Source organism: Podarcis pityusensis (genome assembly GCF_964106645.2).
Source record: "Podarcis pityusensis genome assembly, chromosome: 6".
NCBI lineage: Eukaryota > Metazoa > Chordata > Lepidosauria > Squamata > Lacertidae > Podarcis > Podarcis pityusensis.
The window spans coordinates 92,286,224-92,395,630 of NC_138030.1; the positions used below are offsets into that span (position 1 = coordinate 92,286,224).

Genomic DNA, 109,407 nt, shown 5'->3' on the forward strand with positions numbered 1-109,407 from the left:
ACAGGTACACAAACCGTTGGGAGGGTCAGCTTTTGCACTGTGGGGACGGAGGGATAAATGCATTTCTATTTACTATTCCCTCAGCAACTGTGTCTGCCACTCTGGGCTCCTTTGGAAGAGGGATATCAATTTAATAATACATAAAATGAAGCAATGGAGAGTGTTGTTGCCGCTGACTTTTTTTTAGATGGGGTTCGATCCAAAAGCACAGAGGAATTGCACTCTGCACATGCTCCATCCATGTAGTCCCGTTTGTGACTTTATTTCCCTCTGAGATGGCAGCTGTGTCTTTCCCTGCCAAACTAGGGATGGGTGGAAACTAAAGAAGGAAGCAGAAGGAAGCTATGTTTGAAACTAGTTCTTGTTCCTTGTCCATCAGCCATACTGCCCCCACGGAGGACCTTAAGGTCCACAAATAACAACATTTTGGTGGTCCCGAGCCTCAAGGAGGTTAGAATGGTTTCAACTAGGGCCAGGGCCTTTTCAGTACTGGCCCCGACGTGGTGGAACGCTCTGTCACAAGAGACTAGGGCCCTGCAGGACTTGACATCTTTCCGCAGGGCCTGCAAGACAGAGCTGTTCCACCTGGCCTTTGATTTGGACTCAGTCTGACCCTTATGTTTCCCTCCCCTTAAAGGTAAATGGACCCCTGACCATTAGGTCCAGTCGTGACCGACTCTGGGGTTGCGGCGCTCATCTCGCTTTATTGGCTGAGGGAGCCAGCGTACAGCTTCCGGGTCATGTGGCCAGCATGACTAAGCCGCTTTTGGTGAACCAGAGCAGCGCACGGAAACACCGTTTACCTTCCCGCCAGAGCGGTACCTATTTATCTACTTGCACTTTGACGTGCTTTCGAACTACTAGGTTGGCAGGAGCAGGGACCAAGCAACGGGAGCTCACCCCGTCGCGGGGATTCGAACCGCTGACCTACTGATCGGCAAGTCCTAGGCTCTGTGGTTTAACCCACAGTGCCACCTGCGTCCCTCCCTCCCCTTATGGTCTTGATTTATCAGCTATTTTAAAATGAGGCTGCATTTTAAATTGCATTTTAACCTGTATTTTAAATTGGTGGGGTTTTTTTGTTTTCTCCCTCTCTTTTTCCCCTATTATGTTTTCACTGTGATTTTATTTCATTGGTGTTAGCCGCCCTGAGCCTGGCTCTGGCTGGGGAGGGCGGGGTATAAATAAAATTTATTATTATTATTATTATTACTACTACTACTACTACTAGGGTAGGGACGACTAGCCTTTTCCTTTAAAGGGGGTAATCTGTTGGGGGCCACATAACGCAGTGAGCAGAATCACAGCTGATGATGGGTGGAGCCAGAGACATAAACATTCTGGCGGAACTAATCCAGACTAAAGGCATACCCTCCAACATTTCTCTGATGAAAATAAGGAAGTCCCATTCCATAATGAAAATGTTATTCTTTATACCCCACACATCTTACTGGGTTACCCCCAACTGCTCTGGGCAGCTTCCAACATATAGAAAAACATAATAAAACATTTTTTTAAAAATCCTTCCCTTTACAGAAGGCATGGCTAAACTTGGCCCTCCAGATGTTTTGGGACTACAATTCCCATCATCCCTGACCACTGGTCCTGTTAGCTAGGGATGATGGGAGTTGTAGTCCCAAAACATATGGAGGGCCAAGTTTGGCCATGCCTGCTTTACAGGATTGCCTTCAGATGGCTCAGGGGTCAGATAACGCCATACCCTACAATATTTCTCCAGTGAAATTTCTGGCATCAAATCAGAAACCAGGATGGCTTCTCTAAATCAGGGAGGTCCCTGGAAAATAAGGACACCTGGAGGGTCTGCTTCAAGTTTCACCATGGCTACTTCAAATCAGAATTCTCAGTCCTAAACAGGTCTGCTCAGAAGAAAGCCACACAGCCTTTGATGTGAAAGTAATTCCTTTCCGGCTTAGTGCAATTCTGTGCACACTTACTTGGGAGTAAACCCCACTGAACCCAGTAGAACTTACTTCTGAGGATTGCACTCATAAACGTATAGCAGAAACCTACAAGTAGGTTGCCAGAAAACCGGGTGGGTGGGAGCAAGACTGGTTTCCTTAGTCAGACACTCTGGAAAGAAACCAGTGTGGTATAATGGTTAGAGTGTTGGACTGTTACTTATGACCTGGGAGAGCAGGGTTCAAATCCGCACTCAGCCACAAAGCTCACTGGGTGACCTTGGGCCGGTCAGCGTCTCTTAGCTTAACCTGCCTCAGAGGGTTGTTGAGAGGATGAAATGGGCATGAGGAGAACCATGTACACATCAAGGAGCTCCTTGGAAGATAAACATGGGATATAAATGTAATAAAATTAATGTATATAATAAAGTAAGTAAGTAATTTTTTTTTTAATTCCCCAAATAGAATGCTTCTTCTTCCAATCCTTCTGAAACAACATAGAAACAGGAAATAATGGGGGACTTAGGAACCTGTGCATTTCATGTGGAACCATATACTGTATGAAGTGACCGTACTCAGCAACAGAGTAGAGCAGATTTGGGAACTTTGTAATGGTAATTGTTATGTACTGAGTTGAATAGGATCCAAAATGCAGCAGTCTGATTGGTCCTAGAACAATAGGATCCAGAATGCAGCAGTCTGATTGGTCCGCAGGAGCCACCCAATCCAGCTCCAGGTGGAAGCGAATCCGCAACCTGATCGGCCTACAGGAGAAACCCGGAATTAGCCAATCACGTGGGGCCCATTGTGTAAATAATGTATATAAAGCAGACAGTTTGGGGGAACTTCCATTCCTCGCTACTATGAGCTGAATAAAGGGCATGAAATCCACACTCGACTCTGAGTATATTTCAGTAATGGTCACTAGATAGACCTTTGAGGTTGGTCATATTTGATTCTTGGCTATTGGGCAAGTGTCCCACTTGCAACCACCAGGGCCACCCAAAGGGATTTTGCTACCTGAGAGAGAACAGCAAGTGGCTGTCCTCTCCTCTCACCAAGGTGCACCATACTCAAAGCTGACCAAGTTATTTTGGCACCTGAGGCAAAAAATAAAAAATCCCACACTGTTGATCAGTGAAATATACTTGGAGTCCTATTCTTCTAGGATTCAGCTCAGTACATAACAATCAGTAAGAAATAAATGACCATTTGCTGCTTTTTCATGGCACCCTGAGGCAACTGCCTCACTCTGCCTAATCATAGGGCCAGCCCTGATGTCCGTTTGCTGTCCTTCGCTCCAAAAAGTGACCAAAAGGAGCAGATCCACTTTGCCTGCCCTGCCTATGGCTGTTGACCACCAATGTCCTCTAGCAGCTTCTATGGCCAAGCAGGACAGTTCTTGTTGAATATAATGGACAGAGTTATGGTATTGTTCAGAGGCCAGTGGGGAAGTACTTCAGTCTCCTCGGACTCTCAAGTGAACATTAGCTTTGTTATAAAACAGAAGCATTTCGGAGCACAGCTGGTGAAGAGGCCAGTCCTGAAACTCGTTCACTCAAACGTCTGTGTTCTCAGGGCCAAAACAAGAATGATGAGCGGCTCTCTCAAAATAATTGCTTCCAGATAGGCCGTGCGCTTCAAACATGCTTATTGCTCTAGCCATTGTTTTGTGTTTAATGTTCCAGCAAATGTTCGGGTCGTGTATTGCATTTTTATGCCAGCAATCAGGCTGTATTTCTCCCCGTTATCTTTAGCTTTTGCCTTGTTCATATGATTTGTCCTCTCGTGTACCTGAGCTGACATATAAATTGCTTACCCTTCTCAGTTTCCTGTTGCCTGGAAAATGTCCTGTCACTATAAAAACAAAGGTTTTTTTAATCTACCGGTTTTGCACAAAAGAGCAGTCAGTAATAATAATGATAATAAATGTGTGTATCACTCTAAGCCAGGACGTCTGTTGAAGGGAGGGAGGCAGGAATTTGTGTGCTTGCACTTTTGTTTTTTTTAATCTACCAGAGTTGTACAAAAGAGCAGACAAAAAATAAAAATAGAAAAATGTGTGTGCTGCTCCAAGCCAGACAAAGATTTGGAATTACTCTCATGAAAGCCTGCCACTTCCTTTCCTCCCTTTTCCGATACCTGAAGGGAGTATTTTGATTCTTAGTACAGCTATTTTCTGCAAGAGCATATCTGTGCAAGAGAGTTTTTAAAAATAATAATAAAAACACCACAAACATGCTTTTAGCAACAAAGACAAAAAAGAAGTATTATTCATTAATGACATATGGATAATGGTTATCGCAACTTGCCCCAGATATATCACCCTGTTCTATAATCCTTTCCTCTTTCTTTAATATTTCAAGGAAGTTTTAATTTTGGTTTTTAGATCAATAATCAGACATACCAGAGATTTAATTGAAAGCTTTAAAATATATATAATCAAGTTCAAGAAGATAGGTTTTAGTCATTCAGTCTTTCAGTACCTACAAATCAGACTTTGATTTTTAGAAATATTTGTAGAACTTTTAAAGAACACTTTATAAGGCAAGCCACCACATAAAGTAGTGTTTTAAATGGTAAAAAAGGCAGCTGTTGGATCCAAAGAAAACTAAAAATAACTATCAAGGATATGTATTTAGTATAACCATCTTTCTGGTTGGAAATGTATTCTGTTGTGCCAAATGAACATTTGTAAAAAATGTGTTTTATACTGTGTTGTTTTGTTGCAGTGATAGGCCATTTCTAAATTGTGGCCACGGGCTTTAAGTACAACAATGCTCTGAGTCCATCTGTTTGTTTATATATTTATAAACACATTCATTTATATATTTGTTTATATGCTTATATTGTTAATATCCTGCCAATCCTCCGTCATGGATGGAAATGAACATATATATATATATATATCTATATACATATACACATACATAATTTTATTTGTATGCCGTCTTCCATAGTTCAAACCATGATCAAGGTGGTTTACAACACGAAAAAAGTACACAATTACAAATATAAGAAAAGTAGTAGTAGTTGTTGTTTAGTCATTTAGTCATGTCCAACTCTTTGTGACCCCATGGACCAGAGAATGCCAGGCACTCCTGTCTTCCACTGCCTCCCGCAGTTTGGTTAAACTCATGTTGGTAGCTTCGAGAACACTGTCCAACCATCTCGTCCTCTGTCGTCCCCTTCTCCTTGTGCCCTCCATCTTTCCCAACATCAGGGTCTTTTCCAGGGAGTCTTCTCTTCTCATGAGGTGGCCAAAGTATTGGAGCCTCAGCTTCACGATCTGTCCTTCCAGTGAGCACTCAGGGCTGATTTCCTTCAGAATGGAGAGGTTTGATCTTCTTGCAGTCCATGGGACTCTCAAGAGTCTCCTCCAGCACCATAATTGAAAAAGCATCAATTCTTCGGCGATCAGCCTTCTTTATGGTCCAGCTCTCATTTCCATACATCACTACTGGGGAAACCATAGCTTTAACTATACGGACCTTTGTTGGCAAGGTGATGTCTCTGCTTTTTAAGATGCTGTCTAGGTTTGTCATTGCTTTTCTCCCAAGAAGCAGGCGTCTTTTAATTTCGTGACTGCTGTCACCATCTGCAGTGATCAAGGAGCCCAAGAAAGTAAAATCTCTCACTGCCACCATTTCTTCCATGGTCTCCATGGACAAAGACAAAGAAAAGTAGCAATAAACAACAAATAAAAACACCAGATATTATAAAACCAAACCGAACCATTTCCACATAAATCATAATAAGACACCCCCCCCCCAGCAATAACAGCAACAACCCTCTCCCACAAAACCCCTCAGGCCTAAGCATGAATGAACCCCGGAACGTTCCTTTCCAGCACCAACATTCCTTTCCGGGGTCACTTTACACCAATGCACCAGCTCCGCGCGGGGGACAGGAAGAAGCGTGGGGTCACCGCCGGAACTCTAGGCCTCAAAGCCCGCGACTGAGTTCGAGGAATCATAGACTCATAGTCTGATAGAATTATCCCCGCTCTCTTCCCAATAAGAGGATAATACTTCCCCGGCGTGGAACCGGCGCAGCGGTATAAAGTGACCCCGGGAAGGGAAATGTTGAGGCTGGAAAGGAACGTTCCGGGGGTTCATTCGGAGTTAATTCAAAAGCGTCCAAAAGCTCTTTCCGTCGCCGCGCCGTATCTCTACGTGCTCCTGGCCCGCGCGTGCGCGGTGGCTGGGTGCCTCACCTGGGCGTCCGCGTGAGACGCACGCGCGGGGGTGGCTGGGCGTGGCTCCGGCCGTTGGGCGCGAGCGGGAGTGGGCGGGGCCTGGCTCTGAGGCGGGAGGAGGATGGACTGACTGAGGCGGCTGAGGCGCTGAGGCGGCGGCGGCCGGGCGGGTCATGGCCTCCTTGTTCCCGGCCAACGGGGCGGCGGGCGAGTGGGGAGGCGGCGGCGGCGGCGGCGACGACCCCAGCTCGGCGGACGAGGGTGAGGGCGGCCGGGCGGCGGCGGCGGCGGCGGGGCTGAGGGAGTCCCCGGTCTCCGACTCCGGGAGCCGCTCGTCGTCGCCTCCGCCGATGGAGCAGTTCGAGCGGGCGGCGCAGCGGGTGCCGGCGCTGGCGGGGTCGGCCAGCCGGGAGCAGCTGCTCTACCTGTACGCCAGGTACAAGCAGGTGAGGCTCCGCTCGGGCCCGGCCTTCCTTCGCCCTCCTTCCCCACCCACTGCCTCTCATAGAACCGCCCAGGGACACCCGGGGGTCATCTAGTCCAACCCCGCCCTCGAATCTTTTTGCCCAGTGTGGGGCTCTCGAACCCACCACCCGGAGAGGAGGAGGAGCCCCTCACGCTCTTTGCCCTTCCCGTGTGTTCAGAGGAGAGGTACGCTGCCCCTGAGCGTGGAGGTTCCGCTTATTATTATTTTTATTTACAGTGGTACCTCGGGTTACATACGCTTCAGGTAACACACTCCGCTAACCCAGAAATAGTGCTTCAGGTTAAGAACAGAAATCGTGCTCCAGCGGTGCGGCAGCAGCGGGAGACCCCATTATCTAAAGTGGTGCTTCAGGTTAAGAACAGTTTCAGGTTAAGAACGGACCTCCGGAACAAATTAAGTACTTAACCCAAGGTACCACTGTATGTATTATGATTTTCATTTTTATACACTTCAATCATTCTATGATTGTTTTAACATTTCAAAACTTGACTTTCCTTCCCCCTCTTTCTGCACTTCCTTAAATTTATTGTTAAAATATTTTCTGCATACCCAAATGAACTGAATCCCCCCATTTATTCATCTCACCTCCGTAATGTAGATGGCGGTTCCACTTTGGCTTCTGCCACCGGCGAAACGGCGTCATAGACGTCTTTGAAAATGCCTTATTCTCCTGTTAACGGTGCTTCTTCGAATGTGTTGCTTTATGTTCTGCAAATAATGTTTTATTCTGGATTGTTTGATGTTTTAATGAAGGGTGTAAACTGCTTAGAGACTTTATTAATTTTTTGCTTAAAAACAGAACGTGGTATACAAATGAAGATAGGGTCGTCATCATCACCATCATCTCCGTGGGTTGACCTGTTAGATAGGACAGCCTTGCGAAGCCAGTGTGGCCAAGCTGTCAGGCTGCAGTCTTAATTGAGAGTTTCATAGGGCGGGTGTGTGGGTGTGTGTAGCATCGACCTTATCCTGTGGTTTGTCATGGTTAGAACTATAAACTTATAGTTTATAGTTGCTAATAAAAGCAAGCCGGGAAGGGCTGGGCGATGGGCTCTGCGGGGTGGTGAATGCTTCCCTCTGTGAGGGAACATTCCCAGATCCGCTGAAAGAGGCGGTCATTAAACCGCTTCTTAAAAAACCATCTTTAGACCTGGCCAGTATGGCCAACTATCGCCCAGTCTCAAATCTTCCATTCTTGGGCAAGGTGATTGAGCGTGTGGTTGCTGAACAACTCCAGGCACGCCTGGAGGATGCGGACCATTTGGATCCCTTCCAGTCGGGATTCAGGCCTCATCATGGGACTGAAACTGCCTTGGTCGCGCTGGTTGATTATCTCCGGCGAGCTAGGGACAACGGTGAGAGTTGTTTCCTAGTTCTGCTGGATCTCTCAGCGGCCTTTGATACCATCGACCATAACATCCTTCTGGACCGTCTTGAGGGGCTGGGAGCTGGGGGCACTGTCATACAGTGGTTTCGCTCCTTCCTCCTGGGCCGTGTTCAGAAAGTGGTGGTGGGGGATGAGTGTTCAGACCCCTGGGCCCTCACTTGTGGGGTGCCTCAGGGTTCCGTCCTCTCCCCCATACTTTGTAACATCTATACGAAGCCGCTGGGAGAGATCAGGGGGTTTGGACAGGGTGTCCATCAGTATGCAGATGATACCCAGCTCTACCTCTCTTTCAAATCAGAACCAGTGAAGGCGGTGAAGGTCCTGTGTGAGTGCCTGGAGGCGGTTGGAGGATGGATGGCGGCTAATGGATTGAGGTTGAATCCTTACAAGACAGAAGTACTGTTTTTGGGGGACAGGGGGCGGGCTGGTGTGGAGGACTCCCTGGTCCTGAATAGGGTAACTGTGCCCCTGAAGGACCAGGTGCGCAGCCTGGGAGTCATTTTGGACTCACAGCTGTCCATGGAGGCGCAGGTCAATTCTGTATCCAGGGCAGCTGTCTACCAACTCCACCTGGTACGCAGGCTGAGACCCTACCTGCCCGCGGACTGTCTCGCCAGAGTGGTGCATGCTCTAGTTATGTCCCGCTTGGACTACTGCAATGCGCTCTACGTAGGCTACGTAGGCTACCTTTGAAGGTGACTCGGAAACTACAACTAATCCAGAATGCGGCAGCTAGACTGGTGACTGGGGGCGGCCGCCGAGACCACATAACACCGGTCTTGAAAGACCTACATTGGCTCCCAGTACGTTTCCGAGCACAATTCAAAGTGCTGGTGTTGACCTTTAAAGCCCTAAATGGCTTCGGCCCAGTATACCTGAAGGAGCGTCTCCACCCCCATCGTTCTGCCCGGACGCTGAGGTCCAGCGCCGAGGGCCTTCTGGTGGTTCCCTCATTGCGAGAAGCAAAGCTACAGGGAACCAGGCAGAGGGCCTTCTCGGTAGTGGCGCCCACCCTGTGGAACGCCCTCCCATCAGATGTCAAAGCAATAAATAACTACCTGACATTCAGAAGACATCTTAAGGCAGCCCTGTTCAGGGAAGTTTTTAATCTGTGATATTTTAGTGTATTTTTGGTTTCTATGGAAGCTGCCCAGAGTGGCTGGGGAAACCCAGCCAGATGGGTGGGGTACAAATAATAAATTATTATTGTTATTATTATGACTAACTATCTTAGCCTGTGCTTGCACTACCCACCCCATTATTATTTTTCTCACTGCAGCCTATTTAGCCACTCTAAAGTGCGTAGCACTTTCTGGAGAAAGGAAGGAAAGATTGCAAGCTACCCACCAATGAAGGTGCAGGGGAAGAAGAGGGAGAAAGAGTTAAATAGGAAGAATGTGCATTCAGTTCAGATACATGTTTTAAGGCTTATGGTGCAGTCCTCGCCCCCAGGTATGCACGTGGTGTATCTTCCCACTTCCTGGCTGAGTTGGCCTTCAGCTGATGTAAGTTGCTTACCCCATTGTATCTGCTGGCAGAAGAAAAGCCCTGCTGGTGGAAGTTACACTGGTGTAAAATGGCCAAAGAAGAGAGTGGTAGGATAAAGAAAGTTGTGCTGCATCCCATCTCCCTTCATTTACTGGTCTTGTTCACAGAGTTTGGTGTAACTTACAATTGCATTTTTTGGTGGTGTAACTAAAATTCACCTTGTGGGAGTCAGTGGAAGGCAGAAAGTGGAGGTTTACGCTGCTCCTGCCCCAGCCACAAGCAGTTCAGTGTAGCTTAGTTTATCCAGGAAAAAGACCAGTATATCTTATCTGCCTGGTTTGGATTGCTCTGTTATTTTCAGCAGGGGATGAGGTAGTCAATGAACTTACACCACACACAGTATATTGCATCAAATGCAATATGCAGGACAATGCCTAATCACACCCACTCCATCAGAGCCAGTCCACAGAGATCTCTCTAGGTATGGATTTAAATCCCAATTTAAATTATGTTGTCACAACCACTGTTCTTCTAAGCACAACCCACACAGGAGGGAAGAAAAAGAAGAAACATAACAGATAATTCACGTAGCTGCTTGGACAAGATGTCTGTAGAGAGTGCACAGACTCCCTGGGATAAAGGTTCAAGAGCCATTCAGGAAGAAAATACTCTTCCTAAACAGGCCAGAACATCCAACAAGAGCAGCCTCCAGTGACTCACTCCATAGTGCAGAGGGCCAGAAAACACAAGTGGTAATTCATGCCCCATGAATATAGCCCCATCTATCTCTTGCATGCATGCCAAAGTAACTTAAAAATGTCAGTAACAAAAGAAAAGTTGCTCCTGGGATTCAACCCCACAAGACGCTTCTACTTACACACAGCCACAGCACCAGACAGGAATCATCCACACATATGGGAAATCTGTCTCTCTCCTCTGTCCCCCATCAGAGAGCAGAGGAGCTGCAAGAGGAGCTGTAACTTAGTGGAACATTTTACTTGCATAAGTTTCCAAGTTCAAATCCAAGATACAACCCCTTAACTTGCACATGAGACGATCAGAATGAGTGCTGCAAGGAGCCATGTTGTTGTTGTCGTTTAGTCGTGTCCGACTCTTCGTGACCCCCTGGACCAGAGCACGCCAGGCACTCCTATCTTCCACTGCCTCACACAGTTTGGTCAATCTCATGCTGGTAGCTTTGAGAACACTGTCCAACCATCTCGTCCTCTGTCGTCCCCTTCTCCTTGTGCCCTCCATCTTTTCCAACATCAGGGGCTTTTCCAGGGAGTCTTCTCTTCTCATGAGGTGGCCAAAGTATTGGAGCCTCAGCTTCAGGATCTGTCCTTCCAGTGAGCACTCAGGGCTGATTTCCTTCAGAATGGATAGGGTTGATCTTCTTGCAGTCCATGGGACTCTCAAGAGTCTCCTCCAGCACCATAATTCAAAAGCATCAATTCTTCAGCGATCAGCCTTCTTTATGTTCCAGCTCTCACATAGTTTGGCCCATGTGTGGGCTAACCCAGCCTTCCCTAACCTGGTACCCTCCAGGTGTTTTGGATCACAACTCCATCACCCCAACCATTGACCACACTGCTGGGAGTTGTAGTCCAAAACATCTGAAGGTACTGAGCTGGGCAAGGCTGGGCTAACCCAACCCTTTTGCCCCACCCCTCTTCCTGATAACCTACATGACCAATCCATTCTCCACTGCTATTTTGTCTGATAGGCTGGGCCCTGTCCAGTAGTATCCCAGGAGGCCTCATTGCCTAGCCTCCTCCTTATCATACTCCCCATTTTTGCCTTATATGCCTTTACCATGGCACCCATCCCACTTGGGTACCCTGAGAGGCCTGCTTCCTTACAGTACAGGGTACCTGAGTGAGCAGAGGAAGGGGCAGTGCCCTTAAGCCCATGAAGTTTTCTGCTTGCGTCCTCGCAATACTATGGCTAGCTGATTGTTTTGGGCAGAATATATTTGGGGAAGGGATTGCTATATATTGGTTCCCAGCAACAAATCATGTAATGCTGTCAGCACCTTTAATTGATTGGTGTCTGGCATGGAGGAGATCCTAAAAAGACACAAGTGCAGTGTTGCTGTGGTCACCCTAGCATGGCTGTTGGAACTTGGACAGTGCCTTGACTGATAGCAAGGTAGCATGTAGCATGTGGGACCAGCTCCAGGTTAGGGACACCTCCTGTTGCATAACTGTCACGGAGCTTGCAAGAGTACAGAAACCTGCATGGAGCAAGTAGGTTGTTAACCCAGAGGGACAGCCAGGAGCATCCTAGGCATTGCTGCTGGTCATGAGGAAAGTCTCCCTCTTAGCCTGCAATGAATAAGCTGTGGGATAAAACCTGTACCTGTGGAAGAGAGGCCTCTGGAGAACAAAGTGACAGACAGAGTAGCAGTAGCAAGTGATAGGCAGGAACTGGAGTGCACTGTTCTTGAACTGCTGCGTGCATAGTAAGTGTTTGTGAGGAGGTAAGACCATCTATCTGAGTATTCAGCCAGGGCTTGTGCCTCAGCTGTGCTTCCCCTTCTCCATGGTGAGAGTATCAGGGAAAGAAACTTCTGGCAGTTCCCTCACTGTGAGAAGTGAGGTTACAGGGAACCAGGCAAAGGGCCTTCTCAGGAGTCATGCTTGCCCTGTGGAACGCCCTGCTGTCAGATGTCAAGAAATAAAGAACTGTCTGAATTTTAGAAAGCATCTGAAGGCATTCCTGTGTTGGGAAGTTTTTAATGTTTGATACTTTGCTGTGGTTTTATAATTTGTTGGAAGCTGCCCAGAGTGGCTGGAGCAACCCAGTCAGATGGGTGGCATATAAGTAAATCATCATCATCATTATGATTATTACGCTGCGCTGACTGTGAGAATACACTGGTGTCCACAGCATTTGTGTGATTACAATCTATGCAGCAAAAAAGTGCTCTCTTTGAAGAAAGTGTTGCATTTTATCTGGTACGAAAGTTAGCAGTTTTGCCTGAAAATGCAGTATTTCTACAACACAGTGTGGCTCTGAATGAAGAAATCTGTTCATATGCAGCAATGGACTGTGCTTTCCAGGCACAATAAACCCAAAGCCTGTTGGTAAACGGTGTGATACCCTGTTTTAGATTTTTGCCTCTTTGCACAGTGTGGAGATGTGGGGAGGGGGGAAAAACATTGAAAATAAATGTCCAAAGCCAGCCCAACTGTGATGGGAAGCAGTGAAGCCTAGAAATGAATGAAGTGCCCGTGAGCACTTGCCAGCTTTGTTAGACTGCCTCTTACTATTTTATACATTGTTCCTTGTGGCTATAGGCAGAATTTTAAGTCCATAGGTGTAATCATTGGGTCATTCCACACCAAATCACCATGGTGCCATGTGCTCTCACGACTCAGATTTTCTTCACCTATGAGATAAGCTCAAAATAATATTTTAAGATTTTTTTGGTCCAAAATTGGGCTCAGGAGAAGTTTTTGAAAATTTTGATTTTCGTGCAATTTAGGCTAATGGAATTTCTGCGTCAGTGTAGAAAAAACCTCCTGTTTCGCTTATTTTCCAACCGATTGGGCTTATTTTGGTATCAGAATAAAGCTAATTGTGGTCTCTTTCAAAATAAGGTATAAAAATGGTATTAAGTGCCACAGAAAAGGGTCACTGACCATTCAAAGTAAATTTTTGTCTTTTTATTCCTGGTAGGTTCAATAAGCCATAGCACGCAAATCACAATTAACACATGTTTCATACTTTTGTTGTAGAATGGGCTAACCATGTACTTGTTATGTTTTAAAAATAAGGAGGGTGTTTTTTGCAGTTATAAAGTAAATTGATTTTGAAGTAAATTTTTTACAATTTTTATTGATTTATTTTTGTACAGGTTTAAGGGCTCCTTGAGCCTGAAATAACTCACACATTCATGAGAATAGTTAAAATTGTACCCTTTTATGTTACAATGTCATCTGATATATTTTTAGTTAGTTGTTGTTGTTTAGTCGTTTAGTCGTGTCCGACTCTTCGTGACCCCATGGACCAGAGCACGCCAGGCACTTCTGTCTTCCACTGCCTCCCGCAGTTTAGTCAAACTCATGCTGGTAGCTTCAAGAACACTATCCAGCCATCTCGTCCTCTGTCGTCCCCTTCTCCTTGTGCCCTCCATCTTTCCCAACATCAGGGTCTTCTCCAGGGAGTCTTCTCATGAGGTGGCCAAAGTATTGGAGTCTCAGCTTCAGCATCTGTCCTTCCAGTGAGCACTCAGAGCTGATTTCCTTAAGAATGGAGAGGTTTGATCTTCTTGCAGTCCATGGGACTCTCAAGAGTCTCCTCCAGCACCATAATTCAAAAGCATCAATTCTTCGGCGATCAGCCTTCTTTATGGTCCAGCTCTCACTTCCATACATCACTACTGGGAAAACCATAGCTTTAACTATACGAACCTTTAGTTAGTTAGATATAGTTTTATTGATTATTTGATAAAAACAAAATACGTCTCAGAGCCCTTGTTCATTTTATTGTGTAAAACACTCCTGCAATGATATGACCCCCTTTTGTAAGTATGAAAAAAATTAAATTCCTCATTTCCTGCCTCTGAGGTTGCAGGTCTAAGCACACTTAATAAGAAGGGAGCCCCATCTAACACAATGAGGCTTATTGCTGAGCAAATTTTAGGATAGCACTGCACATCTGAGGTTCACAGGACTTTTCTAGCCTCGGTAGGTGGCATGAATAACTTGTTAATCAAGTAGTCACTCCCTTCCCATTAAATTGTGTTGTCCAGCCTCAGATTTGTAGAATACGCTTAACATTTGTTCTTTGTCAGAATGATTGTGTCTATATTGTATGGAAGGTTGACAATGCTGGTTTGACAGGAGAAAACCAAATAACTCAGTATTTAGCAAAGAATCAAACCTGGGTGAAAAGTCAAAAAATTATACTGGTCTCTTCAATATTTCCATTTTCAGGGCAGCTTATAAACTAGACACACAGGAAGAAGAATAAAAGAGTTAAATTAAAACAGACAACATTTCAGTAAATTGGAACAAATGCCAGTAGTGACTAAAAACCAGAGTCAACTGATTAAACAGACTTGAATAGATTTTTTACCTGACACCAGAAAGACATAAGAGTAGGTGTCAGGTGAGCCTTCCTGGGAACAGTATTCCATAAGACAAGTACCACAAATGAAAAAGCTGTTGATCACCACCCACCAAGCCTCCAGAATTGGGGCAATCTTGAGGATGATCTCAGCATTTGAGCAGGTTCACGCAGGTTGGGCTGTAGATATTGTTTCAAGATATCAAACGCTTTAAAACTTGCATTTTGAGTTTTGTTTGGAAATGGGCTGGTGAGGGGTTCTGAAAGGCTAATTCTGGTCAGTAGTCTGCAAGCAGTGTTTGACTGCCTCATTGACTTTATGGGATACAACAATCATTGTCTGGTGAAGTATGGGCATATACGCTCCAAAAATGTGAAGTACATCAGCCTCAGTGCAGACATCTGAATTCTATGCCATTACTAGCTGCCTATTACAGTATGATGGCAACTGCCCACTGGCTACATTTCGGAAGAACTTTTCTCGTATTTGGCATGGCAATGCAAACTGGCTGTTGCGCTGTTAAAAAAACCTATCATTCAAGTACGTACATGATGGTACTATATTAATAACAAATGGGCTTCTAGAGTTTGTATCCTGGGCTTATAGAATCTGTTTTGATTTGAGGAAATCTGCACAACCACATTCAACATTTGTATATGAGTGCATTCAATGAAATGAGCAAAATACACCCAAGCAACCCCAAAAGGCGGGGACCCTAGCCCCAAACAAAGCATCTTCATTTTAGAAATACAAAAAAGCAGGCAAAATGCACCTGCACCCCCCCAAGGCAAAACACCCCCCCTGTCTTTCCCCATGCCTCCTAACTTAGGCAGCAGCAGGGCCTGCTTTGCTTTTGTTTTGTTTTTAAAGAGAAGGTAGAGTTCCAGCTGGACACGGGTGGCGCTGTGGATTAAACCACAGAGCCTAGGACTTGCCGATCAGAAGGTCGGCGGTTTGAATCCCCACGACGGGGTGAGCTCCCGTTGCTCGGTCCCTGCTCCTGCCAACCTAGCAGTTCGAAAGCATGTCAAGTGCAAGTAGATAAATAGGTACCGCTCTGGTGGGAAGGTAAACGGCGTTTCCGTGCGCTGCTCTGGTTCACCAGAAGCGGCTTAGTCATGCTGGCCACATGACCCAGAAGCTGTAGGCCGGCTCCCTCGCCCAATAAAGCGAGAAGAGCGCCGCAACCCCAGAGTCGGTCACGACTGGACCTAATGGTCAGGGGTCCCTTTACTTTTAGAGTTCCAGCTGCACCCTCTTCTTTCCTCTGAAGACTACCTCTGGGCTCAGTGAGACTCTGCATTCTGGGGAAAGGGTGAATGACTGCCTGCCTGCACTTCACTTTCAAGGCAGCTAAAGGTTAAAATAAACCCTGAAAAATGTTCTTAAAATTATAAAATTGAGGAGGGGCAGGGGGCTATAACAGGTGCAAGGAGGGTGTTTGTGGGCACCGCTTGGGGACTCCAGGAATCAGTGTTTGCATAATCAACTAATACAAGAAGAAGCCTTGATAGCTTTAGATTTCTATCGTTACTGATTTAAGGCAAGACTTTACTCTTCAACATTCTTTCTTTCAATTTAATCATATAATCTGCATAAAAGACTGATAAAATATTGCTTTAGCAGAGACTAGTACCTCCATTGAATAAAAGGTGCTGACTCAGGTCAGTCCACTGTCCCTAGTGCAGCAATTGTGTTTTTCCTCACGTCTGTTTCTTTTCTCTACAAACTGTGATTTAGGAGAGAACAGCCCCTATAAAAAGATGACAGTAACAGCTGAGCACTTTGTTAAGACACTGCTTACTTAAGCAGTTCAAGATAAATAGCATAAACACCTACTTAACTTTTCCACTTACTGGAGGTCATTTCAGAGTCTGACTGTGTGAACAGACCTGACAAGAGTTGCTCAGCTGATTTCTAAAATGTTTTTTCCTGAGAGTTAAGATAATGAAGATGTGGCTTGTTGGGGTTTTGCAATCCCCAGCTTACCTGTAAGAGTTCTAGACAGATGTGATGCTGGTAGACATGGTTGCTTGAATGAACACTTTGTTGGCTGTTACCTAGCAAGGAATTCCTTTCCTGGAATGATAGGCGCTTGTTCTAATAGGTAATTTTTTTATTGTTGATACATCTACTCTATAGGAAGGGCTGTGTGTACTTTATTAAAAATAGATTTTATTTTACTAACAGGTGACAGTGCAAATTGGCATGGCCACTAAAGTTTCAAAGGTTGAGAGATGGTCTAGAAGAGGCCACAGTTCTCAGGATGTCTGTGGCCTCTTCTCACACCATACTTCCCTCAACCCAGGACGCTGGTAATTTGCAGAGCATTCTCACACTGGTGTAAAACCTAGCCTTTATTTTTATTTTTTGTTTTAAAGTCTGCTAGTGATGGGGAGGGGCCAGGAACTTTCTCCCTAAACCACTAACCACTGAAAATGTTAGTGAGCTGCTTTTGAGCTAACATGCATTGTTTACCTAGTTTCAAGCGTATTTACATAAGAACTAGAAATTTTATTAAAAAGAAAGAAAAGAGCAGAACTGTGGCTATTACCACATTTTGTGCTTTTTTTATGTGCTTTGCAGAATTGTATGTTCCAGCCCTGAGTATTTCTCCATCTTCACCACTTCTTGCAGAATATCACCAGGCCTGGGTTATATAAATGTGCCTCTCACTCTGCAGAACCTTGAACTTACGAATTTATTTCTGTTGTGTTTCTGCATTTGGCGAACCTGGGAAAACAATTTATATGTTCTTAGAAAAAATTAAAAGCTAAAGTCACATTATTTTGTTAGCAAGTCCATAAAGACAAACAAAAATACATAATCATTTCTTTAGCACTTATGCCAGCACTGTTCCCCCTTCTATCTTTAGGTCAAATGTGGTAGCTGCAACACTCCCAAACCTGGGTTTTTCGACTTTGAAGGAAAGCAGAAATGGTAAGTGGAAATACCTCATAATTTCTATGTACTTTCCCCCAGCCCAGTCCTTTAGATAATTTTCTTTAGAGGATGTTACCATTTTTGTGTTAATTACTGAATGACTCTTGGGAATGCATTTTTATTTTTTGCTCCCCTCATTTTCCAATTTAAAAAATGTGTACAGTAACAAACTCAAGGATTGTGCAGCTCACATTCTCAAAAGGCTCAGGATTTCCCTGAGTTATGCCCTGCAGGTCACTACCCCATGGAGCCTTATAAAAATCTGCACTACCTGGAGCCTTGAAAAACAGCTTTTGGGGGATTTTAAAGAGCCCTGTCTGAACTGTGATTAATGCCCAGGACTTAAATGAAATAGATTAAATTTAGAGGGGCACTAACAGTGCATGTGCAGAAGCCTGTTTTGCATTCTTTCTGAGCTGGAGAAGTACTTCTTGGGGAAATTGTGCTCTTTTTATCATACATCTGAACACTAGCAGACAGGATGAATTAATATTCCAAAGTGATAATTAGTGAGCTTATATTCTCTCTGTGGATGGAAAAACGTTTCCTGAGTATTTCACTGTGGAGCTAAACAATTTTGTTATAAATTTGCTTTAAATTTATATTAATGTGACCAATATTTGACCAGTCAGTGGATGAAACTATTTTTGCATGTCAGTGTCAAATGACTAGCATCTGAATCGGGTACCGGCTGCATAGGTGACTACTTCACCACCATTGTGAGAGAGAAGAAAAGCTCACTATGGATCTTTTTAAAAAAGTCTCTCAAATAATGATTTCAGCAGCTCTCCTCTGTGGAACCACCAAACCTCTTTCTATGAATCCCTGCGTTCAAAGAGTGACTTAGAAGGTTGCCCCAATCTAATTAGAGCAGTGATGGATACTATAATGGATTAATTATGGATGTGAAATTAAGTATATAAGCCTGACCAGGGTATTGAATTGAAGGTGGGAAATCCAGAGATAAACACATTAACCTCTACTGAGTAGTGGATCTTCTTTCCTTACGTCTATGTCCCAGGGAAGCTTGGAAAGCATTGGGTGATACAAGTCCAGAGCAGGCTATTCGAGAATATGTCGCTACTGTGAAGAAACTGGACCCCACTTGGAATCCACAGGTAGGCATATATAATCATCTTTCAAAAATTCATTGTGTAGCTGAATAGGCCATATAAGGCAATGTCCTGCCCTCAGGTCTGTGAATTTTGTCCATTTTAATCAGGATGCAAGCAAATATGGGCTTTGCAGCTGGGGCAACTGAACACTTTCAAAGTAAATGGGTTCCTTGTGGGCAATTTCTGTCTCTCATGTCTAATCCACAGTGAAGTTTTTTAGTACCACTGGCCTGCATTACTTGCTGAGCCTAGTAGCCACGCACTGTAGTTTATCAGTAACATAATGTACTTCTTGTTTTTGCTGCCTGACTGGGACTGAACAAAAAAGAAGTTGCCTTCAGCTTGGAGGTTGCTGTTCGCTACTGGCTGCCTCTTGGTGGATCACAGCGTGTGTAGCCTTGGAAGCTAAGTAGCTAGGAAGTATAATGCTAACTAACTTGGAGGAGTTACTGGTTACCTCAGACCTGTTTAGCAATAAGTGCAAGTAGTTTTCTTTCTCCAGTCTCCCAGTTGTCAAGGTCAATCCTATATAGTCAAACCTTGGTTGTCGAACACAATCTGTTCCAGAAGCCCATTTGGTTTCCTAAATGTTTGACAACCGAGGCACTGCTCAAGTGGAAGCCGCTTCAAACGTTTAGCTTCCAAAAAATGTTCAAAAACCAGAGCAGTTACTTCCGAGTTTTTGGCGTTGGGAAGCTGAAACGTTCCAAAACGGAGGCGTTCGGGAGCCGAGATTTGACTGTACTGTACACAAGAAGCTGGCGCAAAGCAAGCTCAGCAGAAGTTAAGCCAGTGTCAAGTCCACCAGATCCAAACTCTGTTCAGGCGTGGGGCTAGCAGTGGCTGAATTGGCCTAAGGCTGACAAAGTGTGGGGGAGCCTTTAAAGTAGTGTTTGAGTTCTAACTAACCAACTGAGCTGTCAACCCCCCCCCCTTTTTTTTTGCTGGCTTCACTTGTGCCGGGTTGCCAGGTCATGTGACTGAGCTGAATGGGCTTAGGATCTGTCTAAATTCCCCCACCCTGGTCCTCCCCCACCCCTTTTTCAGGGGCAGCTTAAGTTTTGCCAACCTTGGTTCTATTGGCTGGTTGAGGACTTGAGCCAACGTAGGCCTAGCTGAGCTTGGAACCTACCGACTCTTGCTACAAAATTGCTTCTTAAATATACTTTTGTGAATTTGCGAGCAACTGGTTTTACGTGCTGTGTGTGATCCTGTGTTACTATACAGTCGTACCTTGGAAGTCAAATGGAATCTTTTCCGGAAGTCCGTTCAACTTCCAATACATTCGGAAACCAAAGTGCGGCTTCTGATTGGCTGCAGGAAGTTCCTGCAGCCAATCAGAAGCCACAGAAGCCCCGTCGGATGTTTGGCTTCCAAAAATAGTTTGCAAACCGGAACAGTCACTTCAGGGTTTGCGGCATTCGGAAGTACTTTGCTTCAAATAATTTGTGCACTTCAAGCATTAAAACTGAATACTGTATTCAGAAACCCACAGAGAGATTTTTCTGAGCATTTCCTTTTAATACTTGAGACTCCCCTGATGATGCCTGATCCCCCTCAAAGTCTTCCTCTGAGGTAGTAGGCATCACAGGGCCTGCCCAAGGTGAGCTGTGCCTCAGTTCCCTTTGGTCAGTCAGTCAATCAATTTATTACAGCAATGGAACATAAGTAAAATAAAAGGTGTCACTGATAGTGGCTAAATTTCTATCAGTAACTGAGAAAAGGAGAACAACTCACCATTTGAAACAGGAAGGACCATCTTCAGGGGCTAACTCAGGCTTACTGTAGCTCTATATAATTTTTTGTTTTTGTTGCTTTTGAATCTGTTTTGCTTTGAGATTCTGCTGTGCTCTGTGTGTTTGTTTTACCTTTGGACTATTGACTATAATTAATTGATTTAATTCTTCTTGTAGTTTGAGCTGTGGTGCTTGTATTTTAGCATAAAGCACTTTGTATAGCACTGGATTTGAAGCAGGAAGAGCTTGACTAAGCAATAATATTAAACAATTGTAAACTTAATTTGCAGCCCTCAGAAGTTAAGAAGTATTAAATAGCCTAAGGCTTGAGCAGGTCTCTACTGTTGGTGTAGCCAGTTATTTTCTTCTAACAATTACTGTAACTACAAATTATTTTATTTGAAAACTGTATGTTATATCCTGAAGGTATATTGTACTACTGTGCTGTCAAAATTACTGGAGTTACTGGAAAGTTGGTAAACCAGACCTACTCTGTTCAGTGATTTCTTATTCGGAAATCATTGCCCTTTAAAATTGCATTGTAGTTAGCTAACATTTAGGCCACAAGAGGGAGCTCCGATTCTAATAGTGAATGAAAGTTCATTTGTCATAGCGTTGTGATTCTTTCATAGCAATTGTTTACTTCAGATTTTAATTTAGAATTTTGTGGGGACATAGTGTAAGTGGGTTACCTGTTACCTCTTCCTTTTATGTTTAGAACTTCTACTGATTCAGGAGTTAAAGATGTATTTGGCCAAACAAAAGGTGGAATGGAAAATGCTTATTGCTTTATCTTGTTCATCTTTCTGTTAAGAGCCTAAGTGCCTTGCTTGATCTAGTCCAGCAATCTCATTTCCAAAGCAGCTCACGAGACTCTGGGAACTCATAAGCAGTGCATGAAAGTGGTTGCCTTCTTTTCCCTTCTTGTCTCTGTTGATGGTTTGGTTTTATATTATTTATTGCATTCGTATATCACCCATACAACTGATTTCTTTGGGTGGTTTTACCTTCATAGTTTCTTGTGATTACACCTATTTACCGAGTTTGAACCTTTTAGAGAGATAATATGTATTTAGATAATTTCTGCTCTGCACTTGATCTATCAATAGTTTTCTGATTTATTGAGAAATTAGAAAAAAGTGTGTGTAATATTAGGGAAGCAGGATGTGACCTTGCGTTTTCAGCTGGTGGTGTCGAGGGGGAACATGGAGAATAGCCAGTGTGCTGTTAGAAACTTGACAGGCTTGAAAGTAAATAAAGCAGTGGTAAAAGCTCACCTGCTTAGGGCACAACATAGACTTAGCCTATAAATCCTGTGTTGAGGTGTTTTTTTTCCCATTTTCCTTTCTGTATAACAGCCTCTAGAGGGCAGTGTATCATCAAGTAGCCAACCAGCCACTGCAGACAACTAAAATAAAATGTCTGCTACAGTTGAAATGTTTGAAGTTTCACGGACAAATAATTTCATAATTCACTAGAACTTCAGCCGTGATACTGAATAAATAATGCTGAAGAAAAGCAGTTTCTTTCTGTGCTGATAACACTTGTGGATAGTGCTGCATTTATAGCAATGTTGCAGCAAGAAATGTTTAGGTAGCAAATAGAATGGATTGTGTTGATTTAGTTAGTGGCTCACAGTGCCTCCCAACCAAATCCACAGATCGAAGGTATCTTAATCATTTTAGGTTGCCACTTCTCTGCCGCTTTAGAAAGCCTTAAATGCAAGAACAGTTTCACCAGCTCTGTTGCCATCATGTAAAGAATTGACATTTTTCCTGCATAGGGAAAGCATTTTTACTTGGCCCTATCCTTAACAAAATAAATTTTAAAAATGCATAATCTATATCTATAACCACACTGTGATTTAAACAAAATGGAAACTGTGTGTTGTGTTCTGGATCTTGGGTTCCCCAAAATACAAACTTTTGGGTTCTATTCAATGCTAGTGCTACTCACAGTAGGCCTATTGAGCATGGCTAACTTGGGTCCATTACTTTCAGTAGGTCTACTGTCAGTAAAACTTAGTTGGATATACAGTAATAACCCTGTGGGTGGGACTGATCTAACCAGCCCTGTCAGTAGAAGCCCTGTGCAATAACTTCTACTGCACAACCGGGCTTTCCGCCCTCTCTTCCCCCTTTGCACTCCCCAAAATTGGCTCTGGGGCATTGGGAGAACCTTCAGAACAATGTGTGCAAGAGAGGAGATATCATTCCTCCTGGCAAGCAGGCCTAATGATTGAAAGAGCGAGGCGTTCAATTCCACTCTGTCTTTAAAATTATTTTAAAGTTACAGGTTTTTGTTGCAAGCCCATCTCTGACTTTTCATTGTAAAATGAGAGCATTCAAGATAAAAACAATTTCTCAGTGATGAAAATTAACGTAAGATAGAGAACACTTTGTTGCTGGAAGAGATGAGGTAAATACAGTGTTTTAACAAAGCTGTAGCTTGCAAGCAAACCAGACTCCACATGTCTCTCTAGTTTGGTCACGCAAACAGATGCCACGTTGTTAATCTGTCCAGCGAGCCATCATCTGCAGTGAGGAGGAGAAATAGAGGTTTGGTCAGGATTACCAGAGGTTGGGAGGAGAACAAAGGAAAATATGTTGGGTCATGGCCTAATTTAATCTATGGCTTCTTTTATATCCTGCCTTGTATCTTTATTTTGCTAACACAAGAATGACTCCATTAATGATACATCATTTGCAAAGAAAGCCAGCTCTTCCACATGCTACTATTGTCAGTACTCCCATTGCGTGCATGTTTTGTATATAAAAAGTTGCTCGTGTTATTTAAAGCAAGACAATATTTGTGTAAAATAGTATCTACATTATGTAGAGGGTCTTGTTAATTTTGGTGTCTGGCTCAGATATGTTTTTAAAAATTTAATTTGATAAGCTTCATGTATGTTTCAATTTTCTGTTGTTTTCTGATATAAGTGGTCATAAGGTGAGGCTTCTACTTAAAACTTACTGTGTTTAATATTGTTTCAAAACCCACCCATAATGTTTCTGCACTGTACGATCCTAATAAATGCTTCCTAGTTGTTTTTATTCCTTTTTAAGCTTTCCAATATGAAATATGTATAAATATGCATAACAATAAAATGCCAGAAACTTAAAAACTTCCTAGTGGAATGTCTCCCCAAATCACCTGTTTGTTATCTTGCAAAATATATGGAAGGTTTGTTTCTGTACAAGCAACGACAGTTTTGCACATGTTCAGCATGTGTGCAGCTGTGCACGTGTGCATTGCCACAACTTAGAAGTGGCAGAAAAGGGAGTGGGGATGGAGCAGGCTTATGCGTGCTCTGCCAACACATGCGGGGGTCAGGAACGCAACTCATGCACAAAACTGTTGTTGCCTTCATTTATTGTATTAATTGCTGTTAAGTGAGCATGAGAAAGACCCTTCAGAAACAGCATATATTCTCATATAGTAACTGGCAAAATGTCCTAAATATGATTCTCTAAATAATACTGTAGTTAAAAATACAGTTCAGCCTTTGCTTACTTCTGGATTGTGAGATACGTCTGACAATCGTTCAAATTTCAGGACACACCCAGTAGGTGCATTTTCCCACTGTTTCGTGAGCTGATCCATTTCATTGGACTATATGACGAGCATGTGTCATTATGTGCTACGCAACTGACAGCACTTGCCTGTGTTCTGACTAGGCCGGATGGCACAGCAGCTGTGGTACTTAGGAAAATTCTGTTAGAGTCTCTATTGCTCATAATACTGGAGAGGAAGGTGTTCAAGAGGCTTGTGACTATATCTCACAACCAGCTTCTCTTCCTTGTCCTCTGTGGAGTCATTGCCTGCTGCTGAATCTCCTCCTCCTGAGTAGCGCTGGAGCTGTCTGGCAGCCAAACGGGTGCTTCTCCAGAGACTCTGGGCTTCTGGTTGCATTATGCTGCTGCCTTTGCTCATGAGGCATGGGCGATGGGGTGGGCAGGGCTCAATATGGAGTGGGAGGAATTACTGGGCGCCAGATAAGGCATCCCTGAGATAGGGCTCTTCAGCCTACCTTTGAATTACTGTGGATTCCTCTATATCAGTGTTTCTCAACCTTGGTCTCCAGGTACTGTTGGACTACAACCCCCATCATTTCTAGCTAGCAGGACCAGTAGTCAGGGATGATGGGAGTTGTAGTCCAACAACAAATGGAGACCCAAGTTTGAGAAACACTGCTCAGTGTCTTCAGTTGGCGTGGCGTTCCCTGCAGGGGCCCCCCCAAGCCTCTTCCTCTGACAAGATCTCTCCATGATCTGGGTTGGATATGATCCTTTCATGCGAATGTTCTATCATTGAATTAAGGTTGAATGGAATTTTAGATTTAAAATGTTACCGGAATGGTTTCTGTTTTGGCCCTGTATCAATAAGCATGTTGTAGCAACTATTCTTTTTACCTAGTGTTCTATGCTGGAGTTATCAGTTGCCTTACAGATCTCATTCTGTCAAGCAAAATTGTCAGATGCACTGTGTGTCACAACATTAGCAGGGCTATTTCTTTCTTTCCCACCACTCGAATAGGTTAACTAATTTGACAAATGACTGACATTTTCCCCTCTACTGCAGTCACAATTTGCACTGAAGTACCCATAAACACCAGTAGCACAGCTCAACTGTTTCCTAGTTTCTTCTGAGGGCCATCTCAAACCATAGGTTCCATATAGCAGGAAAAGAATGAAATGCCTTTTTGCAATTAATGTAAGTAAAACTGCACATGGAGGTTGATCTCTTTAATATTTTTTTTTTTTTTTTAAATTGGCCTGGGTTTATAGGCTATTTGTTAGTTCTTTGATTTTATGTCTCTTTAAATTTATGGACTCTTAACTTTTATTTATGACAGGGCAGTCATCTTCATTCTAGCAGTTGATTGAAATAAATTACTGCCAGACCAGCTACTGGAGTTTAAACTGACATGATGTAATAATAAAACTTAAAATAATAATAAGTAATAATTAATAAACAGATTTGCACAGGATAGGACCTTTCCTGGAAGTTCTTTCTTTCTGTTAGATACCAGCTTGCATGGTTTTTATCTTAAATTTCTCTTACATTTAGAGAGCAGTCCTGGACAGAACAGCGAAGCAGCTGTTGGATGCTTTAGTCCTCCCTCTGTGGGTGGTGCAGTGGTGGAAAGATCTGGCACTGTTGCCTTTCCATGGTTGGTGAGCCTGAAAACAAGGCATTGGGGGGAGGGGGTGATCCTGGATGTACCAGGTATAACCTTCCCCTTCCCCTGAGATTGTCTGGGGTGGTTTAGTAGAATGATGTGCAATTGGCCTAGTGTTTGCTGATTTTTGAGTTCAAGCAGAATAGGTTTTTTTGCAATACAGTGGTACCTCGCAAGACGAATGCCTCGCAAGACGAAAAACTCGCAAGACGAAAGAGTTTTTTGTTTTTTGAGTTGCTTCGCAAGACGAATTTCCCTATGGGCTTGCTTCGCAAGACGAAAAACGAAAACGTCTTGCAAGTTTGTTTCCTTTTTCTTAAAACCGTTAATACCCAGGGTGCATTGCTTGAAGAGGTGCAGTTGCAACTTGACTTCGAGGAGCAACTCATAGCACGCGGTGTGGTAGCCTTTTTTGAGGTTTTTGAAGATTTTTTTGAAAAAATTGAAACCGTGCTTCGCAAGACGAAAAAACTCGCAAGACGAAAAAACTCGCAGAACGAATTAATTTCGTTTTGCGAGGCACCACTGTATAACCTTCCCCTTCCCCTGAGGTTGTCTGGGGTGGTTTAGTACAATGATGTGCAATTGGCCTAGTGTTTGCTGATTTTTGAGTTCAAGCAGAATAGGTTTTTTTGCAATATACAATAAGCAGCATGCTTTTTTTTTTTTAAAAAAGTCTTCTATATAAGAACCTGAAGTACTATAGCTTGCACCCAGACTTTAGATTCTAAGGATTTTAGTTTATTGCCCCCAAATGCTGGCAGTGTTGAACATGCTGTTTGCAGCATAGTGAATAGCTTCTCTCTAAGCCTGCTGATAAAAGGTAAAGGTAAAGGTACCCCCTGCCCGTACGGGCCAGTCTTGACAGACTCTAGGGTTGTGTGCTCATCTCACTCTAGAGGCCGGGAGCCAGCGCTGTCCGCAGACACTTCCGAGTCACGTGGCCAGCGTGACAAGCTGCATCTGGCGAGCCAGCGCAGCACACGGAACACCGTTTACCTTCCCGCTGGTAAGCGGTCCCTATTTATCTACTTGCACCCGGGGGTGCTTTCGAACTGCTAGGTTGGCAGGCGCTGGGACCTAATGACGGGAGCGCACCCTGCCGCGGGGATTCGAACCGCCGACCATGCGATCGGCAAGTCCTAGGCACTGAGGTTTTACCCACAGCGCCACCCGCGTCCCACAATCCTGCTGATACCTGGGTTCAAATTTCCACTCAGCGGTAGAGCTCACTGGGGAACCTTGGGCCCGCAGGGTTGCTGCGAGGATAAAGTATGTGTGCATGTTCATGAACCATAGAGAAAGGACAGGATAACAATGAAATAACATAATTGCAGAAATGTAAGTTCCAAAAATACCTTGTTGGGCCCTTAAGTAAAAAGGAAAAATATATTTTACTGGGGCTTAGGACACAAGGAATGAAAGCAAGCTTTCAAAAACTCTTTCAGGAAGTCATTCGTATTTTAATAATATTTGGGAGGCAGGTGTGAGAGTACACACACATCCGATTTTCTTTATCAAATTTTAAAGTGGAAACTATTGTGAGAATTTTAACTGTAATGAATTGGAGCTGTAGCTCATTGAATGGCTTAAATAGTTGAAAGGATAGTTTGCTGAAAATGTACAGTTCTTCATTGGTCTTTTGAAATCATTCCAAGTATTAATTCTTGCCCAGTCACTTGGTGTGGCTGTTCACTGGAGCCAAGGAGTGCTGCTGAGAACAGAATATTAAAATGGGATGTTTTTGATAGAGGCTAATAGAGGTCTGTGACCAAGGTACAATATCCTTTTGTAAGAGGTGGATTCACAGAAGGAGTCTAAAATGGAAGCCTCTCTTTGAGCATGCTTATTTTTATCATGTTTACATGTAAACTGATATCTTGTTCTATAAAAAGTGTCAAGTACTCTGAGATGTACCCACATTTTAATAAAGGAGGATGCTTTTATGGGGAAATCGACACTGTTTTAGGCATTCAGGATGTGGTAGTGTGAAGTGCAGCAGTGTTACCTACAGATACAGCCCTTTGGAATGACACTCATTTCATGCCTCATTAACTATCCTGTCAAAGAAACACTCTGTATTGTTGTGTCCATGTTCTCCTAATAAAGACAGGTGTGTATCCCCTTATTTTAGAGACTGCAATCTTGGGCCACCTGATTTCCAAGGTGGTGCATTCTCTCTCTCTCTCTCTCTCTCTCTCTCTCTCTCTCTCTCAGCATTGGTTTTAACTAGCAAAGTAGAGGTAGAAGCAATTACAGCACACACTATTAACCAACTTCAGATCTCCACCCTGGCATGTAATTGTGACTGTCAAACACAATTAGTGTCTGATCAAATTTGGTTCCTAAAGGAGAGCTGGGTCATGACACCGGGATAGAAAGGAGGGGGAAAGGGTACCTGAAACTTTAGGAAGGTTTTCATCCTCCTCTTCCTGTTCAGTAAAATTATGCAAAGAATCTAAGTTCTACTGTTTAATATCAACAAGAAACTAGCTCTTCCCTATTTAACTGACAGACATGGTTTTCTTCGTTTCTATTATTTGCAGTAAAATAATGACCACTAATGAATGAATGCTAACAGTCTTCTGATATTGCCATAGTAGAATATTTTTTTATTGCTGTTACTACATTTCTTCTCCGTTTATCAGTTCATCAATCAACTGGACTGGGTGGACAGGTTTAAATCACCCAGCATTGTGAAGGGAATGATAACCACCGATCCCTGCTCAATCAACTGATGAGTAGGGGTTGGGCGATGTGCATCCCCACTGTGGTGGATAAAGAAGCCACCCATTAAAAGAGCTGCAGTTGGGACATTCAGTTCATGTTTTATTTTTATTTTCTGCCAATGCTGCACATGTCATTGCCAGCAAAGTCTTGGAGACCGGAAAAATGCTTGGGGTTCAGTGGTTCACAACCCCTAACATTGTTCTGTTCTGTTTCATTTTACCCTAATGTCCACATCTAATGGGTATTATTTGTATGAATACAAGATGTTTGTATTCAGTCTGCTTGAAACAAACTACTTTGCTTCATCCTGGAATCACGTTTTAGTAGGATTACTATAGAAGAGCAGTTAATCAAGAAGGAAGGTAAAGACTCGTTCTCAGAAGACCTTGCATATCTTCTTACTTGTGTTCATTGTTGAGTGCTGTGACATTCTTAAATCTTCTAATCAAGGAAGAGAACAAAATTTTATCATTTTAACTGGTTTCACTTGAGTGTATTGTTCAGAAGACTGACTGGTTCTTAGATAATTCACGTAATATATCTCAGAACTACTTTGCTGAAAGACGCATATGTATGCATTTATTTTGCCACTGAGTGGTTCTGAGGAACCTCAGGATTCCTGAAGATGCATTTTGAAAAACTCTGTATTTAATTCATCAGTGGATACAGACTTCATGTTAAGAGTACAGAGAACCTTTAAGGAAATGCTTGAGTTACTGAGGTTTTCTTCCTTTATATAATGCTTTGCATTATAGCCATCCTCTTCAAATATTTGATTGTTCAATCATGATTTGATTTTAATTCTGTTAGAGCCTATAATTGTGTTTGAGTTGCTGTCTTTTAAAAAGAGAAGATTGAGCTAAAATGGTTGTGGAGGCATTGGACAGTGTATTTAATGTGTCTGTCATTATATGTTAACCTCTGATCTGGGATACGTGGCACCTCTTTTATGCTTGACAACAATTTGGAAGTATATTTCTTGACATTGTGTATAAAGGAATAAGAGGGGGGGGGGAGAGAGGCAGAAGTGAATTAATGATGTTAGAAAATACCACTCCCTGCATTTTCATTCCATTTGGAATACAGCTTTCAAACATGTAGCCCTCTGGAGCACCATTGCCAATGACAGCTAGTCAGGATCTGATTGTATCCTGAATAAAGCTGCTCCTTTTATTGAAAAATACACTGTATTAAGCCAGTAATGGGAACACTTTGCTGTACTTGTTTTGAGTGAATCTATATGTTCTGCCCAGTTCCAGATCAATTTTATTAGCTTAATCTCTTCCAGGAATACAGGAATGGAAGAGGATTTTGCAGGACTGTGGAGTCTAGATGAGTCATGCCATTCATAATAAAGTCACAGGTGTGCTCTTATTGAAGAGGGCATTGAGTTAGAGGTTGTCCAGACTATAGCATGCCATGTGCTGAGCAGAGCAGGGGTACATTAGCAGACCAAATAAATGTTAATAAAACAAAACATGAAAGTGCAGGGGAAAAGCTCAGACACATTGAAAGGCGTAGTAGGAAGAGATTGACCTGTTTTGGGGAGGGGGCATAGATCGTTTGATGGAAGAGTTCAGGCTTTGCATGTACAGGCAACCCCCAGTTTGCATGGGGGTTGTGTTCCAGGTCATCGTGTGCAACAGAGGAGCATGCATAATCCCATTATGCCCCGCCCCTGTTCTTCCCCCTTTTTCGAACACTTTCAGTGTACATGGGTGTGATCACGCATCAATTGGATGTGTCTAAATCGGTCGTTTTCTCTACCAGGCTTAATCTTTGGCATCTCTAGTTAGAGATCTTAGCTCACAGAGCTGGGAAAGATCTTTGCCTGAGATCTTTGAGAGCAGAGAGGCTGCAAATTGGAGCTGACAGTTCTGTTCTCGACGAAGATTCAGTCTGACATCATGTAAGGCACAATGATGGTCAAATCAAAAAGAGGGAGTCCAGTGTAGACATGTCCTCTAAGTAGCCATTACACCTGGGCACTGATGCCATGAGTACACAGTTTCTTCCGGAATATCTTGTGTGCTATACATTTGAGAAGGAATATACTATACAGTGGGCCATAGTACAATGCTGAAGCACATGGCTTGCATGCAGAAGGTCTCAGGTTCAGTCCTTGAAAAGTTCAATTATAAGGATCAGTCAGAAGCACTGTTGGAGAGCAGCTTCCATTCATGCCTGGCCTGGCCTGGTATAATAGGCAGTCCCCTATACAGCTGTGTAATAATTTATATCTCTAAGGGCTTATTTGCATGATGAATTATTCTTCAGTAACAAACTTGCAACTTGTTCATTCTTCAGTTTCTTTATACAATTGGGGTTTATTTAAGCTGTTCAAGAGGGCGAAAGTGCATCTAGAACTTCTTACTCCATTTTACTTCTGAAAAAGTAATCACACAACATTGCAGGTTTGCAGAGATGGGCGCGTAGGTCAGCATTAGAACTGACAGCAGGAACACAGTGACTTGATTTTCTGGATGTAGCTGATTTGGGAATGTGGCTAAAACACTCGTTTCTTTTGCTTTCAGCAAGCACCATTAATTTGTTTTTTATTTATTTATTTATTTAAAAGAATGTGCACACTGCCCCCTCATGGGGGTGAAGCGGCGATCCTAGGAAGTAGCCTGTGCTGATTCAGGGCTCTCCTCTGGGTGCCGCCATTTTAATTCTTAAGAGAGAAATTTGAGGTAAAAAATTGGGGACGTATTTTCAAGAAATATTTTTTTTAAATTAAGGAAAGGGAATTAAGATTTAAAAAAATAAAAGATGGCTGTAGCGGCAGTGGGCTTCTCCAAAAAAAAGGGTTTTTTTTTTTTGAATATTATTAAAATATATTTTCCAGCAAGATGGGGGGGGGCACGCTGCACTCTCTTCTCTTCCGGGGTGTCCTCCGTCGCATGGCCTCCCTCTGGTCCCCGGTGTGCTCTTGGCATGCTAGCCGCCAGGGAGGTAGGCCTGAGTCGGACCTGGGCTTGGCTGTGCGATTTGTCACGGCCTCCCAGGCCCTCCTGGTACTCTCCTACCTCTACTCTTTCCCTTTGGCGTCAGCGGCAACAGTGGCAACAATGGTAAGCTGGGGAGGTTGGGGCTCCTTTTTCCTTCGGGTTGGCGCTGCTGGGCCGTTGGCCAGGTATCCTCAGTCCCAGTTCAGCCAAGGTCATTGCCGGGGGGCGGGCGGGTTCTGGCGGCTAACCCGGCTGACACACCAGGCACCCCCGGTTCGCCTCAATGGGCGGTGTTGGCGGCGGCAGTTCTGGCGGCCTGGGAGCCAACCAGGCAGCGCAGTTGATGCTGGCTGCCATCAGGAGCTACGTGCCACCGTGGCGCCCACCATTTTGCCTCGCTGGAAGTCCACTGCCCCCTCATGTAAAATATTAAAGCAGTGTTCAACAAAATAAGCAATAAAACATAAAATGTCATAAAAACAATACAAAATGATGATAAACATGTCTGGCTCAGCTTGAAAAGGTTTAAACAACTAGCCTGTCAGCATAAAACGGTATTCAAGAGACATCTGAAAATTGCAGTGAGGATGCCCATCTCACTGCTGGCTTAAGTGATGAAGTGAGTGTAGCAAAGTAACTGTTTTCTGTTTGGGAACAATATTCCCACTTAGTGTTCAAACAATTTCTACTTGAATATGCACAGAATATCACGGTTTCTATCAATCTTTCTCCACCTTCTTCATGAAACGGTGACTGTGCTTTCTTCTTGTGTTCTTCGTGTGACAGTTGGAGAACTGATATTTTAATGTTTGTTCTTTCAGATAGCAGAAAAGAAAGGAAAGGAGGGGAAAGCTGGGTTTGGAGGCCCAGTTGTCAGCTCACTGTATCAAGAAGAAACCATCAGGTATATTTTCATGGCTTCATTTTCATTCCGTGTTTGTTTAGAATATCAACAAAAATGATAGTGCCTCTCCAGTCAGATAATAAATGGCAGGAATGAACTTTCAAGGCCCCCTAATAATTTAAATCAGTAGCTGTCGGTATTGCTGCCAGGTACTATTTTTTCCCTGGTGTGAAATGTTTGGGGAGGGTGAGTGTATGTTTCTGTGTTTCAATTACTGTTCAATTTTTTAATACTTACCAAAAACCTTTTACGTTATTTCCCTGGAAAATATTGGATAGGTACTGTAAGGAAGTTAACATTGGGACTCCATTTTCATTTATAAGCTGTATTCAAAAGCCTTTTTGCACCTGAATGTTAATAGCTAATGCTCCAGCTGAGAGTAATTCCCACTAATATTGTTGGATTTACTTCTGATTGAACACATGGAGGTTTGTGTTGCAATCTCATTTAGCAGAACTGTTGTTTTAAAGTTTATAGTTGAAGATTCACAATCAATATTGCTGGCCAAAGTGAATAAAGGTAACATATTTTAAAACTTACAGTGTAAAAGTAAGGTTACTAATTGAGGTCAGCATTAGAAATAAAAATGTACAGTGGTGCCTCGCAAGACGAAATTAATCCGTTCCGCGAGTCTCTTCGTCTTGCGGTTTTTTCGTCTTGCGAAGCACGGCTATTAGCGGCTATTAACGGCTTAGCGGCTTTAAGAAAAAGCAAACAAACTCGCAAGAACTCGCAAGACGTTTCGTCTTGCGAAGCAAGCCCATAGGGAAATTTGTCTTGCGGAACGACTCAAAAAACGCAAAACCCTTTCGTCTTGCGAGGCATTCGTCTTGCGAGGCATTCGTCTTGTGGGGCACCACTGTAAAAGGAACTAAACTGAGAAATCTGTGTTGATGCTATATCAGTGGTGTCCAAACTTTTTTCAAAGAGGGCCAGATTTGATGAAGTGAAGGGCCGTGAAGGCTGACCAAAGGGCCAGTAAGCTTTTTTTAGGATTGAAGTTGTTGAGCTTTTTTTAATTTTACCCTGAAGTTGTTGAGGTTTTTTTTAGGATTTTAACCCAGGAAATAAACTGCCACAGGCGTCAGATTAAACCGACCAGTGGGCCAAATTGTGCCCCTGAAACAGACTTTGGACATGCCTGTGCTATATGAAAGTTGTGGTGAAGTAAGGGATGCCAGGAAATGGAAGATCTAGAATATTCAAATTATAGAGTTGGAAGAGGGACCCCAAGGGTAATCTAGTTCAATCCCCTGCAATGCAGGAATCTCAGAATGTGGTGCCCCATCCAATGTGAAAACATACTGGAGTTCTTACAGAAGTATCAGTGTTGCTAGCACACAAAACACACATGTTGTTTTGAACTAACAAAGGCAAAATAGTGGGACAGTCAACTGACTTATTTTTTTTTTTGCCGGTTAATCACTCCTTTTTCTATCCTCCTAAATGTGAATTACTGTACCTCCAAAATTCACCATTGCAACATTATGTGCAACACCTTTTCACAGGTACTGGTAGAAATAGCACAATAATGGGAAAAACCTTGAAACACCATTGCAACATTATTACAATAAAAAAACTTATTCATTAGCTTCATGTTTTGATTCATCTTGCAGGTGTCTCAGGCTTATTTACTTCAACACCACTTCTGTGGAGTCCAAGGATTGATAGCTAACCCTTTAAATACAGATCAATGTGCATTTAATGATTTTAGCAAATGCAGATATTGTGGGGAAGGGCAACTGTTGAAGAGGGTACTATGAAAATTGAAGGAAGGTGGTCTGGTGTGTATGATCCACATTCTGATATATTCTAATGGTAATAGTATGAATGGAACCATTAATATCTTTATGAGAGTTTTCCCTTTATTTCCAGAGCTTTGTTATATTTATTTTCTTGAAGTTGTAATATAAAAGTTGAAAAACAAGGGAAGAACAACTGCAGATAATTTTATAAAGATGGTCCTACTCCATTGCATGCCAGAACTGAGAGCCAGATTTAAATGGGTGAATGAAGGATGAAATTTTGTGGTGACTGGAGTTCTTCTGCAGTCATATGCTCGGTGATTTTTCTTCAAGCTAGAAGATTTTCAGTCTAAGCAGTAATAGGAGGGTTCATCCACAGCAAAATATGTTCACTTGAGTGTGTTGTATATTTGAGGCAACTGCTTACATATAGTAGAATCTAGGCCATCTTTCCATAATAGAGAATTTAATACCCCCCTACCGATACACACACATTCCACCAATCTTAATCAAATGCTTTTAGACTGCAATCCTTTGGGCCGTGGAAGAATAGTCAATGGAACGGGAGGAATTCACATCTCTGAAGTGGACAGTGGAATTCAGGCTTGAGCTTGACCGGGTATAGAACAAAGCAATTTTATTGCCTTCAGATTTTTCCGCATCTCCTAGGATTGCAGCCTTAGTGAGCCACAGAATTGTATCCACTTCAAACTGACTGTCAGCTTCTGAAGATTATACAAGTTGAAGTGGCATATATGGCAAGAGGCCACATTGAACAACTCCAGCTTGAACTACAGTGCCCAGAGCAGACCAGAGAGCAATTATTTTGGAAAGTTTCTCACAAATGTGTCATAAGAGGTTGTAGATGTGGCTGAAATTAGGTGGCCTTAGCCATGTACCATGTGAAACAGTCCTCTGAACACTCCTAATTTGTCCCACCGCCCAGTCATCCGGACTTCTATCACCCAGTGCTCTGATCACAATAATTGACTTTTTTCAATTATCTATTCTGTAGCTGTAGATCATGATTGTACATTTAAGTAAGCCGGCCCATCAACAGTATTCTTTGGGCACTGTAGCTTCAAAATGAGAAGATGGGAAGATTGGCTAAGACTCAGGATCATCTATCTGGCTGTCCTTTTGTCAAGAAGCAAACTTAGCATCCACCAGAGTAAGATATTTGACTCACAAAAACAGCAGAGAGTATTAGATTTATTGTGACATAAGCTTTCATGGATTAGAGCCCACTGCCTCAAAAGTGTTATTTTTAGTTTTCTTTACACAGCCCCACAGAGGAATTGTTAACAGTGGGTCCAAAAGGCAATGAAAAGCCAAAGGTAAAAGTTAGTTACCGTAGTTACCGTATATACATGAGTATAAACCGTCTTTTTCAGCACATTTTTTATGCTGAAAAAGCCCCCCAGGGCATATACTTGAGTAAGGTGGGCAGCGGCGGCGAAGGGACGAACAACCCGAAAGGAGCCCTTTCTCACTGCTGGTTCCGCCGCTGCCACCCACCTTTTGCAAGGGCAGGCACAGGAGCCGCGGTTGGGGGAAGCGCTAAGCTGCGCTGTTCCTCTCCCAACCGTGGCTCCTATGCCTGCTCTTGCGAGTGGCAGAGGCGGCGGCGGGACGAGCGGCCCGAAAGGAGCCCTTTCTGGCTGCTGCTTCCTCCTCCTCCACCTTTGCGGTGGAGGAGGAGGAACGAGCAGCCCGAAAGCAGCCATTTCTGCTGCTTGTTCTTCCTCCTCCGCCGCTGCCACTACCACCAGGTTTGTGGTGTGGTGAACTGGCGTTTTACTCGAGTCAGTAAGTTTTCCCAGTTTTTTGTGCTAAAATTAGGTGCCTCGGCTTATATTCGGGTTGGCTTATACTCGAGTATATACGGTAGTTAGTTTTTGAATTTATACTTCACTTCCCACAACAGAATGTCCCACAGCAATTTACAGGAATAATTTACAGAAACAAAATGCTGTAATACAGTAAAAAAGACATAAAAATATTTATAAACATAATCAGAAAAACATCCAATCATTGGTGGTTCCAAAATGCCCAGTGAAACAAAAACATTTTTGTCTGTTACAAGAATGATGAACCAGTTGCCTCCCATGTGGGCCTCCCAGTTTTATGCCGTGCTAAACTGTATGCAAGAACAGATGAATGACTATTCACAGCAGTAAAAATGGGACAAAATGCCATCTTCCTAGCTTTGCTATACTAATACCTTTTAGTGAGAGAGGAATCTTTGGGGCTGTTTCTGATGGTGGTTTTGTACTAGCAGAAAGCACTTTTGTGCACGCGAGACAGACCATCTGGTTTTCACTAATCTCCCCTACCTATATGCACCCATTTTCTATTGTGAACCACCTTGGGATCTTTGGGTGAAAGGCAGGATGATGATGATGATGATGATGATGATGATGATATCGATGTCACACTGTTCCAGAGAGTCATGCAGCCTTCAGGAGCAATTTGGGCAGTGCAAAGCATTGTAGGGGAAAATCAAGTGCCCTGTCTTGTACAAGTCAAAGTGCTTTTAGTTACCACAAAACCACTATAGGATATAATATAACCCATGCTCTTTAACTTTAACTTTAGTAAGCTACCTGAAAAATACCACCCCTCAAGCTCCTATCTCATTTCTTTCTGGTTAAGTGTCACATGAAGCCCTTGAGATGTTGAGCTCATGAGCCAGAGGTAAAAATTATGTGAACCATATCATATTGACATGTTATTCTTTTGCCACCTTTTCACTACTGGATGCTAAGCTTCAAGTAGTTTTAGCTCCATAATCCTATAAACAAAATAAAAGACAGGATTTGGATTAGTTCTAAACCATTTAAAGTATATATTATTTGTATGTATTGTATTTTCATCATATGCCATCTCCTACCCTGATATTTTTGTGTAGGCCTCTGGGTGCTGTTCGAAACCAAATGCCCTGCTTTCATTTTTAGCTTTTGGATTCATACTTCCCAGGTAAACTGATTTTTAAACCAAAATCACTAAACTAAAATACTAGTTTCCCACCCACAAAAACATTGGTGGTTTCTTGCTAATTTCTGGTCTCATCACCAAGCCTCAATATCAGTAATGCCTCCTTTCCCCCATTTATAATGACCTCAAAAAGTACGTATTTTCCCCACTATTTTTCTAATTTGTTTTGATAGTTTGAAGATTAAAAGTTGATAGAGGTTAAGTGTAGGTTTTAATGTGTTTATATTAAATTAACACTTCAAACTTAGCTATTTTAAAACAAATTCACTATAGTTTAAAAAATATATATCTGATTTAAATCAGAACTCAGTGTTCTTTTTCAAATGACCCGTTTTTATTTTCCTTGATAGGTCTGGCATGAGAGATGAGACATGTGAGAGAAAACTGTTAAATGATTAATACTGGAATAAAGAGAAGCCAAAATTTATTGTGTTAGTTGTAAGATTTTAAACTAGTGACATAATGTTTTTTCAAGGGCCAACCTCTTTAAAAATATTTGAGGTTTGCAGTATGCATGTATTCGGTACTTGTTTGGTTGATTTCTTCTCACTTTGATATTTATATCAAATGAAATGTTAACTATTAACTAATTAAAATAGTTCAAAAATACATTAATTTTCTGGTCAGAGAACTGGCATAGTGTAATGGAAAAGAGTATGTGCAGCATTCAGATCTCACCCCAGCAAAATCCCCAATGAAGTAGCAAGGCTAATCTAATTTCCTAAGGGAGAGGTGGGGTGAGGACTACTGAATGTTTTTATGTATGTCATACACTTTGAAAACACTAAAGCACTGTGCCTAAGAAAGATATTAATTCCTCACCCAGCCCCAATATTTTTCAGTCCCACCTGACTCTTGGTTCTTCTGTCTACCATTGCCCTGCATGCTAAGTTCTGAGCAACATCCACCATTGCATGAAGGCAGTCCCCCACCCATCTGCTCCAGAGTAGATCTTTTGGGCATGCCAGGAGCTGTGGGGGGGAAGGAAAAATCATTCCACCAGCAGTGTCGTTTCCACTGGCAAATGGATGCTGTTGGATTTTACCCTCTATTTCAAATTTTGCTGAACCTTAATGAAAGGAAACACAAACAAACTGCTGAAAATGCCTCCCTGTGATCGCGTCTGGATTTGATGCCCTGAGGGAATGAATTATGTAACATTGTAGAAAAGTCACCTGTCCAATAATCTGTAAGCAGGTGTGTGTATACTTCTAAACTGCTATAGAAATTAGGCTATAATTCTATGTAATTTCACTTGGAGGTAAGTCTCATTGAACTCAACAGGACTTACGGTACTTCCAAGTATCCATTTGTAGGAATGTGCCGATACCTGCAGACTATGGGCTTATAATGAACTTTAATCGGACCATTGATACTAAATATGTTGCCTGCTCCTGATTTTTTTGGGGTGTGGGTGTGTTTTCCCCACTCAACTTCAAATAAAATAAGATGTTTTTCAGTATACTGTACCCTTTCTCTGTTTCTGAAAAACAGCAACCTGTGTCTAAACAATGCAAGTAACAACAGTGTCTGCTCACCAGGAGCTGCATACAGCTACAAAACACACACACACACCCTCTCACTCTGTATGTATTCATTTAATGACTAAACACCCTTGTAAACTGCAGAAATATAGCAATGTGCTTTAGCTAGGTGGCAACTGTTTTTAAGCAGTGTCTTCAAATGCTGTTTTTGTTAAGTTGGATATTGCAAATTTGAGAAATGTTTAGTACTGTAGAATGTGAAAACTTGAACAAAACTGATCAAAAATGATTTTTTTTAAATGATATTTATTAAGGTTTCCAAAAAAAAAAAAGATTACATAGATAATAAAAAAGAGAAAAAAGAAAAAAAGTAAAGAAAAGAAAAAATACAAAATACAGAAAAAAATAAAAAACACTTAAAAACAAATCAATCATTCCATGCCTTACATTTCATTTCCTTACTTCCCTGACCTCCTCACACCTCCCTTTTTTGTATTCCAGTTCAATTAGTTAATTCAGCAATTCCTTTCCCTCTTTGTTTTTGTCTTAATCCTTTAACTTAATATATTATAACTTTGGATTCTCACCTGTTAACAATCCATTTTTACATACACCTTTATAACATTGCTACTAAAACCACTTAACTTCATTCTGACATCATTCTAACATTCATTAATTTTGCAGTATTTCTGTAAATAGTCTTTAAATTTCTTCCAATCTTCTTCCACCGACTCTTCTCCCTGTACTCGGATTCTGCCAGTCATTTCCGCCAGTTCCATATAGTCCATCACCTTCATCTGCCATTCTTCCAAAGTGGGTAAATCTTGTGTCTTCCAATACTTTGCAATAAGTATTCTTGCTGCTGTTGTGGCATACATAAAGAAAGTTCTGTCCTTCTTTGGCACCAATTGGCCGACCATGCCCAGGAGAAAGGCCTCTGGTTTCTTCAGAAAGGTATATTTATATACCTTTTTCATTTCATTATAGATCATCTCCCAGAAAGCCTTAATCCTTGGGCATGTCCACCAAAGGTGAAAGAATGTACCTTCAGTTTCTTTACATTTCCAACATTTATTATCGGGCAAATGATAAATTTTTGCAAGCTTGACTGGGGTCATGTACCACCTGTATATCATTTTCATAATACAGTGGTGCCTCGCAAGACAAAATTAATTCATTCCACGAATTTTTTCGTCTAGCGAATTTTTCGTCTTGCGAAGCACGAAATCCCATAGGAATGCATTGAAAATCAATTAATGCGTTCCTATGGTCAAAAAAAGTCCAAACAAAGCCAAATTTGGTACAACAAGAGTTTATTAAGTGCTCTTTAAAGTCGCACATACTGTAAAGAGCATTTCAAAATTCAAACCCAGAATTTTTTTAAAAAAACAGCAAAGTTGCCCAATGGTCACAGAAAATCATAAAAATGCAGAAAAAAACACACAAGCTTCCAGATTCTTGCAAACCCCTCCCCAACTGTTCCCCCAGCCACCCAGCACAGAGAAATTCAAATCCAGAATTTTTTAAAAAAACAGCAGAGTGGCCCAATGGTCACAGAAAATCATAAAAATGCAGAAAAAAACACACAAGCTTCCAGATTCTTGCAAACCCCTCCCCAACTGTCCCCCCAGCCACCCAGCACACAGAAATTCAAATCCAGAATTTTTTTTTAAAAAAGCAGAATGCCCCAATGGTCACAGAAAATCATAAAAATGCAGAAAAAAAACCACAAGCTTCCAGATTCTTGCAAACCCCTCCCCAACACCAAGTCCTTGAATTCCAAACACCCCAACCCAAAATCCAAACCCCCCCAAAAAAAGTTTTAACTTACCAAATGGCTGCAAAAGAAGTTTTGGAAAAGCTTCAAAAATCACCAAAGTCTTTAAAAACCTCAAAAAAGGCTACTATGTACACTGCGTTCTATGAGTTGCTCCTCAAAGTCAAGTTGCAACTGTATTAACGGTGTTAAGAAAAAGGAAACAAACTTGCAAGACATTTTCGTCTTGCGAAGCAAGCCCATAGGGAAATTCGTCTTGCGAAGCAGCTCAAAAAACGTAAAACCCTTTCGTCTAGCGAGTTTTCCGTCTTGCGAGGCATGCGTCTTGCGGGGCACCACTGTATTCTCTCTTAAGGCATTGCATGCCGTAAACTTCATACCTGTGGTCCATAACTGTTCCCAGTCAGCCATCATTATGTTATGTCCAACATCTTGTGCCCATTTAATCATAGCAGATTTCACCGTTTCATCCTGAGTATTCCATTTCAACAGCAAGTTATACATCTTTGACAAAATCTTAGTTTTGGGTTCTAACAGTTCTGTTTCTAATTTGGATTTTTCCACCTGGAAGCCAATTTTCTTGTCCAAATTGTATGCCTCCATTATCTGATAATAATGAAGCCAGTCTCGCACTTTGTTTTTTAGTTTCTCAAAACTCTGCAGTTTCAATCTATCTCCCTCTTGTTCCAGAATTTCCCAATATTTCGGCCATTTGGCCTCCATATTGAGCTTTTTCTGGGCTTTCGCTTCCATCGGTGACAGCCACCTTGGGGTTTTATTTTCCAGTAGGTCCTTATATCTTATCCAAACATTAAACAATGCTTTCCTGACAATATGATTTTTAAATGCTTTATGTGCTTTGACCTTATCATACCATAAATATGCATGCCATCCAAATACATTATTAAAACCTTCTAAGTCCAAAATGTCTGTGTTTTCAAGAAGCAGCCATTCTTTCAGCCAGCAAAAAGCTGCTGATTCATAATAAAGTTTAAGGTCTGGCAGGGCAAGTCCACCTCTTTCCTTTGCGTCCGTTAATATTTTAAATTTTATTCTGGGCTTCTTGCCCTGCCAGACACATCTGGAAATATCTCTCTGCCACTTCTTGAAACAGTCCATTTTGTCCAAAATTTGCAGTGTTTGAAACAAAAACAACATTCTTGGCAATACATTCATTTTTATCGCAGCAATACGGCCTAGCAGTGAAAGCTTCAAATTTGACCAAATTTCTAGATCTTTTTTCACTTCAGTCCAGCATTTTTCATAATTGTCTTTAAATAGATTCCCATTTTTAGCTGTCATGTTAATCCCCAGGTATTTCACTTTCTTAACCACTGTTAAACCTGTCTCATTCTGAAACCTCTCTCTCTCTCTCTCAATCGCTGTTAAATTTTTCTCTAAGACCTTTGTTTTTAACTATTCAATTTAAATCCTGCAACTTGACCAAATTCTTGAATCAGTTCCAAAACCCTTTTAGTGCTAGATTCTGGCTCCTGTAATGTCAATGATTTTTTTAAAGTGGTCCTTTTAGGTAGAAGTACTAAAGGAACAGATTAAAAAGTAAAGGATAGTTTTCTGCAGCAGCATGAAGAGGGAACTGTAGTGATCTCCTTCCTTGTTTTGGGAATGCTACAGGGAACTAAACTGCCAAGAAATGATGGGCTATTGTCTCTTCCCTCTCCTCACAATCTTCTCCAGCATTTTTGATAGTCCCTATCATATTTTGTAGTCTGATGCCATGTAATCTATCAGAATTTTATTAATCCCATTAACAGAGGCAGCCATCTGGCCAACTCTGAGCTAGACTAGTACTGAACTGGAATGATTGATGGCTCTGGAATTGATTAGTTGATCTGAGAGACAAATGAACTGTTTTGGCAGAAAATACCAGAGGTCACTGCGTGTGGTCAGGCGCAAAGGCCTGCAGAATTTTAAAGAGCAGCTTTTTCCATACAGTTGTAAACTTCCCCTAAAACTAACAGATTCCAGAAACAACCTAATGATTGAAGCTTGCAATTCTATACGTGGTTACTTGGGAGTAAGTTCCACGGAACTCAGTGAGACTTCTGAGTGTACCTGTTTAGGATTGTGCTATTAAACTTCAACTGATTGTTAAGTGTGCGGAACTAAGACATACTCCATGATTTTGTCAAGAATATACAGCTTTTTTCTTGGCAGTGGCTTGGCTCAAATATGTAAGCACCATGGGGTTGGGTAACTTTCATGCCTGCAGGATCAACCTGTGTTTTTCAGTAGAACCGCTGGAGCCAAGGGCGTAACATTGAAAAATTTTGAATTGAGGGATTTGTTTTTGAGCATCAGAACAGAACTCTCTGTCCTTCCATGCAAAAATCCACTTGTGGTTAACACCCCCATCAGGTTTCTTCATTTCAGTAATGCAATTTAAGGAGGAATAATTTTGTTAACAAACAACTGAGAGTCAGAAATTCTTGGCAGTCAACTGGAAATTTCTGAGAGATCTACCCAGTAGATCCCAGTCTGCCTTCTGCCCACCCCTGCCTTAGTTTGGTCTTGGTGGGATTACTGCAACACATGTTGTGTGGGGTTGCCTCTCAAAAGTGTTCAGAAAATACAGTTACTCTAGAATGCTGCAGGCGTACTCTTGAGCAGAACTGGTTATTGCAACTCATTTGCTAAAACAGTTTTACGACATTCTGATCCTGTTTCTGAGCACAATTCAAATTGCTGGGTATAGCTCTAAATAATTTTGGGACCACTTCCTCCAGTAGGAATCTACTTAGGCATCAAGGGATAGATTGCAGCTCATGGTTTGTCTGGTGGATGGAAATCATGGCTTAACTCAAAACAATATGCAGCAAAGAGACTACAATCGCCTGTGCATATTTGCACGTTCAATTAGCATTATGTTTGAACTAAGCCTTTGTATATAGAATGCACTTATGTGGAGGAGCAGGGAAATGCTCTCCTTTTTAAAGGAAAAAAGGTTGGTGTGAGTGATTTCCATAGCTGTCAACTTTTCCCTTTTCTTGCGAGGAATCCTATTCGGAATAAGGGAATTTGCCTTAAAGGGAAATGTTGACAGCTATGGTGATGTCACAGACATCTGGTAAGTATACCTGACAATTGAATAGTCATATTACACACACTATCAATTGTAGGACTTTTTGGTAGCAGTGGGGAGAAAATTTGATTTTGCTGTCAATTACAATTTGTGATTTAAGTGTTGGTAATTGTTACTTCCCCAGCAGCAGAGATGTAGCCCGAAGGAGAGAGATCTGTATCCCCATGGTCATAGGGTTGGGTGGGGCAGGAGTGGCAAAGGAATTTGTCAAGGAATTTGCCATTTGTAGAAGCCTTCAGGGGGTTTACTTGCATTCTTACTTTCTGACAAGCACAGTGGATTTTTACTTTTCATTTTAACTGGATAGGCGCTAGAGTATTAGCAAAGGCTACATCCCCTTGTGTTGTAAGAGTCAAAAAACATGTTGCTTGAGTGGGGTGGTTATGCTATCACTTTTCAAATGCTTGGTAATCTTGAATTTTGTGCATACTTCTTTCATGCATGGGCAATTGGCTGACACATGTCTTGTTATGTCCTAGTTGTTCTCTGAGGACAGCACAGAAGTGTGCAGGCAAGTGGGCAACACTTCCACCCTGGGGAGCCAGACTGTTCAGAATAAACTTGAGTTATGGATTTATTCAGCTTGTAAAACCTCAGCTGGCATAAATAATTGAGAAAGCAAAGGTTTGTCTGCAGTGCATACCTCAGGGACACGTGCCTGCTTCTCTCCCTCCCACCTCCCTTTCTTATGAAAATGATCCCAGTTGCACTGATAGATAATAACAACACCAAGCAATTAAAAGCTATGGGTGGCTGGAGAGAGGAGAAAAGGTTCACTTAATGAGCTTTTCCTCTTCCTGTGCCCAGGAGAGCCTCAGAAGTGACGGGGCGATTAAACGAAGAGATAATTATAGATTATGTGAAGATGGGTCCCTTGGGGGTAAGAAGGCCTTGACATAAACAGTAACTGTTGCAACTGTGCCTTGGCTCCCATCTCTCCCTCTCTCTCCTCTCTCTCTCTCTCTCTCTCTCTCTCTCTCTCTCTGCTTCATTGAGCTTCAGTACACTCAGTGGCACAGTGCCAAGCAGAAAGGCAAGGCCACCTGTTTGTGGCACATGGGCCTTGCTGGGCAAGGTAGGATCCTTCAACCAAATCTCCTTCTACCACAACAATTAGACAGGTCCAGAAAAACAGAGAGGGTATAGTGATGGAGGATAACCACCCTCTCAGCTGTCTGTTTAGCTTCAAAGGTGACCCAACACAAAGGTAGGCAGACAGGGAAGATTCTGTGCAGTGTTTCCAATGATGCAGAATAATCCCAGAGCCTTTTCTTTTAAAAGAGTAGAAATTCGAAAGACTCACTGGATAATATGAGCTGCTTGTGGGGCAAGATAAAAAAGGGAAGAAATTTCAGGGCTTCGTCCAGATAAACCGAGCATAAGCATCTTTTCTCCTTCACAAAGAAGTTCAAACTGCATAGACTATTTTAAAAAGCTTAAATAACTTTTCTAAATAAGCAGAGTTTCAATTGTTTAGTGAATTATCATCAAAGAAACAAGAGGCAGCCAGGAGTGCTGTATTCCTCTTTTCACTAATGATTCTTCTTCTGCCAGTTTTTTTAGTGCTAGTACCATTCAGTGTTTATTAAGTTCCAATTATATGTGTGCAAATTGGAGAACTGGGCCCAAACTAACAAAATTAATTTCATTAGGGACAAATGTAAGGTTTTGCACTTAGGCAGAAAGAACCAGCTGCACAAATATAAGATGGGGGACACCTGGCTTACTAGTAGTACATGTGTAAAGGATCTAAGTGGACCACAAGCTTAACATAAGTCAGTAGTGTGATGCAGCAGCAAAAAAAGTTAATGCTATTCTAGGCTGCATCAGTAGACGCATAGTGTTCGGATCAAGGGAAGAAATTGTAGCACTCTATTCTGCCTTGGTCAGAGCACACCTGGAATACTGTTCTGGGCGCCACAATTTAAGAAGGATATTGACAAGCTGGAATGTGTGCAGAGGAGGGCAACCAAGATTTGATCATAAACCAACTTTTTGAGGAGCTGTTGAAGGAGCTGGGTATGTTTAGCCTGGAAAAGAGGAGACTAAGAGGAGATCTAAGAGCCATCTTGAAATATCTTAATGGCTGTCAAGGAAGATGGAGCAATCTTGTTTTCTCCTGCTCTGGAGGGTAGGACCAATGGCTTCAAGTTACAGGAAAGCAGATTCCGACTGAACATCAGGAAGAACTTTCTGATAGTAAGAGCTGTTCAGCAGCGCAATGGACTCCTTCGGGAGCCCTTTCTTTCTCTTTTTTTTTTTTTTTTAGCAAGAAAGCCTTCAGATATATGATTTCCCCACTTACAACCTGCAGTAGTGTATAGCACCCAATGTAGGTAAAAGGAAAGTGCATATGCTTAGGAGAAAGATTCTTTAGAGACCACATCCACAGTGAGGAGTAGGTCAGAGGAAGTCTGTTCTGGCATTTTTTCTGCAGCAGGAGCCCAGTATCAGCACTTTTCATTTTAAAAGTGCTACACTAGCAGAAGGAAAGGAGAAGAAATCTTCTGTTCTGAAGAATGAATCATAATTCACAAAGCACATAAAGCTAAAGGAGTTAAGAAACAGCATAAGTGATGTGCCATTTGTTCTGTTTTTTTCTCACCTGTTTCAGCACATACGTGGTTTCTTGGAGGGATTGTTGCTTGCAAGATATAAAAGCCATCAATTATTGTATTGTTTTGTGTTTGAACTACGAAAGTGGTTGTATTTTATTTGACCTCTTGATTAGTTTGTTATTGCATAGTGATGTCAGTATCCTGCTTGCATGTAAGCTATACTTCAATTTGTGAACTGTGAGATTAGTTCCATTATAACCTGGAACCTTTTTTTGCAGCACGATGAATTTGAAGTTGGCAGTGCTCCCATTGTAGCAAGCTTATCGTTTGCTGAGACTTCAGCTCGTAGTTTCTGCTCATGTTCCTGTGGACAAACAAACTAAATACAATCAAACTGCACCAGAGTATTTGAAAATGAGGCAATAAGATGTGGGTGGGGAGTGAAAACATGTTAATTGTAGCATTGCTCCCATCCTTTGAAAACTAACAACACTGATGGTTATGGGTGTTTTGTGGCTATCTTTCTGGTAGAACTGAATTTCTTTCCCCTTTGTAAGTCACTCAGGAAATGTTCAGTTCGAAGTGAGGTTTTTTTTTTTTTTTTTTAGTTTAATGTGTTTTCTAAAGTGTGTATTGCTCTGAACCAGACTAGACTGTTTTCAAACATGTTTCATTGTGTAAACATGAAGGGTAGATATACCGTATTTTTCGCCCTATAGGGCACACCAGCCCATAGGGCGCACCTAGTTTTTTGGGGGGGAAATAAAGAAAAAAAACTATTCCCCCCCCCCCCAGCCGCGGGGCTGGGGCTTCCCCCAGCCCCCAGAACAGGCTGCTGCCCGCAAGCCTTCCGAGCCCGGCGGGAACTCCTGCCGTGCTCAGAAGGCTTGTGGATAGTTGCCCGAAGCCCGGGGTGCGCTGCGGAGCGCTCCCCGGGTTTCGGGCTGCAGGCTGCTGTCCGCAAGCCTTGGGAGCCCGGCAGGAACTCCCGCCGAGCTCCCAAGGCTTGCGGACATCTGCCCGAAGCCCGGGTGCGCTCCGCTGTGCTCCCCGGGTTTCGGGCTGCAGGCTGCTATCCGCAAGCCTTGGGAGCCCAACGGGAACTCCCGCGGAGCTCCCAAGGCTTGCGGATAGCTTCCTGAAGCCTGGAGAGCGAGAGGGGTCGGTGCGCACCGACCCCTCTCGCTCTCCAGGCTTCAGCGAAAGCCTGCATTCACCCCATAGGACGCACACACATTTCCCCTTCATTTTTGGAGGGGGAAAAGTGCGTCCTATAGGGCGAAAAATACGGTACATCCTGGCGTGCTTTTAAGTCAGTGTCTTGGTTCCATGTTTTGAGTTACTTTTGTGTTTCGCAACTTGGAGAAGTTCAGATTAAGTGTGCTAAAGTATATCCACAAGATAAACCTGATCATACAGCAATGAAAGACTTTGACCGGGCACACTCAACATTTCCAGTTTGTATTGTACCTCTCTCATTGTATTTCATTCATTCATATATTCCACTTGTTTATCATCACCTTATTTTAAAAAGGCAAGGTAGCTTAGGTTAATTAGAGACTACCTGGCTTATTGAGGCACACCAGAAAAGGGATGTGTGCATAGCAAAAGCCTTATTCATATCTCAGTTTAATTAGCCAAGGTATAATTGTCTGAATGTGGCCATAGGTTTCACAACAATGTTGGTTCAGTTTCATTGCCAGTTTGGTTTATGCTAACAGTAGTTTAGAAACCAAACCAACATCTGAGCTTACAAATGCACAAAAAGCAAACTGTGGTTTAGACAAAGAATTGTCTGCATTTGTTTTCTACCCTCTCAGCACTTGGCTTCAGAAACACTTTAACCACCCTAGTGCAACAGCTTGTGGAATTGGAGAGAGCCTATTGTACCTGCCAAACTTTGGTTTCTGATTCTAGTTCATTTGCTAATTGCAAACTATGGTTTGTTAGTTGAGACGCAACACCAAACCACATGTTATCTTCCCAAGCCCTTCTGTGTTCCTTTCAATCATCCTTTCGAGAAAATCTGGTTTGCTGCTCACCACTGGATGGTGATACTGAGATTACATCCATTGGAGTCTTCGTTGGTGACCTTTTCCAACTATCCCACTTTTTATAAGTTATCTGTATCAGACTTGCTCCTTTAAGGGGGGGCGGGTTCTCTGAAATAGGGAGAACAGACCCTGGTGTGTAAATAATGGATGGCAGAAGGAATATTCCATATTTATTTTGCTAAGAAATACTGTCAGCCCCAGTGCACTAATAGATATTAAAGTCTGTACATGTCAAATGGGGCTTTATAGAGATATATTAAGGGACAACTTTAGATACTAATTTATTATGAATTCGTGCACATTTTTCTTCATGGCTGAAATTGGTTTGTGTTGGTTTTCTTCATTCCTTGCGGGAGGTTAGCTTTCAGTATATTGTTTTAGTTATGCGTGATGCAGAGTGTATCCCAACCTGAATTATGCTGTTTGCATTCAAAGCACTGGAAATCTGTAGTACTCAGTAATGCTGGAATGATTGAATTGGTGGAAAAGCCGGGCATCTTATGTTTGTGTAGTTTCTGTGCGTTGCTCAGTAACAGTACGCATTTGCTCACTCTCCCTTATGTCTTCTTAGGGAAGAAGATAAGAACATATTTGACTACTGCAGAGAAAACAACATTGACCATGTAACCAAAGCCATCCGATCAAAAAAAGTGGATGTGAATACGAAAGATGAGAAGGTATTGGGCCAGGGGAGGGATTAATCTGTCTTAAAGGCTGGTATGTCAAATTAATGTCTCCTCATTTCTCTAATCCTTCCTTGCAGCTGCTGTATCTCTGCTGCAGTGTGTCTGACCAGACATCTGTTAGTGGAAGAATTGTCCAACTCTGCCACTCCTAAGCAACAATTACCTGACACATGGTTGGACTTTGACTTTTGAATGTGATAACAGTTACAGCAAGTCAGAGATAGGCTGGTGTTTAAAGCAAAAAAACACACCAAAAACACAAACCCCAAATGGCACCCCTCTTCCTCTTAATTAACATGGGGCACATGCCCTGGGGAAATTCTCTAGTGCAATCCTAATTGAAATGAATAGTTAATTTTAATGTGGCTGGCACAGGAAAGAAATTTGGTGGATTGTCCCTATGGATTTGATCTGTCTGCTTCCCACTCCACCTCTTAATGGCACCCAAAAACTTTCCAAAGAGGCCACATACCCTATAGATGAGCCATCTCTGGACTGATGGCAAAGATAGTGGGAGCTTAATTGAATAATCGTACTCTGGTTCAAGAAATACCTGATAAAGCAGTGGTGTAAATAGGAGTACCCTGTAATGTTTTTCATAGGCAATAGCTCCACATATGGAACACTCTTATTAACTAAACTGTATTTGGACACCCTTTGCTGCCCTTCTGTATCTGTGCAGCAGATATTCACATCACTTGACCATAGGCTATTTGTGAACATGATTTTGCTGGTGTGGCTAAAATAAGTCTGGATTATGTGGGATGTACTTCATACAAATGACTTGCTTTATGGAGGGGTACCCATATTGTTCTTGACTTCAACATCAATTGTGTTGCCATTGTGACATATGAAATGGGCCTTAGAAATGATGGAGCAGCAGCTAATTCATTGCCAGTGAAGTGTCTTTATACCTTTGCCAAAAGAGGGGCAGCTCTTTCACTTGTCATCTAAAGGAGTTTTAGGGTAAAATATATGTCAGCTATGTTCCCTGAAAACTCACAGTATTTTTACAATAAAGTACTGTATTATGGTCTGGCATGCTGAAGTGCTTCAGGCTTCTGTGAGCCATGCCTTTGCATGTGTACCCACCCACCCACCCACCCTCCCTCCCTCTACCCAATGTAACTTTGTCAGAAGGAACCAGCAGATTATGTTTCTAGCATTTTTTGTAGTGCCAGAAATTCTCCTTCTTGCCATGCCTTCACAATGAGAAGTAAAAATTCAACCGTGCAATTTATGCATACTGGGATTTTCCCCCTGCTTTCTCTATACTGAGGTTCAGCTTCATAGAGGGAAATAAATTTTGTTTAGTGAGTTAGGTCCAGGCTTTACCTTCCATCCATAGAAGGCTTTTCATTCAGTGGAGGGATCCTACTGGTGGAAGTGGAGAAGGTGACCATTGCCAACTTCCCCTTTCCTCTACAGCACCTAATGCCACTTCCCACAATGTTCCTCAGGGTCCCTCAACCTTCTGAAATGTACTTCCCATTGTTAGAAGCAAAGTCTTGATCCAACCCGAAGATAAAACCAGATAGGATGGCTGTAAGTTATCTCTTGCTCTCGGTGTCCATGATGGCCATGGAGTTATGGGCATGGAGAAGCTCCTCCACATATACTGGGCCGAGGCCATTTAAGGCTTTAAAGCTCAGCACCAACACTCGCAAAGCTCCTTTTTAAAGGCTTGAGAGTTTCCCAGATAGTAAATATCTGGCGCATAAATGGTCAGACAAAATAAAACCTGTTTGACTTGCTGGTTACTATCTTTGCCCACTGATTATTTGTCCTGCTTTTGGCCTGTAACATGTAGTCTCTCAGCATATTGTGTTGCGGTGAACAGATGAAGTGCTTACGCATTCATAGACTGAGACGCCACAAATTCAGTTGGGTTCTCTTGTAGCTCTAAGCAGATTTCTGCCCTTTGAGCCATGACATTCCCGGCTGGGGTTCTGAATGCTGATGGCATGGCTTTTTATTATTAATCAGGAACTCATATGAATTAATTTGATGAAAGCAGGGGAGGGAGTTTAAAATTCAAGACTAGAAACTCATCCTCGATTAAGTGAACTGAAACATCTGTGTGTTTCTACAGTACATTGTTCAGCTCTATCAGTATTGCCAGAGGTCACAGGTTGTTTAGCCCTATAAGATAAATTTGTATAAATTGCAAGTCCAGGAATGGTTTGTGATTATTTTCTGGTGATCAGTAGTAATAAACTAGAAGTGAACTTTCTGATATCTATAGCAATAAACTAGTAATCCAATCCACTTCTAGGCTACTGTTAGAGGCATACGACTTTCTGGAATATCTGCTTCTAGAAAGATAGGGTATTCTTCAGTTAATGAATTCATTATATGCCCCATTCTTATCAAAGATGAAAACAACAGGTCCTTTCACACTTTTATTATCAAACCGTCAGCATCATTGCAACTCTTCTCATTACTTTTTCCAAGTCAGTGACTGTATGTGAAGGCTTCTTACATGACTTGGCCATAGAAAAGTTTTATGTATAGCTATGAAATGCAATTTTAGTAGTAGTAGTAGTAGTAGTAGTAGTAGTAGTAGTAGGCGGCTCCCAACAGATTAAAAACAGAACAAAACATCAAACCTTAAAAACGTATTTAAACAGGGCTGCCTTCGGATGTCTTCTAAAAGTCTGATAGTTGTTTATTTCTTTGACATCTGATGGGAGGGTGTTCCACAGGGCAGGTGCCACCACCGAGAAGGCCCTCTGCCTGGTTCCCTGTAACCTCACATCTCACAGTGAGGGAACTGCCAGAAGGCCCTCAGCGCTGGACCTCAGTGTCTGGGCAGAGCAATGAGGGTGGAGATGCTCCTTCAGGTATACTGGGCTGAGGCTGTTTAGGGATTTAAAGGTCAGCACCAACACTTTGAATTGTGTTCGGAAACGTACTTTTAGCCAGAGGCCTGGATCTGAAAGTGACCCACCTTCCACAGGCTACATTGACAGATGGACAAGGCCACTCACCTATTACCCATCTGACTTCCTATAACATCTGAAGTGCAGAGTTTGAAATTAGCAGGGCACCAGGCACATTTCCCCATTTGTGAGCACCTCAAAAAGTCTTGGTGCTATTTTTTGCGCTTGGCTGACACTCGAGGATTACTGAAATGTATGGACTTTGAAGCCTCGAAGTATATGTTAAGGAGCTTAAGAATAAAGAGTGTTTTGAAAACTGAAGTACGGTACCAATATTTTTATTGTAAACACCAAATTAGACATGTATTAACAGTTTCTGCTAAAAATGTCACTTATGTGAATTGCTTACTAATTCATGCTTATCAAAATAATAATAAGGTGTTGTCAACCCGCCCCCCAGTGTCAACTAGACATTCTGTTTTGGCTCACAGGTTCCGGGAGCCGTCCACCTTTTCTACCCCAGTTTCTAACACTGCAGAAATGGGAAAGGACAGTTGGAAGAGCACAACACAGAGTGCACTCCCACTTGTGCCTGTGCAGATGTGGCTTGCATTCAGTGTTTAAATTTGCCTCCTTTTCAAACCCAGGCAGCCTTTGGGAAGGTGGTGGGGAAGGTGCTCCAATCCCCTCAAGAGCATCCGACCTCCCAAAGGCTTTGGGAAGGAGGTGCCAGGGCCCTTGGGCACAAGCTGATAGAGAAAAGCACTGTTAAAACAATGCCAAAATAACTCTTAAGCAGGGCAAGGAGGAATTCATACGGATATGGGGGGATTTAATGCTATTCAAAAAGGGTGCCAATCAGCTCTTGAGGATTATATCCTCTCTCCAGTCATGGGGAAAGGTTTTGAAATTGCAGGTGTCCCACCCTCCCAGTCCCAAATTAGGCAAAATCGTCTTCCTTTTGAAGGAAATGTGCCCTGTGCCCCACCCAGGCTGCAAATAGAGGCTGCTGTATGAGAGCATATGCACAACAACTTTGGGCAATCTCCCCCAAAGAAAGCTCAACATTTTTTATTTTTTTTTAAGTAATATTTATTAAGATTTGAAAGGTTACAAAAAGAAAAAATAAAATAAAAAAACACAGCATCCTAAGCAAAAACAGAACATCACATCACAATAAAGAAAGAAAGAAAAAAGAAAGAAAGAAAAAATACAATGAATCTTCCCACAACTTATCTTTCATTTACTTGTTTCCTTGACCTCCTCACACCTCCCTTTTTTGTATTCTAGTTCAATTAGCTATTTCAGCAAGTCCTTTCCATCTTTTCCAGTTTTTGTCCTCTATTTTATCTTAATATAATGTAACTTTACTTTCCCTCCTTTCACCATTTAACAATCTGTTTTTTTTTCTTAATCCTTTACGACATCTCTGCTAAAACCACATTACTTCATTCCAACATCCTTCTAACATTCCTTAATTTTACAATGTTTCTGTAAATAAACTTTAAATTTCTTCCAATCTTCTTCCACCAACTCTTCTCCCTGGTCTCGGATTCTGCCAGTCATTTCCGCCAACAATTCTTGCAGGTATGTGCCCGCCCCTGGTGCCGGTTGGGCATGCTCTGCCGCTGTGAGCAATCACATTCACACACGCACACATGCTCTCTCTTGCAGCCCCAGGTAGAATCAGCTGCCTTCGCCCGCTCCTCTCGGTGCATCCCTCAGATTTGAAGGTCAGGTGTTTGCTTTGTGGTTCTTTTCACCGCCCCACCCCTTCCTCTTTTGTGCCAGGAAAGGCCTCTTATTTTAATTTTTTCGCTTATGGGGGAAAGCTGTTCAGAGCAGGAAATAAAATGCAGCATCTCTGATCTTGCAACGGGCACTGGCCAGCCGAGAGGAAGCCATGAAGAAACTGCTAGTAAAAACTCATTGTAAAGAGTGCACTTTTTGCCATGCGCATTACATTCACCAGCAAACACTTTTTTTGGTTTCAAGGTTCTGAAAATTGAGGTGCGCATTAGATTCGATTGTGCACTAGACCCGAGTAAATACAGTAATTTTATTTAAGCAATAACTACAAATATGCTCAGTGTTGGAGGTGAAACTGGTATAACTTTGACACCTGAGATGTATATTTTTAGGACCCACCTTTTTTGTGATTGTAAGTTGTTTTAAACTATTTTCAGTATTGTATTTTAAATTGTAACCGAGTCAGTTGGGCAGGGTACAAATAATAAAATGATTATTGTAAACTGCCATACAGCATAAATTGGGGTGGGTAATAAATTAATATAACAAAAACAATCATACAATTTTTCCCCAGTCCAAAAAATGATACAAATGAAACTATAAACATTATAGTAAATTAAAATATTTGTTGTATGTAAGCTTTGAAACAGTATGTAGATCTCAGCATTTTCATGCAGATAAAAACATACATAGTTTCCCCAAAATAGTTCAGAAAATACCATCCCTATAATGTAACAGAGCAGCAGTAAGTTTGACTATTTTTAGTTAAACTTGTTTAATTCAGGTTCAGTATTGAATTTACAAACAGTCATCAATTTCCCTTTACGTTGATGCAGAAGATGTAAGGTAACTTAGATCCAGAAGCAAGAGAAGTTGGGAGTTGGTGCTGTAGTTAAAAACAAAAACAGTTTTCCATGTCATAGGCATAATATGCTTGGTATGCTACCATACTGCAAGCCTGTTCCATGTTTTATATTTTTGAAAGTACTTTTCTGACATCAAGTCCTAAGAATGTTGCTTATTTAGTAATCCAGTCAGATGCAGTAGCAATGCTATCAGCATCACTACCTTTGAATCTTGCCTCCCAAGTTATTTGCAGCAGTGTGGATTGCCTGTAACAATTTTTTAATACACTGCTTTAAAAAGCATTTCACTCACTGTGCTGAAAGAAAATATTTAATTAGAAATGTTTGCATTTCTTCCCAAGTTTTCCAACGGTTTTCAGAGCCGGAGGAGGAACAAAAAAGATCTATTTTTCTATTCCCTCCCCCCCATGGGTGCATCAAGGTAACTGGATGTAATATTGCAGCAGTGAATACAATATTTCTACTGAATGAGCCTTTTAGTTAATCTTTGCTATGCTGTCTCTTTCTGTCTGAATTAAGAACAGTTCCTATACATGTTGTCTTCAGGCACACACATGTTTGAAAGCAGGCAATTCTTTTCTTAGCCTCCCCACTTGCTTTGTTTGTGCCTAGACCTGTGACATGCAGCAAAGGAAAATTTATGTGCTGTTCACTTGAGAAACTGCTATACAGGCTGGCCAAGTGAGGCATGGAAGATTTAATAGGCAGGGTCACTGTACTTGGGATTAGATTTATGCATTTTTATTCCAGATCATTTACAGCGTAAGAAGTATCCTCATTCTTTTGCAGCTAAAACGTGTTCTCCATGAGAAAAGAACAAAATAGTAATGGACATCCGGAATATATTTTGGGCTGGGCTGGGTATATGATGTAATTCCTTGAGAATGAGGGAACCCAGCAGAATGTGATATTGGGAACAGAAGTCGGCTTCCTGTGAATCTTAGCATTTGCGTTTTTTGCCTCGATACCTGTGAAAATATGCTTGAAAGTGTGTGGGTAATAGCTGAAGGTTGTGAACAAACTTTGAATAGTCAAAGGCCTAGGTATTTCAGTGACCTGCCTTTGACCTCACCCCTTCTATTGACTAGAAAGATTAGACCAGTCCTGAAAAATGTGCTTAACCTTCATAATTATTACTAGTTCCAGAATTTAGCTTTCCTTTTCACAGAATTTGGATTACCTGGGCACAGAATTTTCATTCTTTCAGTGCAGTGTAGACAGCCATAATTTGGAGCATAAACTAATTCTGTACATATATTAGACTAATCTAAGGTTGAATATATTTTATGCAAGAGATGGGGCATGCTAGAAATGTAAATGAATAAAGTTACTTTGAGTGGGACTCATTTGAGGGCACAGCTCCTAGCAATTTTCAATTTACGGTTTGGGAATAAAATGAATAATCTAGTGGCATACGGTCCTCCTGGGGATGCTGTACAACTGTTAAACACCATAGATTTTGGGCCAAAGATGGACAGGCTGTTCAGCTCATGAAACACTTCCAATTTGGCTTTTGGCGCCGGAGTATTTCTGATTTGCATAAATTGTTTATGCTTAATCAGTATAGTTTGCAGCATGGGAAGGCCAGACTAACACTGTCCATACCAGGTTTCTCCCCTGCCCCCTCAACACCAGATACCATTTGTGAAATTGTTGGCATTAAGATAATGAATAAGAGTCTTACTAGAATGTTGTATCACCGAATGGTTTACGCTTAAAATTTAAAAATGTGATTATTTAGCACAATGCATAGTATTAGAGAGGTTGCTTTCAATAAACAGTGTCATGTGTATTAGCACATGTGATATATCTGCCTCCAACCACCCAGCTGGTTAATCAAAGGCCTTAGTATTGCCAATTCTTCAAATTTATAACCTTTGGAAAGATAGGGAGATATAGGTAATGCAATTTGGAAGCGCAAGTATGGATATTTTTTATTTGCCTTTGTTTGAGACCCTAGAAAGCAACATGCTGTAATGTGGAAGCTTTTCTCATTTAAAAAGGAAGGCTAGCACTTGCAATATTACTCTTGTGAAATGAATTTTTTTCAATTAGATTCTAGGCTATGTTGGTTGCCACTTTTTTCTCTTTTTTGCTGCTGATCCTGTACCTTTAACTGCAGCCTGATATATAGACATTTAACAAATGTAGGTTTGTCCGCCACCTGCCTCACCTGCTTTCCAAGAAAAACGTATCCTGCTGGATTTGTGTCATACTGCTTTTAAAGGCACAAGGCCAGAAACTTTAAAAAGGTACCAAACCAAAGCTATGCAAAAGTACCTAAAGGCATCTGTACATAGCAGTTCTACCTGGTCTGCAAACACAGGTAACAGATGCCTTTAGGCATTTTTGCATAGCTTTGTGTACAGGACACTACAGATATTATTTTTTTATATTTAACAAAATGTATGTACTGCTTGATTGTAGAAACAACTTCTATGCAGTTTGCATATGGTATACATGTTAATGCTATGTTGGCAGTAGACATACAATATTGGGCAAATGTTAACCCTGTTTTGCACTCTTCCCACTTGGAGATCCTCCACACACACCTTGGCATCTTTTTTCTTTTCTTTTCAAGGAAAAGCTCGTGTTTCCTTGAGATGCATTTTTGCATGCAGCTTTTTAATTTTGGCGTTCCAAGTTTTTGCTCTTAGGTTGTTGGTGGAGAAAGAGAACTAGCAAAAAATCAAGCTGTGTAAGTTTGTACCTGTTGTTTTAGACTGCCAGAGAAGAAACTGCAGGAAGCCTAGGCTGGAGTGGCAGCCACAATGGAAAGCAGGAAAGTGCATGTGTGAGGAAACCACCTAGAGAACTGTGTGGACACAAAACGGAACCTAGCTATTGCATGGGGAAAGCTAATGCCTGACCTGGAACCATTTGTGGATAAGCCAGGGTAGGGGGGACCAACAGGCTTTTCAATAGGTAGAATAATGCAACCTTCTGCAATCTTGGCAGAGCAGGCCGTCTCTCCGTTCTAGACCTAGTCACTCCTGACATGGAGAATGGACTATAAATGACAGATGAATAAACCAGACTTTTATCAGTGAATTAATTTAAAATCATTTTTGCTTTTGCCAGATATGTTAAGATCCACACACTCCTTTTCAATTCCGTTCTGTATAATTGAGTGCAGTAAGGTTTAATAATTCATAGAACTAATCTGGGTGCCATCTATGTTTCTAAAAAGAATAATTGCCAAAACCCATTCTAATTCATGGTTAATTAGTGTACTATCAAAATAATGTGTTACAAAATTAATTACTTGTTGGGTTAAAAGTGAGCTGAAAAGCTTAATGCGTGGAAGCCTGAGACAGCATTTTCCTACTTAAAATAATGATCTACATCTGCTGCCTTTCTGAATATCATGTAGAATGAAACATGAATTGGGTTAGGTGCAGGTGTCATCCATCCTTCTCAGCTTCAAATGTAAAGCTTCGCTGTGTTCTTAAATACCTTGCTTGCTTGCTTGCTTGCTTGCTTGCTCGCTTGCTGAAGATTCATGATGAGGAAGAGCCATACCTACCTAGCTGGTGGCTTTATGAAGCACTGCAAAGAAGTTTGAATAGTCCAGAAAGAAGTGCACTCTGTTACAAAATTTCATGAGCTGCGTTATGATTTCCATCTTCACTTTAGTACGGGTGGTTAGGAAGATTTTTTCTGCAAGTGCGGCAGGTACACTCTGGACCTTGTTTTCTTGGCTGGGCAGGAAGAAAGTGATCTGAAAGTGGGGAGTATTGACATCAATCCCTTGTCATGGTTGGATCACTTCTTGTTACAACTGAGGATCTCAACAACTTTCTCCCTCTGCAGAAGCAGGGGGTCTATGAAAATGGTCCTCCCTCAGAGGCTGATGGACCCAATTGCTTTTCAGATGGCCCTGAGGACTTCCCAGCTTATATGACTGAAGCCCTGGGTGACTTGTGGAACATCTGGATGGCTTGGGCTTTTGACATGATTACCCCTGGGCACCCTCTCCCACTTCTTGGAGCCCGCTTGGCTCCCTGGTATACTCCAGAGCTTAGGAAGAGGAAACAAGCTGGGAGATGGCTTGAATGCAAGAGAAAAACTGGTCAAATGCAATTGAACACTGGTGAGGGCTGATCATCAAGCTTACCTGGTGGCCGTGAAGACAGCAAAGAAGGCATACTTTAGCTGCCTCCATTGCATCCTTATTGGTTTGGTTTTTTCTTACATATTTTGTGTTTTTGTTTTGTATTTTTGTGTTGTGAATTGCCCTGTGATCTTCGGATGAACTATGGCATACAAATTTAATAAATAATTATAATTCAGAAAGGCAATTATTTTGTTACAGTGCAAGCGCTGTTGATATTAATGTATCAAATGAAATGCTTTGAGGCTCTTAAGCTCTTACAACAGTTTCACCCAATGTTGTTGTTTGCTTGATATTTTAGGGCAGAGCTCTGCTGCACTGGGCATGTGACAGAGGACACAAGGAACTCGCCTCAGTACTGCTGCAACACACGGCGGATGTTAACAGCCAGGTACAGATTGGAGCAGTGACCACTCTGGTATATCTAGTGCATTTCAAAAGGGAAGCAAATACAGCAAAAATGTTCTCAGTTGCACAACTGAAGGATATGTAGGGTTCTTTCAGGATTCTGCTCTGTTTGAGTACTTTTGGTGCCTCTGCTCATCATAATTTCAGTGTTGTACTGTTTAATGTCTCAACAGCACCATGTCATACTTTCGACAGAACATAGGAGCAGCGCAGTCCCTTCTTACAAGGGTTTAGCACAAACACAAGTGAAGGGAGGAAGAGATGAATGGAGGACCAACTTGGGTGATATGTGGGAGTTAGCATCCATACATATTAACTGAAAAGCATCACCAGGGTTCTGCTAGCTTGAGGAGTGGGGCAGAATGGCAAGAGCGGGGGGTTACCCATTTCCCCTCTGACCATTTGTTGACTTCAACAAATGCTTTCCTATAAATGTGTAGTGGTGGAGATGCATGGATCTCTGTTTCTTTTCCCCTGTGAAGAGAAAAGCAGCTTCAGGTGGGCAATTTTGAGTGAACAAACAATGAGAAGAAAAAGACATGTGTTTCTTTCGCCCTCCTGCTGTTCCTCCTCACACAGATGAGCAGAAGAATTCTGTTGGAAGAATTTTGGAGGAGAGATTTGATAGAAGCAATGATAGATTTTCTGCATTATGGAGATGTCAGCTAAGGGATGAAAATCAGATAAGTTGAATCTGAGAAAGTGAGGACATTTAAATAATAGAGAGGAGGGGAATTTGTTTAAAGCGTTCTGTTTTCGCTTATAAGTGGTAGGAGCCTAAAGATCATGCAGAAAGAGAACTAATGCATCAGCTTAGAGGTGATGAAATCATGGCTGTTGAAGGGAAATGATTTTTTTTTTAAAGATGACATACCAGCAAAAGTGGGGCTTACTTAGCCAAGGGATGAGTAAAGCACAGATTAGAGTTTTATCTAGCTACGAATTTCCTTCCTGATGTACAGAGTTAATTGACTACTGTTGGGTTATACACACTGGTTTCATGAGAGAGAATCCCTACTAGGGCTGGGACACGATTTATTTCTACAGTCAGTTTCTTTGGTATGATGTGCAGCAACTTGCTTCCTGTGCCCTGGCTTAAAAATACTTATACTGCAGTCAGCTTTTTCAACAAACAGCTTTTTTACAAACAGTGCAATAAATAGTTGACTAATAGTTGCTTCATTAGTAAACTGTTGTTATAAAAGTTCAGAAGAATAGGTTTCTTAATGAGCAACACAAGCTTAGTTGATGAAGTGTTTAGTGCTGAAACCTGAAAAACTGTTGTAGGTTACAAGAGTCTTATATATACACCTTATATACATCTTACATATATGATGTAAGCAACAAGCAGACATGGATTCATTCACAGTAGGGCTCAGATGTTTCATATGGCAGGACATCTTTGTTGGTCTCAGTTTATTCTCCCAGTCTGTATTTTGGCCTTAAAGACCCGAATGAGAGTGCATGGAGGGTAAGTTGGAAGAAAGCTTATTTTGCTGTATGAACAGCAACATTGCTGACCATGGGGCACATCTGTTAAGACATCAGACTTAACTTCCAGTTTCCCAGCTTTGTGGAGTTTTGAGTCAGCTTGAGATGGCCTTTACTCTGGTCTTAAACTGGCAGGTGTTTAGGGGGGGAAATATTTGAACTGCAGCAACAGAGTGGCAGAGCTTTTTTCCTTCCAGATTATAGGGCAGGCTGAGTCCAGCTCTTTTCAGTGTTGATAATTACCTTTAATAATACATTTGAAAAGAGATGGTGATTGCTTGGGATGGGGGGAGTGCAGAAAGAACTAATTTGTGGAGTGGGAGGTAGGCTTTGCTTTGTGTTGAAAAGGGTCATTTGTGTAATCTAATTACCTAAATCCTTAGCCACAGGCCTTTTCCTAGTGGGTGGCTCTGTCTTGAGAGCTATACTTAGAACTTAGATGGTTTGGGCATCTTGTAAGTGAGTGGCTGCCCCAGATCCAAAATCCGCATCTCCTGTTTTGTTTTCTAATTTTAACACAGATAAAAAAATAGGTATGCCTACTGTGAATAAATAGGCAGAGTTCAGATATAACACTTGTCCATGCTTCGTGTTATGTGCACAAGTCTTTGGCTGATTGTGCTCTGCCTTCTCCTCTCCCCTTCCCCTCTCCCATTCACAAGGGAGGAGATCAGAAAACTTCTGTTTTTCAGTTAGCTGCAGTTTGTTCTCATGTGTGAACTTGGAGTGGTGGTTTGTCTTATGATTTAGAGCAGAGGTGTATAACCCTTTCTGCCCGGAAAGCCTTGTCAGTACCTTCCAATCCCTTTGGGAGCCACATGTATCCAAAAAGTGGGTGAGGCCACCTACAGCTGACATGCACACCAGGTAATACACAGTCATCCATGCATATAGACATACACAAGCAGTGCAAATCTTAGATGATAAATCTGGTGAGTGGCAGATTGTTCCTTGTTCCTTAAGTACATAAGCTTGCTGCTATGCGTGAGGGAGTAACCAAGTACTCTCAAGCTAGTTTGTTGCATCATTGTACTAAAGCTGTAATTTGTGATATGGCTAATTTCCATCTTGCATAGGATGTTATAAAATTTGAAGTTATCACCAAGATTCATACCAGATTAAGAATATAAACAGTAACTCTTATCTACTGAACATTAGAAATAGTTTGAAAGTAACTAGGTAAAGCCAAAAAGATCACAGTTAACGCATTAAACGCAGGAAATCTGAATGGAAATGGGCAGGTCTGTTATACCCACCAGGATATGAGTTGAGCGCTGATGGTCCATGGAGATAATTGCAGAGTGATATAACATATTTACAAATCTTTCTTACAGAGGATGTTAGAGAGAGACCTCTAGCTGATAAATCTGAAAGTCTACCACAGTTTGAAGTGTTTGTAGAGGAGACAATAGACTTTGAGAGGATATTGATAGTTTAAATAAGTCATCAAGACCGGATTGCATAAGATCCTTTACAGATTTGTTAACAATGCCAGCTTTTTATTTATTTTAAAAAAGGCAAATTGGGTGAGCTTAACAAGGTAAATTGCCTGGTGTTAACACCAGCCAAACATTCTTAACTATGTTTAATTTAGTTAAATCTGATATATTAGTGAAGAATTAGAATGCCTTTGTGAGAGGAGATAATTGTTTTCACAGATGTTTGTAAATATCAGTTTTACCAGTGTAGAGGAATAAACACAGAAATACTTAACTCTTTGTAGTTTAGACCTGCATATGTTCCATACACAAAAAGGAAAACTAAAACAGGCACTATTATCAGTTGATACACTTTGTTTTGTTTAACTAAAATATTTAAATCCTGCCTTTTGGTTCCCCTATAGAACTCTAAAAGCAGCTCATAGCCTGAATAAAACGATAAATAAATTCACAAATTATCATAAAAGATCATTTCCAAAATAAGATGGCAGAAGCAGTTTTTTTAAACAAGCAAACAAAAAAAAAACCCCTTAGTGCTGGGAACAATAAGTATCAAAAATGTATGCCCTTAACAATAATACCTCCCATCTCTGTGAGTGTTTATTTGTTTGTTTGTTTTCTATACTCCTCTTCAACTAAGAATCACAGGGCAATTTACAATATCAAACACAAAAATACACAACATAGTAACATACAAAAACAGTTAACGTAAAGGGACCCCTGACCATTAGGTCCAGTCGTGGCCGACTCTGGGGTTGCGGCGCTCATCTCGCATTATTGGCCGAGGGAGCCGGCGTACAGCTTCCAGGTCATGTGGCCAGCATGACTAAGCCGCTTCTGGTGAACCAGAGCAGCGCACAGAAACACCGTTTACCTTCCCGCCGGAGCCTATTTATCTACTTGCACTTTGACATGCTTTCGAACTGCTAGGTTGGCAGGAGCTGGGACCGAGCAACGGGAGCTCACCCCATCGCGGGGATTCGAACCGCTGACCTTCTGATCGGCAAGTCCTAGGCTCTGTGGTTTAACCCACAGTGCCACCCGCGTCCCACAAAAACAGTTACCCCAATGTTTAAAAGGCCATAGATGTTTAATCTGCCAAAGGCTGGGAGAAGATGAATATTTTTGCCGGGCACCTATCTCTCCCACTTCCCTGCAACACACTCATTCACTCCCCCAGGTGGGGCAAATACTGCCTAATAACTAAGAAGAAAAAGGAAATGAACTGTTTTGGAAATCCCTCAGTCACATACACAAATGCACCTTCTCTCTAGCAACTGCTCTGAAGAATACCATTCACCTAACACACTTACCTTTGCTGCCTCATTCCCCTCCTCCTTTTGGTTCTACTCAGCTATAATCTTTCTCTATGGGAGGGATGGAGAACATTCTCTTGCTGGTGGGCCAGATCTTAACACCTCCCCATCCCTCATGGCTGCCCACTTGTCAGTAACCTGATGCCAGGTGAGGCTGCCCTTTGAAGGTTGGACTGAATTGGTAGGACTTCAAATTGCAGCATGGGGACGTTGAAAGAGCCCTTGTGCTGTTTCAGCATAGTTTTGCAAATATTCGCAGGAGCATTGTAAGGGCTGTTTGAAAGTCCTTTGCTTACATTGCTGCACTGCTCCACTGTGGATTGTGCAAAGGGCTTTCAAACAGCCCCTGTGATGCTCCTTTAAAGGTACATTGCAAGCCTTTTTGAAAGCTCTGCTGCATTTTAAATTCCTGAGCTTCAGGGGACAGGGCTGGGAGGGAGAAGTGGTTTTAGCTGAATGCTATCGACTTCCCCCTCCTTGAGCAAGGCATGCTCTGACCACCCATCAACTGATGAGGGGCTGGGCGTTCGCCTTGTTGCAGCGAAGGAACGTAGGGAGCCCACTGTTCCGGCCCCACACCTTACGTCATAAGAATGTAAGAAGAACTTGCTGAATCAGGCCAATGGTTCATCCAGTCCAACATCCTGTTCCCGCAGCGGAACCAGATGCCTGTGGGAAGCTTCAAGCAAGGCATGAGCACAATAGCACTCTACCCCACATGTGATTCCTAGCAGCTGGTATTCAGAGGTATACTGCCCCTGTCAGTCGAGGTAAAGCATAGCCATCGTGGCTAGTTGCCATTGATAGCCTTGTCCTGCATGAATTTTGATGACTTTAAAAGAAGATTAGACAAGTTGGTGGCCCCATCCCTGCCTCCTGAGAGAGCGAATTCCATATGTGTCGCATGAAGTAGTACTTTCTTCTGTTAATCCAGAACTTCGAACATTCAGCTTCTTTGGGTGCTTGCAAGCTCCAGTGCTCTGGGGTAGAGGGGAAACCTTTTCTCTATCCTCTTTCTCCCATGTCATGCATAATTTCTGTTATGCCACCTCTCACTTCCCCTTTCGCTAAATTGAAAAGCTCCAAACGCTGCAACCTTTCTTCATAGGGGAGTTGCCCATGTATGACATTCAGTGTCACACAGGTGGACGTGACTTCCTGAAAATGGTCTGCTGGGCTAGGTTTGACCTCTGGGCTGGAGGTTCCCCATCTTTACTCCTTGGGCATGTTTGGGGGAAATGGTGCCGTGACCTCAGCAGCTATTATAAGAAGCCTCCGTCTTGATAATACCTGTTTGCACACTGAGCAACCAACACAACAGAAAAGACAAAGAGGTCTGAGGGGCTTTGTTAGTCCCAAGATTCTTACTCGTGTTTCAACACTGAGTTGCCATTTTAATTGAAAACAATATAGCTATCTTCAGAAAAGGGCAAGGGCACTTCAAGGGTGTGAGTGGGGAAATTCTTAACTATGGTTATTCATCAGGATGGTAAATGGTCTTTTCTGCCCCCCCCCCGGGGGGGGGCTAGAAATTGAAATGAACAACAGCAGGAGCTTTTCTTTTAAGAGCTTTGTGTAAAATTTATACCTTTAGCATTTCTTTGCTATTGTATTGCCAGAAAGCCAGCTGTTCAAAAGACACAAGTGTACATTTTGTTCCTTTCCCAGGAAAGATCAGAATGTGCTGCTTCAGCATTGTTCTGCGTTCTTACCTCCTGTACCATCAAGTGAAATCTTCATTTGTGGCGTTGTAGAGCACCATCACGGTGTAATTTGGTTATTGCTTCCACAGCATTTACAGAGGCTGTAAACCATCAAGACCTATGCAGTTTCTGTTGTTGTTTGCTTGTTATTGACTAATAACCTAATGTACTTTTTTTTAAAAAAAAAAGTGGGCTGTTTACTCAAGGTGGAACTGTACCTTACAAGTATTGTTACATTTAGGGGCGGATTCTGACTTAGAAGCATTCAGCCATAATCCCACAGATGGTAGCTTCGCCCTGCTGGCTCCTCAGCGAAGCACATCCACCAAATTTCTGAACCTGAACTATACCCTTCAGTCTGTCACCAAAAATGATACCAAGTTGGCCCTCTGTGTCCTCACACAATTCTGTGTGTTTCTGTGCCCCAGTAGTGGCAGCTACTGATGTCAGCCAGTGTCATGTTTCTTGTAAGATGTAGTTCTGCCTCAGCAAGGGCAGTGTTGTTGCCACCCTCCTGGGTGTTCACTTGATCCATTTTGGGACAGATGTTTTTGAAAGATGGCCAACCTGCCAGTGTCAGTTTTGATTTCAGAGGAGGGGACTTCTTTCTGCCTCGATATGTAACCTTTCCTGTTGCAGACTGAAAGCATTCCATCAGTTTAGATGGGAAGGTGCTTGTGAGTCAGAGGGCTTCTGGAGACAAAGATGCAGAGTATCAATTCTTTTATAGTACACTCATGCACGTTTTTGGGAAGGGGGGGGCATGCTTTTCAAATAGAGACAATACAAACATAATAAATGGAAGAGAAGGTTCATCTCCCTCATGACTCAATCCTTCTCAAACGACATTATTATTGACTGGACCATTGGTTGCCAAAAAGAAAAATCAATTTTTAGAAGTACTTGCTTGGCCACAGATCATGGTACTAACCCAGCACAGACAGGCTGATTTTATCAACTATCTGAAGACTAATTTCCACCATTAGCCAGAAATGAAGTAGAAATTATGGATAAATCAAAGATGGCTTCGTATTTCTTTCCATTTTCTTGCTCCTTTTTATTCTGTGCCTCTAAAATGCTTTTATGTCTCCTTTAATTCTGTCATCTTCCAATTTGATGCAGTTATATAGTCTATGTAGCTCAGAACCTGCATTTAGTGTTGTTTTGTGTTCCCCAAAAGCTCTGTAACACACTCTCACTCACTCACTCACTCACTGTCTCTCTCTCTTCCTCCTCTTGCTCAAACCGTTCCTTTCTGGCCTCCTCTGGCTCCAATTGACATTCTTTTTGCAAAGGTACAGTTGTGAGTGAGCATCAGTATTACGAATATAGGACAAGACACACCAATAACTTAGTGGTCCACCTTGAAGGAGGGGTATAGGGAAGCAACTTTTCCCCCACCGTGACCATCCCATGGGAAGTCCACGAGTAGGATTCAAGGGCGGTATACTTACGGCTTTTGCTCACCTGTTTGCCTTGCCTTCACGTCTGTAATTGTGCCAGAATGCTCCCAAACAAATTCTGTTTGCATGTATATGGCAAATGGCAATAAAAAAGGTATGGATCTTTTTCACATTTTACTACAGAAACAAATGGCTGTATGCAAATTTTCAAGTAGCTGCTAAAGGACAATTTTGTGTTGTACTACTTTGACTGTTAGATAGCTCTGATGTGCAGCCAGCACCCTTCTCTCTCAGACTTGAATCTAACAGCTCTAATTCACTTTGTAAAATTACCATCCAAATTAAAAGCTGTTAAATGCTGAAAGACATTTCTTAGGTATCCAAGGCTTTTACTGAAAAATAATACTGCTGACCTTTTACGATTCTTAATGTACTAAATTATGTCCAGTGTCGTACATACCTTATATAACGTAATGTAAGACTACCGTTACATTACTGTGCCTCTAAGCATACATTGCAAGGAAGGATTATAAATGTTATTTAAAAATCAACATGTTAAATCACATGTTGGAATAAACCCAGCTTTATCTAAGTAACCTACAAGTGTATTTGCCATGATGACAAGCACTGCAGTGGGAAGGGGAATCGCCAAAAATGCACCTCCCCCATTTCACTGATGTATCCTTCTGTCAGTACACAATGAGCACCCAAAAGCTTTATATTTTGCTGGACTGTGTAATTTTTTTCCAACTTTATCCAGCTTAAGGAAGTTCAACTTAGACAAGAATTTATTATAGGATTGTTCTCTACTATAGATCAGCCTCTGCCAATGACCTGCCAATGTTCCCTGATGGTTAATCGTGCTGGCTGGGGCAGATGGCAGATTGTGCTCCAAAACGATTGTAGGTACCAGGATGGGGAAGGCTGGTATTGATCCCTATCAGATTGGACAAATGTATAGATTTCTTCAGAATACTTAATCTTCATAAATTTCTTTGCAGCCATGAAGAAGAACGAGTAGTCATGTTAAATCTTCTAAATTTCTTACCTTCTTCAAATATTTATTTCTTGGTGCCTTCAAATGTTTAGCTATGCTTTTAAAGAGGCCACTTGGGTATGTTTTTCTTCTTTCCCAAACGGTTGTTCTCCAACATCCTGTGTTGCAATTACTTAAAAAAAACACAACCCTGTAATTCTGACCCATTTTACATTAGTAGGTCATTATCATCTGAAAACATATTATTTAATCTCCCATCTTCTTTCACAGCTTCAGTCCTTATTTGAATCTTTTCAACACCAAAAACAAAACCCTGTGATCACAAAGTACAGCACTCTCAGACTGAGTGTTTACATTTTGACCAGGTAATGTGAGGAAACAAGTGCATACATTCTGGAATAAGTAATTTTTTTTTTACCCTAGAAAAGAAAGTACGGCCTCTGTTTTTTCTGAATATTGTACTCTTCTGATTGCCTCCTCTCTCCTGCGGCTCCTTGAGCACTTCCACTACCAGATTTCTTGCTGCAGGCCTGCTGAAAATGCCAAGAGAGGAGGGCAGAGAAAGCAGCAGCATATCATGAGTGTAAAAAGGGTAGTTTGTCCAACACCAGTTCTTCCCTGCTGTTTCTCAATTTGGCCGTTCCAGGAAGCTCTTTGTAGGCTGCAAGCATATATGCCCACCCTGTTTATACTCCTGCCAATGGTTGTGAAATCCATTAACCAAAAGAAAGGAAAGATCTGCTTAGTGACAGAGGGTAGCTTTCTGCATTAAAGCATTGACTTGGTGCCAGTCACAGTTATTAGAAGTGGCACAGCTCCACATTTCTCTCACAGGTCTCTCTGAAGAATGCAGGTTGGCAGCAGGTTGAATGCTAAGTGGTCAGTGCTCAGCAGATGCTGTTTATGTCTTCTGAGGGGGGAAAAAAACCTTTTCAGCAAAAACATCATTCAAAGCATTCACAAGTTTCTGCTGGAACTTTAAAGTATTTTTTGGATACGACAGTGATTTATTTTGGTTTGTACTCTACCTATTGGATGTGGACTGGAGTACTTTTCAAAATTTGCTAGACTTTGGTGTGTATATTTTAACCCCTTGTGGTGGTGGTGAATCCCGTGAATTATTGGGAAACTGAAGTTATTGTTGATTAGCTCATTTGTGGTTCACAGTGTCCCTAAATATGAAACTTGCTATCAGGAAAGAAGATGAGGGTTTTGAAATGAAAAAAAAGTCATTCCTTCCCACACACCTCCTGTTCTATAGTTAGTATTTGAAGCTGCCCTTGAAAGAATGTACAAGGCTTTATATTTAGGTGCATTATTACCAGTGAAGAGTGTAGAGAACTTTGTTTACAAAGCTCAGCATCATATAATCCAGTCCTAAAACATGCTTCTCTTGGAAATATTTTGACAGTGGTGTATATACTGATACATCCTCTTAATGTTGCAAAACAAGTTATTTGTGGTTGCCAAGCATCCAAATTCAGATATATAGATATGTCTGGGTTGAAACAGCAGTAGGTGGGAGCTAAATATATTTACCATTGAAATAAATGTACTATATAGTCTAGAATATATGTGTTTGGTTAACACCTATCACCCAAAGTCTGTTCTACAAAAAGTTTCATCCAATCCACATAGCTGTTAAATATTAATCCCCTCCAAGAAATGTTTTGTGGAATGTGCCTCTAAGCATACATTTTAAAAATTGTATTTTAATATGGCATATGACATTCTCGGATGGTCCTATTTCCTTTTTAATTATCCTTATCTTGTTACTGTGTAGTTAGATTTGGTGGTTTCATCTGACAAGCATGTGCCTAATGTGGTAAATCACCTGTATAATTTTGGAAATCGTTTAGAAGGTTTAAACCCTCTTTGAGCTATTTGCTCTTAAAAAAAAAAAAGTCAGGTGTGAAAATGTAACCTGTTGTTCAAGAACAAAACAAGATTCCTCTGGCAGCTGAGTCAGTTTTCCAGGTGAGTGCATCATAACAGAAGGGCTCTAGCTTCAAATTGTTTCCTTTAATCCTGGGTTTCATCTTGAAGCATGAAACAACATGCACATCTTCTGTCTCTACTTAGCAGTGACAAATCCCTATTTTTCAAGATGGCATCAATCATATTCGCACCCTGTCAATCCACAGAACTCTCTCTGATGAAAGAATTTATTTGGAGTTAAAAGGAAATCCTTCATTCCTGTTGCTGCTTATAGACTTCTGCTGCTGTCTGTATTTAATAGGAAAATGACAGTTGCCCAACACTTTAAGCAAACCAGTCTTTTTGCATATTATTTGCGGATATTTGGGGGGGGGGAGCCAGGCAGCTAGCTGAAGAGCGTGTGTTGTCCCTGCACAGAGCCTTATATTGGCTGACAAAATCCCTGGAATTCCTGACTGACTGGTTAAAGGGACCTTGCCTTATTTTGCAGTCTTTGATTTCTACAAGGCTTGGAGACAGAGGGACTTCAGGGAACTCATCCTCTTGAGTTAGAATAAGTTTGGCAGAACTGAGACTTCTGGCAAGGGGGCGACCCTGGACTATCGCCAGCACATAACTCCAGTGCTCAAAAGCTTGCACTGGCTGCCCATATGGTACTGGGCCAGGTTCAAAGTTATTGAATTAATTTGCAAGGCCCTTAACAACTTGAGTCCAGGATACCTCAGGGACTGCATGATTCCTTATATCCCTGCACTGGTGTCTTGGAGGAGTTTATGTTAGTGTCCCCCCATGGCTCAGATGCGTGGCTGGCTCATATCCACCAGGAGCTGTGGGTTCGTTATTGCGGGTCCAGGTTTGTGGAACTCGCTGCATGTTGTAGTCCGGCAGGCCCCTGACTTCATGATTTAAGCTCCTTTTTGGTCTTCCTGTATTGGTCTTCTGTACACTGCTTAGAAACTACTGTGATTAAGCGGTATGCACATGGTTGTATCATAATGTATAACCAACTAAATAGGTTGGTTTTTGCAGAATCACCCAAAATAAGACCTGCATCGGTCCCCAAAAGTAGAAAACAAGTCCCTTTGCACATTGTAGTAGCACATGGCTTCTGCTACTTTCACAGTGGTTACACATGGAACTGTATTATAGCAGGCATTAGAATTAAAAATTAAACAAATATTCAGGCATAGTATCCCACACTATATTTGCTAGAAATTTGCACAATATTCTCCCATCAGCCTCATTAAAAGGTGTCTGAATCTCTCAACCAGTTACTACTTTTTTCTCCTCACATTAAAATTAACAGAAAGAATCTGCCGTTCTTAAGAATCTGATCAGTTTTAAGAAGATCAGTTAGTTGGGTTTATCTCCCTGCAGAGATGTGAGTTTTGATAGCTTGTCCACCTAGCTGAGCATTGTCTCCAATATTGTAGACTGCACTGAATGGTTTCTGACTTGGGGCGTTCCCAGCCCTTCCCAGAGGTGGCAGAGAGTAAAGTTGGGAGTTTCAGCATGCAGAACTAATGTCCTACCACTGAGCTATGACCCGTCATTATACAAACAAGGCTCCCATTCTACCAGTCTGAGTTACATAATTGCAATCTCTTATAGATGGTTGACCTGAATGATTAAGTGATCTGACTGCTTAAAGCATTTCTGCTTCTGTATGACAACCTGAACTGTCTAAATCCTTAAGTCAGTGTATCAGTCATGTATCAAAATACTATATCTTATAGTGGTCTGACCCCAGGGAATTCAGACATTTCCACTAGCCAATCAAACATGCCTTGTATTAAGCCCATTTTATAACCATTCCACAAGCATTAGTGTAGATGTCAGAAATGCATGTAATGATATATATATACTTTACCTCCATGAAGGTGGTCGTTTTTTTGCCCACCAGCCAATTAACTAACTATATAAAAAGCCTTTATCAAATGCATTATAATAGCCATTCAGGACTATGTGCAAGGTTGCTCTATCCTTTTTTCATTACCCCTCTCTGTAGTAATGGAAGATGGTATTGTCTCAGCATCCCTTTTAGATTACTAAGTGCTTAATAACTATTCTGTTGTTGCTCTCTGTAGTTCTGACGGACTGCTGTAATACCATTTTGAACCTGCAACTAGGGAGTGTTATGTGAAAGCAAGTGCCAATGTGAGTGTCTTTATGTAGAGGGGAGAACTTTGAAGCTGAGATAATGTCAAGGAAGACTCTGTTCTAATAGAAATAAAAAGCAGCAAATGTGGTAATCAAATTCAGATAAATTAGTATTGGCAGATTCAGAATGATGTACTTGCTTGAGCAATCTTTCAAAATTCTTTCTTGTATACTGATGCCATCTCTATATTTATTATTATAATAATATGATCCATGAGGCATTCGAGGGTGGCCTAGCTAATTCTAATTAATCCAGTCAGAGAGAGCAGCAGGGTAAGTGGAACAGTCTATCGGATTGAAATTCATAACTTAATTGAGGTCAAAGTCCTGGGCTGGGAGAACAAAAGTCTTTTGCTGGGATCAGGTGGATCAATAGCAATAAATATCTGGCTTGGATACAAGTACTTTATAGTGACAGATTATTTGACACTGGCCAGAGGGCTTGGTCTTGTTAAGGGCAGTGTCCTGTACAGTATTCCACAAGTTATGTTTGTAGTCTTTCCAAGACCATAGGAGCCCAGAAGGGGAATCGTGTGATATATTATAGGCTGTTGTGAGGCATGGAAGGATGCAATTTAGAGAACTCCCATAGAAATGGTGAAGAGCTAGCTACAGTTTATTGATGTATCTTCAGTAGTTCAAGGACTTTAGTCACATTAGCAGTGGCTGAGGTCAAAAGAACTTGCTTACGGCTTGCAGAAATAAGCAGCTTAACCCTCAGGCTTGTCCACAGAAGGACCACTAGGAGGTAGGAGACATCTGTGCTGATTACAATCCTGCTCCATATCACAGCCAGTGGGTTAGTAACATACTGGTTGAAACAAAGTAGAATATTTTCTGCAACATGGCTTTCAAAATACAGTATAGACCAAACATTTTGTTTCCATAAAACATCCAGCTTTGGGGGGGGGGGCATAATTGTGGTGCGGCCACAGAGAATACATAATGTTATCAACTTTGCATAGTAGATAGTGGAGGCAAGGAAGTACTTTCTGTCTTTTGAAAAGAAGCATAGTGGAAGCGGTACTTAAAAAAAAAAAAGTATAGGGTCCAACCTGTTGTTCATGAGGAATGGTGCCTAAGAACAGACCGACTTCTGCATCAAAATTGCAATGATGCTATAGTAGAAATACTAATAAAGCCTCTTTGGACAAAGTGCAGGACTGGGTAAGATTTTGATCATCAGTAGTTTTGTATTGTTAGACAATATTGGGGGTTTTCAGTCTTGTCAAGTGTTGCGGTGTCAATTCTATGAATTCAGAGTTTTGCAACTCTCTGCAAGCACTTATTTGTAATAGTTATGCTTCAGTGTTTTGGGAAACAGCATCTGGGTGTGAAAAAGTAGGTGTAAAAAAATCATTTGCTTTTTATATTTTAATACACTTGGGCAATAATATTCATTATTTTCAGAACTCAGGAGTCCAAAATACGCTTTGGATTTGAAACACAAGTCACCGTATTTTTCGCTCCATAAGACACACTTTTTCCCTCCTAAAAAGTAAGGGAAAATGTCTGTGCGTCTTATGAAGCGAATGCTGTGTGGAGAAGGGACGTGTAAGCAGCTCCTGTCCACTTTGCTGCTTTTAAGCGAGCCACAGAGGAGGGAAGGAAGGGAGCCATGGCTCCCGTCCATCCCTCCTCCGCAGCTCGCTTTAAAGCAGCAAAGCGGACAGGAGCTGCCTCCTTTGCTGCTTTAAATACCGTAGTTTAGTACAACATTTGATTCAGAATATTTTTTCCCGTTTTTCCCTCCTCTAAAAACTAGGTGCGTGTTATGGTCGGGTGCATCTTATGGTGCGAAAAATACGGTGTATTTCTAGTCTCTGCCAACTATAAAAGCAATCTGAAATCACATGCTAAATGGAACTGAAAGTAGGCTAATTCCTTTGTCTGAATAGGATTCCGTATACATAGATCTAGGGGTGAAATGTAGGCCAGCTTCTTCCTTCTTACCTATGTCATAAGAACATAACAAGAGCCTGCTGCATCAGGGCAGTGGCCCATCTAGTCCATCATCCTGTTCTCACCAGATGCCTGTGGGAAACCCATGTAGGATCCGTGCACAAGAGCCCTCTGGTACTCCTGAAGCATTACAGCCGTCAACTGTGGAGGCAGAGCATAGGCCTTATGACTAGTAGCCATGAACTTGTCTAATCCTCTTTTAAAGCTACCTAGTTTGGTGGCCATCGCTGCCTCCTGTGGGAGCCAGTTTCCTAGTTTTAACTATGTGCTGTAGGAAGAAGTGCTTTTTCTTCAATCTGTCCTTAATCTTCCAACAGTCAGCTTCATTGGATGTCCACAAGTTCCTATATTATGAGATGGGGAGAAAAACTCTTCTCTATCCACTTTCTCCACACCATGCATAATTTTATAAGCTATCCTCTTACTCGCCTTTTCTCTAAACTAAAAAATCCCAAACGCTAAAACCTTTCCTCATAGGGGAGTTGTACCATCCCCTTGATAATTTTGCTGGCCCTTTTCTGAACCTTTCCAACTGTACAATATCCTTTTTGAGATGGGGCGACCAGAACTGCACACAGTACTCTTAATAGATTTGTATAGTGGCATTATGATATTGGCAGCTTTTTATTTTCAGTTCTTTTCCTAATGATCCCTAGTGTGGAATTTGCCTTTTTTTACAGCTGCCACACACTGGGCCAGCATCTTCATCAAGCTATCTACTACAGCACTAAGGTTTTGTTCCTGGTCAATCACTACTAATGAGCATATATGTGAAATTAAGAATTTTTTTGGCCTGACATACATAACTTTACACTTGTTTACATTGATTTGCATTTGCCATGCATTCAGTTTAGAGACGTACTTTTGGAGCCATTCAGCTTTTTCGTTATTTTAGTATCGTCACCAAACTAGACCATCTCACTGCTCATCCCTGACTCTGAACTGTTTATGAACAAGTTAAAAAAGCACAGATCCCAATACAGATCCTTGGAAAATCCATGTTCTAAATCTCTCCATTCGGAGAACCTTCTATTTATTCCTACTTTTGCTTCTTGCAACTTAACCAATACCTGATCCACAAGAGGACCTTTCCTATTATTCCTTTACTACTGAACTTACTCAGAAGTCTTTGGTGAGGTACTTTGAAGCTCTTTGAAAGTTCAGGTACACTATGCCTCCAGGAATCTCCCCTATCTATATGCTTGATGACATACTCAAAGAACATCAATAGATTCATGAGTCTGGACTTGCCCTCACAGAAGCCTCTGCTTTAGTAGGTAAAGGTAAATGACCCCTGGACGGTTGAGTCCAGTCCAATGTGACTGTGGGGTGCTGCGCTCATCTTGCTTTCAGGCCAAGGGAGCCAGTGTTTGTCCATAGTCAGCTTTCCGGGTCATGTGGTCAGCATGCCTTAAATTGCTTCTGGCACAATGGGACACTGTGATGAGTGCCAGAGTGCATGGAAATGCCGTTTAACTTCCAGCCACAGCAGTATCAGATGCTTGGTTATTTTATCTTTAACAATACTTTCCACCAGTTTTCAGGGGGTGGATAATTAGGTAACGGGAGTATAATTTCCAGGAACGCCCCCCCCCCGCAAGATTTCTTTTGAAAATGAGTGTTACTTTGGCCACTTTCCAGTCCTACTCTTGGGGCCGTAATGATTCTGAAGCAAATCAGCAACACCTGCTGCTTAATAAGATATGATACATTTCCACTTTTTTTATTTCTCCAAATTTTGTCCTAAGAATGTGAGGTTCACCCTCAAACTGGTGGTATACAGCAAAGATATATTTAAAAAGACTAAAAGGGAGTTGCAACTTTTGGAGTGTGTGAAGAGAGGAGTTGTTGCAAACTACATCCTGTGTCCTGCTCAGTAAACAATGGTGGCTTCTGACCCTCAAGCAACCACATTTCACGTCTAAATTGCATGTAGCGTATTGAACCATTTTCCACTATAAGATAAATGTGCAAAATGATTCTCAGTCACTCATTATAAGTGGAATCCGCTTGTTTGCTTACAAAGTCTTGCTCTAATAGCCTAGCTTTATCCCAAATGTGCATTTTAAATGTGAAGTAAGTATAACTTAGACTTTTCAGGAAACAACTGGTATTTCTGTGTCTTAATTGAATCGTGACTACCAACAAGTGGTGTAACACAGTTATAGTTAACTGCTCCTTCCTAAATTTCTCTTGTCTAAATAAAAGGTAAAGGGCTGACCATTAGGTCCAGTCGTGACTGACTCTGGGGTTGCGGCGCTCATCTCGCTTTATTGGCCAAGGGAGCCGGCATACAGCTTCCGGGTCATGTGGCCAGCATGACTAAGCTGCTTCTGGCAGCGCACGGAAACACCATTTACCTTCCTGCCGGAGCGGTACCTATTTATCTACTTGCACTTTGATGTGCTTTCGAACGGCTAGGCTGGCAGGAGCAGGGACCGAGCAACGGGAGCTCACCCCGTTGTGGGGATTCGAACCGCCAACCTTCTGATCAGCAAGCCCAAGCGGCACAGTGGTTTAACCCACAGTGCCACCCGTGTCCCTTCTTGTCTAAATACCTACATGCTAATTTAGACGGCAGCTCTTTTTAGGCATTCACATTAACTGTGGGGGGTGTCATGAGGATGAATATACAAGCTCTGCTTCCCCTTTGCCATTCCTGACACCTTTTGCTAGTTAGAGGATGAAGGTCTGAAGCAAGGGAACTTCCTGTACCTGTGGAGGCTCTGGAATATCAGGGTTTTTAAATATGCAGGGTGCCTCCACGAATACAGGAAGCTCCCCACTGCAGATCTTCATCCTCCAAGTCATACAGGGCAATTGGGGGGGATGTAGCGCTAGTGCAAGTGTCTGCACTCATCACAAGTTAACCCCTAATCAGAAGCCCTGAAAAGGGCTTATGTGCTTGTTGATCTGCTAGACACTGTGTTGGGAAGGACTGAAAATAAAAAGGGCAAAGTTTGCTCAATGTATGAGCTTTACCCTTCTGTAAAATGATTTTGAGCATTTCAGCTGCACTAACTATGCTGTAATCTTTGTTGCCATTAAGCTGATTATGCCTGCCCCAGGATTCCTCCAACTAATCCTGAAATATTGCAACTGGTAGCTTTTCATTTTAACACAATTAAAAAAAATCCATGCAATTTGACTTCACTGGTCTTTTAAAAACTGACTGCACTATATTACAGGGATCACTTCATAAAATATTTGTTTTTGTTAAGCTTGAAGCTAGAATATAATAATGGACTTGTGTAGCAGAGGAAAAATCTCTTGATCCATTAGTTACATACACTTTGTGGAATTTAGATAAAATGATACACTCTTTAGAAAAAAGAAGTACATACTGCATTGTTCTGATATTAATAACATTTTGGCCATATGTTGAAAGCAACAGCTTCCTCTGTAGTTGAGTATCTCTAAAACTCTCTGCTAATGACCAGACATTTCACTTGCATAATGTAAGGTAGCATGCCCTGCGCTACACTTTTTTAATATGCTTTTTTTGTAACAGAGTGTTTTGCAACTTTGCTTCTTCCTTATGACCTCACCTAAACTAAGAAGGAATTCTTGGCCATGCCTTCTGAGTCTGCCACATACCCAATTAGGAAACCTGTTTTTCAGTTTTTGTGATTTTAGTTTCAGAACAAAGATTCTGTCATGGGATTTGTCATTTTGAGACTTGTTGCTATAAATAAATGAATCCTTTTTCATCAGCGGCTTGGTGTTTAAGGAAATGCAATACCTTAAATTAAAGCAGTACATTTACATCAGTGGAATCTGATTGTGACCATGTGGAAAAGGTGGGGAGTCACTTCAGGTCAGAAAAGTGAAAGCCTTTGTGTAGTCTCCACTTGCCTAATATATGGCACTGTTACAGCCTCGGGATAATCCCTTTAGATTACTCTGTGGCAGTGCTTAGTGGATGCTTATTTTGAGGTGGCTGCCTTGCCTCTAACCATTACAATGGGTTTGCAGTGCAGCTGCCTGTCGGCCAGAGTTGTAGCACTTGTGAGTGTTGGGACCCCCTCCCCCCCCCAGCAGCCTTTTTAAAAATTATTTTTCACGTTACAGAAGCCTTAATCCCATGAGCTCACCTTTTAATAACAGGAAAGTGTATGCGCTCTCTTTGCCATGCTCATTGCCACTTGAGGGGTAACTCATTCCTGAGGAACATTCATAATGGAATTCAAGGCTGCTTTCCTGCCCCCCCTCCTCCTAAGGGTACTCACAGCTTGGTTTTTGCAGGTTGCTGTGAAGCATGCCATGTGGGTTCAAGGACACGCTCCCAGTTTAATGTGCACAGGCATGCTCCTGCTTGCGCTCTGATTGGCAAGGTTAACTCTGAGAGGCGCTGAGAGGCTGCAGCTTTTTAAACTGATTTGATTAGAACCACTACTTTATTCCCCTTCACTCCCCCTCCCCTAACCACTACCTCCTGATCCTTTTAACATTGGTCCAATAACCATTCACTCTGTCCCTCACCACCCCCTATCCTATTTTCATGCTGAATTTTGACATTTTATAAAATAGATTAAGAAGCTCTAGAGGAAGGATTTAGGCACTAATATATGTCTCCTGGGTGCATTGTTTTCTGAAACTGGCTGAAAGTGTGATTCCCCTTCCCTCATTTCCCTAGCAATTTTCTGGTGCCACTGTGTCAGCACGCAGATTTTAGGGTGTATGGCGAACGGAGAGATGTATCCTGATCTCCCATTTAAAAATATATCTTTTTGTGATTTAGACCTTTGCAAAAGATTAGATTTCGGTCGTGGCCACTATGTGCTTTACGTTTCTTCCGATAAAGCTGTGCAGTGTGTGGGCTCCTTTTAACAAATCTTTGACTCCTCCTGTCATGACTTCCTCACTGACTGCTTGCTTTTGTAATGTTGTCATGTTCATGACAGCATTTGAGACTGAACGTGTTCACATTTCCCCCTTGGTTGTTCCCAAACGTATTCTTCATGCTGAGTGTTTTTTATTATTTAAAAAAACTTCATGCCTATCAACAAATCCTTAAGCTATACTTTTCCGGACACCTAAAATTTTGTTAATTTCGGTAATCTGACTTCTGAGGAGATATGTATAGGATTGTGATCTTATTAAAAAGAATGTCAAAAGGTGCAGAAATAGAGAAGCCGTCCTAATGACATCCATACTGTGGAATCCCTTTACTTTACCATTTGAATTTAATCTAAGCTGCTATTACTGAGTCTGTAGTATGTTGCTGCCGGAATTTGTCTCTTAAGTGTTGAGGACAGCTAAGCTTGCAAAACTACCTCTAGTTGAAGTAGCACAAACAGTGTAGTGTAAACACAATCCCCTAACCAATTTATTAAATCCTGACATACTGCATTACTTAAGAGTTCTCAGGGAGAATTGAAGCCTTTCTGACTGGCTTCCGCATTGCGGGGAAATTTTTAGTGACATTTAAAAGGTTTCTCTTGTGCTTCTTTTTTAATGGGATATATAAAAAAGGCTTGTTTTAGGCCAGCAAATGGGACGACAATCCAATTTCCCCTGATTCCATCAAGACACTCTCAAAGCATTAGCTCGTGCAGTTAAAACAAAAACAAAAGCCCACATACTTGCTTGACCCTTTGCACCTGATAGCTCAGAAAAGTGGCTTGATGTGTAGGTATTTATTCACTGCTATATATACCTATGCACTCAAGTACATTCGGAAGTGAAAATGAAGTAAGAGTGTTTCCATTTACAGTATCATGCTGATTATATGAAAGAGATTGGGGAAGCTTTTGATCAAGGTGGGTAGTCCTTGTCTTTCCAGACTCCCCTTTCCCAGGAAAAAGCCAGGCTTGGATTAGCAGAGAGTTGGATGGGGGTGAAAGCCAGCCCAGGAAGCTATTAGAGCAGCATTCACCAGCCTGGTGCCCTCCAGCTGTATGACCATGTGGTTGGAGCTGATTTGAGTTGTAGCCCAAAACATATGGAGGGCACCAGGTTGGTTCGAGGAAGTTGCTGGGTCTCTGGGCCACATCTGAAGTTTTAGTGCGTGATTTCAATAAATGCATGTGCTTAAAGGTCAGTTGTGACCAAGACATAAAGGTTAGCTGCCTTTTTGAATATGATTTACTGGCTTGTATATGCATCTCGGGGCGCAGGTGGCGCTGTGGGTTAAGCCACAGAGCCTAGGACTTGCCGATCAGAAGGTCGGTGGTTCGAATCCCCACGATGGGGTGAGCTCCCGTTGCTCGGTCCCAGCTCCTGCCAACCTAGCAGTTCGAAAGCACGTCAAAGTGCAAGTAGATAAATAGGTACCGCTCCGGCAGGAAGGTAAACGGCGTTTCCGTGCGCTGCTCTGGTTTTACCGGAAGCGGCTTAGTCATGCTGGCCACATGACCTGGAAGCTGTACGCCGGCTCCCTCGGCCAATAAAGTGAGATGAGCGCCGCAACCCCAGAGTCGGCCACGACTGGACCTAATGGTCAGGGGTCCCTTTACGTTTATATGCATTTAGCCTCCCATCATGAAGAATCTCTCATAGGTCCAGTCCTGTGTCAGGCAGTGTGGGGCAGCCTGCTTTAAGGTGGCAGATTTGGCAATGTCATTAAAGGGCAGCAAATAGTAATGGTCGTTAATCTTTTCCCATTATTGAGGGACATTTAAATTTTCTCCTAAAGGACACCAAAGTGCTGTGGCCTGTAACTGTTGTCTGTGGAGGCTGGTAGCCCATTTTTGCTTCAGCCATGTCCACCATGTTTCCTTCTTGCCCATTACAGCCTTAACAATAATGTACCCTGTGCCACAGCAGTGATATCTAAGGCTTAGGGAGTAGGAACTTTACGCCAGAGCCCCCACAAGCCTTCATCAGTTATCCCTGTCACCAGGAAGAGCCAGGAGGTGCTGATTACCCATTGGTAGAGGATTAGAGGATGCTTCACCATCTAGAGCCCAGGGAGGCTTGTAGCTCAGCAATAGAAAACATGCTTTGCATGCACTAGGGCTCAGGTTCAATCCATACAACTCTTAAGTAGGGCTGGGAAGGTTCCCAGTCTGAAACTCTGGAGAACAACTACCAGTCCTTGTACACAGTACTGAGCTAAATGGACCAGTTGCCTGACTTGAACTAAGGCCGTTCCCTGAGCTCCTTCTTCTGATGCTACCCAGACATACATAGTCACTACAGAACTTTCGGGTGAAAGACATGGGGAACCTTACTCACTGCCTTTCCCCTCTTGTTATATACCTATTATTTATTTTGGAAATTTCTGGGCATTTAAAAATAGCTAAGTGGTATATAATTTTCAATAAAACATAACAAAAAATCATGATATAAAAGCACTAAATATAAAAACACAAAACAGTAAAATACACAGCAGAGGTTCAAAGATACGGGGTGGGGGAATAAGCTTAGGGGGAAGGAAACACACTGGTAAAAACATGTTTTCACAAGGTTCCTGAAATAGAATTTGGATTTTAGGTTATTAAGATTTTGCTAGATTTTTGAATCTTATACCGTGCCATGAGTTCTTACGCACTTTATTAATAAAAATACATAGTGGCCATATTCAGATGCAACAATTCTTTTTTGCACTCTTTCTCTTTATTCCTCTGAGAGCAAAAAAGGGCAGAGGGAGAGAATACAGATGGGAACTACCGTATTTTTCGCACCATAGGACGCACCGGCCCATAGGACGCATCAAGTTTTTTGGGGGGAAAATAAAGGAAAAAAAATTATTTCCCCCCCAGGCGCTTGTGGGGCCGGCAGCGGGGAGAAGCGCTCTTCTCCCCGCAGTCCGCCTTCAGATCAGGTCCGGGGACAGCGGGAAGACGCGCTGCGCCTCCCAGCTGTCCCCGGAGCTTGGGGGCAGGCAGCGGGGAGAAGCGCTCTTCTCCCTGCCGCCCGCCTTGAGATCAGGTCCAGGGACAGCGGGAAGACGCGCTGCGTCTCCCAGCTGTCCCCGGAGCTTGGGGGCAGGCAGCGGGGAGAAGCGCTCTTCTCCCTGCCGCCCGCCTTGAGATCAGGTCCGGGGACAGCGGGGAGACGCGCTGCGCCTCCCAGCTGTCCCCGGAGCTTGCGGGGCAGGCAGCGGGGAGAAGCGCTCTTCTCCCTGCCGCCCGCCTTCAGATCAGGTCCGGGGACAGCAGGAAGACGCGCTGCGTCTCCCAGCTGTCCCCGGAGCTTGCGGGGCCGGCGGCGGGGTCTCCCCGCCGTCAGCCTCCAAACCACTTCGGGAGACAGCGGGATGGCGGCGTTCCGCCTCCCTCTGTCCCCCGACCTTGTGGGGCTGGCGCTGCGGCTCTCCTGAAGCCTGGAGAGCGAGAGGGGTCGGTGCGCACCGACCCCTCTCGCTCTCCAGGCTTCAGTGAAAGCCTGCATTCGCACCATAGGACGCACACACATTTCCCCTTCATTTTTGGAGGGGAAAAAGTGCGTCCTATAGTGCGAAAAATACGGTATCTTGTTTTCTGGATAGGTCACTTCCTGGTTCACACTGAGAAGCTCTTTTTTCAGTGTCCCCAGAGATGGAAATGAGGGCTGCCGATGGAAATCAGTGCACAAATCTTAAGACTTTTAATGTTGCTGGAACTGGACACCAGTGTGTCCACCACCAGGCCCTCTCAAAAATCCAGAGAGGCCCAGGCCACTTCCAGTTATTAAAGCCCATAATAAAATAAAAAATGAACAAGACCTAAAAACACTTAGATTATAATACTTTACTATTTGAAGCACCATATTATTAATCTCTATTGCCACTCTGGGCCCCTTTTGTGAGGAGGGCTGTGAGATAAATTTTAGAAAATAAAAAAATAAATTTCAACACGCAACATATCTGGAATGAACAAACAAAACCAGAACAATCCAGACCTTGTGCTATAACTCAGTAGCACTGGGCCTTTTGTGAAACCAGGTTAAGGATGGGTACTTGCACAGTTGTGCCCTGCTACTAGCAGACTGTAGGTTTTATAAATACATACAGAAATAATTAAAATCTAAGGGGTTTAGAAGGGGTAATCTCCTTTCAATAATCTCTGCCACAAAGCCTGTAAAGTCACTGCTGGCAGAGAGCCCAAATCGGACCGGCTGTTGGATATCAGGATAGCACGTGCAGCTCGGAGTCCAGAGAGATTAAGTGAAATCACTGCCCTGCTGGCCCATCAGGCAGATAGGAGGCTCTAGAATACGATCTTCACTGCCTAAGGTGAAACCCCATCTAGGACACCATTCTTGCACCAAAGAGCAGATCAACGTTCAGCTGATAGAAAGGGATTGTGGGCGGGGAGAGAAAGGGATGGGAAGGAAGAGAGGAAACCATGCACTGAAAGGCAGTAAGGAATCCTGGAATGAATTCAGGTAGGCTCCTGCTGTATGAAATCAGACCTCTCCAGTTGTGAAAACAAATACAGCAAATTTTAAACATATTTTAATATGGCTTCTTGAACCATGCCCCAGCTAGCCTAATTAAAACAAATTCAAATTAGAAAATACTATTAAAATGGGTGGCATGTTATTAAATATCTCATTCTACTACTGAATAAAACAGCCATCATTCACTACATTTATCTGATGGATGTCTGCCAGAGTTGGCTTTGGAAAAAATCAGATTCATCGTACCTGTGATTTATCAGATTGTTCTGCGTGATTCCTTAAAAGATGGTGCTTTCTGTTTTGCCAGACTCCAAAAAGGCCATTTAAGTTTGGCTCTTTAGGAAGATCTTTAGTGAATTACTATTTTTATTCTTGGCTTAGTAGTTACATCAGCACTTCCCATACTCATTATAGCTGAAGCACCTGTATATTCTGAACTAAAACTGGAAGTAAAATTCACTCCAAAGTGTACTTCAGAATGCGTCAGTTACTCTACCATTTCCTTTGTTCCTATTGGAATGTTGGAAAGCCTACCAGAGTGGCAACTCATGCACAAAGGCAGCAAGTAGACGTACATAATAATAATAATTACATACATAATTTAATTTGTATGATACCTTTCCATAGTTCAAACCATACTCAAGGCGGCATAAAACATAAAAAATGCATACAAAAATTGCAAACTCTTGTCTTAAAAATCATATCTTTCATGTTATTCCTATGCTTCCTCCATCCGTTGGGGATGTCCATTGTCAGCATAGAGGCAGGATATTAGGTAGCCAATACTGTATCTCAGATTATCTTGCCCATACTTGGTTTATTAAATTAATATATTTATAACCTGCCTTTCCCTCTAGTTGAGATGCAAGGCGGCTTACAACTTAAAAAAAAAATCAATGATAAAATAAGGTAAAGGGACCCCTGACCATTAGGTCCAGTCGTGACCGACTCTGGGGTTGCGGCGCTCATCTCGCTTTATTGGCCGAGGGAGCCGGCATACAGCTTCCAGGTCATGTGGCCAGCATGACTAAGCCGCTTCTGGTGAACCAGAGCAGCGCACGGAAACGCTGTTTACCTTCCCGCCAGAGTGGTACCTATTTATCTACTTGCACTTTGATGTGCTTTCGAACTGCTAGGTTGGCAGGAGCTGGGACCGAGCAACGGGAGCTCGCTCTGTTGCGGGGATTCGAACCGCTGACCTCATCCAGAGTGATAAAAACAAACTAGTTAAACTGGTCAAAAACTAGAAAATATTTTGATTGACTTGAGAGGTGTTGCTCATGCACCTACTGGGAAGATCAGTGACATTGGCAAACACAAGAGAAAAGGTCTTTTCGGTGGTGGTCCACAGCTGTGGAACTCCTTCCAAATGATTTACACCTTGTTCAGGCATTTAAGGGAAAGCCCCAAATACCTTTTTCTTCACTGCTACCTTCAGTTAATGTTTTGAATTACTTAACCAGAGCAACTTGATTTAGTAGTACAGTGATATGATGCCTCCTTTTGCGGACAGGATCGTTTCCGGAGCTCTGGTCAGATCCCAAGGTTTCCACAACATGAGGACCACTTCTGTGCATGCGCGCACGGTGGTAGACCGCTTCTGCGCATGTGCGCGTGGCGGTAGACTGCTTCTGTGCATGCAGCAAAACACGTCCGGGTTTGCCGCTTTAGCAACTCGAAGTTTATGTTACCCGAGGGTAACATAAGCCGAGATGCTATGGTATGTACTCTTCTGATGTGCCCACATATCCAATGTTTCTGTATCATTTATTTTGCTGTACATTGCTTTAGGAGGGCATGTCTAAAATATGCAACTTACAAAAAAGCTTTTAATTAAAATTAGGCAAATCGATACCCTGTGTGAGGACTCAGTGGCTAGACATTGCTCACAGCCAAGGGCTTAGCAATTGCCAAAAGGACAGTCAGGAATGACTCCAGCACCCCTGCCAGACTGGCTAGCAAGGTTGCCTTTCCCTGTAGGGTTTACTTGCTTGTGTAAGAAATTTACAGGTACAGTTCCACCAACTCAGTTGAACTGCAGATTACGACCTCTCCAAGACTTTTGCACCCCTCTCCTCTTGACTCATCAAGCTCCCTTCCTAACCCAGCAACCTTTCCCTCAAACTCACCGCTTCCCAGGTTCTGTTTTGCTGAGAGAGATCACAGCCAAGGATAATTGATGAGGTACCTATCCGTTCCTACAGGTGGATAATTCTGTTGTGGCAGAGCATAATTACCCAGCTACAGAGCAGACTGATTGGAAAGAGGCAAGGCCAGAGCAGTGACTCATGATGAGACTGGGTCCTTTAGTCTAACAGGAGCATTTCTTCAATTTATATCTCACAGTACCCTACTGTGCAGAGTTTGGAAATTACATAGTTAAGAGCAGATGCTGTACTGTTTGTTTTATTTTTAAAGTACAGTGGTACCTCGGGTTAAGTACTTAATTTGTTCCGGAGGTCTGTATTTAACCTGAAACTGTTCTTAACCTGAAGCACCACTTTAGCTAATGGAGCCTCCCGCTGCCGCCGCGCCACCGGAGCACGATTTCTGTTCTCAACCTGAAGCAAAGTTCTTAACCTGAAGCACTATTTCTGGGTCAGCAGAGTCTGTAACCTGAAGCGTATGTAACCCGAGGTACCACTGTAAACACATTCCCCTAGCGAACTGCCGGGGCTTAAATGAGGCCAATTTTCTCTCTCTGCACTTCATCCTCCCTGGTTTAATCACATAAGTCAGTGAGCATCAGTTCACTTTGGACCATTTTGGATTTTAAAAAATGCACTTCCTTTTAATTTACAACTTTCGTGCTTTTACTCATTAGGGAACCCTCTAGTATGCAGAAACCATTCCCTTATTTTTGGTGGCTTTTTTTCACTTCCAAATTGATAAGCATGAGACTACTCAAATTCAGTATTAAGGACAATTAAGGACTGCCAGGAAACTGAAAGATTGCAATGTATCCCTAGTTGCTGAGGGCTCTGTACCATTCACTTCTTTTACATGAAGCACAAAAGGGTTTGCGTACAGCAAGAAGGGGGAGATGCTGAAAGGAAAACAAGTGACTGTTCTAAACAACAGCAGAGGTTTGACTAAACCAGGGATGTGGAAACACTGAAGGTTTAACGAAAATATTTTAACAAGGTGAAATAGTAGTAGTAGTAGTTGTTGTTGTTTAGTCGTGTTCGACTCTTCGTGACCCCATGGGCCAGAGCACGCCAGTCACTTCTGTCTTCCACTGCCTCCCGCAGTTTGGTCAAACTCATGCTGGTAGCTTCGAGAACACTGTCCAACCATCTCGTCCTCTGTCGTCCCCTTCTTCTTGCGCCCTCCATCTTCCCCAACATCAGGGTCTTTTCCAGGGAGTCTTCTCTTCTCATGAGGTGGCCAAAGTATTGGAGCCTCAGCTTCACGATCTGTCCTTCCAGTGAGCACTCAGGGCTGATTTCCTTAAGAATGGATCGGTTTGATCTTCTTGCAGTCCGTGGGACTCTCAAGAGTCTCCTCCAGCACCATAATTCAATGGGGAAATGGGGAAACCCAGCCAGATGGGCGGGGTACAAGTAGTAAATTATTATTATTATTATTATTATTATTATTATTATTATTATTATTATTACAGTCTTGCTTCAAATGGTAGAGCTGATGTGACAAAGTGTATTTGGGATGCTTTACTTGGACTGAGGATATCTGGGCTCAGGTCCCCTTTGGCCCATGAAGCTCACTGGGAGGGCATAGCTTAAACTACCACAGAGGGTGGTTGTGAGGATAAACAAGAATAACAACAGCTGGGATTCTGAGAGCTACTTAAACATTCAAGGGACTGTGCAGATGCTACAGTTCTTTTTAAGGACTTCCAGTGCCTATTTCTATTTAAGAAAAGCTTAAATATTACGTCAGCTGGGGGAAGCAAAAGCTCTAGTACATATAGTTAGCCGAACCATTGTTGAAATGAATATAATGTTATGTTTGAAAATACAGGTCTCCAGACCCATACTGCGTTGAAAGGGTTAAATTTCCAAGCTGTAGCAGCAGATTGTGTTTTCCTTCTATGATCTGGGCTGACAAGACATCAGTATTCTATTCATCTGTTGGGAATTAGGCTGTTAATCCAATCAATGACTCTTGAGTGAGCTGCGGCCTGCCTCCCCACTGGGGAACAATCGGATCAGACGGCAGATTGTTTAAGAGCACAACGCTGTCCCAGTGTCAGGTGGAATTCTTGAGCATTCCCTGGTGAATTGGAGCTGGGGGAAACTGTCTCAGACCATTTATCCTGCTCTTTAAATAACCAGGTACCTGCCTCATCCATACTAAAGCGATAAGCAATTGGGGAAGGCAGAAGGGAGCCAGTGACTAAAATGCTGCAAAAGGGGCTGCAGGAAATGGAAGAGGGGCTTCAGATTTAAGGCTCGCTGTTCATTGAGCATGTTAAAGAAAGGGATCGCCTTGATGTCCTGAACAGATCTTGGTGGGCTTGGGGGTAGGAGGGGAGGGGCTGGCAGCGTTACACTCTTTGGTTGTCATGAGCATTTCCTTTTGGAATTGGAAAGGTGAGATATAAATCTCGCAGGAAATAAACATTTGGTATAGCACAATTGTCATACAGCTTGGATCCTTTATGTTTTAGAGAACTTGGTGCTTTTTGGGGGGAGGGGGTGAATTATCAGCTTAGATTGCACCACATCGGGTGCCTGTTGATAAAATGTTTGCATTTGAAATGTTGCTTAAGAAGGGGCTAGCTAGTTCCTCATCCGTTGGATGTAGTTTCGATACGCTGATAGGTCCGAATATGTGAATTTAACCTCCCTGCACAGAAACAGGTTTAATTAGGACACACAGAGAACTCCTTTGAAGGCACATTATGTTTTTCAACTGCTGAAGCCCTGCCAGCTATCTCTGTTTCAGACTACCTGGAAACCACTTCTGTGTTCTTCAGAAGAACAGCAGAGTTTAAGTGTAATAAATGAAATACAATATAGGAACCCCTGCCATCTGGGCATCCCACTTCTCTTTTCCCTTAGTCACATTTGTGCTTTCCCAAATGAGTCCTCTGAGTAAGTAGGCAGCTGAGGAGGCAAGGCTATGTAAATGAAGAAGACTGAATCTGCATAAAGTCAGACAGCTGTTCTTGCTGGTTGCCAGGTGGCAAAGTCCAACAAGGGTGTATGTGCACTTGGATCAAGTTGAAGAATCTCCTAATCTCCACCTACCTTTTGATTTTGTTTCCTCTGAGATTCCTGGCTCCCCCTCTGAACATGGAGAGTCATGGATCTCCTCCTTCCTTTTTATATGTGCCCCACCAGCTGCATCTGTTGCCTAGTTCCCTTGATTTCTTTGCAAGTAAGGCTCTGCTTAGTGCCAAGGAAATAACTTCAGGCTGCTATATCTTGCTCCCCACCTCCTAAGTGTCCAGTATAAGGGAGCTGCCCACCATCTCCTTGACCAATTCGCTGCTTCCCTTATGATTGCCCTCTTTCTCTGCTGTGTTAACAAAACAAATCAACTTTCCTCCAGCACCAGCCTTTATAGCAGAGGCTCAGAAAACCAGCAATGAAACACTAACGTTTAAAAAAGGATTCAGGAAGCTACAAACAAATTAGCCTGCAGTCTTTTCCTAGATAGAAGTCATTAATCACCGATCTTTTAAAGTTCTGTGTCTATTTGTTTGTTTATTTTTTCAAAGCATTATACTCCACTTTTCACCCAGAGTGACTTTCTATAAAAATAGCACAGTCCTCGCCCTCAGGCTTACCTTCTAAAAAAGATATGACACATAAGGAAAAAAGAATGGGGAAAGGAGAATAAGCAAACTCAAGACACTAAATTCTTAATGGTATAAGGTGCTTATATTAATGCCTTTGGATGGAGGTGGGCTGTTCAGTTCAAAAACAAGCATTGGTGGCCCCTGAAAACTGCTGCTCATTGATCCTTGTGATACAATGGGTCGCTGTGTCTGGTAACCCGAAGGTTGGTGGTTTGAGCCCAGCCAGGGTGGGCTGTGGGCAGGATCCCTGCATTGCAGAGGGTTGGACGAGATGACCCTCTGGGTCCCTTTCAACTCTACAATTCTACGATACTAGCCTTCCTGAAAGTGACTGTAATGCAGCTGGAAATTGCTGATATAACAGGGTGGGGTCTAGCTGAAATTTGTTAATCATCATCATCATCATCTGTTGGCTTCTTGTCAATCCCATTGCATCATATAGGTTCACAGGTGCTCAGCTGATGCAGTCACCCCTGCAACAGATGGTCTTGCTACACTCTGTCACAAGGCAGGAGGAACTGGTGACCTCTGTCAGTGGGGAGGAGGAGCCCAGCTGGTGAGACTAGCAGTGAATGAAGATGGGAGTCCCACACTGGCTGTTGCTTCTTCTTTTCCTCAAGGACAGATGGAACAACAAATATGGATAAGACTGATCTTATCCATTATATTATATACATTGGACTTTAAATAAGCCTTTGACATGTCCCTTATTAAAGTAAACTTGGGAGTCATGGGATAAGAAGGTAGCTCCTCTTAGGTATTATACTACTCCAAACAGAGCATAAGATTAAATTGACATTTCTCACAAAGCAGGAGAGTAAGAACTAGGATCTTCCAAGGATCTGTATTAGGTGTTTGGTTTGTTCACAAATGATTGGAGTCAAGGTGAAGTAGTGAGATGATCAAGTTTGCTTCCGATTCTAAATTAATGTTGTTTTTGTGGAGGGAGTGTGCTTTCTCATTTTCTCTAATAGGACTCAAAGGGTGACTGTTGGAGAGGCTGTGTCAGCTTCTTGCAGTCGACATGTAAGTTTCTTCACTGTTTGGTGCTATCACTGATGTCTAGCTCCCATATGAGACCATCCATTGCTTTGTATTTGGGTGTCATGACACCGAGCTCTCTGTATTTTAAACAAAGTATTCAGAGGCTGTGGTTAAAAACCAGAGAAGATTCCAGTGAATCTGGTAGGGAACAGCTGTACTCGGGGTGGGGGGGTGGGGAGCGATTTTCCTGCCTGTGATTAATGAAGTCTTTGAGACTTTATCTGATCACATAAAGTGCCTGGGGGATTCCTGGATCCAGCACTGCCCTTCCACTGTAATAACTCCTCAGGGCAACTTGTTGCTGCAAATGCATCCTTTCTTCCTGAACTAGTAAGAAGGTTTCTTCTCTAGTAGGACCTTGTTCTTATCTTCTTTTTCCACCTATGATGGGGCTGCCAACAAATGAACAAAATACTCAGCTATCCTATTCCAGCTTCACTGCAGATTTGTTTGCTAAATCTATGGGACAATCAACTGCAGGGGTTCAACTTTCAGGAGCTCTTGACGTGGATGCTAGTGCCCACCAGAACTTAACTTGCTCCAAATAGAAAAACCTTACAGGACTTGCAGCTTCCACCTTGGTATAAAAATGTGGCATTTAGCACAAGTTGAAAAGATAACTCATAAATTACATGTCGCAAAATGCTCAGAGGATCCTAAAAAAACCTACGATGTTTGGTGGGATTTTATCATATATACCGTACAACAAATATACACAGGACTCCTTATTCACAGTATAATGTGAAATTTGACTCCTAAGGGTCTTAAGTACTCAACCACAGAGCCTAGGGCTTGCTGATCAGAAGGTCGGAGATTCGAATCCCTGCGTTGGGGTGAGCTCCAATTGCTCAGTCCCTGCTCCTGCCAACCTAACAGTTCAAAAGCATGTCAAAGTGCAAGTAGATAAATAGATACTGTTCTGGTGGGAAGGTAAACAGCGTTTCCGTGCGCTGCTCTGGTTCACCAGAAGCAGCTTAGTCATCCTGGCCACATGACCTGGAAGCTGTCTGCGGACAAACGCTGGCTCCCTCGGCCAGTAAAGCGAGATGAGCGCCACAACCCCAGAGTTGTTCGCAACTGGACTTAATGGTCAGGGGTCCCATTACCTTTATCTTTGTTTGAATTGCTTCAATAAAAATAAAAGTTAAAAAATGAAAGAAATACAGTGGTACCTTGGGATTCAAACGGGATCCGTTCCGGAACCCCGTTCACATCCAGAAGCAAACGTAACTAGCGACGGCATATCTGTGCACGCACACGTCACTTTTCGCCGCTTCTGCGCATGTGTGTGATGTCATTTTGAGCGTCTGCACATGCACGAGCAGTGAAACCCGGAGGTAACGCGCTCCGTTACTTCCAGGTTGCCGCGGAGCGCAACTCGAACGTGCTCAACCCGAAGCACATTCAACCCGAGGTATGACTATGTCAGTGTAGTAGTGCTTTAATTATCTGGTGCTGAGAGTGGACAGCAAGATTCTGTCAAAATTCCTAAAAATAATTTTGTTCCTGCATTGTGCTGGCCTCCCTCTTACTCCTTGCAGTATTTTAGTTTTGGCATTAACCATTGTCAGATAAATGAGATCAAAGATTCCCATGTTGTATGTTTTCACCCTGGTTGTAACTCACATGAATACAGTGGTACCCCGCAAGACGAATGCCTCGCAAGACGGAAAACCCGCAAGACGAAAGGGTTTTCTGTTTTGGAGGCGCTTCGCAAGACGAATTTCCCTATGGGCTTGCTTCGCAAGACGAAAGCCCATAGGGAAATCTCCGGGGACCTCTTTTAAATGCTGTGGTGGGGAGCAAAGCCTTTCCCCCCCTCCAGCCTTCAGAAGAGGTCCAGGAAGGCCGGCGGGGGCCGAAAGGCTTTGCTCCCCACCGCCAGCATTTTAAAAGCAGTCCGGCATAGCAGGGAAGAGCTTCCCGCTATCGCGGACGGCTTTTGAAGGCAGGCGGGGGGAGCAAAGACTTTCGCCCCCCGCCGGCCTTCAGAAGAGGTCCTGGACCTCTTCTGAAGGCCGGCGGGGGGCGAAAGTCTTTCCTCCCCCCTGCCTGCCTTCCCGGGAGAGCGGAGAAAGGCAGCGCCTTTCTCCGCTGTTCCCGACGGCTTTTGAAGGCAGGCGGGGGGGGGGAAAGACTTTCGCCCCCCGCCGGCCTTCAGAAGAGGTCCTGGACCTCTTCTGAAGGCCGGCGGGGGGCGAAAGTCTTTTTCCCCCCCTGCCTGCCTTCCCGGGAGAGCGGAGAAAGGCAGCGCCTTTCTCCGCTGTTCCCGACGGCTTTTGAAGGCAGGCGGGGGGGGAGACTTTCGCCCCCCCGCCGGCCTTCAGAAGAGGTCCTGGACCTCTTCTGAAGCCCGGCGGGGGGCAAAAGTCTTTGCTCCCCCCTCCTGCCTTCCCGGGGCAGCGGAGACTTCTCTGCCGTCCCGGGCGATCTTAAAATGCTGGCGGGCGGCAGCGAAGCTTTCGCTGCCACCCACCAGCATTTTAAAATCGCCCCGGGACAGCGGGGGCTTTTAAAATGCTGGCGGTCGGCAGCAAAGCCCTCCTGTCCCCGGAGCTTGCGGGGCGGGAGGTGGGGAGAAGGGCTTTTCTTCCCACCCCCAGCCTTCAGAACAGCCTTCTGAAGGCTGGGGGTGGGAAGAAAAGCCCTTCTCCCCCCCCCCCCAGCCTTCAGAAGAGGTCGGGGGACAGACTGTCCCCGGACCTGGTCTGAAGGCGGTTTCCCTAGGAACGCATTAATTGATTTTCAATGCATTCCTATGGGAAACCGTGCATCGCAAGACGAAAAACTCGCAAGAAGAAAAAACTTGCGGAACGAATTAATTTCGTCTTGCGAGGCACCACTGTATTCATTATTTCTTCCATCAGGAGTTATTCATGAAACCTTCGTCTTTTATTTGTCCTTAGGTCCACACTCGTGGGCAACACCAGATTACATGGAACCTAATAAGGAAACTATTAGGAATGGAGGAGAAATATGGTTTGATTCCCATTTTAAATCCAGACCTGCCTAATTCATACTTCCCCACAAAATGTGTGGATAAATCTTTAAAAGTTTTCACTTTTAGATAAAATTTGCAATGCTGTTCTCCAAACAAAAAATATGGTACCAAAAAGGCAGAGGGGAAAGTATGTATAAAAATGCATGCATTGGTGAAAATTGTTTGCAAAATTGTGCATTTTATGAGAAATCCTCCCTTAAATTTGGATGCATTTTCATGGCAGCTTTTTTTACAAAGAAAAAATCACAAACTGATACAGAAATGTGTTAGACTAAAGACTGGAACAATGAGAAACTAAACTTGACAGATTCATCTATCCCTAGAAGCCATGTTTGTTTGTTTGCTTGTGAGTTGCTGTTAATTTAATGTGATGCAAGGCAACAGAAGCTTCATATTGCCAGCCATCTTTAAAATGGATGACAGTTTGAGAGCTGATGCGAACAACTTATTGGATGAGCTTCCAAGATCAGTGTAATGCAAGAACTCGGCCTCGGTATGGACATAATGACTCCTAGTGTGAAGAAATGTGAAATATAAAATCATGATCAATTAACCATTTCCCCCATATTTCAGTTGTCCTTAGTTCTTGTTGATAGGTACAGCCCCAAATGAGCTACATTTAGGCAGTAATTCATGCTGGAACAGAGCAGAGTATAAATAACTGTGGCAAATATTCCCTCTTCTTGCTTAGTAACTCAAAATGAAACTTAATTATCTTGCTCAATTTCCAAGAAAAAAAGATCAAATGTTGTCACTCTGTTCCATTTGCTTATTTATAGGTGCATTTTTACAGTAGGACTGGAAATTTCCCGCAGTAGTTGCCCAGAGACAATTTATCAGGGCTACACATGGAAAACTGTGTTGCTGCACTATTCCACACTTTTTAAAACATAAAAAACCCTAATGCGAACAACCTCTTGCATTCCAAAAGTTTAGGGCAATTTAGGGATATTTATATAATCCATTTTGTGTAGTGGTACAGTACTAGCATGCATGAATCTGAAGAGCTTAGTTTTTGTGTGACTTGCTTTCTTGTGAGCCAATGAGCCTTTCAGGAAAGCCAGTAGAATGTAGGTGACAATCATGTTATTTCCTTTCAACTGAAGTGGTGACACTTACTTAGGGCACTCTTCTCCTAATGAGTTTTCATGCTGAAATTTCTGAAGATTAAGAATTAGATTTTCTCACTCTGGAGTTGAGCAGAGTCACTGTCCAGCACGCAGTAGATAGGTGACCATTAGACACGGAATTTCGGGCAGTAAAATCCAAGGACGTAGCTCTCTGTAGGCAGTTGGAAATCCTTAATGGGCATTTCTGTAGCAGCCTCTTCATCTTTGCTAGATTAAATTTTTGTTATGTGGAGAATTTATATGATTGCTAACACAGCACAAACTCTTTAGCTAGCATTCAGCTTCATGCGAACCCTTGATAGTAATCTTTTATTACTGTTCCGGATTCAGTGTTCTCTTAGAAAGTTGCTTCAATGCAGGAAAAGGGTGTCTGACCCAGCAGTCACAAGTGGCAACAATGCTAAATGGAGAAGCATGAAGGGGTCACTGCCATAGGCAGTACATAGGTATAGCACAAAAGAATGGGGCAGGGGGAGGCATTCACCTGAAGGGGCTCATTCTTCACCACAGCTTATGGGGTCTGCTGCTCTGCAGCAGCAGCTGATCAGGGGTTGATGCTAAAGACTCCTCTGGTTCAAGGGCCTTGGTCCTTGCCTGGTGGTGGAGGCTTTGCATATTTGTTACAAAAGCCAAAGGGAACTTACCTTCTTCGATGTACAAAGCTAACCTTTCCAGTGAGCATATGGCCACAGGTGTAATAATTTTGGAGTTTTATTCCCTTGCGTTTTTGCCATTGGCACTTTCTATTTCTTATTTAGCAGGATTTATATACCCGTTAATCATCAAAACTTTTAAGCTGTTCGCTTCAGGTTAATAGAATTGCATCTGTTTTATTGTATTTACTTTTCATACAATGGGAAATCGACCATAGTTCCTTCCATGATCTGTAGCACTTTTATCCAGTATAAAATATAGTAACCAGCTTTTTTGTGCTGAGTGGCAAGTTGCAGGGCGCCCAGCTGCCAGTCTGGTGTGATCCATATGATGCAAAGTCAAGTTCCAGCAAAGGCCGAACAGAGTCCAAAGGTCAAGAGGTGAGGGAATAGCCAAAACTGGACAAGTCAGCTTCCAGAAAAGGTAGACTAGGATTCATAAGAACATAAGAAAAGTCTGCTGGATCAGGCCAGTGTCCCATCTATTCTAGCAACTTATCATAGCGACCAGCCAGGTGCCCATAGGAAACCTGCAAGCAGGATTCGAGCACAAGAGCACTCTCCCCTCTTGTGGTTTCCAACTAGTATTCAGAATCATTACTACCTCCCAACTGTGGAAGCTGAACATAGCCATCACAGCTAGAAGCCATCAATAGCGCTCTCCTCCTTGAATTTGTCTAATCCTCTTTTAAAGCAATGTAGGTTAGTGGCCATTAGTGCCTCCTGTAGGAGTGAGTTCCATAGTTTGACTGTACACTGTGTGAAGAAGGTACTTTCAAGAGCCTAAGACAGGGGTCTGCAACCCGCGGCTCCGGAGCCGCATGTGGCTCTTTAACACCTTTGCCACGGCTCCGGGGCGGATACTAGCGAGGGGAGGAGGCGCATTGTGCGCCCCAACACTCCCCACTGTGGCGGGCGCTGTACTGGCTGTGACGTCGCATGGGGGCGGTGCGTGCGTTACGATCCTGTATATATAGCATTAAGGTAAGAAACAATATATGCAGTGTTATATTTGTTTTAAATGTCGCAATGGTTTTGCGGCTCCCAGTTTTTTTTTCTTCGGAAATGGGTCCAAGTGGTTCTTTTTGTCTTAAAGGTTGCAGACCCCTGGCCTAAGACAAGAGCATAGTGAAGGCTGAGATTTGAGGACTGCTGAAGTGGGGCACAGTAGGGGTCAGAAGTCAGAGCAAGTGCAAGAACAAGAGCTGTTTGACAGTGGAACGGACTCCCTGGGGAGGTGATGGACTCTCCTTCCTTGGAGGTTTTCAAGCAGAGGTTGGATGGCCATCTGTCAGGGATTCTTTAGCTCTGATTCCTGAATTACAGGGGATTGGACCAAATGACCCTTCCAAATCTACAGTTCTGTGGTTCTATGAAATTAGGCAGATGTCATAATCTGAGAGAAGAAAGGAGGGCCAAAGTATCAGAGTCTTCGGCCTCAAGATGAATTGTGCAGACAGAGGGATGGGCTTTGATACCAAGGGTTTATAGAGCCTAATGAGGAGGGATAGGCCTGTGCGGACAGTGTTCAGGCAAGCTGGTACTGTAGTCTGGACCAGTGTTGTTCATCCTTGGGTCCCCAGATGTTGTTGGACTAGAGTGCCCATCATCTCTGACCATTGGGCTAAACTGGCTGGGAATTAACAGCACCTAGAGGGCCCCAGGTTGATCTAAATGGCACCCTTGACACCAAAAGCCTAATTTGTTTGGCTAAGAAGGTGGTGGAAACAGAGCAGCATTGAGAGAAGAAAATAAAAATAAAAGCAATACTGAAAGTTCAGTTTTTATAGACATGTAAAGTCTTAGGAAAACCAAAATACCCAACACATTTTGGTGATTGATAATCATCCACTGGGGCTCAAGATTAAGGTTCTATCTCCTATCAGAGTGCTTTGAGTTCAAAAGGACTTGCTTCCAGATAAGTATGTACAGGTGGTGACCATTTCGTTCCTGGTACCCATGCGTGTCCATGGAGTGTGCATAACCATGCTCGGCCCTGCCCCTGTTCCACCCTCTTCTGGGTCCAAAAGGACCTGTGTGTCATTGATCGCTTGTCAATTGGATGCTGCCTGTATAGGATTGAAGCCTAAGACTATTACTGTTCATAAATGTGTCTTCCAACTCCTCTTTGAGGCTTTGCCTCTTGTTTTGCTTCATTCAGGCCTGTAAGTGAACCAAGTTCTGATGGCGAGGAGGTTGTTTCAAGACCCATGTCAATGTAAGGTCGCACAGCCCAGCACCTTTCAACCAATTCTATGAATGTTGAGCTTGAGGCTGTGGTTCAAAGATAATTAAGAGTTTTAGCACCGGTGGGTCAGTGGGTATCAAGTGCCAAGTTGCAGGGAACCCTGCTGTCTGTTTGGGGTGGGGGGGCTGAAGCAAGAACCTGGTGTGAGGCCTTGGGTTCAGCTCTACCACACAGGTTTCAATTACTCTTTAGCCAAGGAGGAGGCAGGGGCTCTTTAACAGCCAATGTGTAAGAATATGGGAGAGCAAAAAGTTATCCTAGTCCCCACAAAAGTTGGGGCTACTCCAGCTACAGTACTTCATCACCTGTGTTGCTTGTGTCACTTGAGTTTAAGCAGATCTGTTTGTCACTACCACCCATGTTGAAAAGATAAGGATTCAGCTAAAATCATCTCTACTGTTCATTTTAGCTGCAGATTTTGTATCTCATTAAATGAATTATGCACAGGAATGTAAGTCAATTGGCATTTTGTTTTGTTTTTTATATTTTATACCCTGTTGTTCAGTCTGGAAAAGAATGCACAGGACAGTTTACAGAGACAAGTCAAAACCTATAAGCAATAAAGTCTATAAAATGATAAACAGTAACAATAAAGCATCCCAGCATGAATAAGTTATTTTAAGGGCCTGCAATAATAAAAAGATGTTGGTGCCAAAAAGAGAACAAACTTTGTGCCAGGTGAGTCTCTCTGGGGGAAGAGTTCCAAAGATGGGATTCCTCCATTGGAAAAAGTCTAATCCAGGCTTCCTCAACCTCGACTCTCCAGATGTTTTCGGCCTACAACTCCCATGATCCCTAGCTAGCAGGACCAGTGGTCAGGGATGCTGGGAATTGTAGTCTCAAAACATCTGGAGGGCCGAGGTTGAGGAAACCTGGTCTAATCTCTTGAGCCTTGGGGGATTACCATTAATATGCAGGCAGGCCCTTGTGGGAAAAGGTGATCCATAAGGGACTTGTGTCCCAAAATGTTTAGGGCTTCAAAGGTTAAAACCAGCACTCTCAATTGCTCATAGAAATGGACAGGGAGCCAGTGAAGCTGTTCTAAATCTGACATGGAGATGTTCACTGTACAAGAACATCATGCCATTCTTTTAAAATGCATATGTGTGGATAAAACTAAATCTAGTTCTCTCTTTTTCCCTCAGGATGATGAAGGCCAAACAGCATTGCATTACGGTAAGCAGTGAGTGAGCATATTTGCCTATTAACCTACATTATCTGGAAGAGTGAATAAATGATACCCAAGACAGCTACATGTAACAGAAGTAAAGGCCTGCTTAGCAACTTGTAATAAGTTGTTCAAACCAGGAAACATTGCTTTCCAAGCTAAGACTCTTAACTTTGTCTCCTTCAAGCCTGCTACAATATATGTGCCAAAGTGAATAATAATATTGCATGAATGAGGGAAATGGCTTCAAATACCATAGGTGTTTTGTTTTTTAATGACCATTGATGGATCTTTTGGTAACTTAAACTTTACTCAGTCAGTCTCTAAAATAGAATCATAGAGTTAGAAGGAATCTTTGAGGACAACTATTCTAACCCGCTGCTCAGTGCAGGATTTGTAGTGCAGGATGCAACAATAGCACCCCTGTCATATGGCTGTCCTGCCTGTTTAAACACCTCCAGCTAAGGAGAGCTCACCCTCCTCCAAAGCCAATCTGTTCTGCTGTTGAACAGCTCTTACCATTAAGAGGTTTTTCCTGAATCTTTAGCCAAATTCCACTTCCCTTCAGTTTCCACCCTTTGTTCTAGACTTTCCCACTAAGACAACAGAGTGAAAGCCTGCCTCATCTTCTGCATGACAGCCCTTCAGATATATGAAGACTGCTGTCATGTCTCCCCTGAAACTTCTCCAGGCGAAACATATCCAACTCTTCCAATGATTTGTCATAGGACTTGGTTCCTAGACCCTTTGCCATTCTGGTCACCCTCTGGTCTTTCCAGATAAGTCAGCCTTGTGAATAAGTCTGCAAAATTACTAGCCTACAAAATGTTTTACTAGCCTGCTGTGAACTGACAAAGGAGTAGCAGACAGCTTTATCCCTCTTCAGCAGTTCACTGCGTTTCTCTGTTGCGTCCAGAGGAGGAGGCTTCCTTTGTGAGTGCTTAAATACAAGGTGGAGTAAAGGTACTGTTAGAAAAGATAGGTCAAAATAAGATACAGCATTCTATTGACTTGAATATTCATCTAATGCTTCTCATTAGTTTGCTCTTAATTTTGTAATAGAATCTAGACAGCTGAAGACTTATGAGGGTATGTGCAAATATATGTGTAATAACGTTCCACGCCAGGAAACAAAACCATATTTTCCCCTCAAAATAAGGTAGTAACAGGGAGCGGGATGTTGTTAGATTGACCAGACCTGTTTTCACTGAATTCCATTATGCACAGTTTTATTATTCAGAAACATTTTATAGTGAAAAAAGTGTATTCCAAGAATTCCAAGAGTCTTCTGTTGTTTGAGACAGATTTCTTTTATTTCCTTTTATTATCCTTTCAGTATAATAAAGTCTGATGTGGCTAATACACCCAAGGGGTGTCTGTTATTTATCAGCAAGGAACAATGTTGGGTTCTTACCGTTTGAGTTCACTGCCTGTATCCTTGCATCCTGTTTTCTTTGTTACCACCTCCAATAGCACTAATCAAACATTACTTGAAGCCTGACAATATCTTGTTTGTTCAATTAATCATTGTGACTTGCTCAGGCCTGCGCTCTCCTGAAAAATCCTTATTTATTTATTCATTCCTTGGACTGCATAATAAAGTCATTCGTTGTAACCAAGACTTGATTGTAGACACAAACCTCTTGTCTATGGGCATCCTTCCCCCCTCCTTTGCTGCAGCTGTACAACAAACCGAGTAGTTAGCAAAATCCCTTTACAGTAAGGATGGTGAAATAGAATCTGAGTTTATCTATCTTTTGATGAGGATGTTTGGCCTGACAGCTGTCCTTGCCTCAGCAGCTCTTGTGATTACAGAAAGTGTCAAGCTGCATCCTTAGATGGGTTATAAATCCTGGTTTGTTCTGATTAAACACGGGTCAGAGCCATTCGGAGGTTAAATGAAGGACAGCTCCCCAGTATGTTACCCTCAAATGGTCTGCCTAAAGGGACCCACCCCCTTCCGTCCAATATCTTCTGGTTATTGGTTACCCTGTCACTGAATGGTCAGCACTAGCACTGTGTCTTTGAAAAGGCTAGGATGTGTGTGGTCTCCCTCATGAATGGCTTGCTAGCCTTAAATTCCCTCTTTAAGACCTTCTCTCTTCCCCCCCCCCCCGCCGCTTCCCCGCATGCACACACTTGTTTCCCTCAGGGAATGCTCAAACGATTGGCTCTGTGTCTCCCAGAGGAAATCAAGGTTTCTCCTTGGACTTGAAGTCACCTGACTGTAGCGTGGGCTGGCTCTCTGTATCCTCCCGGGTTCTTTCTTCCTCGTTGAAACACCATCTGCTCTGCTCTTTTTGCGCTGTTGCAGGGCAGTGGGAGGGGATGCTGGAGTGAAAATAAATAATAAAAGGAGAAATCCATCATGAAAACCCTGAGGATTAATGGACTTGGAAGGCAAACTGTGCTGAATGAAAATTCATCTTCACCTGTGCCTGTGTCAGGGCTGCCTCCCTGGTGCTTGATAAATAGACGTTCCCAGGATGTGCTGTAAATCCAACAGCTGTTCTAATCTCCAGGGGAAATTTTGCACTCTTTAGAGGTGGGCTTGAGGCCCTCTTGGGTTTCCCGGTGCAGTGGCAACACATTGTCTCACTTTGGGTCCCTCCTCAGAAATGCGAAATATCTGTCCACACGGCACCTCCGTTTGTAAAGGATCCCTGGTGCCATTGTTGTAGAAGCAAGGAGGCTATTTTCAAGTAGTGCTGGAGCTGCCCCCACTTTACTTACTATGGAGGCTTCTGTTGAAAGATGGTGACATTTGGAGGCTGGATTAATGTCTGGCTTTCTTTGTTTTGGTTTGTTTGGAAATATAATTGAGATAACTACCCTGCCACTACTTAATGCTTGCTTGTTTTGGGCTGTCAACTGGTTAAAATGGCATTGATTAAAATAAACGAAATGTTAACACAATTTTAATATAGGTTATTTTATAAAATGCTGAAATAAACTATATAAAATGCCACTCATTGTTAGAACAAAATGCAATCTTTTAATATTTTCCCTTTTATGGTAACCCTGGAACCAAAAGAGCTGAAAAAAGAGCTATTAACTTGTAGCCATACTGATTTGAAAATTTCCCTTGCTGATTAATCAATGAAGGCTGCAGTCTTCTGCCATTGTACTTGGAGTAAGGCCCCTTGAACACAGTGGGAGGGGGTTCCAAGTAAACATGTCAAGGATTGAGTTGTGCATCTTTTAAGGTTGTACCTGCCTCTTTTTATGGGCTGATCCCAACCATAATTAATTTTGTCAGCTGTAAAGGTTCCTACTACCACCGAGATCTATTTATCGCCAATATAGTAATTCTAATACGCCGTGCAATCTCTCCAATCTCTTCCCTTCTTGCCACAATCCTATGAAGTAGGTCACTTTTACTTACATTTTCATAAATCTAAAACTGCAGTGTTTGGAGAATGATTTGCACAAGGTCGCCAGTTATGCCTGTGGAAGAATGGAGGATTGAATCCAAATTGAAATCAAAGTGCGCTGTCAACTGGGCCACCTTGCTCTGCCTTTTCATGTGAAGTAGGTTCTCGTGTTTTTCAAACCTTTTTTGAAAGTGCACAGATTTCCAAGGGCCCCTCACTATGAGAAATGACATCTTGAATCGTTCTTGAACCCACCTGAGAATTCCTCCAAGCATTTAATAACACCCTTGTGTTCTCATCTCTTCCTAGAACTCCCAGCACATGGAAATTTGTCAGTATTCCGCTAAGCATAGCATGGTGTTCACAAAAGTATGGGTCAGACTTCAGATTGCACAGATCTCTCTATTGTGCCTGGACCACTGTTCTTGTTCAGGGTTCCTTCCATTACAGCCTTTCCAGGAGATTGATTTCCAAGCAACTTCACCAATTTGTTGCCCAGCGCAGGACATTCTTAGCATGTAACATTGATTCTGGCACAACTGCACTAGCTACCAAATTGTTTGCTGGCTCAATTCAATGTGTTGGTTCAAAGAGCCTTATGTGGCTCAGGACCCAAGGACCACTTCTCCCCACATGAACCAACCTAGACCCTGTGATCATCGTCTGAGGCCCTTCTTCATCTGCCACCCTTCCATGGGAGGTTTGGGGGGTAGTAACATAAGACCTTGCCTTTTTGGTGCTGACAACCCACTTGTGGGATGTTCTCCCCAGGGAAGCATTCTTTATTTTTAGGCACCAGGCAGAAAATCTTTGGCTCTACCCAAGCGTTTGGCCCTTAATTTGAAGAATAGTATTGTGGCTTCTTTTAGTGTGATGGGATCAGTAAGCCCTGATCTGTTTTAACTGTTCAGCTGCTTCTACTGGAGATGAGTAATACTGCATCTCCTGAAAAAGAGAGACCCAGAACGGTCTGTTTGCGGGCAGGGGTATAATATTGGTCCCGTCCCTGGTTTTGAGCTGTTCAGCAGCTGATAAATCTATACAAGGTAAAGCACATTTAAGCTACCCTACACCCAACATGTGGGCTTAAAAACAGCCTCTGGCAGGGAAGGGCTTAACCACCTGGTTAGCTTTTTCTTCCAGAAGTGGAACAAAGATCTCCCACCCTTTTCTGCCTTATATTGTACCACCAGGTAATGAGGAAGTTTCCTGACTTTTCAGAAGATGTCCTGTAGATGGATTGCTTCCCTGTTGCCAGGGCAGTAGGACTACACAGTTCATCCTGTCACTCCCTCGCTAGCTCTGAGGAAAGGCACAGCTTCTTGTGGGTCATCTGTGTATTCCTGTCCCACGGGGGCAATTTTGTTTTGCCACCCAAGGTGGCGGGTAGGTGGATGAGTTGGGGAAGCCGTCTGCGTTGTCTTCACATGGGGAATGGGGGCACAATCCTAGGCACAAGGCTAACACAAGCCTTGGCTTGCAAGATCCTGGAGTATTTGGTTTGAGAGCTTTTTGCCAGATGTGGTTAGCAGCTCCAGCCCAGACAGATAAATGATTTTTTGCCTAGCATAAGCTCCTAAAATGCTAAAATTGTTCTTTAAATAACCTCCAAATGTACCGCTGTCCTATTTTAATTAAACCTTTGCTTCCTCTCCCCCCCTGTGTCAGCTGAGGAAGGCAACAAAACATTCAAGATACTTTCTAATTACTACACCTAATTGCAAAAAGAAGTACACCACTAATGTGCTGATTTGAAATATAATTAAAAACAGTAATTAGTGTTCAACAGAGAGGCTTCTTGAAGGTTTAGCTCCCACTGGAAATTTCAGTTACAAAGTTGCTTTCGGGTAAATCTTCCAGCCAAAGCCATCATGCTTTCAGGCTAAGCAAAGGCTTCCTCTCCAGTGTGAGTAAGAGTGGGCTATGGTGTTACATTAGTCTAGTGTGCAATTCATAATTCTATCCAGTATGAGCTACAATGCACAAACCTATTGTACAACATTTCATTTAATATTCCTGGCTCTAATTCATTACAGTCTTCCTGTCTTTTCTCCAGGATTACAGGCAAATTCTGATTTGTAATATTTTTGCATCTCATCTCTTTGGCAATTGGAAGCTTCTTTAGCATTGTACTTCCTACTTCTCTATTTTAAGGAAGGAGAGAATAGAATCATATTAATCACCTCTACAGGAAAAGTGCTGTTGAAATTTCATTCCAGTTTCTTTGTGAAGAAATCAGTGCTCATCTACTGCTCAAATTCAAATAAATATCAATGCAGAGCCAGTTTTTACATAGCAGTGGCCTGTTTGGAGTTTTACTCTCCCATCTCATGTCCTTCCAATAATCCTAGCACAGGGAAATTTGCATGGGAGATACTTACAGTGCCTTGGATCACAAGATAAGTTTACATACAGAGTGCACTTGCTATCCTTTGCCTAAAGCCTTTCAGGGAGGAGACAAGAGGCCTCAAACAATCTAGGGTGGGGTGCAGGGGCTACTATCAAGAAGAGACAGAAACCTTCCTTCAGTGGGCTCCCTTAAATTAGATCTTAGGATCCAAACCCAATACAGGGCCATTGTACATGGTTCCTAAGGCGCCCCTTAACCCTACAGAGAGACTTTGCGGGAGCACAGTGTGCTGCTTGGGGAAGGATGGAATGGGCATCTTTACTTCTGTGAACTTCCTTAAGTTGACTTAGTCACAATGACTTGGATTCTAAGATATTTTTCATGCCAGTTTGCCTTATATCAATGATTATTTCAGTTGTCCAGTTTAGTTTGCAAAGCTGCTCACCCGCATTCAATCCCCAGCCAAAGGCAGATGCTGAAAAATAGGAGGTTGCCATGAGAGTAAAATTATCTATGCTGCAATCGGTAGCTTTCAGCCAAGTGGTCTCCCTTCCTGCTTCATTCACCTCGTGTCCCCTGTAAATCAGGCAGACATGTCCAAAAAATGGGCAGAAGAAGACTATTAGATGCATCACATCAGCTGCTTCAGTCAGCCTTCTGTTCCACAAGCTATGAAGCCACTAATGGAGGGATACTCATGGGACATGGCCTTTGCCATCAGAGTTATGAATGCTAGGTGGTTCCATGAACCTTTATGAATCCAGAAAAAGTAGCAGTTTTGTCTATAGCCAGAAGTATTATGTGGCATATTTGCAAACAATTCCGAAACGATTCAGAGTAAAAAGGCATCTGCTGGGGGCGGGGGGACTGCTTTACTACCTCTTTTGGAAGGCCTTGATCTCTTAGCCACTTCTTCCTAAGGCTGCAGGTCATGAGTTGTGGGTGATGGCAGGATTGAGACATTATGCGCCACAATTGCCACTGTGCCTGCAAAAGATGTCCCCCCTTTGCCTAGAAAATTTTTCACACCCTGAAATGTCTTACCTGCAATTTGTCTTTTTATAAGGGTGAGCTTTAAAAAAATGTGTTAATGGTCTGGTAAAATAATTCCATTTTTTAGATTGCTCAAAAGTCAGGAAATGTCAGAGTCAAGGTTGGTCTCATGTTTCCTCTGAAAGGTTACGATTTAAATTTAATATCCTGCATCTCTTCCATCCTCCTCCTCTTTCGTTTCAGCAAGCTATGTTTTCCTGGCTACCTGTAAAGTAATTTTGCTGTAATATCTATAGTTAATAGCAAAGGTGCCATAGTGTTCTCCAAGATTGAGCTCTGTTAGTTGGTTTTTTTCATGTTCCAAGATTCAGACTTTTATCCCATTCCTTTCTAGTAATAAATCAAGATCCAAGTAATCATTCCTTACTAACTACTGTCAAAACTGTGACCTGACATACATTTTAAGAAACTGAAATAGTGGTTCTTAGGCATGTCGATAGAATGTGGAATATCAATCTTCAGCAGAGTTTTCTCTGCTTTGCCAACTTTGTTTTCCATTTGGCTTTAAAACTCTTTGCTTCTGCACTTCTGAAACACACCACTCATCAAATGTTCTGTTAGCCACTTAAAAGTAACCTGTGTTTTTTCTGTCCTTTCCTCTCTAGCTTCCACCTGTGAGTTTTCTGACATTGTGAAACTGCTCCTGGAGTCTGGAGCTGACCCTACTCTTCGGGACACAGAGGGCTACTTGCCTGAGGAGGTCACGGACTGTAAAGTGATCACCTCCATGCTGCAGGAGCACACGGCTGGCAAAGCTTGATCGAAAGGCCAAGGAAGTGCAGGTAGCCCCAGCCCAGGGCTCTCAAAATGGACGAAAAACTGCAATAAAATCATCCTATGTCCACATAATCAATATGCATGATGTATGGAGACTGGAATCTGCGGAGCAAAGAAGCTTATTTCTGGGAGCAGAAAACAGAGCAATGCAATATTGCACTGAACAGCACAGGCCTGCGTATCTGTGTTGCCTGCCTGGCACAACACAGCCCCAGCCATAGGTTGTGACCTGTCATTTGCTTGACAGACCCCTGTTTTTGTAGCCCCAAATTAAAAAAGAACAGATCTACTCTGCTTCTGGTGGCCGCCAAGCATGGCTGATGGGATCTTTCCTCTTTGATAGGTCACAAGCGTTGTACGCTTTGTGCAGCCCAAGGCTCAGTTTGCATGAAGCAGAGTTTCATCATGAATCTTGAGGTTAACTTAAGGGAGCAACTATATTATGAATGCAATCCTGTATGTGCCCACTCAGGAGCAAGCCTCCTCTGTGGGATTTGTTTTCCCAAGTAAATATGGACAGGATTGAATTGCAAGACTATCTGCTCTTTTCCAAAATGCAAGTTACCAGTAAGAAGGGAAAGTCTAGCTGATGGGCAAGGGGTGGGGAGAAATGAGCATCTTTACAAAGCTGATCTTCCCATGACAGATTTCACTTTTTAGTCCTGTATCACTACTGCTACTTCCTTGAATTGGGTAATGGAAGCAATGGAGTTATCTAAGATGTGAGAATTGAGGGTTTTCCTATTGGCTCCTGAAGATCAAAAAGGCAAAACATGGAGACTGAGCTACTGCTATGAGACTGAGAACCGATGGGAGTGTCCTTTGTGTGTGTCCCTCTGTCTCTGTAAAATACTGTCTTGCACGATAAAAGATGTCAAAGAATTGTTTCTGAATTGCTCTTTTTCTTCCTTTCACGTGAAATCAATTGCACAAACAGCAGCATGACTTTGTGTTGAACATTCTGGAATGTTACTTTGGGTGTTTTTAATTGTTCTGTCGTGATCACCTCATGTTCTAGAGTTACTGAAAGAGAACTGACGGAGCTATTTAAAAAACTGTGAAGACTAAAGCATCTTTGAAAGGCAGTATGAAATCAAATATTAAATGACTGTGAATCCAGAAAGAGAGGAAGAAAAGTATTACTGATTTGCAGCTTGCAGTTTATAGTACTTGCATTGCTAGAACAGTTTGAGGAGTTGATATGGTAGAAACTTCTCTGCCGAAAGAAAATCAGAAGAGAGGAAAGCTTTTCTCTGGCATGCAAAGTGAGTAAGTATGCTGGTAACTTTGTAGTATCCACCAGTGTCCACTGGCTGACTGAATATGCACAAGAAATAAATAACATTGCAAGAATTTCATCCTTTAGGACTGATAGGAGTGTTCAGCTATGCCCTTATTCTCTGTCACTGTACAAGTAAGTTACAGGTCCATTGTACTTCTTCACTGCTGCAGTGTCTACACTGAAAATATTTTAGTATTTGTGTAGATGCTACCGGAAATGGTTGATGTAGACGAGGTTGAAAAGCTTTAAAGAGCATAAATCAGAGAAGATGAAATGTATATATAATGTAGTATATAGTATACATATATAATAATGTATATGTAATATAGTGGTGGACACCTATATTATTCCTAATTTCATCTTTCATAGTGGAATGGTAGTGGCTCTGTCTTTGTGCCTGCCTCTTGCCATTGCTCAAGTTACCTTTGCCTGTTGCTGCCTGTCCAAAGATGACTGGGCAAGCTCATTTTCCATCTTGTTTGCTAAGGGGTTTCCTCCCCACTCGGCACCCACCCCTGTGGTGTGCATTTTAAACCACATTTTTATTATTACTTTGCAAGGTTGTACAGTTGTCTGAAAAACATACACAAATAAGAGTGATGGACACATAACAATCTGTCAGAACAGACTAGGCTTTTCTCAGAACAGGGCATGTTTATTACCTATATTTGCATACAGCCATCTTTATGGCAGACAAACTCTTAGTTGAATTCACAGTCCCATGTTAAATCTCTTCTCCCACACCAAAAAAATGTTTGGGCTGTTCTTCATCCCATGGAGACTAGACCAAAGATATGTTTGCTGGAATCATTGTGCAGCTAAGGTATTGTGACAGCTACATTTTGGTGCATGGAGAAGGGCATGAAAAGTATGGTCACTGCTGCACGGTTGGCAACTACTCCCTCTCTCTGCCAAATTCGTGAAATCAGTCATCAGTTTTGGAATTGTGCTGTGGAGAAGCTGGCAAACACTGAAGAGCATAACAATCACCTTTCTGTGGTCCCTTGGCACCACAGAAGCAGCCACTTTGCCCAGTAGCTAGGATTTATTTATTCTTTCGTGCTGAAGGTTATCCTTTCTGGCATTTTAATATTTTCAAGGGAAGTTCTCTCTGATGGACATCTTGTGTACTAAAAAGCTCTCTCAAAATAACACATGCTTGCTGCGTGCCCAGATGCAAAGTGGCAAGCTGCAGCGCCCACACCTTTCATAAAGTACATTTGCAGAGCTCAGAGCTTAGGCCTGAATATGTTTATAGCACTTTAGGACTGTTTGTGAAGTTGGAGCCCTTCCAAAAAAGAAGAAAAAAATCGAGAAGGCATATATTATTGTTTATAATCTGCTTTATTCAGCCAAACCTTTTCCCAAACAGCCCCCTGGATTGCTGTTTAAATCCTCTGGTGCCTTTAACTACTGATACTGAAAATGGTTAATGCATATTCAAACTAAGCCTGGCATCTACTCCAGGAAATCACTTTAATTGAGAAGCATTAAATGTTAAAATGATTAAAATACATAAAGCCAACATGGTGTATATGAAGAGCCCAGATCCGCAGCTTCAGAGTGTTCCTTGGCCCAGTATCTCTGAAGTATGAGCTTCAAAGGCTGATACAGTTTAGAATTCCCTGAAAAGAAAATTGGTTCGTTTTCTTGACTCACAGAACTGGATGTCTAGCAAGTAGCTCTCTAACTAGAATGGAAGCAAACACTTTGAGAGTCACCGGGGAAGGTTTGATGACTTGATGCTTAATTCTGCTTCTGTAGGATTATGTGTCTTTGTCGTGTGTGTGTGTGTGTGTGTGTGTGTGAGAGAGAGAGAGAGAGAGAGAGAGAGAGAGAGGTCCCCACCCTGTATGAGTTCAGGGTGGGAGAAAACCTGTACTCTGATTCTCTGAAGATTCCATGGCCAGATCACATACTGCCAAGAGCACAAGTGATGAACAAAAAATGTGGGAAGAAATTCCACATTAGAGCCCAAATAAAATTTAGTAATAGTGACAGCTGTGGTAAAATGTGCATCACTATATGAGGATCATCACCACCAACAACAAAACAAAACCGCCCGCCTCTGAGAATAGAAAAGCATCATGCTTCTCTTTTTTTAAAATGGTTGTATGGACTGGTATGATTCAGCCAGTTGCTGCATGGTGATAACTGTATCTCTGGTGATAAACCTGAACCTATGTACCTTGGGCATCTGAAAATAAGTATCTGATCTCTGCCAACCCTCATAATGTAATAGATTTTATCACTTATCTGTGTTTCAACACGAGGAAGTCTTGATTGAAATTAAACACAGAAGCTAATTAGTCAGTTGATTAGTCTGTTGAAAGTCAGCTGGCCCCATTAAGCTAGCTAGCTCCAGATTGTGTTTTCTGAGATTGGAACCAAATATATGTCCTTGTAGAGGATGTGAAAGTGGGTGTTTGGGGGAATAAATAATCTGTAGAACAGGGATGATGAATCTGTGGCCCTCTAAATGTTCAAAGAATCATAGAATTGCAAAGTTGGAAGGGTCATCTAGTGCAATGCAGGAATCTCAGCTAAAGCTTCCATGACAGGCGGTTGGACTCGATGGCCCTTGTGGTCTCTTCCAACTCTATGATTCTATGACAGATGGCCATCCAACCTCTGCTTAAAAACCTCTAAGGAAGGAGAGCACACAGCCTCTCGAGGGAAACCATTCCACTGTCTAACAGCTCTTACTTCTGCGTCCTTTGGAGGATGGAAGTTGTAGTCATAATGCAAATACCTTGGGCTGCTTAACTTCACACTCTTTTCCTTCATCCATGTAAGGCTGCAGATCCATCCCTCATTGCATAGCTGTCTGAGTTGTATATGGGCATGATGGGATGGGTGAACACAAACAATTCGCAAGTTCTTGTAACCAGTTGGTAAGCTGGTTATTTATCTATATCATCCTGTAGAAAGAAATAAGAGCTTCACTGTGTCCTAGATTTCTACTAAGATACAGGTTGGCTGCTAGCGGGTCAATTTAAGCCAAGTGCTAAGTGCTGGTCTCTGTCTAAAACCTTTTCAGTTGTGTGGTGAATGTGATATATTTAAAAGATCCGTGGAGAAAGTATGTTGGTGCTGTAAGCAAAGTTGCTCTAATTTAAACTATTGATACAACACAGAAAAAGGCACTTGAATCCTAAAGAACTTTTCATATTTATTTTACATAGAACTTTCTTTTTTTACATACAACTCATGCCAGCACACATGAGGCATATACGAAGAAACTTGCCAGGTTTTGTTTTGTGTTTTTTTCCAGAGACACATGG

General features: G+C 42.5%; 1 protein-coding gene and 2 long non-coding RNA genes across 3 annotated transcripts; 1 reads left to right on the top strand and 2 right to left on the bottom strand.

Moving 5' to 3' along the window:
- Nucleotides 1-6,239: 6,239 nt before the first annotated feature.
- Nucleotides 6,240-105,723, top strand: ACBD6 (acyl-CoA binding domain containing 6). The gene is made up of 8 exons (XM_081012310.1): nt 6,240-6,563; nt 17,432-17,496; nt 18,521-18,617; nt 32,035-32,117; nt 48,407-48,512; nt 58,434-58,523; nt 97,265-97,295; nt 104,670-105,723. The coding sequence occupies exons 1-8, from the start codon at nt 6,291-6,293 to the stop codon at nt 104,822-104,824; spliced, it is 900 nt and encodes a 299-aa protein (XP_080868436.1). The 5' UTR covers nt 6,240-6,290; the 3' UTR covers nt 104,825-105,723.
- LOC308480695 lies at nt 16,259-20,423 on the bottom strand. The gene is made up of 3 exons (XR_013988238.1): nt 20,352-20,423; nt 17,254-17,289; nt 16,259-16,309 (listed from the first exon to the last, which is right to left on the bottom strand). It is a non-coding gene; the product is annotated as an uncharacterized lncRNA (long non-coding RNA).
- On the bottom strand, nt 97,306-104,663 carry LOC308480661. Its single transcript, XR_013988200.1, has 3 exons — nt 99,720-104,663; nt 99,509-99,618; nt 97,306-98,967 (listed from the first exon to the last, which is right to left on the bottom strand). It is a non-coding gene; the product is annotated as an uncharacterized lncRNA (long non-coding RNA).
- Nucleotides 105,724-109,407: the final 3,684 nt, after the last annotated feature.

Bases quoted from the DNA above. Each gene is read 5' to 3' on its own strand.
- ACBD6 (XM_081012310.1), top strand. From the start codon at position 6,291: ATGGCCTCCTTGTTCCCGGCCAACGGGGCGGCGGGCGAGTGGGGAGGC. The intron at 17,497-18,520 runs GTAAGTGGAAAT...TCTATGTCCCAG, and splicing joins TTTGAAGGAAAGCAGAAATG to GGAAGCTTGGAAAGCATTGG. The intron at 48,513-58,433 runs GTATTGGGCCAG...TTGATATTTTAG, and splicing joins TGAATACGAAAGATGAGAAG to GGCAGAGCTCTGCTGCACTG.